Below are 144,179 nucleotides of genomic sequence, written 5' to 3' on the forward strand. Positions count from 1 at the left end.
CCACCACGAGTAGAAGCGGTCTAAGGCCCATGCCAGATGCAGCTGTCCCAGAATTAACCTCTTTTCCTTATAAATTACCCAGTCTCAGGTATTTCTGTTATAGCAACACAAAACAGACTAAAATAGCCACCATTCTCAGTGGAAGGATCAGGAACAAAAGGCTGAATGGCAGCGTTAGAGGGGAGAGCAAAGTCTACTGTGCTTAGAAAAGGAACTAGAAAAGAAAAGAAAGGAGAGCTGCAAGAGGAAACCAATGGTTGATACTACCCAGTTGAAAAGATTGCAGATCCCATGACTAAAAAAACAGAGGTTTGTGTTTTTCATGGGGGATTCTCTCACGCTGAGCAACACATGGGTAAATGGAGCTATCATAGGCCTCATCTTCTGTTTCTCTGCCCCTCAGCCTACCTGGGATGAGGATGTATTAGAAAGTCCAACCCAGTGAACTTTGCAAAACTGCTGTGATTAGCTTCGGAAGGCTCCAACTGTGCAAGAAGCCAGTATAATAAGCCTGCATGTTGTGACTGATTATAGCCATTACCATGCCTGCATATTTCTGCCTTCTAATGCCCACAGAGGACTGGGAAGAAGAGTCAGGCAAACATCTCTGGGACTGGTTTATTAAGCTAATATACCACACGTTGCCCATTTTGCATCCTGAGAAGCCATCAGGCCCTTTGAACTTAGCATTTTCATTAGAAGTCATCTATTTTAAATAATGATACAGTGAATCTTTGTACTGCTTTTTATCCAAGGGCCTCAAAATACATTACTGTTACTGCTGATTCTCAGCATTTGGTAGATAGCATTACATTAATTTTCTAGATGGTTAAACTAAAGCATCTAATGATGAAATGCAAAATCAGTCACAAAGGTAGGAGAAGAGTTTATTTAGAGTACTCGGGGTCAAACCATTTGTCTACATAACTATACTTACTGTGTACATGCCAACATACATATGCACAATTATATACTAGGAGCAAATGAAAACTTTATTTCTGTCTATTTGTAGAGGACATTGGTCACGCTGGTGGCTGCCTGACATCTTTTAGGTATGTTTTTTATGTCTGGGGAGGAGCTCACTTTCCCAGTCTCCCTTGCAGCTTCAGTGCAGACATGTGACCTGAGCTCTACCAATCAGAAGTGCTGGTGGGAGCAGCAAGTCTAATCTCTGGTGCAGAGGTGCAGTAGAGCAAATTATAGTGTCAAATGCATGGTGGTGGCAGCAGTGGCTTCCCCATCAAACCAATTTCACAGCACAGTTGTAGGCGTGTTTCTGGACGTTTAACCTCTAGCCTGGTTCTTCAGCCCTCTCAATGATTTTATGAACTCTACTATATCTTTTTAACAAACTCCTCGGCAAAATCAGCCAGGCTCAGCTTCTGTTACTTGCAGCTAAAAACCCAAACAGGTATTCCATTATATGCCAGGAAAAATAGAGATTCACAGATTTCTTTTAGCACTTTTAGATAGGTTGATAACTGATTATCAGTACATTACTGAAACTGAATGTCAATTTACTCAATTGGTATTTAGCATTTATAAATATCTAGTGTTTATTGAGCCCCTACTACATGCAAAAGTCTGTGCTAAGTACTGTGGGAAATATTTGCTGAGTGCCGGCTATGTGCTGTATATCACACTGAGAGCTAGGAATGTAAGAACAATGAGCAAAAACAGACATGGCCACTACCCCCAAGAACTTACAATTTATAGAGGAAAGCAGACAGTAATTGAGGAATCACACTTAAAACTTTAAAATTGCCACCATGATAAGTGATGTGAAGGGCAGAAAAGGCATCCTCAATGGGATGAAATGTTAGCATGAGATATGCCTTCAAATAGGGCGCCCCAGAGTCGGTTGGAAAAGAAACTATTAAGGAAGTCAAAATAGTGCAGACAAACCAAGGGAGAGGCAATTTTAGTAATTCAAGAGGGAGTTGATGGTAGATTAGACTAGGAAGTTAGGGGTAGAGATACAAGAAAAAGGACAGACCCAGGAGATATTTGGAAGGTAAAATCAAGAATACTTAGCAATGGGCTGGATATAGGGCAGTGCAATGGGGTCATAGATGACTACCAGATTTCTGACTTGAGCCACTTGATAGATGGTAGTGTCCATGCCTGAGAGAACACTGGAAGAAACCAGGTTTTGTGGGGATATCATGAGTTCAGACTCAGACCTGATAAATGAGTTGCCTTCAAGGCATCCATGAGGCAGTTGCATATTAAGGGTCTAGAACTTAGAATAGAGGACTGGCCTGGAAGCATTGAAAGAGTCCTTGCATAAGTGAAGTCACTGTGTGAATGGGATTTCTTAGGGAAGAATGTAGCCTGAGAACCAGAGAGGGCCTTGGACTTGTTCTTAAGGATTGTACAGCGTAGCTCTGAAAATTAAGGGAGCCACTCAAAAATGGTTACCAAAAATCTAGTCTGCCTACAAAACAACAGCATGGTGAAATGCATTAATCCAAGAAATGTGTCTTGATTCTCTCACTACAGTCTCTTCTACAACAGGGGTCACATAGCCTGGGGCCTTGCCAGTCTACTCCTCAGTTAATAGGACAAGTAGGGCAGCTGATTCTAAACTCAGACAAGTTACTCCCAGATATGATACCTGTATCCAGACCCCTCTATTAAATCTCCACTGTCTGAAATAACTACTGAGATTTACATTTACCTGAATGGACCTAGACTAAAGCAGTATTTAGCTCAGATTTATAGAGTCAGGGCCTAATTATCTGCTTCTGATTTGGAAACGATCTTCAATTACCTTAAATTATTTTCCCAACTGATATCTCCTATTTTTCTATTTCCAAATGGCATTGATGTGTCCCCAAAAGACTGCTCTTCTATCACAAACACCTTCCCTAGCTTCTAATACCCCCAAAACTATCTTCCAATATCTAATACTCTAACCATAGTTGGCCCACGCCAAGACCCCCTTTATTACTCAAATCCATCCTGAAGAAAAGGGAAACTATTGGTATTCTGACCCCATGGCGTAGGATGTAAGGATAAGAATGCAGCTGAACAAAGGGTAATCATCTCCTGAAATTATAAAATAGCTTGGATTAGGAACCAAGAGAGTAGGCCAGTTGAGGTAAGGGACAGTCTTCAGAAGCCAGTTGTACAAAAGTGAAGTACCACAAGGTTCTGGAGCAATCTTGAAGATGGCCTAGGGCAGAGGAAAGAAAATGAGAAAAAACAGAAATAGTGGAAGGAACTTACGCTCAGTGTTAATTAATTCTGGCCTCTGATTTTTTTTGCTGCTCAACACTAGTATAATTGCCTGAAGATCTGGGAGATATTTTTCATTATATGCATTCAGATTTTTTTTTACCTTTTCAGTATTCCTCTGCAGTAGTACATTGCATGTACTAATTATTACGGCCAGCTATTGACTGAATCTGATAGGTAATTGAACGAGATTTATTTCTTAGCTTAGTATTACCACGCACACACACACAGACACACACACAATCAAGTTCTTCCTCCCCCCAACCCCCCATTCTTTCCTCCTCCAACCCTGATCTATAATTATTAAGCCAAGAGACAAACACACTATCAGCACGCATGTGTGGTAAAGCAGCTACTGGGACTTGCTCCTGCTTCATCCTGTACCAGGTGAGTTAACCACACACCTTGCCTTCTGCTGCAGATTCCAAGGCAAACATCCTTCAGGAAACATTACACAGCATCTGAAACAAGATTACAGTTTAAAAAGCTGTCAGTATTTTCTGCAGAATCTTGGTAGGTGTGGGTAAGAGCTTGCCCCCCAAATTCCCTTTCTGTTGACATTTGGCAGGACTTCTTTCAACAAAAGTTACATCAACCAATACCTCACAGAGTGTCTGGCACATGGTAAACAGTCAATACTTGTTTTTAAAAATCAGAAGAAAATTAAATGAAAATGAGCCATGTCTAATGTCATAATAAATCAAAATAGTAAAGCAGTTAGGGGCAAATACACACGAAGGGCTACGTAAATATTAGCTATTGGTGTTACTGACATTATCTAGAATCACTGTTGCTTCTTGTTCACATCTTGGGGATGCAGAAGGGCCTTTCCCACATTCTTCTCTCACCTCATCCTCTTGTTTACATACTATCACAACTTTTTTTTTTTTTTTTTTTGACTTTTTGTGACCGGTAAGGGGATCACAACCCTTGGCGTGGTGTCGCCCGCACCGCGCTCAGCCAGTGAGCGCACCGGCCATTCCTATACAGGATCTGAACCTGCGGCGGCTGCGCTCCCAAGCGCTCCACTCTCCCGAGTGCGCACGGGGCCGGCCCACACAATTTTTAAAAAAATGTACACCACCCCTCACGCAGACACACGCACACACAAACTCTCACAGTAAGAGAGCATAGCCTCACTCTCGTGCATTGCTGATGGGAGTGTAAGCATCAGAACTCCCACAGAGGGCAATTTGGAAACATTTATCAAAATTACAAACGCATATACTTTTCAACCCAGCAGGTCACATTAGCGAGTTTATTCCACAGATTAACTCACCCCCATGTAACATGCAATATATACAAGGTTATTCATTGAAGTCTGGTTAGAAATGGCATAACAGAAAAAAGCCCAGCATCTATCAATAGGGAACTTATTAAATAAACCTAGATACAAGCACAGGATGGAATATTATGCAGCATGAACTAAATTTTGAATGAGGAAGACCTGAATGTACTTATATGAGAAGCTCTCCAAAGTACATTGCTAAGCTAAAAAAGATAAGGCACAGAAAGATAGTGTATAAAATATCCCAAATTTTTTGTAAAAGAGGGAGGTATAAAAATATATACTTTTATTTGTTTTACATTAAGAAACTCTGGAATGATAAGGAGGAAAATAAGAGGAATGATTGCCATGGCAGGAGATGGAGAATTAGGTAGATGGGGCAGGGGGTGAGGGGCAAAAATTGAAGAAAAAACCGTTTACTATAAAACTTTTAATTGAAAATAGATAATTAAAATTCAATTCAATCTATTTTGATGAGAGAGAAGGATAGACAGACAGACAGAGATATAGAGGCAAACCCACCTTTCAAGTAAAAAGGAAAAGAAAACTTGGTTTTCTGACCAAGAAGCTAATTCACCTGCTGGTGCTCTGCGGCTGAGGTTGACACCCTGGAAGTTCAGCACCTTGAACAGTCTTGTCCCCCATCACTAAGGCTTCTTCCCCTACCTGCTATGGGCTGCTTCTGCCTTTGGGATGGGAAATGAGCCTAGAGAATCAGACCCCTGTGTTGGCGAGCTTAATAGCACAGTCTGTTGGGCTGTGTCTCTAGTCTACCATGTTATGTATTCCTTCTGGGACACAAGAGTATAAATTAAGAAAAATCTCTTGGGTCACAGACTCAATATTATAACTCTTCATTTTTTTGCTTTCATCAGTTTAAATTCAGACATTTAATGTGATTTGCAAATAGCTTGTGTGATATGATATTAGAGGTCAGAGGAATTCTCAATCCATCTAAAAATACATAAACACACTGCAACGAAAATCCATTAAAAGTAGAAATCGCTAATCCTTTACATGGGGAGGATAAATAATTCACCTCTAGGCTCTCCCACCATAAATCAGTTGTGCCACTATCAGATGCCAATGCTGGAATAGAAAAGCAAAGCAGCTCTATTAAGCTTTGACAATAATAAAAAAAAAAGGAATTGAAAAAGTAGGGATGAAACATTTGTTTTCCTTCCATGTAATTCTCTAAACAGACTACATAATGAACAACCTTGGGAGAGACCAATGACTTAATTCCATTTCTGATGAGAACGTTTCCTAACTTTTTACCTCAAGTAGAGGGCCTCCACGATGTATCTGACTCATACATTAAGGGTTCCAGTAATGCACATGCAATCCTCTGATGGAATTCGGTCACCTGCTTGGGCTCACTCCTGCTGCAGTCAAAGGTTTACAGAGAAGAACCTGCCATCTTGGCCCCTTCAAGCTCAGTCAAAGGAGAAAGGGACATACCAGGGACAGAATAACAGAGGACTTGTGTATACCACTGATCTCTAGCCTCACAGATCCTCCAAACTCAAATCTAGATGGGTCAACAAAAGGGTCCTGTTTTAGTTAGTTTTGTGCTGCTGTAACAGAATATCTGAGACTAAGTAATTTATTTAAAAAGCGGAGACTTACTTCTTACAGTTCTGGAGGCTGCAAAGTCCAAGAGTATGGTGCCAACACCTGACAAGAGGCTTCATGCTGTGTCATCCCATGGCAGAAGGCAGAAGGGCAAGCAAGAGCAAGAGATACTGAAGGGGGTTGAACTCATCTTTTTATCAGAACCCACTCCCATAGTAACTAACTCACTACCTTGAGAATGACATTAATCCATTCATGAGGACAGAGAGCTCATGACCTCTCACCTCTTCAAGGTCTCACCTCCCAAAACTGTTGTGTTAGGAATTAAGAATCTGACACATTAACTTTGGAGACATATTCAAATCACAGCAGGTCAAAAGGAAAAGAACTGCTTCCACACCTCCTGAAGAAACAGTCAGGAAGCCTATGGAAGAGGTTTAGAGATGGAAACGAGGTTCAGGTCAAGCCAGCCACTTCAATACAGATGACCCCGTATAGCAAGACTTTTTTTTAACTTAGTTAACAAACATTTACATGGTGCTTGCTCTGTGCCAGATGCTGTTCTAAGGGCTTCAAATATCAACTCCTTAAATCCTCACAACACCCCCTTGAGGTAGGTACTATGATTATCTCCATTTTACTGATGAGGAGACTGAGGTGCAAAATGATTATTTATTCAGCTGCAGTTCAGGAAGCCCAAGGATGCTTCAGCTTGTCACCATCTTCACGGAGGAGGCTGCCGCCACCACCTTCGGGTCTGTTCTGGGCCCTGGTCGGGCTGCATGTAGGGAAGGAAGAGAGAACAAGTGGCCAGAGACATGCTGCATACTGGGCCTAAGGGTTACAGAGCTGCTATTGTATCCTAGTAATTATCATTATATGAGGAATTGCTGAGGTTTTAATAGGCTTACTTTTCTTAGCATTCCCAAACCTCATCCATCTCCAGTTGAGGAACCCAGTGAAAAATGGTTGGGAATCAACTCTTCTCCAATACTAATTAATAACATGTATCAGGAGGGATGTGGGGTCATTCTCAAGACAACATCCTACTTCCTTATTTGAAATGAGCCCCCTAAATTGCTGACCCAGTACAGCATCTCAGAATATCATATACATCAGCAGTGAGAATGCATGAAATGTGAAGTAGATCAGGTAAACTTTGTATCAGTAAGCTGCTGCCACAACAAAGCTGTGTGACAAATAACCCCAAAGCTCAATGGCTTTTGTTGGCACAACTGGATATCTACATGCAAAAAAAAAAAAAAAAAAAAAAGGATGTGGACCATTGCCTCTTGTATGCAAAAATTAACTCGAAACCAATCAAAGACCTGCAAGTAAGAAATTAAATTACAAAACTTTAAGGGAAAACATAGGAGTAAGTCTTCATTCCCTCAGATTTAGTAATGGATTCTTAGATGTGATACTAAAAGCACAAGCAACAAAAGAAAAAAAAAAAAAGATCAACTGGACTTCATCAAAATTAAAAACTTTTGTGCATCAAAAAACATTATCAAGAAAGTAAAAAAGCAACCCACAGAATGGGAGAGAATATTTACAAATCATATGTATGATTAGGGTTCTAATATCCAGAATATATAAAGTACTCTCTCAACTCAACAATAAAAAACAAGTTAAAAATGGGCAAATCACTTGAATAGACATTTCTCCAAAGAAGATATACAAATGGCCAGCAATCGCACACAAACACAAAATGCTCAAGGCCATTAGTCATTAGGAACACGCAAATTGAAACCACAGTAAGACACCACTTCATACCCACTAGGACGATTAGAATAAGAAGAAAACAAAAAGAAAAGAAAGAAAATAACAAGTGTTGGTGAGGATGTGGAGAAATTGGAATCCTCCTGCATTGCTGGTAGGAATGCAAAATGATATGGCCACTGTGAAAAATCAGTTTAGCAGCTTCTCAAAAATTAAATATAGAATTACCATATCACCCAGCAATTCTGCTCCAAGGCATATACCCAAAATAATTGAAAACAGGAGTTCAAACAAAACCTATAAAGAAATATTCACAGTGGCACTATTCACAATAACCAAAAGGTGGAAACAACCCAAATGTCCATCAAGTGGATAACAAAATGTTAAAAATCCACATAATGGAATATTATTCAGGCATAAAAAGGAATGCAGTACACAACATGTATGAACCTCAAAATTGTTACGCTACATGACACAAAAGGACACATATAGTATGATTTCATTTATATGAAATATCTATAACAGGCAAATCTATAGAGACAGAAAGCAGATGAGTGGTTGCCAGGGGCTGGGGGAAGGCGGGATGGGGAGCGACTGCTCAATGGGCTTGGGGTATCCTTTTGGGGATGACGACAATGTTCTGGAACTAGACAGGGGTATGGCTGCACGATGTTGTGAATGTACTAAATGCCATGGGATTGCACACTTTAAAATAGTTAAAATGCTGAATTTTATGCAGACTGTACTTGATTTTTTAAAAAATCTCAATGGCTTTTTAAAAAGTATTCTTGGTCACTTACCTGTGGGCTGACTGGGGGTAAGATGATCCAGTCTGAGCTAGGCTGGGCTTGGTTGCAGGCCACAAACTGGATCCTGGTCTTGCTCCCATGTCTCTCACCCTCCTCAGGCCCACAGACAAGACAGGGCGTATTCTTCTCATGGTGATGGCAGAAGCACAGGAGGACAAGCCCACTACACAAACACACGTAAAGCCTTGTCTTGCACAGTGTCTACTAACACCCCATTGGCCAAAGCAAGTCACACAGCTGGGCTCAAGGACAGACGGCAGGAAGTGCACCCCACTACTGGTAAAGGTACTGCAAACTTGAATGCCAAAGGACAAAGGTAAAGGGAGGGGGGAAGAATTGGGAACTATCATGCAATCTACCACAGCTCTTTCCCTAACAGGCGACAACTTCATTCTTCCATATGGCAAGGATTCTTCCATATCTTTTCCACCAGCGTTCATAATTTCTTAGAACAAAGGCCCTTCTTCTAAGGAATGTGACCTGATTCACTCAAGATAACTCCTACTATATTATAGGAAACACAGATCAAAGGGATTATTTGTAAAGTTAGCTGGGCTTTTCCAATGCTCAACAGATAAAATGGCAATTACAAGGCCCTTGGTATTAGATGGTACATTTTCAGGTGCTTTAGGCCTCCCCATCATACTTAGTGGCGGATTTTAAAACTGACCATCAGTCAAGGGAAGCCAAAGAACCCGGAGGATTGTGTAGGTATTTTATGGGCCTGTCCTGGAAGGGGCATATGCATTCTGTTCTGGCCAACGGTGTATACCACATTCCATTGGCCAGAACTCAGTCACGTGGTTACAAGTTTTACAGCTGTAAAGGGGACTGGGAAATGCCATCTAGCCATGTGCCCAAGAGGAAAAGGGAACTGTGAATGCCTAGCAATCTCTGCCGTATTCTACATTAAGCTGCCCTCATTTGAATGTCGAACCACCTAAAGTTGGCTTTTAAGAAGTGCTAGTTACTTGTTTGGGGGGTGGGAGGAGGGACCACTTAGTCAAGGCTGGAGGAATAGAGGGGAGCCCTAGCAGTAGGTGTGAGGACATTGGAGGTGGCAACAGCTAGAGAAAGAGGCACGAACAAAAGTCAGCTCAAAGGAGTGGAAGACCACACTAGGACTACGGCAGAACTTGAAGAAAAAGCATTTGAGGCATCAAAGATCCACAGGATTCCGATTCCTGGAATCCAAACTAGAAAACAGAGTGAGTTTTTAAAGACTAACACCATCAAATGACAAAAGTCTTGACCTCACTCAAGTCTGGCCTGGGGAAGCAAGACTCCTACGGACATTACATATTTCAATATTCCATTAAGGGCTTGCTCCTTACACTTTTACAGTCACCCTGAATAAATTTAAGATTGAACAAGCAATGGAATCAAAGTGATTTGGACACAAAAGTCCTTTCCTTTCTCTCCCACTCCTTTTGCCAACTTTTCTCCTCATTAACAGCTGCCCTGACCCAGAGTAAAGGAAAAATTAGGCCAACAATGCTGTTAACACCTCCAAGGCCAAAAAAAGACAAAATGAATTCAGGAATCACACTTCTAAAGTGCTCATTGTGCTTCCCTGAGTTGGCAAGCTCTTTATTTCTCTGCAATGACCTGCTCTTCTCCCCTGAAATTTCAAGCTGGTTGCCATTTCCACCCCTCTCAACTAGGGGCTTTATTATCTCAAGGTGTGAAAAGTTTCTTCGGCAGAAGTCTGCCTGGGAGAGAAATCAGAGTGATTTAAGCAGTGCCCATGTGTGCTGGAAATGGAAGAGAATCCCCAGCTGACACATCAGAGAGGAAAAATGTAAGCTCAGATGCATTTATTATGGGAGGTTGAATATCTGCTCAGCTACCCCCCTCTTTTTTTCAGCTCTCAGATACTATTTTAATGTAAAGCCACCACAAGTCCTCGGCAAATCACAGCTTTGAAGGAAAAATGTCAATCCCTATCAAACCCTGAAGAATTGTTGGAACTGATGGAAATCTAAATTCGTCAGTTGGTTTCCCTATTTCCCTCTTCATCCCTTCAAGCAACCCCGTCTTCCTCCAACTTGTCCTAAAGTGCAGGAAAGAAGCTGCAAATCAACGCCTGGGGGACATGCCATCAGACAACGGGAAGGTCTAAAGAAAGGTTAAAGCAAAAAGGGAACTAAATTTATAGACTTAGCATTAAAATCTTAAAGGACCTTAGGAACAGCAATGAATCTGATGTTAGGAAAGGCAGGAGCTGTCAGAGGCCACGCAGGAAGGCCTGACAAGGGCCATAAATCTAAGGGAGGAGAGGGGGAAAATAGGCATCTTTTCAGGCTGAGGCAACGTGATGAAAAGATTTCAACCTGGACTTGAAAGAGAGGCAAGGCCACAGAGGCATGGTAGGGAAGAAGTGGACTGGGGACTGCAAATAAAGAATGAAAAGAGCAGCAGATTGCCAAGGTGGGAGAGAAGAGCGGCAGGGCCAGCAGAGGCCGACAGCAAAGACACCAGCAACACGCTTTTGGCTGTGGGGGGAACTTTGAAACAGATCCCCAAAGCAAGAAAACAAGAGATGTGCTTGCTCCTTGCTGTACATATGAGATGGACTGCAAATAACCTTGTAAGCAACCAGAATCGTTGCAGAATGCCAGCAGCCCAGGGCAAAAGCAGACTATAGAGGGGGTCACAAGGGGTATGGAGTCTGAGAAAGGCAGCAGTGGCCAGTGGTTAGAACACAAGATGGAGGACGAACACTCCCAGAACTGTTCTTCATTTTCATTTATTCATTCTGTATATTTTGGTTTTTGTTTCTTTCATTTATGCCCTCTGGGGCCCAAGTAAAATACCTTAAAACACAAATTAAAATACATAAAAAAATTGCAACCGAAAATAACATGCCATGAATTATTATTAAAATGCCAAGCTCGGGTTTGGTTCCTGAAAAATAACTACCACTGCCATAAAAACCCAAAAAATCTAAACCCGCTAGTATAATAAAAATGGCATTCATGAAGAGAAAACAAGCTAACAAAAACCCTATCTACAACCTAAGGAACCAACACACAGAAAACAAACAGTAAATCAGAAAGCAAGGAACAAAAGACACCTAAGACAACCAAACAACCAATAAAATGCTAGGAATAAATCAACACCTTTCAATAACAACTCTTAATGTAAAAGGCTTAAATTCCCCAATTAAAAGACACAGACTGGCTGACTGGATCAAAAAGCAGGACCCAACTATATGCTGCCTACAAGAGACCCACCTCACCCATAAAGATTCACACAGACTAAGAGTGAAAGGATGGAAAAAGATTTACCATGCAAACAGAAAAGAAAAACGAGCTGGAGTAGCTATTCTTATATCTGACAAAATAGACTTTAAACTAAAAACCATAAAAAGAGACAATGAGGGACACTACTTAATGATAAAAGGACTGATCCATCAAGAAGACATAACAATCATAAATATGTATGCACCCAATGTTGGAGCAGCCAGATTTATAAAACAAACTCTATTAGACCTAAAGAAGGAAATAGACACTAATACCATAATAGCAGGGGACCTGAACACCCCACTGTCAATATTAGACAGATCATCTAGGCAAAGAATCAGTAGAGAAACACAAGATCTAAACAAGACTCTAGACCAATTGGAATTGGCAGATATCTACAGAACATTCCACCCAACAACCTCAGAATATTCATTTTTCTCATCAGCACATGGATCATTCTCCAGGATAGATCACATATTAGGTCACAAATCAAGTGTCAATAAATTCAAAAAAATTGCAATTATCCCATGTATCTTCTCAGACCACAATGGATTAAAACTAGAAATCAATAACAAACGAAACTCTGGAAACTATACAAACACATGGAAATTAAACACCATTCTACTTAATGACATATGGGTCCAAGAAGAAATCAAGCAGGAAATCAAAAAATTTATTGAAACTAATGAAAACAATGATACATCATACCAAAACCTGTGGGATACTGCAAAAGCAGTATTGAGGGGAAAATTTATTGCATTAAACACTCACTTCAGAAGAATAGAAAGATGGCAAGTGAACAACCTAACACTTCACCTTAAAGAACTAGAAAAACAAGAACAATCCAAACCTAAAGTTAGCAGACGGAAAGAAATCATTAAGATCAGAGCAGAACTGAATGAAATTGAAAACCAAAAAACGATTCAGAAGATCAACGAATCAAAAAGTTGGTTTTTTGAAAAGATAAATAAAATTGACAAACCATTAGCATGGCTAACAAAAAAAAGAAGAGAGAAGACTCAAATAACAAAAATTAGAAATGAAAAAGGCGATATTACAACTGATTCATCTGAAATACAAGGAATCATTCGAGACTACTATAAACAACTATACGCCAACAAATTTGAAAATCTGGAGGAAATGGATAAATTTCTGGACACACACAAGCTCCCAAAACTGAACCAGGAAGACGTAGAAAATTTGAACAGACCAATAACAATAAAGGAGATTGAAGCTGTTATCAGAAGGCTCCCAACAAAGAAGAGCCCAGGACCAGATGGATTCACAGCAGAATTTTACCAAACATTCAAAGAGGAATTGACACTGATTCTTTACAAACTATTCCAAAAGATTGAAACGGACGCAAATCTCCCAAACTCATTCTATGAAGCAAACATCATCCTGATACCAAAACCAGGTAAAGATATAACCAAAAAAGAAAACTACAGGCCAATATCCTTGATGAATATAGATGCAAAAATCCTCACTAAAATACTAGCAAACAGAATACAGCAACACATACGAAAAATTATTCATCACGATCAAGTGGGATTCATCCCAGGGATGCAAGGTTGGTTCAACATACGCAAATCAATAAATGTGATACACCATATTAATAAACTCAAACACAAGGACCATATGATCATCTCTATAGATGCTGAAAAAGCATTTGATAAAGTTCAGCACTCATTCATGACAAAGACCCTCTATAAGTTAGGTATAGAGGGAAAGTATCTCAACATAACTAAAGCCATATATGCCAAACCCACAGCCAATATCATCCTGAATGGGGAAAAGCTGAAAGCTTTTCCTTTAAGAACAGGAACTAGACAAGGATGCCCACGCTCACCACTCCTATTCAACATAGTGTTGGAAGTACTAGCCAGAGCAAACAGAGAAGAGAAGGAAATAAAGGGCATCCAGATTGGAAAAGATGAAGTCAAACTGTCCCTGACATGATCCTATATATCGAACAGCCTAAAACCTCTACAAAAAAACTGTTGGAATTGATAAATGATTTCAGCACAGTAGCAGGATACAAAATCAACACACAAAAATCAGTAGCATTTCTTTTCTCCAATAGTGAACATGCAGAAAGAGAAATCAAGAAAGCCTGCCCATTTACAATAGCCACCAAAAAAATAAAATACTTGGGAATTGAGTTAACCAAGGATGTGAAAAATCTCTTTAATGAGAACTACAAACCACTGCTGAGAGAAATTAGAGAGGATACAAGAAGATGGAAAGATTTCCCATGCTCTTGGATTGGAAGAATCAACATAGTGAAAATGTCCATACTACCCAAAGTGATATACAAATTCAATGCAATCCCCATCAAAATTCCAAAGACATTTTTCTCAGAAATGGAAAAAACTCTCCAGATATTTATATGGAACAATAAAAGACCACGCATAGCCAAAGCAATGCTCAGCAAAAAAAAATAAAGCTGGAGGCATAACACTACCTGACTTTAAGCTATACTACAAAGCTATAATAACCAAAACAGTATGGTACTGGCATAAAAACAGACACACTGACCAATGGAATAGAATAGAGAATCCAGAAATCAACCCACACACTTACTGTCAGCTGATCTTTGACAAAGGCACCAAGCCTATTCACTGGCGAAGGGACTGCCTATTCAGCAAATGGTGCTGTGATAACTGGATATCCATATGCAGGAGAATGAAACTAGATCCATACCTCTCGCCGTATACTAAAATCAACTCAAAATGGATTAAGGATTTAAATATACACGCTGAAACAATAAAACTTCTTAAAGAAAACATAGGAGAAACACTTCAGGAAATAGGACTGGGCACAGACTTCATGAATACGACCCCAAAAGCACGGGCAACCAAAGGAAAAATAAACAAATGGGATTATATCAAACTAAAAAGCTTCTGCACAGCAAAAGAAACAATTAAAAGAGTTAAAAGACAACCAACAGAGTGTGAGAAAATATTTGCAAAATATATATCTGACAAAGGATTAATATCCAGAATATATAAGGAACTCAAACAACTGTACAAGAAGAAAACAAGCAACCCAATTAAAAAATGGGCAAAAGAGCTAAATAGGCATTTCTCTAAGGAAGATATCCAAATGGCCAACAGACATATGAAAAAATGCTCAACATCACTCAGCATCCGGGAAATGCAAATCAAAACCACATTGAGATACCATCTAACTCCAGTTAGGATGGCTAAAATCCAAAAGACTGTGAACGATAAATGCTGGCAAGGCTGCGGAGAAAAAGGAACTCTCATACATTGTTGGTGGGATTGCAAAATGGTGCAGCCTCTATGGAAAATGGTATGGAGGTTCCTCAAACAATTGCAGATAGATCTACCATACGACCCAGCTATCCCACTGTTGGGAATATACCCAGAGGAATGGAAATCATCAAGTCGAAGGTATACCTGTTTCCCAATGTTTATCGCAGCACTCTTTACAATAGCCAAGAGGTGGAACCAGCCCAAATGCCCATCATCAGATGAGTGGATACGGAAAATGTGTTACATCTACACAATGGAATACTACTCAGCTATAAAAACGAATGAAATACTGCCATTTGCAACAACATGGATGGACCTTGAGAGAATTATATAAGTGAAACAAGTCAGGCACAGAAAGAGAAATACCACATCTTCTCACTTATTGGTGGGAGCTAAAAATTAATATATAAATTCACACACACACACACACACACACACAGAGACACAAAAACTGGGGGGGGGGGAGAAGATATAACAACCACAATTATTTGAAGTTGATACGACAAGCAAACAGAAAGGACATTGTTGGGGGGGAGGGGGGAGGGAGAAGGGAGGGAGGTTTTGGTGATGGGGAGCAATAATCAGCCACAATGTATATCGACAAAGTAAAATTTTTAAAAAAAAATTAAAATAACCCCTAAGTCAAAAAAAATAAAATAAAATAAAATAAAATGCCAAGCTCAAGCGGTCTTCCCCTCCTGGCTGGCCCAACTGGAATAGCAGGTTAGGTACCATTTTGATTGCCAGGGCTCATGCCAGCTTCACCTGTGTCCTAAGGTGAGGCATTATTTCCTCTGCCTCAGTTTCCCCCCATGGAAAAGAAGTTGGCAAATCTGTTTCACATTGCAGGAGAAGATTAATTGAATTAATACTGTCATGGTATATTTCAAACCCTTGAGATTATTAATTGTTGATATAATAATAATGGCATATATATCTATATGTACACCCACTCATGAAATGCAACCTTTTTGGTTTTTTGAAATATGAAAATCAATATACGTTCTCCATAGGTCTTACCTTCCTCCCACCCCATTTGCTTTCTATATTCTGCATGTCTTCGCTTTTCCTAGTTGCTTTTCCCTTATCAATTGTCTGTCCACTTCTTTTTCCTACCTTCTATCTTCTCTCTCTTTTCTGCCATTTTGACTCTCCCCAGTTTCTTACTTCTGCCATTTGCCTTGGAAACAAGAGAGCATCTCATGTATGATGTTGTTTCATAGGTGAGTACATATGGTCATTAATAGTTGTTAGCTTTCTTAATCTCTAGTAAAAATAGAAGAAAAAAAATACTACCTCTCCATGTGTCAGACTGCTTGATTAGCAGGTTCTACTTATAAAGTATCGAATTCTCATTCTGTTGAGTACCTGGGAGGTCTGAACACTCTGGGGTGCTTAATAACTTTCCTTGGACCAACCAAGGAGAGAGACATTAGCAAAGTTGAGAGATGATCTTGCAGTAGAGATTTAAGCCTCAAGGAGATAAGCATCATTATAACCTTCAGCAGTGAATTCACCTAAGTGTATCTTCCAAAGATGGTGATCACCTTTCCCATCCTAAACTCACCAGCAGGTCAAAGGAATTTCCCTGAAAAGTTAAGAATCTTAGACTCTGGAACCTAATAAATGCCCTCAGGTGTTTTCTGTTGCCTATAAAAAGTCAATGTGGATGAGGAAAAACTGGCCAGTGACACTCAGACCTAGCATGTACTGTCTTAAAACAGAAAGAAGCCAAAAATGTCTGTATGAAAGGTAAAGGGTGTGTAAAGAGTAAAAATAAATAAATAAAATAAAATAAAAGATGGAAAAGTAAACACCACCTCAGATATAAAGAAATTCTGATATTTAGGACCTCCCATAAGAAATAACTTTTTTTTTTTTTTGCTTAAGTTAATGGCTCCATAAGTAAATGGACTTAACCTGACTCCTAACTCATTTGGTGAAAAGCTAGTGGACTAGAAGTTTATTTGCAGAACTGGGATCTTTCAGCAACTCAATAACAGGCTTCTTGTCTGACTTTGGGCAAGTTATTTAACTACTTGATATCTAAAGTTACTCATCTGTAACATGAGTAAAACAATTTGATAGCCATGTTATTTTTGGCTCGCAGGCCGCTCCCAACCTAGAGTGTGTAATTGAATCTCACAGAGGAATTTCACAGAATTAATGAATATCTGCAAATGCTAAAGGGCCTCAAGTTAAATGTCAACCTCAAGATCTTATCATTTCAGAGTAGCCGTTAATAGCCCTGGTATTATCACCCCCTCCCCTAAGTCGTCACTGTCTTCTGTCTGGTGGGACCTCTGTGTGTTTAAAAACATGTCTGTCCCTCTACTGGAAAGGACTTCACTCCATTCTACCATCAGCCCCACCACATCTTTCCTTCAGAATGCATAAGAAATCTTGCTGACTTTGACTTGTCTCTTCCTACAATCTGGTCTCTGTCCATCACCATATATGGTTTTGTTTATATTCAAGTCAATAGTTCCCCTATGCAAAAATCTTTCTACAGAGATGTGTTCATTCTCCCACCTTTTCAAGTGATGTGATGGTCTATGCCTCCAAGTAGCAGATCACCTCCAACCTTTCTGATAACACCTTGGCAGAGTCTTATTTCTCTTCCTGTCCAATGACTACCCCTTTTCACTCTTCTCCATACAGCATTTTCAACAAGTGGTTCATCTAATCATGTGGTTTTCGTATCAACTGTATGTATAATCTCCAGCTTCTATCCCATGTCTCTTTTAGATCAGCAATGTGACTTCTATCCAAGATCCCTACATCAGTTACCCATTGTCACAATAATGATGCATAACAAACCATCTGAAAATTAAATGGTTTAAAATTGTAACCGATTTTTATCTCTTGTGAGTGAGTATATGAGTACTCTGGATGGTTCTGTAATCTGGGTCTGACTTGATTGATCTCGTCTGGGTGCATTCCTGCGTCTATGTCATTTGGTGGACTGGTGAGAACTGGGTGATCTCCGATAGCCTCCACAGGGACAACTGCAGTGAGTTGGCTCTGCTCTCATGCTTTCTCATCTTCCAGCAGGCTAGCCTGGGCTTGCTCACATGGTGATGACAGGGTTACAAGAGAGCAAACACAAGTGTGCAAGGCTCAGAACGAGGACACTGTGTCTTCCACCACATAATGCTAATTGACAAAAGCAAGGCACATGACCAGCCCAGATTGAAGGGGTGGAGGGGAAAGGCTCTCCCCTTCATGGAAGGAGAAGCAAAATCACTTTTTAAGAAATACAGATTCAGGGAGGGAAATAATTGGGACCATTTTTCCAATTATTCTACCTCAACACCTCTGCATAAATGTCCTGCCATCATAAACAGCCAAGCAAAGAAAAAGCTAATCTCTTTCCCTGGCCTTGTTGGCAGCACTATCAGCATTTCAAGACCCTACATTCCCTAAGATTAGAACTTCAAAACCATCATTCAGCCTACTTCAAAATATCAGTATTGTCTGACCATATCACATCCTGTCTAGGCTCTTGAAATCATTTTCTTACAAACACCCTTATTGCTGGGGATCCATCACTCCCTACAAGTCATTTAAATTCCCCTTCTGGAGCATCACTTTGACCCTCTCCACCTCTTGTAAAAATCTCTGCTCCTGGTCATGTGCCTCCTCCACAAGCATTTGCATTTATGCACAGGTTGGTATGCCACATCTTAAAAATTAACAGCAGAGGAGCATCAATAGCAGAATGTCAAAAAATGGAGAAAAAGGAAAAGAAACAACAAAATTAAACGGCACAACAGTTGAAATCTCGTTTATCTATATCTTCTAATTAAAACAGACCCTGAAAAACTCTGAAAATGACAATGTAATATTTACAATTCATTCACTCATGTTGTGTATCCCTCTCTGACTACTTATAATAAATATACATCATTGTTGGAAAACTCATCAACCCGGGTCTGGTTGATATGGCCACTTTCAAAATCATTCATCTCCTTTCAAGCAAGATACTTTTCCCTTCACGAAATTCATTAGCTCCCATGAGTAAAATAAAACATGTCGAGGTTTTCAAAAGCATGTTTGGAAATTATAAGATCCAAACTCAGTTGATAATTTCTAAAACTTAAGACTGTATTTGAGGTAAATGTCCTGCTTGAGCTAAAAAAGTGGAACTGTTTTCATGACTTTGCTCATTTTTATTCTCAGCCCTTGCTTGCTGTTCTGCCAAAATGCCCCTGCCTTATCTCTATGTGAGCCCATTTCTGGAGGACGAGAACTTTGTCCCCATCACTATTCTCTTCTCCGAGCTTCCCCACATTGCTTTGGCACATAGCTGGAACTTAATAAGTATTTACTCTTTTTCATAGTGGTGTGGGGCCCATTTCCAATGGACCACCCCTTTGTTAGCAAACTTCACAAAGGCACAAACTTGTAGTGGAAAAGTGCAGCCTTTTGAACATCTGGAATAAATGCCAAGACTCTAGTGTGAACACTCTTCCCTGGAGATTTCAAATTTGTCTTTCTTTTGAGTTTGTATGTGTGCGGTTATAGCTGTTGTTCTTGAACAAAAATAATGTCTAGTGTTTCTTCTTTGGATTTTAGACTCATAGCCTTAAGCTAACTTTAACCCATTAACAGTTGCCTTCTGTTCTATTTTTGGAATTTTGTTTCCCTTTTAGACTTTTCTTGCCCCACTCCGTGTCTTTTATAGCTCAAATTCCAGGTCTCTGGGCCAACGTTAAAGGTGCCTGGAGAGAAGACCCCTCATCCCAATGATTTTGTTTAGCATAAATCTAGCCCTTTTCCCTCTCTGTTTTCCATTGATCAGTCGCTATTAACTGCCATAGATAATCTCCAATGCTGCTTCCATCCATATACTTTCAGGTGTCCCATGCCCATTACTGGGGGACCACTTGATCCTCTTTGGTTTTCTTCAGCTACTGAGTCAGGTTCCTGATTTCTAATTTCCCCTCCTATTTTCAGTACAAAGCCAAGCAGACCAGAGAATCATAACAATCAACTAAGAGGATAGGACCAGGATTAGATTGTTTTAACAGATCCCCATTTGTAAGGGATCCTTCCTAGTATCTTGACTTCCAGCCCCATATTTTACAAAGCTCCCTCAGACAGAGTTCACCTTAGCCCTCTCCTCTTCTCTTTCCCACAAACTCTTGAGGCCCTAGAAAGTCTTCTTTCAATCCATACAGACAAGCAGTTCCACTTATTAGTTTGATTCAATGCCAAAATACTTTTCTGAAACACTTTCGATCTGCATTATAAGCCAACACTCCCACGAGAGCTGGCCCACTTCCTTCCCACACTGATGGTGTGAGGGGAAGAAAAAATACCCCACACATCAAAGAACGATCCCAGTGAGATCTGTGACTGGTTGAAAGACAATACAGGGTGTGGTTCTGGGTCAGCCATTCAGCTCTCCTACCTACCCTCTCTCACCTACAGAATGGAATAAATGACCAACCATAGAATGAAGCAAATCAAACAAGATTAAATGATCTTGTCTTTCCACAAGCTAATCTGTATGGTGATGGGGAGCAATTTCAAATCAAGATGTGAGCAGTAGCCAAAACTATTAGTAGGTTGGGAAATGGGGTGCATCAAGGGTCAGAGTTATAAAACAGTACTTTTAAGCCAAACCTCTGAAATACTAAACAAAACCAACACTCAGATACATTGAAAAGACCAACCCAAAGCATCTGGTTTCCTTAGCTGGTGAACATAGCAGGGGAAATGTTGGCAGAACATTTGATTACCATAAAAGAGAGAGCTATGCAGAAACCACATTAGAGTAAACGCAACCAAAACAAAGTCAAATGTTTGAACTGTTTTGAATAGATTATGGTAGAGACTTGAAAAAGGGTCTAGCCTGGATTAATGAAAAATGCAAATGAACTGGCTCAGAGGAAAACTGGCTCCCCCTTTGATGTGACCCTTCACCCTCAGATTTGGGGGTGAAGTAAATACCTGTCATCTACGGAACTGCTCAGAGGTTCATCACATCCACATGACACTGATGGGTGGCTTGAGCCACGCATGTTAACCATTTCCAGAGAACTGATAAGTCAGCCTGATCCTGAAGAGTGTCTGCAGATCCCCCTCCACTGCCAGCTCCAGCCTCTATTCCTTTCAACGAAGAACTACACGGAGCAGCTGGTTTTGATCATTTCATCCATGGCAAAGACTGTGAGAAACACATTTATTCTGGTAACACACAGCAACATATATATACATTTACACATATATATTTACACATGCTTTTTCTCTGGGTTGTATATATGTCTATTTATTGTCTAGGGTTGGCAATAACCTTCAATTCATCTTTCCAAGTGTCCCTTTATGAGCTGTCAAAAAACCTTTCCTAATTTGGGTTTTTGGCAGCTGAATCCAACCTCCACTGGAAACCAAACTGCTGGGCTTTGGAAAGCCCAGCCCATCCATCTGGACAGGCCCTTCTCAAAAGGACCCTGACCTCCCCTGGAGATCCTCCCCTCCAAACCCTCTTAGCATTACTGTGTTAAAAGAGACTGCGAAGACCAGTATTAGTTTGCGAATATGTTAAGTGGTTCTCATCACACCCTCCAGACCCTATCTGGAGTAGGAGCAAAGACTTAATGATTTGTTGGCTTGGACTTTCAGTGAATCAGGAAAATTCTCTCCAAACTAATGTTAATGAAAAGAATAGAGAGGAAGTATGAAATGAGGTTGACAGGATGACTGGGAGTCTTGGTTATGGTTCCGCTTTCCTGTCAGAGGGAATGAAGGCTGAGTAATAACCTTGCTGATAGCGAGTTATTTTCATGAGGGTATGTTAAATGGGCTGCTCCTTCTCCCCAGATAGCCAGGTTGCCTTGTGCCAGGGAGCCAGCACCACCCCCACAGCTTCTGCTGCCCAGTGCCTGGGGTTGAAAAATGTGAGACAGCTGTGGGAGACAAGAGCCAGGCTTCTTTCTATTTATTTACCTAACTCCTCTGCTGGCCTGGGTGCAGTCATGTGGTTTTCCATTTACATGATCTGCTAATTAATAACCTAGCTTTGGTCTATTCAGAAGCTCTAGACCAAGGTCCTGGCTATTTTATTCCAAATATGCCCTGGGTGCCAAGGGGACCACTTGAAAACAGTGTTCTCAGTCTTTACATGCATAAGAACCAATAGTGAACTTGATAAATACACATTCTCAGGCCCACCTCAAAAGACTCTGATTCAGTAAGTCTGGGGTAAGGTCTGAGAATCTGCATTTCTAATGAAGTTGCATTTCTAACAACAAAGTAATGCTGGTGTTGGTCTGCAGATTACATTTTGAGTAAGGCACTGCCTTTGAAGGAGCAGCTATCAGAAGAGGTCAGAAAATAGTTCCTTTCTCTCCAATCGAGTCAACAATGAAAACCAATTAGAAACAAATTTTCTCCAGGCCAGGAAGAAAGGAATCTGTGGTCTTTCAGGTGCTGATACTTATTTTTCCCCCTCACTGCTGATCTAATCCTACTCATCTTTCAAGGCGTTGCTTGTTCCTTTGGAGCCTCAACCAGTCCCTCCACCCTCCCTTATCTGAACTTCTACTACCCTTCAACATAGTGCTGCCTGCTTTTGTTGCTAATATTTCACTAATTGTTCCTTGCATGTGAATTTTGTCATAGATCTGAACTCTAATACAATTGGACAGAGGCTCTCTCAACACTCACAGAGCTAGGAGTGGGCACAGAATGCTCTTTAAAATGAATTTCAAAGATCAAAGCAGAACTAAAGTAGCGTGACTCTGAATCTAAGAACAGGTAACATTGGAGAACTGTGATCATAGAGAATTCATCAGATCAATCCATCACCATGTCATTTGGCTGTAGTTCTAAATTTTTTGTTTGAAGCAGCTGGCATAAGATAAAGAGAGACTCTGCTATGTGGAAAAGTTAAATTACTTACCTTTTCTGGTATTTTTTCTAGACAAGGATAGTTCAAACTGTTCCCAAGATGTTCACAGATTGGATTTTGCTGCATGAAACAGATTAAAAAGTTATGGTAGGGACTGACTATGGAATGGCAATGTGGGGAGTGTGGCAGACCCTCTCCCCAAGTAAATTCCATTTAACTACTGAAAATTATAAAAGAATAACTATAAGATAAGATGCATATATAAGAGCAACCACAAGAAAATAATTCCAAAAAAATACTTAAAAAGTCATTAAGGGCCTTAAAATGTTCTGCTAGAAAATATTCAGTTAATGCAAAACAAGACAGCAAAGGAGGAACAGAGGAACAAAAACACACAAGATATATAGAAAACAAAAAGCAAATGGCAGACATAAATTCAACTTTACCAGTAGAAATGCTAAATATGAATGGATTACACAATTTTATCAAAAGGCAGAGATTGTCTGACTGGATAAGAAAACAAGACCCAACTAGATCTATTTCCACAGGAAACACATATTAGATTCAAATACACAAACAAGTTGAAAGTAAATGGATGGAAATAGATGTACCATTTAAACAGCAACCATAAAAGAACTGGAGTAGCCATAGGAATGTCAAACAAGATAGACTTTAAAACAAATAATGCCACTAGAGATAAAAAAGACACATTTTATAATGATAAAATTATCTATCATCAGGAAGACACAGCAATTATAAACCTATATGCAATTCACAACAGAGACCTAAAATACTTGAAACAAAAGTTAACGGAACTGAAGGGGAAAGACAATTCAACAATAGTTAGAGACTGCAATACCCCAATCTTAATAATAAATAGAATAACTAGAAAAAAGATTGAGTAGTATATAAAAGATATCTATAGAATACACCACTCAACAACACAATAATATGTATCCTTCTCTAGTACACATGGAACAGTCCCCAGAATAGACCATAAATCAAACCTTAATTAATTAAATCATTTTCCAACCACAATGGAATTGAATTAGAAACCAATCACATAAGGAAATTTTATAAATATGGAAAAATTAAATGTACACTCCTAAATAATCAACGGGGAAAAGGATAAATCATAAGAGAAAGAAGAAAGTCCTTTAAGATAAATAAAAATGAAAACACAACATATCAAAATGTATGGGACACATCTAAAACAGTACCCTTAGAGGTAAATTTATAGCTGTGACTGCCTGTGTTAAAAAAGAAGACAGATCTCAATCCATAGCCTAGACTTCCAGATTAAGAAACTGGAAAGGAAGAGAAAACTAAACTCAAAGCATGCAGAAGTAAGGAAATATTACAGAATAGAACAGAAATAAATGAACTAGAGATTAGAAAAAGTCAACAAAACTAAAAGCTGGTTCTTTGAAAAGAACAATAGAATTGAAAAGCCTTTGATAGACTTACCAAGAAAAAGGGAAAAGACTCAAATTACTAAAATTAGAATTTAAAGAGAGGCATCACTACTGACCTTACAAGAATGAAAATAGTTATAAATGAATATTATAATATACCTCTTGTAATTGTGCCACAGTTCTTGGATATTCTGTTCCCATTTTTTCATTCATTTTTATCTTTGCTTTTCATTTTGGGAAGTTTCTATTGGCATATCTTCTAGCTCACTGGTTCTTTCTTCAGCCACGTTTAGTCTATTGATGAACCCATCAAAGGTAATCTTCATCTTTCTTACTGTTTTTTTTTATTTGTGGCCTTCTCTTTCAACTCATTCTTAGAGTTCCATCTCTGCTTATATTACCCATCTGTTCTTGCATGTTGTCCACTTTTTCCATGAGAGCCCTAGGCATATTAATCAGTTATTTTAATTCCCAGTCTGATAATTCCAAAATCTCTTCTATATCTGAGTCTGGTTCTGACGCTTGCTTTGTCTCCTCAAACTGTGTTTTTGACTTTTAGAATGTCTTGTAATTTTTTTGTTGAAAGCCAGACATGACATACTGGGTAAAAGGAACTGAGGTAAGCAGAACTTCAGTGTGAGGTTTCAAATTTATCTGGCTTGGAGTGAGGCTGTGTTTACTGTTTGCTGTAGCTATAGGGGTCAAAGGCTAAGTTTCTTTTAGTGTCCTTGTTTTTATTCACCTGTAGTCTTTGGGTTTCCTTAGATACTACCTATTAAATAGAGTCTGAGCCTTGCAGTTCTTTTACCTATAATCCACTGTTGTTATACAGAAGCCTTACTGATGTTGAATTAAGTTGTAGTGAGACGGGAAGCATTATATAATCCTAATGATGAGGTCTCAATCTTTTATTGAGCCTGTGCTCCTGGGCTGTGATTTTCAGAAGTGCTTCTCAACTCCTTCCCCGCCCCCCACCCCCACAGTTGAGACTATAAGGCTAGAATGGCATGGAGTTACCTATTCCCCATCCCATGCATCAAAGGCTAGAGGGTACTAGAGTTGGGTATTTCTCTTTCCCCTGGTTCAATAGGCTCTGGCAAAAAAAAAAAAAAAATTGTTTCTTTTGAGGGTAGTCTTTTTTTAAGGAGAAGAACAAAATTCTCTGGTACATTTAAAAATGGTTACTTTTCCCTTCTCCCTACTGGAAGCACAAGGAGATCCTCTAATCTTCACCCTAAGAACCTGGTGGGAATCCTGGGGGTAAAACTCATAAAGGTGTGAAAATCTCCCTACATAGGGGCTCCCAGAGTTTTTAATCTTCAAGCTAGTCCACACTGAGCCTACAGCAATTCATCAGTTATAGCTTAAGTTCTCCTCTGGTACTGGCTCCAGCAGCTGGCTTTTGCTCCTGGACTTTTTCTCCTGGTAAGCTATGGTACTTAATATCTACCTCTGTCTTTAACTTTCAGGGCAGTGGTTTGCCCTATTTCCTCAATTCTCCAATAAATGTAAGAAGAGTTGTTGATTTTCAGTTTGTTTGTTTTGGTTTGGGTTTTTGTTGTTGTTGTTGTTGTTGTTTGCTCTTGTGAGGATGACAATGACACCTTCTAAGCTCTTTCCATGTCAGACCATAAAGTGGAAATCATAGGGGAATATTATGAACAACTGTACATCAACAAATTATATAACTTAGACAAAATGGACACATTTCTAGAAAGACACAAACTACCAAAACTGACTCAAAGAAATAGATACTCTGAATGGACCCATAACAAGTAGAGAGATTGAATTAATAATTTTTAAACTTCCTTCAAGAAAAAGCCCAGCCAAGATGGCTTCACCAGTAAATTTTATCACACATTTAAAGAAGAGTTTATATCAGTTCTTCACAAACTCTTCCAAAAAAATAGAAAAGGAGGGAACCCCATCCAATCCATTTATTCATTTGTATTACCCTGGTACAAAACCAGATAAAGATATCACAAGAAAATAATATCCCTTATAAGTATATAAATTCCTCAACAAAATACTAAAAAACCAAATTCCAACTGGAATTTATCCCAGGAATACAGGGTTTGTTTAACATCTGAAAACCAATTAATATAATACTCCATATTAATAGAATAAAAGACAAAATTCACATGAGTACCTCAACAGATGTAGAAAAAACACTTGACAAAACCCAGGACCATTTAATGACAAAAACACTCAGCAAAATAGGAGTAGAATAAACAATATCTATGAAAAACCACAACTAACCTCATATAAGATTAGGTACAAGACAAGGATTTCTACTCTTGTCATTTCTAATCAATATCATACTGCAGTAGCCAGGGAAATTAGGCAAGAATAAAAAATAAAAGCCATCCAAATTGGAAAGGAAGCAGTAAAACTGTCTTTACTTATAGATGACATACTGTTATATATAGAAAAGCCTAATGAATGCACACACACACAAAAACATTAAAACTAATAAATGAGTTCTGCAAGGTGGCAGAATGTAAGATCAATATGTAAATATCAGTTGTAGTTCTACCCACTAGCAATGAGCAATCGAAAAATAAAATTAAGAAAATAATTCCATTTACAATAGCATCAAACAAATAAAATACTTAGGAATAAAAAGTACAAGACCTATATACTGAAAACTACAAAACATTATTGAAAGAAATTAAATAAGATCTGCCTAAATGGGGAGATATCCCATGTTTGCAGATTGGAAGACTTAATACCATTACAATGACAAAACTCTCAATTTGGTCTACAGATACAATATAATCCCTAGAAAAATCCCAGCTGACTTTTGGAGATGGCAGGGGTGGGAGGCAGTACAGAGTAGGGAACAGACAAGCTTATTCTAACATTAATATGGAAATGCAAGAAACCTAGAATAACCAAAACAACTTTGAAAAAGAACAAACTTGGAGGACTCACACTTCCCAGTTTCAAACTTACTATAAAGTTATAGTAATCAAGACTATGGTGCTGACACAAGACATACAGACCAATGGAATACAACTGAGAGTTTAGAAATAAAGCTTACATTTATGGCCAATCACTTTTCAACAAGGGAACCAAGACAATAAAATGGGGATAGAATAGTCTTTTTAACAAATGGTGCTAGGAACAACTGGATATGCTCATGTAAAAGAATGAGCTTAGCCCCCTTCCTCACACCACACATTAAAATTAACTCAAAATGGATAACGGTTCTAAACATAAGAACTAACAGGCACAGTAAGACAAATACCACATGATCTCACTCATGTGGAATCTTAAAAAAAAAAAAAGGTTCTTATAGAAGTGAAGGGTAGAAAAATGGTTACCAGAGGTAGGGAGGGGAGGGCAGTGAGGGGGAGGAGAAGTGGTAGATTAATGGGTACAAAGGTATATTGTCTACTCCAAGTGAATCAATGTACAGTATATGCATATATTGAAACATACTGTCTCCCACAAACATGTACAAATAAATGTTAAAATTTTTAAAAATAAATAAATGTAAGAGCTAAAACTATAAAACTCTTGGAAGAAAACACATGAGTAAATCTTCATGACCTTGGATTAGGTGATAGTTTCTTAAATAGCACACCAAAATCACAGCAACAAAAGAAAAAATAGACAAATTGAACTTTATCGAAATTAAAAACTTTTGTGATACAAATGATACATCAAAAAAGTTAGAAGACAATCCACAGAATAGGAGAAATGTTTTCAAATTATACATCAATAATAGATTTGTACCCAACAAGTAGCATAAGAAGGAAGACTTATAACTCAATAAAAAATACCCAATTAAAATGTGGGAAAGGATCTGAATAGAAAGTTCTACAAAGAAGATATACAAATGGTTAACAAGCATGTGAGAAGATGCTCAAAGTCATTAGTCTACAGGAAAATACAAATCAAAACCACAATGAAATAGCATTTCATACTTACTAGTATTGGCTATAGTAAAAAAGCCAGACAATAGCAAGTGTTGATAAAAATGTGAAGAAATTGGAACCCTAAATGCATTGTTGGTGTGTGAAAGTTTTCAAAATCAAAATGGAATTGCTTGTATTAAAAAAAAAACAAACTGACAAAAAGAGCCATGGAAAGGCCATGAAGGTGGGAGTTCTCATGCACATAAGCCTGATAACAAGAACTATCACAAAGGACTCTGCAAACCTACAAACTTGCACAGAGGCCAATTTAATCTTATACAAAAAGTACCTCTGCAAGGACATCTGCCCATCAACTGTCTGCTCAACCTCAGACTGGAGCCACCTTTACTATTAATCCTTGTAGCCAAGGATAATTACCCCAAAACAATTACATAATCCTCCATCACTTTTCCTTTAAAACCCTTTGTCTTCCTTTACCTCCCTGAAAACCCACATAGTTTACTATAGCACAAGTATTCCCTTTGCAATGCCCCATTCCCAAATAAATATCATTTTCTTTTAGAGAGCCTCTCTTTGTTATTTAGGTTAACAGGGGGAATGTTAAATGATGCAGTTACTTTGGAAAACAGTTTGGCAGTTCTTCAAAAAGTCAAACATTGAGTTACCATATGGCCCAGCAATCCCTCTCCTAGGTATATACATAAGAGAAATGAAAATCTATGTCCATGCAAAATTTGGTACACAGTGGTTTATAACAGCATGATCCATAACAGCCAAAAAGCAGAAACCATCCAATATTCTATCATCTGATAAGTGGATGAATAAAATGTGGTATATCCATATAATAGAATATTATGCTAAGATAATAAGAAAGAATGAAGTCCTGATACATGCTACGACAAGGACGAACCTAGAAAACATACCAAGTGAAAGAAGCCTATCACAAAAGACCACATATTGTGTGATTTCATTTATCTGAAATGACCAGAACAGGCAAATCTATAAGAATAGAAAGTAGATTAGTAGTGCCTGGAGCTTGGAGTAGGCTGGGAGGGAATGGGGCGTGACTTCTAATGGCATAGGACTTCTTTGGGGAGTGATGGAAGATGTTCAAAAATTAGATTGCAGCGAATGTTGCAAAACTCTGTGAATATACTAAAAATCATTGAACTGTACACTTTAAATGGATGAACTATATGGACGTGAATTATACTTATTAGAGCTGTTAAAAACATGAATGTGTTGAGTCTAACAGCGCAGAAGCTCCATACATGCAGGATGGTAGGCAGTGGGAATTCAGAAGTGGATGTCTAGACGTGGTATACAGCCTCCTCCCGCACGACCGGATCCAGATGCTCCCCCATGTCACATCTGGCCCAGGTCTGCTTTCCTCTGTATTTACTTTGTTCTCAGGCAATTTTCCCCATCAAGATGACTACCAGCAACTCCAAACTTACAGGCTCACAGTCTTTACCTGCTCCAGTGGAAAAAGCACCTTTCCCAATACTTACAAAGTCCCCAGACTGCTCATCGACCTGGCTTGGGACACTTGCCCACCACTGAGTCAACTGTGGCCTGGGGAATGAGCTCTGACTGATCTCACCTGGATGCCATGGTCACCTCTAGGTGGGTGATGGCAAGCCTCACCTGAACACATGGAGTAGGATGTGTTGTGATCCCCTCAGGAAATTTGAAGTGCTGATAGCAGAAGTGAGTACAGGTATTGGGACCCACTACAGTAGTAAAACGTATAACTAAGAAGCAGGTTCAACCTTCTGAGCTTAGGAAAGGAAAGATCTATTATGATTCCTGGAAATGATTTTTAAACTCATCCGAAAAAAAGGGTGTGCCCAAGGTTGAGTAATGAACTTTGATTGAGTATCCAGACGCACAGATGGTGCCTCTCGAAAATTTTCTGATAGCAAACAGGTGAAGTTCTCTACGGCTTTGACATATCTAGTCCTTACAACCATACAGCTGGACTTGGCACAATTTCGACATACAGTTCCTATTGCAAGTTTCCATTTCATCATAGCACACACATAAACCTGACTTCTAATGGCAGGACTGCAGAGGCAGAGGAGTCTAGTATTTCCCAAAATTAAATGGGTGGAGGGGGAGAGAAGGGCTGCAAAGGCAAGAGTTTTTAAGGATATTATTTGACATTGTTTCCTGGTGTGTGATCCACAGAGCAAAGCAGGCTCGTGTCTTTACCTGCTTCACCCTGAAAAAGCTGCAGCTCGGGGTCAGTAGCAAAGCCAATTTCACAGTGGTTAAATTGTGGCCTACCTTCTATAATCTTAGCGTCTGTAATCTTTGTCATCTTGCTGGAAGATTTCCAGGAAAATTTTTTAAATTAATATTGCATTAAAAATATGCAAGTATTCTTAAATAGCCTACTACTGGTCGACTGTTCAGGGCTTTTCCACAGCTTAATATCTTACATGCATTAATTTCTCTTTACAAATGGAGATCAGATACTGTCTTGTATTTTTTGTAGCTTCAACAGCAACTCTGCAGAGTAGAAGTAAAACAGATTTTTAAAAATAATACCAGTTTTATTACCGAGAACGTTACCTCGCATGAGGATGCTACTACTATTACTGCTCATAATAGCTAACATTTATTGAGCACTTACGTACTAGCTAATTTAGTCCTCACAAAACTTTAAGAGGATGGTATCATTTCAACAATGAGGAAACTCGGAGAGGTTAAGCAACTTACCTAACATCACACATCTAGCAAGGGATGAAGCCAGAGTTTAAATATGTATTCTAGTCAGTGCTTTTAACCACCTTGCTGGTATTTGGGGGGATAGCCTCTAAGTTATTAGATCCATCAGAAGCCCTGATGTGTCCACCATGAGGCCTAGTTACTGCAATGACTGGAAAGGTACACACATGAAATACACACGCGTGTACGTACACAGCATGTATATCCACCACCCTCATGCACACATACACTGCTTCTCTGGCCAGTCCTACCTCCCTCTCTCACCTCTTCAGTTCCTTGGAAAGGCAGCCAACAGTGTCAGTGCTCTGGCCCTCCCCTCTCTCACCTCCACAGACTCCCCAGGTGGAGTCAGGAGCCAATGCCATTTCCCTCCTGGGTGACCACTGGCAAGTCGCCTAAGCACCCTGCTCTTCAGTATTTGTAAAATCTTCTGCCTCCCTCGCCATATCCTTGTCAGGATGAAATAAGCTTATGTTGGGGCAGGCACTTTGGATGTCTAGTTGTAGAATTTGTATCAGAGGAAGAAGTTACATTTACTCGCCTTCCTCATGGCAGCTAAAGCAACTAGGCCCCAGGACCCTACTCGCTGCCATTGGCAGCCCCTGACATCCCAAGTGTTGGCCACATCATTCATTCTCCCCATGTCTGAGGAAAAGCATGTAAAAAGGTAAGAAAGCCCAGAGTTGAGTCCCCTTGCTCCCCTCAATACCAGCCTAAAGGGGCATATCTGAAGCTCTTTCTACTCCTTGGTAGATGTTTTGGGTCCAAAAATCAAAACAATCACGGAGACTCCTTGGCAGCCAGCTTTCTGAAAGGACTACAGTCACCTGTGACAAGCTGATATACTTATAGAGATCTTCTCCCAACCTTTGCAGGTTACAGAAACAACACCAGACATTGAACAATTCCCCTTGAAAGAGAAGGTTCAACATTTTCCAGGGCTGTATTCAAAGGTGGCTCCAGTGTTCAGCGGCAGAACGTGGAGTGCAGGTCTTCACCACGAAGAGTTGAAATAGAAGACATGGGAACTCAGAGACACTGTCTATTAGAAGAGAGAGCATTCCCCTCCCAAGGCCAAGGAAGTGGGTACCCTCGGAGACTTGCCCATCAAGTTTGGGGGTGTCTGCAAGAAAGGGAGGTTGACATTATGGTTCGTTGCCTTCATAGCCCTTGGGCTTCCCGACCTGCCCAGATAGCAAGAACTGAGGAGAGATGGCCAGAATGAAAGTGCCAGTTTCCAGAAGAACTAAAGATGGATATACCTCTACCTGTAGGGCCATCAGTGAGGCCCTGGAGTGTAAAGGCTGGAGCTGCAGGCTTACCTGACACCACTGAGGCATGAGTCAGATTAGGGAGCCATCAGGGGAATGTGGTTCGAGGCCTCCAACCGGGAGTGTCTGAAAGATGTGGTCCAGGCTCAGAAAGCTTGAAAGTGGCCAAGCTCACATCAACAGGCTGTTGGGGGCTTATTGGGGTTTTCTCTCCTCCATACCAAATTCAAGGTCAACAAGCTGCACCTGTGTAATGACCTCGTGAAAGGAGACAAGCAAGCTCCCCACTGGCAATCACCCTCACCAGAGAGGGCAGAGCACAGGGAAGGGAGGGCTTATGAAAAGGCAGACCACCCCCTACCTCCTCCCTAAGCCACTGGGGCCATGCACACAACCAGTGCTGGAAGGGAGGCAAAGAGCTTTGAATGGAATGTGAGGTTGAAGTTAAAACTGCAAAATGAATGAGGGTAAATTCCAGTAACCAGAATGAAACTGATCTAATAAGCAGAAGCAAGTGAAAAATTATGGAATCCGACTGAGAAATTGCTCGGGGAATCTGCTGCCCCAGCACGAAAGGAGAGGCTCGTGGCCGACAGAGCACAGCTGGTAGGAGCTATTGGAAAAACAAAGCTGTTTCGTGTTTATTTGTCAATAAGGTAAGATCTCTCAGTCTAAGCTTCCGTGGACCAATGGTGAGTGTAAAGCACCTTCATCCTTGCCCATATGGGCCAAGAGTCAAGGCTGTGGGGGCAGGAAGTAGGTGTAGAACCTCTGGAGTTAGAGAGAACAGGGCGTGACACCTGACCCCACCCCCTTCTAGCTGTGTGACCTGGGGCAAGTTCAACTCTATGTCTCAGTTTCCTCATCTGTAAAATGGGAATATCTTAGAGTTCTTGTGAAGATTAACTAAGAGAACCCATGTAAAGCATTTAGCCCAGTGTCCAGTAGATGATGAGTCCTAAAATGTTAATTACTGTTCTTATGACTATTCTCTGCCCCAAATCCCATAGCATGTTGCAGACACCCCCATCTTCCTCCTCACCCAGCACTCCATCTCTCTTCTCTTGGCTTCCCTGCCTCATCTCTCCGGCCTCTCCTTCTTAACCTCCTTGTTAGCACTTTCCCCTCTGCAGACCTCTGAGGGCTCAGTCCTGGTCCGCCCCTCTCTCGCCTCCACAGACTCCCTGGGTGACTGCACCCACTCTCGTCTGGAGAATAATACCATCTGGAGGTCACAGCGCCCAAATATGCAGCTCCAGCTCAGGTTGTTTCCCTGAACACCAGGTTTACAGACCCACTGCTGACTCAACATCTGCCTCAGATGTCCCAGGAGCATCTCAAAACCAACACATCCACATAGGAGCTCCGGGGTGCCCTTCCCCACCCTCCCACACCTGTTCTTCCCGCTCTTCCCACCTGCCTCCCACAGCCCAGTTAGTTGCTCAAGCCAGAAACTTGGAAGTAATCCTTTAAACCTCACTCTCCCTCGCCCCCCCACCACCGATCCATCGGCAAGTACTCTCAGTTCTACCCCCAAATACATCCCTAGTCCATTCGCTTCAGTCCACCCGCACTCCCACCACCCCAGTGCAAGCCATCCTGAGCTCCCGCGGAGACAGCGGCAGGGGATTCCTAACTGGTCTCCTTAATTTCACTCCCTTTCTGTTTTACTTTTTTTTTCTGTGAAAAAATACACGTAACATAAAATTCAGCATTTTAACCACTGTCAAGTATACAGTTCCGTGGCATCTAGTACATTCACAATGTTGTGCCACCATCACCCTCTAGTTCCAGCATATTTTCATCACCCCTAAAGGAAACCTCATACGCATGAGGCAGCCACTATCCCTTCTCCCCTGTCCCCAGCCCCAGGCAACCACTAATCTGCTCTCTGTCTCCACACATGTAGCTGTTCTAGAGGCTTCATATAAATGGAATCATATGATGTGTGGCCTGTTGTGTCTGGCTTTTTTTGCTTGGCCTGATGTTTTCAAGGTCTCTCCAGGCTGCAGAGTGAATCACTCCTTCCTTCCTCTGTGTTCCTCACTTCCACTCTAGCCCCTATTTATTTTCACAAAGATGCGAAGTCATCTTTTCAAAACATGTTCTTCTCTCGCTGAAAACTTTTCATCAGCCGTGCATTGTACTTAGGTTAAAGCACAAAATTCTTAACCTGACCTCTGAGAGCCCGCGTCCCCTGACCTCTGCCCTTCCCTCCACCCTCTTCTCTGTCATCTCCCCCTGCCCACTTTGTGCCAGCTGTGATGATCTTTCTCGACTTTACTGAAGCTTTTTCCAGTCACAGAGCCTGTGCTTATGTTTCTTTGGTCTGAAACGTTCCTCTCTCTCCTCTCCGCCTTCCTCAAAGAAACCCGCCCTGACCCCTCCATCTAAGTTCCTTTGCCCTGCTGTTTCTCAGAGCACCCTGCTAGTCTGCTTATAGCACAAGCCACAATTTGTAATTACGCGTTTATTTGAGTCTTCATCTGCTTAACTAAGTTCATCTTTCCTCCTAGGCTGTGATCTCCAGGATGTCAGGCACCAAGTCCATTTTCTTTCACGGTGTTATCTCAGAGGCTAGTACTGTGCCTAGCATGTAGTAGTTGCTCAAAAAATATTGCTGACTGGGAGAATGAACGAGTGCATTTCCCAGAGCAGAGGGAAGAAGCAACAGTAACTTGGCCACTACTGGAAATGCCACTTCTGCTATTAGAGCACCTAATCCGAAGTTGCTCAGACGGTGTCTGCTCTCATTCACCCTCCTCATCACTAGCGTCATCAGCAGGGACTTCCTGCTGACCTAATGGTGGCTGTGTTGCAGCAACCTCAGAAAAAACTGCACTTCCCGGGTAATTCCAGTTCTCTTCCTACAATTTTCTCTGCAGGCAGCTGGAAGCTAAAGGCTAGCAACCAGCCCCGTGAAGAATGATTGCAGGCAACAGAGAGAGACCGTGGGACAGTGTCCCCGCTTCTGTCCTTCTGTTGGCCAAGTCACCCTCAGAGCAGTGGTTCCAGACTTCCCCACTCTCAATGCTCTTCAGGGAAACAAAAGACACCTCCTTCACAGCTCCTGCTCACCATCCCTAAAGAAAAGGAGAATTCAAGAACGGAATGGCGCTGCTTTAGCCGAGCACCAAATGAGGACCATCAAGAGTGGTTACTAATTCACACCAGCACCAGAAGCTTAACATTAACACTCACCCTGCAGGGCACCAGCCTTGCAGACCACCAGAGAGCCCGGACCACACTTTGAGAACATCTCTCTAAGAGGATTTGGGAGTTTCCTGCTAAACTCCCTGACTTTATTATTGTGGTCTCAGATGAGACCCAACCCAGTTAAGCTAGCATGATTTTTAACCAAGAGCAGAGCCAGCCTGGCTATGGGCAGCTCACCACTCTGCACTGCCACCCACCCTCCCTGCCCTTGGTGTCTCTGTCAGCTGGCACCATCTTCCTCCTCTTTTGATGTGGGTCCCCATTCACACATGTCTTGGTCTGAGCACATCTGGAGCAAACAAACTAGGTCCTTAGTTCCAGGGCTTAAAAACAATCAGAGGCCACAAGTGGGTTTGAAAAACAATCAGAGGCCACAAATGGGCCTTTTAACATTTGTCACCCCAGCTCACCCCTGCAAGTGAGCCTCAAGTTCCAAACAACATTGGGTAATACATCCAGCTAGTCCACCAGCAAATACTTGCTGAGCATTACTAAGTGCCAGGCACTGGGTTGGGCACTTTGGATGCAATGGTGAACTGGACAGATATAGTCTTTGCCTGAGGGGGTTTACAGTCTACTTGGGAATTAACAAATCAGTGACTATATGGCTAAGTAACTGCCATGATGGGGAAGTAGAGGATCCTTTGAGAGCTCATAGGAGGAACCATTCATCAAGACTTTGGAAGAAGAGTTGGAAAAGGCTGCCTGATGGAAGTGACATTTAGCAAAGATGTGAAGGATAAGTAGGAATTAACAAATGAAGTAGATGGGGTAGATTAACAAATGTCCGAGATAGAAGAAACACAATGTTCAAGGACCTAAGAGTAAAATGACGTTTAGGCTGGGTGGTGGGGATAAGAGCGAAAGAGATGATGCTGGAGAGATAAGAAGGAGACAAATCACACCGGCCCCGGTACGTTACTTCAAAGAGTTTGACATTTATTCTAAGGGCACTGAAGAGCCAGAGCAGGATTTGAAACAGGAGAGGGAAATTTTTGCATTTTCCAAAGACATCTTTGACTGCAGTGTGAATAATGTATTAGAAGGGAGCATAATGGAGGAGAGGCCAGCTAGAGGCTGTTTCAAAAAGCCAGCGGGTAAGGAGAAAAGAGGAAAAGTTATTTAGAAGCGAGAACCTGGTGATGGGATGGATGGGGGATTGAGGAAGAGAGGGATCATAATGACACTCTGGCTCAAGTAAATAAGTGAATGGTTGTGTAATCGACAGACACAGAGAACCCCAGCAGAGGAGGTTCGGAAAGAAGATAAGTTCAGTTTTGCACATGTTGGCTTGCAGGTGCCAGCAGGACATTCACATGAGGTGTTCATGCAGGTAGTTGGGTTTGTGAGTCCAGAGCTCAAGAGAGAAATCCGGGAAATATACCCCCACTTGGAAATCAAGAGCATGCTTGGTTTTTAAAGCCATGGTAGTTAATAAACCCACTCTGGGAAACCACTTCCTGGTGGAGGATACAATTAAGTAGAACCTGAACAATAAGTAAGATTAAAAAGTGAGGTAGAAGAGTAGGAAGGAAAAAACATTCAAGACGGATGGAGTAGCACACACAAAGGACAGAACTGAGAGAATTTGAGGATCTAAAATAAGTTTAGTACGGTGAAAAGATAACATAAGACAGACCTCGTAGGACCAGCAACGTTTAAAGAGTGGGCAGAAAAAAAGTCTGAAAAGGAGACCAAAGACCAACCACAGAAATAGGAGAAAAACAGAAGTCAGGGGAAGTGAATAATTCCAGAGAATGTTCAATAGGGTCAACTGGTGCTAGGAGGCTGTATCCTCAGTGTCTAGAACTAAATAGTTGTTGAATTAAATGAAGTGACTCACATGAAAAAAAAATGTATGCTGAATTTAGCAACAGAGCTCACTAGTGACCTAGGAAAAGGACTTTCACTGGAGCAGGAGCCAGGTGTGATGGGATGAGGAATGAATATGGGTTAAGAAAATGGATGTTGACAACCCCTCCAAGAGCTTGAGCTAAAATCCCAAGTCCTCATCAAGGCCTGAAGAGGCCCCTGCCCAGCCTTCTAATTTCACACACTGATCTGGTGCCATCACCCCCTTGCTCAGTACAGCCCACCCACATGGTCCCTCTTTCAGGTCCCCTTCCAAACTTAGGGACCTTACCTACAATTCCCTCTGCTCAGAGTTCACTCTTCTTTCTACCCCATCCCACTCCCCAGCCCAGCCAACTCCTATTCATCTTTCAAGGCTCAGCTTAAATGGCAGGTCCTCAGTGCAGGCTTCTCCCGCTTCTCATCCTCTCTCCCAGCTCCCCACGAGGTTAAGTGCCACTGTCACACTCTCTTGTTGCACACTGCACTTTTCCTCTGTGTCACTTAACGCCAAGTGCAATGAATTATTTGTGTGGATATTTGTTAAAGGTTGATCTCCTCAGCTAGACCATAAGCTCCCCCAGCTATGGCTATAAGCACCATGAGGGCAGGGACTGGACCCCCAGGCCTAAATAGTGACTGACACTCAGTAGGCACTCAACAAATATTGAAAAATATTGAACAAATGAATGAATGAATAAGTAAAGGGGTAAGAGTAGTTTGAAGGAGGTGAGAGATCAAGGAAGGGCTTTTAAAATATATATAGGAGAAACTAATGTATATTGAAATGTTCATGTGAAGAGTTCAGCAGAGAGGGAGAGGAGATAACCAAGAAAGTCAAATACTCAACGAGGCTTAAGAGGATGACAGATGGTGGTATGGTCTTAGGGAGAGCTGCCTTTTTCACTGAAGCAGGAAAGACAGAAGAATAGGTGTGGATAAAGGGTTAGTGGAAGGAAGTTGAACAGTCACCTGATTATGGGCTCATTTTTTCTGCAAAATATAATTTTAAGCCCTGATTTCTCTTCATTTTAAACAGCTTATTTGAATAGTCCCTCCAGAGTTTCCTTTGAAATAGACAAAAGTTAAAATAGCCACCTACACAAAGGAGATGTCAGAAGTGGCTGGATTTGAAGTATGTTCTGGAAGTACTTGATGATGGACTAGATTTGGGGATAATAGAGAGGAGTGTTTCATTTTTTTGTTGTTGTTGTTAGTTTTTGTCAGGGTTATACAAGCACATACTTTAAAGAGTCATCTCATTCTATAAGACTTATTGGTGCCAGAAATAGCAGTCCCTGTCTTCATTTCTCTCCAATTAGTTTCAATTCTTTCCAGTAGTTGTTTTGGTATTTATATCCAAATCAGTAAAGAACATGTGTGCATTTCTAATTCCTGATTAGTCTGTTATAGGCATTACCCATGTGTTCCCACTAAGGAAGGTGAGGATTTAGCTCTCTTCTGCCAAATGTCTTCACCTCTACCACACACATGCATGCCTACTGGCCCCCAATTCTCTAAAACATTATATCACATTTTTTGGATAGATAAATATTCTGTGTTTATATCTATGATTAAGTAAATGCTATTTACAGATGAGCCATGGGCTATCCTATGATCACTTTTCCTTGCCTTCACACATTTTTTATTTTTTCTGGGGTTAATAGTTAACTCATTTTGCTTTCTTGCTATCAATATTGTTGCCACTTAATCCAACCCCAGGCTCCCTTCTTCTCAATGTGTTTGGATCCAACAGAGAAACTCTCAGTTTCACCGTATTAAGTAAATCTTTCCTGGTCCCTCTGACCTGCTCCAGGTTGCCCTTAAGTACTCAATTCTAGGTGTATGGCTGTCACCATGGTGCTGACGATTCCCTTCTCCTCTCTCCCTTGTTGGGTCTTCTGTTTTCTGTCTCTTCCTCTCTAGGTTTATACCCTCAGTAGAATGGAGTGCATCCTCCGCTAGCTTCCTGAGAAAGGATGCGTGGGAAGCAAAATGATTGAGACCCTGCTTGACTTACAATGTCATTCACACATTACCAGACTAAAAGAAGATACATACACATGATCATTTCGATAGATGCAAACAAAGCCTTTATAAAGTTCAACACAAATTCATTATTTAAAAAGAAACTCTTATTGCAGAATTATTCACAATAGCCAAAAGGTGGAGACAACCCAGGTTTCCATCAGCAGATGAATGGATAAACATAATGTATATACATCTAATGGGATACTATATGGCAATAAAAAAGGAATGAAATGATGATGTATGCTACAACATAGACGAACCTTGAAAACTATATGTTCAGTGAAAGAAACCAGACACGAAAGGACAAACATTATATGATTCCACTTATACAAAATATCTAGAATAAGCAACTTCATAAAGACAGAAAGTAGATTAGAGGTTATCAAGGCTAAGGGAAAAGGAGAATGGGTTGTTATTGCTTAATGATTACAGAGTTTCTTTTTGGGGAGATGAAAAAGTTTTGGAAATAGTGATGATAGTTGCACAAAATTGTAAAGGTAATTAATGCCACTGAATTGTACACTTCAAAATGGTTAAATGGCGTATTTGTGTTACATATATATGTCTTAACACAATAAAAATTTTCAAAAGAAGAAAAAGAAACTCTTAGCAAATTAGGAATAGCAGAAGCTTCCTTAGTCTGATAAAGAATATCTATAAAATAATTTTAGAACATCACCCTAAGGGGAAAGCATTAGAATAACTCCCTTTAAAATAAAAAATGAGACCAGACATCCCAGTCTTATCATTTCTAGTCAGCATGGTACTGACAGCCCCAGCCAGCACAAAAAGAGAAGAAAAAGAAAGAAGAAATGAAAAGAAAGAAATAGAACTGTCATTACCTTCAGACAATGTAACTATTTACATGGAAAAGCAAAAAGGATCTATGGGCAAATTACTAGAAATAAGAAAGTTTAGCAAGAATCAATTGCATTTCTGTACCCTTGGAACAAACCATCAGAAAATGTAATTAAAAGAAGATAACATTTAAAATAGTTTCAAAGGCTACCAAGAACCTAGAAATAAATATAGAAATGCATGCATGCCCTCTACAGGGAGAATTATAACACTTTATTAGTAAAGTAAGATAACCCAAATGAATCAAAGGATATACCATCTTGTGAATAGAAAGATAACAGCATAGTATTGACCATCTCCTCATTCAATAAAGTTCCAATCAAAATGCTGACATGTTTATGAAATTTCATATGCTGATTCTAAAATTTATATAAAATAGTAAAAAGGAAAAAAAAATAGCTAGGACTTTTATCAAGAAGGTAAGCATGGAAAGAAGACTTGCTCCACCTGATATCATCTTTTTTGTGTGAAACTACAGTAATTCAGACAGGATGGTATTGGCACTGGGACAGACATATAGTCCATGGGATAGCACAAAGAGCTCAGAAATAAACCCACACATTTATGGAACTTTGGTATATGATGGAGGTGGCCTGCCAGATCAGTGGGAAAATAAATAGAGCTGTAAGAAAAAGGTTATCCATACAGAAAATATGAAATTGGATTCCTACATCACACCATCTACCAAAATTAATTCCAGATGGACCCAGGGCTTAACTGTAAAAAATAAAACTTTAAAACTCTAAGCAAAAAATCATAGGCAAATATCTTTTAGAGTAAGACTTCTTATACAATACTCAAAAACTGCTATTTTAAAAATTGACAAATTTGGCCGTACTAAAATTAAGAACTTCTATTTGTCAAAAGAAAGTGAAAAACAAGCTACAAATGAGGAAAAGATAAGAGCAATATGTATCATTATTCTTGGACAATAGGCGTAACTGGGACTGTGCCATGCAAGCCAGGATGCAAGGAGGGAGCAATTCTCCTCCTGGTGCCAAGTTAGAAGAGACTTTTGCCCGTGAACACCTGGAAACATCTACAAGAGTGTTCATAGGGACACAGCAAAAGGTTTCACAATAGCAAAGCCTGAAAACAACCCAAATGCCCATCAACAAGGGAGTGGATGAATACACTATGGTATAGTCACACAATGGAACATCACAGAGTGGTGAACAGGGACGAGCTGTAGTCATGCACATGAACAGGCATATATAGCAGTACGAATAAATCCTAAAAATATAATGTTAAGAAAAAAAAGTAAGTCCTGAATGGATACCTGCGCTATGATATGCTTTTTACAAAATTAAACAACTTTTTAAAAAAACTTACTTTGTAAGAATACAATTAGGTGAGTGTGGATGGATTTATGGTATGGATTGACGCTACATCAATTTAGCTAAGCTGGAACTACACTTCCCAGAATTCTCTTCCCCACATAGTCCTGGGTTAGCCCCTGCCTCCTCAGCTCCTGCTGGGCCTCCTCCGTCAGCTTCTCCAACTCCTGGGCTAGCCTTAGCCCCAGATACAGAAACAACCACCACACAAAAATGGTTTAAGTGGCTCTGACAACCACATGGAGTCGAATCTCTTTAATAAATTCCATATTCTATGTCATTCCTATGGTTTTGGCTCTATGACCAAACCATGACTGATATGATGGGGTAGAACAATCTAGAAAGGAAAGTAAAGGAATGGTGAATCTACAGGATTCAGGATGTCGGTTACTTGGGGTAGGAGGAAGCAGGTCAGACACTGGGGAAGGGTCACATAGTAGATGTCACTTACTGTCATAATTCTAGTTTTTGTGTTGAGTGGTGAGTTCACAGTTGTTTATTGCATAAAAAAATATAGTCAAATGAATGAATAGATGGCCATTTATGGACAAATGAAGGATTATTAATAATTTAATTATGTGAACCTAAGGTAAGCAGGGGAGGGGGGAGAAAGAGGGAGGGAGAGAGAGAGAAGACAAGGACTGTCTTCTGAAAGGACTTGCCCTAGACTGGCGTCACCATTCTCGTTCACCTGCCGATTCAAGCTTTGTCCCCAGCCATGTCTAATTGCAAAGGAGGCTGTGAAATATCTTCGGCTGGGCAGGCCATATACCTGGATGAATTTCAGGATAATCTATGTCTGAGGGGAAGAAAGGGGTAAGGGCTACTGGGAGAAAATGAGCAGGCTCTGCCTCAGGTGAGGACTGTGGAAACAATAGACTTAGGCATTTTGAAGAAAGAATAGGTAAGTTCTATAATGAATACAGATGTCAAAAAGCACCCATGAGCCAGTGTATTAAATCAAGAGGTTGGTAGGCTAGTGTGGTGGACGTTTGTTTTGAGGTCCCCTAAAGCACCTTCCTAAAGGCACTATCATTTTCTGGAGGACAGTCATTTCCTCCCCATTGGATACAGTTTCATGGGACTACTAATCAGGAATCCTATTTTCCCCTCGCCAAAGTGCTAGCAAGAGACCTGTCATAATTTAGGTTTCCCAAAAGTAGACTCTAAAACATTTGGGTGTAAGTATTTTGTTGGGGAGGTGATCCCAGGAGGCGATGTGAAAAAAGGAAGTGGGAGAGGCCAGGAGGACCAGGTAGGCTAACGAGCACATCACTACTGTGGGCAACTGAGACTCGGTCCCATCTTGGACCCGTGAGGGACTGTGTGGGGCACTCCTCAGACTTGTCTCCCTGAGGGGAGAGGAAGCCAGCATATTTACACGCCAACTCCTGTCCTTCACTGAGGGTCACTCTTGGGGAGATGTGTCCCAGCACTTCTGGCTTGCCCTAACATCAGCCAGCCATGCCTCATGGACAGAGAGTGCACGTAGGCAGGGAGACACAGGAAGCCATAAGCAGGTAAGGGAACTGTCTGCAGGTGACCGCCAAGGGGACATGACTGGCACACAGACAGCATCTGTTCTCCCAGTGAAGCCAAGTCACCACCAGGAAACTGAACAGTGACCAGTTATACGGAGACTGAAAAAGGTTGAGGTCCATCTCTGCCCTGACCAGATTGCTCCTAATAGCAGACCCTCTTTACGCAGCCCCCTTCCCAGCCTTCTAAAGAGGCCTTGTTTCTAGCCATTTCCAGATCTAGTTCTCAGCTTCTCTGACATTTCTGGGAACTTCCAATATCCTTCCAATATTTTCAATAAACTTCCAGTAAAGTTTTCCAGAGTTGGTTGCTGTTGTTTGCAACTAGAAAACATAAACTGGTACACCTGGAGACCCAACACACCTGGAAACTCCATACATCTGGATACCTGGTACACCTGGTACACCTGGACACCTGGAGATTGCTGCCACTGATCTGGGTCTTTAAGAATGTAAGTCATCTCTCTTCACTTCAGTTTCCTCATCTATAAAGTGAAACAATTAAAAGAGATTATTTCCAACTTTCCACTCCATGGTAAGATTCTATGATTTGATTTAAACCAAATTAATCACCAAAAAAGGGAAACCCCATAAAACTCATTCCTGTAACTTAACTTCCAAACTCCGCTCTGTGCCAGTTTTGCAGCCTCCTATAAATAGTAATAGGATGGTTGTGGGTTGACTCTGTGCGAAAACCAGAAAGACGGCAACAAAGGCAAGCTCCCAGATTTTAACCCTACCCTACCTGGAAACTCACCAAAAAGCTAATTTAAAGGAAAAAATGCTTTGTTTTTATCCAGAGGAATTCTGGACAGGTAAAGCCAGGCTGCCCACAGAATACCCATTGCACCAAATTCCCAGTCCGTACATAATTGGATTTTTCTTCCTCACTCCCATCACCGTAACTTCTGGAAGGAGGGATAGAGAGAATAGCACACACAGTCCATTGTTCTCCTACATAGATTCAAAAAACAAATACCAAAGTCGGAAAAAGGATGAAGCTGCAGTCAGTTATCATCTCCCAGCTAATGATACAGTTTAACAAACACAGCAATGTTGCAGAAGCTCTGATTGTCCATTAAGCTGTGAAGATTTCCCAAGACCTTCCAGGGTGGAGCAGAAACGTGGCTGGTGAAATGCATGGCGTGGGCTCAACAGCATGAAGACAGCAACTGACTGCAGCTGTCTGTGTGATCTGGCAGCCCACAACTATTCCGACAAATCTAAACAAATCACCATCCCTGGCTTCCTGATGCCTCCTGGAAAGTCCTGTAATGACTGCTCTGAGCTGGCCTCCTAGGCAGGGGTGAGGAAAATATGCAGATTCCACAAGTTTAGGGCTTTCCTAGGGCATCTGTTCAATACAGCAGCTGCCACTCTTCCACAGATTTGGCTGCTTTCTGCAAAATCCAAGTTTTTGTTTATTAATCATACATGTGCAACCCTTCCCGCTGAGCCCCAGCTAGTATGGTGGGCACCAAAGCCCCATCCTCCCCATAGCCCAAAAGATAGCCCCAGACCAGAGAAGCTGGGATTTGCCCTCTACCCACCTAGCCATGCCCTTCTAGCTCCATTTCCAAGCTTAAGTAGGAAGCATTAAGAACCGGGTCTATGCAAATGGCCATCACCTGGAGGCACACCTTCAACCCTGAGTCCTGGCAGCTTCCTCCTCCCCACTCCAGCCTACCCCTGTCCCTCCCATAGCAGCCAGGATTGCTACAGCTCTGCTGTGGCAGCCACAGTCATCGAGTTAGACACATCTCACTGGGGTAAAGGGGTGGCTCTGCCCTTGCCAGTCTAGAATACAATGTGGAATGGGTGGGTGGGAGAGAAATCCTGCCACTGAAGTCCCCTCCCCTCAAAAGAAAAACAGTGGAGAATTTTAAAAACTTGTTCCTTTTGTCCCAGCAGCACTTCAGTGAGCAGCTCTGAAGAAGACAGTGACAAGGAAGTGTGATTGGCCACTGGCAGAGGCTGCTGGGTCCCTGCAGAGAGAGCTGTGGCCCTATTGGGATGTGATAGCTGGGGAACATTGGGGAGGGGAGAGCCCCTCAAAGCCAGCACAGTGGTCCCTCCACTCAGCACGCTTGGGGTCTGACCTCAGCCAAAATAGCCCAGGGGGCCTGAAGAGCAGAACAAGAGGATTCCTCCAGGAAGTCAGCTCCCCTGCGGAAAAATAGGGGGAAGGGTATAGAGCTAGAGAGAGGAGAGGGTAGAGGGAGAAGAGAGAAAACAGAGCTTCTCTATATGAGTCAACATAATCACAGAAGAAACACCTGAGCACCTAATTCGTTGCCATGTACACAGCAGGTGCTCAATAAAAACTTGCTGGTGATGGAGTTAAATGTGACTTCCTAGACAAAGCCTGCAGTACTGTAAGTGAACTCAATACCGGTTGAATTGAACTGAATTGAAATAGACAGCAGGTTAGTGGTGTAATTTGAGGAGCAATGGAAAAATGGTCCCTTTCCCCAAATCTCTGTCCTACTGGAACTGCCAGAGTGCTGGAAATTTCCAGATTTCTCTTTTGGGTTAATGGGGTAATGAAAACCTTGTTGAAAAGCAATGTTGTCTGGGAGGGATAACCAATAAAGCTACTATAACCTATCATTCATCCAGGATTGCAAATGGAATTCGACTCAACAGCCAGCACGGATAGACACACAAGCTGCCTGGAGTTCCGTCCTGAGAGGCTCTGAGGCTACTACGCCCGGCTCGGCAGAAATCAGTGCTGTGGGGAATCACTGATGTCTGCCATGGATGTGGAAAGGGGTTCAAAACCATGAGTGTTTGCCATCCCTGCCTGTTAGCCTGAAGTCTTTGAACATATTAGCCCCAACGAAAGGGCATGCCCCTACGGGAAGGGAAGCTGAGATGGACATTCTGGAAGGGTCCAGAGCACAAAAGTTTTGCCTGAAAAGTATGCCAGTGAATAAACAGCTGATGTGCAGTATGGGGATACTAGGAGCCCTGTGAGTTTGGTGGTGGAAGCTGGAGAAAGGTGACCAGAAATCTAACTTCACCTGCTTCAATCTTGCCTTGAGTGAGTACTTACTACAGACTCTACAGTCTAGAGGGTGACATAGTTCTTACTCCCCCATTACATGAATTTGTCTGGCTCTGGTCAAACTTTCCCATCAAGTTCCCCCCAAAATTGAGAAGAGTAAATGGATCAGTCCATGGGTGCCCAGAGATAATGTCAACAGCCTGCCATGAGCACAGTGTGTCTTTAAAGCCTCAATTTTAAGAATTCACATAAAGTTTACATTCTATCATGTGACTATTTGTTTTCATGCAGAAATACTTGAATTACTCATCAGTTCTATTAGAGTAATGCTATCTGCTATAACAGAGCAAGCTCAAAATCTCAATGATTTAATACATTACAAATTTATTTTTCACTAATATAAAGCCCATGTGGAGAGGCTGGGGCAGGGGGTTGGGGGGGAGGAAAAGTGGTGGGACTAACGCATGCAATGCTATGCCATCTACCCTGAGTGAATCACTGTGTAGTATGTGCATGTATTGAAACCACACACTGTACCCCACAAATATGTACATGTTAAAATATTTTGAATAATAAAAAAAGACCAAAAAAATTAATTTAATTAAATAAAGTCCATGGGGGTGTGGCGAGCCAGTGGAAAGCCTGCCCCTTGGTCTTGTAACTCTACCCTCCTTCAGGGACTCTAAGTCCTTCCCATTCAACTGGCAGATGGGAAAAGAAACCACTTCTTAATTGCTTGAGCCCAGAATTGACAGTCATTGTCCCCATATTCCATGAGCAAGAATTCATCACATGGCTCCACTTAAGTCCAAGGGTAGCTGGTAAATATAGTCCCTGACTACCCAGTGACAACTCTGGGTAATTGGTAAGTCTTTACCTCATCAGTTAACGTTTAACTTCTCCAGCTCCCTAAGTCTGTAGGATAAGTTGATCTTTCAGAAAGATGTGCTGCAGAGTTTTATCCCACATCTTCATTTATCCCAAGCACATTGCCACATACTCCCAGAAGGGCATCTATCCCCATTTGAGAAACACGTAGATAGTCCATTTTTAATAAGACTCAGTTTCTATTTGTAGCCTCAGTGAAAACCAGTTTTAATGGACTATTCCATTATACTTCTTCTCTCTGCTGCCTCTTTCTCTCTTCTCAATCCAGTTAGGTACCATCAGGAATTTGAAAGTGGGCCCAAAGCCATGTTGAATATTGCCAGGAAATGGCTAGCTGGCTGTCCACCAAGAGGCCTTCCAAAGTGGCATTATCTTAATGAATTTTTCACAGTCCAAGGTCTGGCCAGGAGACTTACAAGTCCAAAAATTCAATCTCATTAGTATTCAGGATTTGCCTGACTTAGGAGGGCTGACTTATGTGAACTAAACTCTCAAAACACCAAAACTTCTCACCAAAACGTCAATATTTCCATTGACAAAGGGATGTAACTGTCGAGGCGATCAGATATTCAAACTATTCTACTCAGCATTTTTTTCTCCCTGAAGAAAACCTACTAAAGAGGTCGAAGTACAATCTAAAAGCTCCTGGGTGAGCCTGGCTAATGGCATCAGGGGACTGGGGCCTGATAAAGCCATCACCACTGGAACATGCATGCCAGCTCTTCAGGGCTCCCTGTGGTCTGTCCTCTCTCTTAATCTATGCTCACCAACTCCCTTTCTGACTGACACATTTTTTTCTTTAGACATCCTCATGCCTTCAGTAGAATTACTGCCAGGTCTGTGCTCTGCCTTCTTCTGACATGGCAGACATTTTGTCTCCAAGGTGCATTTGTGTATGGCTGGCCTCAGCACTGTGTTAGTTTTATCATCTAGCTGGCAGAGCTTGGAAGAGGAAGAGAGGGGAAAGGGCAGAGAGACAGACCATCCTCAGCTTTGCCTGCACCCACTGATGTCACCCTAGAATGAAACGTAAGAGCTTACTTGGAGGCCTCGGTAGAAAAAATTGGATATTGGTAGACCCATGACTGAAAAAAATATTTCTCTCCTCTTTTGTTATGGCCAAAACAGACCCTGGAAAGTGCCTGAAGTCCTCCTATTCAAGGTTGTAATCCACAGCTGCTGGCAGCAAGTACACACTGAGAGACAAATCCCACTCAACGCCAAGAAGGGTTGCCAAGTTCAGGGCCAGGAAGGGCATCAAGTTTCGGTTGCACTGGGTGAGAACCAGACTGTGAATAGATCAGGGAAAGGTCACTAGCCATGATGCAAGAAACAGGCCTGGAAGCCAACAGCAAAGAGGGTTCAAGGGGAATGGAACAGGGTAGAAGCCTGGGAAAAACAAGGGCACCAGGAGGCTCTTTCTTCCTGGGTGTCGGCCAGTCGAAAGCATAAGACTGAGCTGGACACTGGGCTATCTGGCAAAGTAACCTCCTTTAACTGAGTTTGAAGCATCAACAGGCAATTTCATGGGATGGTATAAAAGGACTCGAGCATGGAGAACCATGAAGGACAGGCCACAGCTAGAGTGTCCCCTCCCCCCCCCCCCCACACAGCCAACCAGGTTATATAAAGATAAGAGACCTGCTCAGCGGTTTCAGCTCTGACAATCATTGGAAGCTTGACTTCTGCAACTCCCTTTACCTCTCTGAGCCTGTTTTCTCCTCTGTTAAACGAGGCATTTGAAATCAGTGCTCTCCAAGGCTGTCTCCTGGTGTACTACAATATTGTGCCTGCAGAGATAAAGCACCCAGCAACCACACGTCTATTCGTATCCTGTACTGAAAAGATCAACCTACTAGAAGAATGTTTGGGTGTGGGGTTTTTTTAACTTTTTAACTTATACACACATAGAAGTGAGCAAAACAGCCCTGTAACCTGCTCCCAGACTACGAAACAAGACTCTTACCAGCATCTCAGGAGATTCCGTATGTTCCTTCTCTGTCCCTACCTTCCCCCAAAAGTAACCACCATCCTAACTTCAAACAGGAAAACAGATGAATTGTGTAGTTTTGGAAGTTTACGGAAATTGAATTACACACTATATACTCTTCTGTGTCTGGCTTTTTTGCTCAAGTATTTGTCTATGAGACTCACACATGCTGTCGCACATAGCTAGGGTTGGTTACTTTTCTGTTGCCTTATAGTGTTCCATTATAACACAAATTTATTTATCCACCTTATTGTCCACAGACTTTTGGGTTGTTGCCTATTTTGATATTATGAAGAATGTTGCTATGGAAATTCTTGTACATGTCTTTGGGTACACATTTGTAAACATGTATTAGTTCCCTATTGCTGTGTAATGCAATTACCACAAACTTAAAACAACACAGATAATAGATTATCCTACAGTTTCTGTGGGTCAAGAGTACAAACACAACTTAGCTGGGTCCTCTGCATCAGGATCTCTTCCAAGGCTGTAATCAGGTGTCAGCTAGGGTGGGATCTCATCTGAAGGCTCAACTGGGGGAGGATTTGCTTCCAACCTCACATAGTTGTTGGCGGAATTCAGTTTCTAGAAGATTGTTGGAGTGAGGGCTTCAGTTCCCAACTGGCTGCTGGCCAAAGGCCAACCTCATTTCCCTGCCATGTAGGCCTTTTCAAAATCAAAGCATGCAAGCCAAGAAGCAACAGACAGTCTGCTAGCAAAACAGAAGTAACGGTTTCATGTAACATAATCATGGAAGTGACGTCCCATCACAGTAGCTGCATTCTATTGGTTAGAAGCAGGTCACAAGCCCCACCCACCCTTAAGGGGAAGAGATTACACAAGAGCATGAATCCCAAAGGTGGGGACCATTGGGGGCCTCTTAGAGTCTGGCTGCCACAATTTCTTTTGGGATTTTAACTGGAAATGGAGTTGTGTGGTCACAGGCCCAGCTTTGGTTTTGGAAATCCACTAGTTTTCCAATGGGATTATACCAATTGACATTCTCACCAGCATTGGCTCCACATCTGAGATGGGTTTTTACACAGGTTTCCTTCTGGTGTAAGTTATCAACCTGTCCCTGACGAAGAAAAAAATGGCTTTCTGCACAATAAGCTGTGTTAGGTTTAGGAGTGTGCCCTACCGCCCCACAGAACTGGGAGGCAGAATTCTGAAGCTCCTACGTAGGACTGCTCAAGCCTTTCCTCTGCTCTCCTCAGAGTGGCAAATCCCTATAAACGCAGAGTCAAAAATGGTGCCCACTCCCGCAACACTATTGGTTATAGTGGCCCCCGAGCCATGGGGTGAGGGCACTGGCGAAAGAAAGAGTGCCACCAACTCATTGACCAGAGTCCCCTGCATATTAGTCCCTGTCTATCCAGCTGGGGAAGAGCCACTGTGAGTGACTCTGATTGGATCCTGACCTGCTAACCACTCCTAACGGGGTGTGATGTGCATGTGCAGGAGCATGAAAATTTCCCATTGCCACTTCTTTCATGGCAAAGTATACAGTGCACACTTAGTAACTGTTTAAATGGGACACAGTAGGAGGAATAGCACTTCAAAGCAGCTGTCCCCAACAAGTGCTCCCGGGTCTCTCTCTTTCAAATGGAGCACAGGCCCCAGAATTTGGGGGGAAATGCAATGGGCCAAGAGCATTTGTGGAGTTCCATGAATTCTGTTAATATTTCTGCCCAAGTGTGTCTAGCAGGGTAGGCTCCTGAAAGCCACTAAGCAGTGGTAATGACAGCACTGGGGTGGCTGGTGATGTGAGTGAGCTGCCTGGACCTGAAAAACTCTTCAAAATGTTTTCAAAGAAGTGCTCAGGGGACAATTGATTTGAGTAGGTTCTGCACGAAATACCCTCCTGCAGACACCTGTGAAATGTTGAAGCTAATTGGAGCTTCTGATGCTGATGTGGAGGAGTTTGGGGTTGCTGTTTTTTCTTCACTGAATTCCGTCTTTTCTACTTCTCCCTTTCATTGGGACTGTTAGTGTATCAGATGTAAAGAGTATTAAATGGACGCGTGCTTTTGTGTGGAAGTCATTACTGTGAACACCTGTTCACTGTTGAGTTTAATTGGACTACAGCTGGTGCTGATTGTGTGGAGGGGGGGCCCTGCTCCTCCCTCCGAGGAGTTCACCGTCAGTGGTAACAGTGGGGAAGTCAATGCTGCAAAGTTCAGCTGCCACGTTATACAGTCAAGTACTCCACATCCCGTATGGTTAGTTGACTCTGAGGTGCACTATGGTAAATTTAGAAAGGCAAGAAGAAAAAAGGTACCCACATCTTTGCTGTATTTTATTAAATCAGTTCAGTTCTGCTCACAGAAATTTGGGCAATTATGGGGGGGATGACTGATATAAAGTTAGCATAGCTGTTTACAAAGGAAACAAAGAAATGGCAACTTCACTCAGAGTAACATTCTTAGCAATATTAGCTGTTCACCTATGTCCAAAGATGATAGGAACTGAGCAAGCATATAAATAGGAACCTAGTAATATAGCTCAGGAGTAGGAAGATAATGGCAAATTAAGATTTCATTCCTGATTGAAGCATAGAAAAAGAATATGTGTGTAGCCTTTAATAATATTTTTTTAAAAGCTCAAGTTATTGACTTAAAAAAGAACAGATGCTGACTTGCATATTTCAGTAGTTTAGATGTAATTCACATTACTTATTCATTTAATATCAAAATGCATTGAAACAATGGAATATTGAGTCTACTTTATATAAAGGCTCTTGCTTTGTATTAATATTAATATTATTAATGTCCATGATTCTGAGGATGATCCATGTGTCCCAGGGATGGCAATAACTCCTATAAATCATAAAACATCCATGCTGAAGCAAATTGCTGATTCTTGGTTTTGGCCATTCAACGGGGCTCATTCCTCTTTGTGTGCAGTGACAGGTGTCGTGGGTGTGACCCACCTTTGGGGAGGTGTCACGTAATCCTGCCGACAACGCCAATTGTGGAGCTAAGGCTAGGGTCTGAAGTTCACAGACCCCTCGAGCTCGTTCACAAACCCTTCACACAGAGGTCTACAAGCTGGGCAACTGGACAAAACGGTCATTAGAGCCTTGGTTGAAGAAGGAATAGTCTTTATTCAGCACACACACATCTAGGAGCTAGGCAGTACAAAGAGAAACTCAGAAACTCAACTGCTACTGGCAAGGTCCAAAGAAAAACTGAAACTGAGCAGCTGCCAGCTGAGTAAACATGCTCTATTGTTAGAGGCAAGCTCTAACCAGCCAGCCTGTTTCACTAACTGCAGAACACACAATAGTTACAAAACTAGAAAGATACATGGGTGCACATGCACACCAACTCCACCCACACACAACTTGTTTACAAAAAATTAAGAATGTGCTGCTCGACCCCCATCCAGACCTGAGCCGAGGGAGCCCGACTAAGTTATCCTATTTTCCCCACAGGAGGTGAAACAGAATTGCTCCCAATAGTAAAGAGTCAGATGAGTAGCTGTACCTGAAAACTATTCCAGAACTCCATTTGTTGTTTGAATATTTGCACAATCCCTTTGTACATGGAATAAGAAAGCCCACTTGACCATCTTTGCTTGCTGAGACTGACGTCCATGTCACCATCCTAAGTCCAGGAGATAAAATGAAGCTGAGACTTTCCCTAGAGCCAAAGTCAAGGCGAGATGTAAAATATGAACCTCTCCTACCTTGAGTCCAGCAGCCCCTCCACAACCATAACAATCTTGGTCTTTAGAGAGGCAGCTGCCCGCAAACTGAATGCAGACTCATCAGAACCAAATCCGGCTCTGGTTTGCCATTTTCTCTCTGTGCGGTCTTGGGTTAGTCACTCCACCCCTGTGGATAAGATCAAATGAAAAGACTTTGCAAAAATGCTTTGTCAACTGCAAAGAGCCTTACAAATATAGAGAGGTTTATGACTCAAGGGGCAGTTTTTCAGTCTAACTGAAAACAGATTTTTCTGCGTGAGAAACTGTGTTCCTGTGTAAGGCAGCAGTGAGAGACTAAAGGGTGGGAGTGTCTGCCCACCTCTCTTCTCTTTTTGATTACTCATGATTAATGATTCCTTTCAAGCAGACACCAAATACAGCTTTGCTGCTGATCAATAGATGTTCTTCGTCAATTGTTTCCATTTTAGTTCTCTACTTTTTAACCAAATATTACACACACACACACACACACACACACACACACACACACACACACACACACACACACACACACACACACACACACACACACACTGTTTTCCAGCACAGATGGTAAACAGTTTGAATTCGTATAAATGAGGTCACAGATACTTCCTCATACACAGGCATGGTCTTTCTAAAGCTACATTAATCCCCATCACCACCCCCCAGTAGTTGGAAAATATGAGATGCCCTTGATTAACTGATGGGTGTAGATCACAGTATGCAGAAAAAAAGTCCTAGAAATGGCACTCCTGGAATAGTGGCCTAACGCCTCCACCTCAGTGCTCACTCAAAAGTCCCATTGGTATCCAAAAACTATGGCCTATGCTGGGTTGACTATTTTGTTCTTAAATGATCAGGCAACATGGGAGTTGGGCCAGAAAAAAAAAAAAAATGATGGATGTTCACTTTCCTGAATTAAGAAATAGAGCCACACATGGAACATTTCCAAACTGGAACTTAAACTATACCGCATGTGGTAACTCAGCCTAATGAAAATGGATGGTGAACTGACTGTCTCTCTGAGCAAAATCAGAACTCGGCTTGCTGTGAGCCATGCATTGTATGGGGACATTGTACGTAGGGGACATTGGTATCCATCAAGAGCAATGCAGCAAAGCCTCTGCCTGCTTTGGGTTTTGGTGTGCAAGGCTGCACCAACTCAAGGAGACTGCTCCAAATAGGGAAATAAAGAAAAGTTGAGTCTGCCAGTGAGCCCAGGGCCAGCACACATGGCAGCACCCTGAAAAAAAAAAAAAAAAACCTAAAGAGCCTTGGACATGTGCATACAGCCAATTCAGAAACCACAGAAAAGAGACCCGGGACGTGTAATATGGAAGCCACCAAGTCTCCAGTGGTGGTATACAATTTGGAGGTCAGCTCTATCTGCAGCAAGCTAAGCACAGTTCAATTTTGGCCACTGGCTGACACAGCCTGAGACGATTCTTGGGGCCACACACCTGACACCTGCAGGTTTATATCTCCTCTGTTACAGGGCCATAATTTGCAATTAGTGCTGCCCATTCTGCTTGGTGGCATGCCCAAGACACTCCCACATAGCTGGTCCAAGTCCTTTTCCCCCCAGCTCATGCAGTAAAATCTAGACATTTCCCTAACTTGGCAGCACAGCCCAGTCTTCCCCAGCCGGTGCCACCTCTCTCCATCTGGCTCACCCAGAGTCTCTCTGGACCGGCCAGCTCGTCTGACTTGCACCTCACACAAGGCTCCCTCCCAGAGTAGAGCCACATGTTCCCTTTCCCCAGCGTTGCTTGGCTTTGCTCAGCTAATTGGGAACAGTGATCTTGACACCAGAAAACTCTCTTCTTCTGCTCTTCGGCGGGTTGCTCCGCCTGTAGGAGGACCTGCTGAGCTGAAGCAAAAAAATGATCCACCCAGCTTGTTTATTAGTCACACCCTGCTCTGGGCTTGATGGCTTTGTCTGTGTCCTGTAGGAGATGACAGTGTGGTGAGAAGAGCTGCACAGCTCTGTCATCCCCCTGCACCAGCTGGTTTATCAAGCCAGGCTCCCACACCCCATCCCTGATTCCCTCATGTCTCCTTCTGAGCAGAAGGGAACTTTGAGTCATTCCATCATCCCAGTGGTGCTCAAATCATAATGTGATCATGGAGCTTTAATGGAAATGCAGATTCCCTGGCTCTGGACCTAAAGGTTCTGATTCAGTAGACTGGATTGAGTCCTAGGAATCTGCAATGTTTAATAAGTGCCTGTCCCAGGTGATTCCGATGCAGTGACCCAGGAACCTTATTTTGAGAAATCACCTCAGGAGCTGGGAGTGCCACGAAGCCAGGAATTAGGACCCATGTCTTGTATGCCACCATGTCCCCAGCATCTGACACTGTGCTTACACACAGTAGATGCTCAGCAAATACTTGTACTAGATGAATGACTGAATGATAGCAGCAAGACAGGTGTCCCAGGTCATGTAGGGCAGTAAGCACTGGGTGCATCCTTCTGGAGTAATCTGGGAACATGCAAATAGAGCAACAGAGTTCATCCCCTTTAACTTGGCAATTCTTTTTGGGAAGAATATACAGAGATAGAAAGAAAAATTGCATTGTTTTGTTAGAAAAATTATTTACATGAGAGAAAATTTGGGATCCCACAGACATCATGCAATATGATGGGTAGGTTGCCCGTGATGTTTTCTCATGAAAGAGGCCTACCTGGGCACCAAACTGCAAGTGTGTGCTCCAGGTGAGCATGAAATAATGCAGAATGGATGGAGCAGGACCCCACGGTCTGTTCCCACAGAGCATGCATGTGCACGGACCAAGCTTGAATGTGCACACAGAAGGTTGAGTGGTTAGCAGTTAATGGTCATTTGGTTCCTTTTACGTACAAAACACCTCACATTCATAAGAACTAAATAAAAACAAATGAGGCTGCTGCCACGTGGCTGGCCTGGAGCTCTTGGTAAACATCTGAAGAAAACGACAGCAAGAGGCAGAAAGTTGGGCTCACAATAAAAACATCTGAGAGGAGTATTGCTTTTGACAGACAGAGGAAATCACTCACAGATGCCTGTGTATGTTCTTCTCCAGTTTCCTCCCTCACACTCTCCTGGCAGGCTCTCGGGGCTGCATTGGGGTCCTCTCTGACCCCTCCCCCCTGCCCTGGATCCCCTCCACCACCAGGAGTCCCCTTGGCCTGTCCCAAGAGAACAACACAAGACCTCTCTCCTGGAGAGGAAGCTGCTCTGCCCGGCCCTTCCCAGCACAGCCCCTTGCAGTGCTGCAGCTACAGACACTGTGCAGGACTTAAAGGAGCCAGAGAGGAGCATGTTCCCAAGGGCGGACCCCGGCCTAACCCGTCACACCCGCCGTGTTGCAAGCAGTTCTATTTCCCACCGTGTCCATTTTGGAAGATCTAAAGGTCAGTTCTCTAAGCACCTGGCAATTCTTCCCCAAGGTCTGGGGGTTAAACAGGGTGACATCACCAGAGGCAAATTGTCAGCAGGTTGCCTTGCGGCTGACACAGAGTGAGGCTGGAAAGAAAGGGGCATTCAGTGAAGCAAGAAAAGCAAAGGGAAAGTGGTTTCTAGAAGATGAAGCTGCCAGTGCAATCCAAACAGCATTAGCAGTAGCATCTCTCGGAAAAGCCAAACACAGGCAGAGCCAACAAAACAGCGTAGTTAAGCACTGTGGCTTTGGCTGCTAGGGCCTCAGAAAACAAAACCAAAATGTAACAACATCTCAAAGCCTGTGTCTGCTGACAGCTCTAAGAATGTCAACCTGGGAATAATGTACCAGGCTTTCTCTCTTAAAACAAGAAGAGAGTTTAATGTGTTTAAATATCATCCCACAGGACTCACGGCGGATTCTTTTTCACAGTTCCTGGACAGGACAGGGAGGCAGCACACGGGCATTGGACACAGGGACCAGGCAGGTGGGGGCCACAGACAGTTGAAGCAGCTGGAAGACAAGGACTCACCACTGGGCCTCACTCCTCAATGTCACCTCCCCCTAGGGAACATGCTGGAAATCCATGGGGTTGTTTTGGGGATGGGCACTCAAGACATTCTGTAATGAAAGGTGCTGTCCCACATTGCAAAATGCTGCCCAACTTTTGAATACTCCATACCAGACAACTGTGTAGGAGAAAAACCTGTTTCTAATTTATCTGAGCCTAGACCATAACCTGAATTTACATATAAACACCAAGCATTTTTTTTTTTTTGCATGGTTTTAATATTCACTGAATTCTGAAAATGCACTTAACCTGTAAATCTAGGGAAGACTGCACTTTTGTGTATCTTTTTTATTGAGGTAAAATTCACATAAATTAACCATCCTAAAGTGTACAATTCAGTGGCATAAATGTACAGCCACATTATTGTGCAAACACCACCCCTCTCTAGTTCCAAAACATTTCCATCAGCCCAAAAGAGAACCCCATACCCGTTAAGCAGTCACTTCCTACTCCCCACCCGCCACCCCAGCCCCAGTCTACTTTCTGTCTCTATATATTTACGTGACCTGGATGTTTGTTTCATACAACTGGAAGCTTATAGTATGTGATCTTTCTTGTCTGGTTTCCTTCACTTAGCCGAATGTTTTCAAGGTTCATCCATGTTGTAGCGTGTATCAGTACTCCATTTCTTTTTATGGCTGAATAATATCCCGTTATGTATATATTCCACATTTTGCCTATCCATTCATCCATTGAAGGATGTTTGGGTCATGTCCGCCTTTTGGCTATTGTGAATAGTGCTTCTACGAACATTCATGTACAGGTATCTTGTTGAGTCCCTGTTTTCAATTCTTCAGGGTTCATACCTAGGAGTGGAATTGCTGGGTCAGATAGTAACTCTATGTTTAACTTCCTGAGGAATCTGTACTTTGTTTTGTATGAAACTCCAACAGAAATTGCTCATTATTTCAGAAAATCACCCTGCTGATGACTATGCCTAGCTCAGTCTACACTTGTGGCTGTTGCATTCCTGACTGACATCCAATGCCATCATCTAACAATGGTATTACATCCAAACATTTACATATTGGAAAATATTATAAGATTATTTTCCTTGTATATTATAGCCAGGTCATTATGTTTTTTAAAGTTATTTATGAAAGTAGATTATATTATCTACACAGTTGAGGATGAGGAACATTGTAAATATTTTTAAAGGGAGAGTTAAGTCTGATAGAGTTGAGAGTCATTACCAATGAGTGTTGAGCTGCATGCCAGCTCTTTGCATCTGCAGAAATAAGATGACATTGATACCAAAGTGCTGAGCAAGCTGGAGTACTTATACATTTTTCTGACAAAGCCCTGAGTTTTCCATCCCTATAGCCCAAATATCACAGGTCTGGCGGCCTCAAAAGAGTTGACTACTAAATGGCAGATAACAATATTTATGGTGGGGATGGTAGACAATACAGATAAGACATAACATTGTTTGTGCTCAGATGGGGAGCTGTTTTCAGAGTGCCGCTTCCTAGAAGAATTTCTCTTTCTCCAAAGCCTGGGTAGTAATCCCCTCACTAGCACACTAGAGAGGGAGAGAAGCTAGTCACAAAAAATGAAACAGAGAATTTTGAGAGGGTAGGCCTCCTTAAATTCAGCTGCAAATCTGTGCGGCAGTAAATTAGAAACAGGGAATGACAGAGCTGTAAAAGAGTTGATGAAAACACTATACTTAAAATATTACCCTACCCGCTAAATTCATGATAGTGGTTGCCTCTGGGATGTGGGGGAGGAAAATTCAATCAAAAAATACATCAGCTTTCTCTGTAAGGTACTCTTTCTCTCTCATTTTTTTTTAAAGACTTGCAGAAAATAGATTAGCATGTTGATATTTGTAAATTCTGGGAAAGTGAGAATGTGGATGTTGTTTATGTAATCTTTGTAAACTTCTGTTATTATTTTCTCTAAATTAATTGTGTGTGTGTGTGTGTGTGTGAAATCTCTGAGCAATCCTGAGCAGAAACTGAGCATTGTTGTTAGTTTTATATGAAACCCTCAGATGTGACTGATCTAGCCCAAACTAACAAGAATCACAGAAAAGTGGAAGACATGGAAGCGGGATGTTGAAAGCAGATGACCAGAGAAAACCAGATCAGAGGCACTTCTGACCCCGCTGGAGTTTGGAGAAAGGTTCCAGCAGTTCACCCCCCATACAGGGTGATGGGCATCTATACCAGGGCCACATGCAATAGTAATTATAATTTGTTGTGTTGATAGGCATTTAAATTATTGTTTTACATTCTGTATCTAGATGGATTCAGTCATCTCAATTAACCTTTTATGTCCTCTGAATGGCATCCAGAGCTAAAGAACTTTTCCAATCATTGTTTAAGATAAATCTGAGGCCAGGTGGGAACCACTTGATATTTCAGTGAAGAGTCTGATGCCTAAGAGAGCCAACCAGTAAGATGCCTGTGGTAGATTAAAGATGACCACAAATCCTTTGCCGCTCCTCGCATCAAAAAGGTGGAGTGTATTTCCCATCCCCTTGCCTGATCAATAGAATTTAGAAGCAGTGATGTTCTAGAACTTCCAAGGCTGGGTCATTCTGCCTTGCCTCTTGGAAGACTCAGTCCGGAAGAAGCCAATGCATGGAAGCCTGAGTACTCTGAGCCTGCCATCCTGAGGTAGCCCAAGCTCGGTGAGCAAAGATGCCATGAGGAGGAGACAATGACCAGCCAGCTCAAGTGGCTCCAGGCATGACAACCCAGACACCAGACACGAAAGTGAAGAAGCCAGCTTGGACAATTCAGCCCAGCAGACATGACATGGAGAAAAACTGAGAAATCCAACTGAGGGTCAGAATCACAGTCTCAGATATATGGCCCCAATTAAACTGTCCCAACAATCTCCAGCCATGTGAGCCATTCCAGTCATCATGGAATAGGGATGAGCTGTTTCCACTGAGCCTTATCCAAATTCCTGACCCACAAAAATCCTGAGCACAGTAAATGTTGTTTAATGCCACTAGGTTTTGAGGTTGTTTATTCCTCAGAAATTCATAACCAGAATGCTGCCCCTCGCTGAACAGTGCCTTAAGATTTGATTGCTGCCTGATGGGAAGGAATATGCAACTTAAATATCTATCCCAGGTCCAAGACAAAAATAGACTTATTCTTGACTTGCAGATGATTACATACTTTTCCTCTCCGTTCATATCTTATTGTTTTTATTTTGTTATTTTCCTATCTGAGAACAAATGTCAAAGTTTGCTCCATGAACAGGGGTTCACTGGGGGTGGGAAAAAGGCAGGAAAACTCCATGGTTTTTTTTTAAAGGATGAGAAATGCTGGTATATCAAAATTAAATAGGTTTCATTCTTGCAAGCCTTCTCAAAGCAATTAGTGTATATGAGGGCACTTCAAAAGTTCATGGAAAATAGAATAAAAAGATAATATGAATCTTTCCATGCACTTTTCGAAGTACCCTTGTAAATGTGTATTGTGAATCACACAGAAGAAAACAGAAAATAAAACATTTCCCCAAATCTACGTGTCTATGAAACAGACTTTTGTGTCTGGCATACCATCTTGCAGGTTAGTGTTTCACAGAACAACACCCCTTGGACAGAGCATCCAAGCCACTTGCTGGCACCAGTGTATTTGTCTTGGTTTACACCTGTTCAGAAGGCAGATGTGTACATATTGAGTTTCAATGGATGTGCACAGGCAAGACCGTATCCCATGTTATACCCAGAATTCTTGGTCAGTGCAATAACCATGCTGATGGCTAAATGTTTTTACCAACACCCTAGGGATTATAAAGATTGGGAGGGAAAAAAAAAAAACAATGATGGTGGAAATGATCCTGCAGCTCATCCTGTCATCATTAACTAATCATTTCGTCTTTGATTCTGGGAAGCACACGCCTGGGAATACTCCTCAGGCTCCTCACTTGACCCCAATAGAACTGTCCCTTTTATGCCACCAAATGAGCTTTATGATTAGTCATACCCGATTCAGCTGGCACGTGCCCAAGCAATGCCTGAAGCTGGTCCAAGTGTTTCTTCCACCAATTTGAGCCGTCAAATCCACTCATTTTCCCAGTAATGGTAGTTCAGTCATCCTCAAAAGAGATGTTTCCTGAGGGTCAAGGCTCACGTGTCCCCTAGAATCACACCCAAGTCAGTCTCAGCCTGGTCTGATGCAGGCAGGGACTACGATTAGAAATTCAGAGATACAAATTCAGCAGCTCTGCCTTTGTACTGTCCTCACTCCCGATGCTTGCTCCAGGTTACCAGTGACTGGCTGGCCATGGTTTTCTAGGCTCCCCATCCCCAGGATTTAAATAAGAGAGAAAAGTGTTCCTGCCGTAATCACTGGCTTTATAATTTGGGGATTTTCGTATAATTAGGGGTTTGGTTTTTTTCGTAGTTCAAGCGAGTCCCATATTTTACATCCTTCCCTCTCCCTATTACAGGACTCAGGATATTGGATTGTAGTGTCACATTTACACATCTGTGTCCTCCACTGGACAGTAGGCGCAGTGACACTGGAAACCCTCCTGTTCACCCCACCCCCCAGCACGCAGCAGAGAGCTACCCACTGGCTGTCTCCTCCTGCGTGTCTCCTCTGCATGTCCAGCAGGAACTGAGAGAAAGGGGAAAAGATGAAGAAGAAAAAGTATGTGTCATCTAGGTCTACCCCCATTCATCAGGGAAAGGAAAAAAGTATCTATCAGTTCTAGAAATCCACCCAGTAGGCCATCCTTCCATCTCATTTGCTGGAACTGAAACACTTAGCCACCTCCTGAGTAAAGAAATCCATGCCAGGAAGGGGAGATGTTTTTAACTAGGCACGTGGTCGCCCTACACAAGTAAGTTTCCTCCGTGGGGAGCAGGACAGAACACACATGAATCAGTAACTGCAACATCCGATGTTGATGGAAACGAAAAGACTGGGCCTGTCTTTATTCATAAGCATAAATAAAGTTTTTAAAAGATGTGTTTGGGCATGTCTAGCCACAGGTAAATACGTGATTTAATTTTATTTATGTAAGATTCTACTGAGAAAGAAACTCTCACATTATCTGGCCAGGGCAAGTATCCAATTACGGAGGGGCGGGGGCGGGGGGGGGGCTGTTCTTTTTAAATAAATCACTCGGAGGCCAGAAATCGAGCACAGCCGCTCACTGTTCACGGTTCGGGTTCCTTCATGAATCACCAGACCACCCCCTTTTCCATTTATTTGTCTGTGTTGTGTTGCAAATTAAGTTTTAAAAGACATTTCTTCCCAAAGAAAATCTAAAGAATAGAGTACCCACAACCACCACCCAGGATAATGAACTATAGCTGCTGTCATCCCAGGAGGGCTTAATGACAGTATTCAATGCGTGTGTGGACAACCAAGGCTTCCTTCAAAGTTGCCTCTGTGAATGGGCTTCAAGATGTTTTGACTATTATCTATTACAAAGAAACTCGCTATTAATTGCGTATTGTCATAGCTCTTAGTCCAGCATAACTTTTAGCCCAACAAAGCGTTCTCTCCTCTGGAGAAGTGGATGGCAACACAGCCTAATTATTTTCCACTGGGTAAGTGGTTTCTCCAAGTCCCTCTCTGCTCCATTTCTTAAGTTTTCTTGGAGAAAATCAGGTAGAGGGAAGGCTCGTTCTTGTCTGTGCATGACTTTGGCTCTTTTCCAGCCAAGAGTGAGGGTGACTCTCCATCATCCCAGGACCCATCTGCGTTGGTCAAATAGCAGGAGCAGAATTCTCAATGAGGTTTATGGAGGACATCAGGGACACAGAGGCATTAGGGCTCCAGAAGTCCAGGGAGCTCTGATGGTGGGGGCTGCTTCCTGGCCTCTCCCCAACCCTCTTCTACCCACTGTTGATCTGATGCTGGAGAAAATGTGGTTTAGCGGAAGGCTGGTGGGGAAAGTCATGTGGGTAATGAGGTCAGGAAGAGGAGAAGCAAAAGCAGGATGGAAATGTTTACAAGTTTTAATGGGAGGGATGTGAACTATTACTTAACTCCAAGCAGCAGCAGTATCATTGCTGTGCTAGGTTCTGGAGTCTTACTCCATCTCGGACAACTGCGGGGAGTGGAACTACGTGTACCCCTTGTCCATTCCATACACCCCCGTGGACTGATCTCTTCAAAAACATTCAATCTCACCTTCTCCTTCTTCTTTCTAAAGATTCCCACTGCCTGCCAGATAAAGCCCACACCTCTCAGACTGGCCTACAAGTTCTTACGCAGACGGGCCCAGCCTACCCTTCCAGCCTGGTCTCCCACCGTTACTCCCCATCCCCACCCCTCCACAGCCACTCTGGAGCCACAATAGACCACTCACTGTCCCCAAGGTCAGTGCACTTTCAGGCCTTCATATCTTGGCTCATGCTGTTTCCTCCTCCCAGAATGCCATCTCTTCCTTCTGGCCATATAAACTCTTGTTCATCCTCTGGGACCCAATTTAAATATCATCGCCTATGTAATATGCAATGTCTGTCCCAAGCACCTCAGCAGGATTCATCTTACCTCCTCTGGCCTCTACACGCTTTGCTCCTACCTCAACTGTAGCAAAAGCCATATTGTATCATCACCATGTTTCTTGTCCTCTGTTAGGATGTAAATAATATTCTCCTCAGCAGGAATTGCATATTGACTGGCAAAGTTCCAGCAACCAGTATAGGTAGAAAGAAAAGTAGAGTGTGTTGGAGGATGGGAGGAAAAATGGATAGACAGGTGGATGCAAGGATAGATGGATGGATGGATAATTTGTATTATATTAGGTGTCTTGGGCTATTAAAGAGGATCCCACAAGCCCATGAACTGAAAGAAATCTGTAAACAAAGAATCATTGAACTGAGACTCAGGTGATCCCAGTCCTAGTAGCTTTATAGGTCCCCATGTCCCTATCTAATAAATAAGGAAGGCATTTACTGTGTTAATGTTCTGTGAGTCAGTAATAGTCTGAACCACTGCCATCCAATAGAACTTTCCGCAGGAATGAAAATGTTCTAAAATTTGTTCTGTCCAATAGGGCGACCATTAGTCACGTGTCACTATTGAGTACTTGAAATGTGACTAGTGCAGCTGAAGAACTGAAGTTGTAATTTTATTTAATTTTAATTAATTTTAATTTTATATTTAAATAGCCGTGTGTGGCTAGTGGCTACTATATCAAACAGCACAGGTATAAACCTTTATGCACAAACCCTATGTTATTCTTCAGAGTGCTACTACTTAACACTATCAAAGGCATTACCACACAGGCTCGAGCTGCACAGATTCCTCTTGTCCGGGTGATAAAGACACCTACGTTGGGTGAAGTAGGTGGTGTTCTATCCTCTCTCATTTCTTAATGAAACATAACTCTTCCATTGACTTTGTCCCAGCCCATCACACCTGCGTGGCCTGAGTTAGAATTATGAGAATCAACCCAGAGATGCCAAACTGAGAGATCCTAAAATCTATTAATGAATCTCAAAGCATGACCTGATATAGCTCCAATCCCCTTTGAGCCCAAGACATGCCATGCCTGATAAGGGAAAAAAGGAATCATACCCTTAGGGAGCTCCAAAACCTAGCCAGCATATCCCAGCAGAACTGGGAGAGTACACATGGAATTATATTTTGAAAGTGCTTAATTAGGAGGTTGGAATATAAGGCTAGATAAATAAGAGTTTGTCAGTCTGAGAGCCCTCTTTCAGGATGAAAGATTTAGCACCTTGGCAAGAACCCTACAAGACGGTGCAAGCTCACAACCAGATGACTCCTAGAAGAATGGAAAAAGCAATGTTCAGGTTAAGTGAGATGGACATGCAAGAATTGCCATGGCTAATGGTGGAAGAGGGAATTAAAAGTCTCAGGAAAATCAGAGTGGTGTCACCAATGTCACAGAACAGACAATTCCTAGAGTCACACCTTCCCACAGGTAACCAATTTACAACTATTAAAAAGCAAAGACTGCCAACCTGGATCTGCAGAGCTGGGAGAAGAGGAGGAGAGACCCTTGAAGTGCATGAAGGCGCAGGAGGCAGCAGCGGGAGGGTATAGAAATGATGCCCACTGTTCTCAGCTAGCCTGGTAGGGAGTGGAGACTTCCTTTACACATGGATAGGAGCCACATAAAGCTGCAGCACCCTTCATGTAAACCTGCTTGGAGTCTGCAGGAGAGAAGAAGGCTTCAGAGTGCACCATACCAGCCCACAGGCCATGAAGACCACTGGCAGGATTCCCCCAGGAGCCAGCGGCTGGCTCAGAGGCCAGTGAGCTATCGGAAGGGGCGCTTACACGGCCTACCACAAAGGAAGCTGTTGGGGTGCAGGGAAATGGCTGGCCCGCCTAGGGAACACTGGGCACAGTGAGGGCATCTGCTCTCAGTAAAAATCAGTCAGAGAAATAGAACTTCAAGGGACTCAATCTGCAGGAAAACCTCTGTCCTGGGCAGGAATTTCCACCATCCAGACCCAGAAGTGATTAACAATCCACACACAAAAGGCTCCGCCAGAGAATTAGGAGTTTCCTCAAATGCCTAGGAATCAAAGTAAAGGCACAAAGATTGAGAAAGGACAGAGAACTATGACACCAACAATGAAACAAAGCACCAGCAATGGATGCAGAGGAACAGCAGATCTATGAGATGTCTGACAGAGAATTCTGAATAACCTTTTCAATGATATTCAGGGAGTCACAGATTAAATGATATCTGGAAAACAATTCAGGAGCAGAACAAAAAGCTTGACAAAGGAATAGAATCAATTTTTAAAAAACAAATAGAAATTCTAGAAATAAAGAATACATTGTTTGAAGTGAAACACTTGAAAGAAAGCTCCAACAGCAGACTTAATCAAGCAGAGGAAAGAATCAGTGAGCTCAAAGATAAAACACATGAAATTATCCAATCAAACAGCAAAGCAAGAAACAAAAATACAGCAAAATAACCTCTGCATAATTGGACTTTCTCAAGCAAAATAACCTCTGCATAATCAGCATACCCAAAGGAGAGAAAAAAGGAAGGGACGTAAAAAGCATATTCAAGGAAATAATGGCTGAAAATTTCCCAAGAATGGAGAAAGATGACAGCATCCAGGTACAGGAAGCTCAGTGGTTGCTAGTCAAATTCGATCCAAAGAGGAACACCCCAAAGCACATCATAATCAGATTATCAAAAACCAAAACCTAGAGAAAATACTGAAAGCGGCAAGAGAAAAGAAACACATAACATTCAATGGAGCCCCAATACGTGTCTCAGCAGATTTCTCAGTAGAAATCCTACAGGCCAGAAGAGAATAGGATGGTATATTCAGGGTGCTGAAGGAAAAAGACTGTCAGCCAAGAATTCTGTATCTGGTGAAACAAACCTTTGAATATGAAGGAGAAATAAAGTCTCTCCTAGCAAACAAAAGCTAAGGGAATTCATCAACACTAGACTTGTCTTACAAGAAATGCTAAAGGGAGGTCTTCAGTCTAAAAGAAGAGGACACTAAGGAGCAGCAAGAAAACATTTGAAGGTGCATAACTCGCTAGTAAAGTAAATTCACAGGCAACCTCAGAATATTCCAGTGTCATAAAGGGGGTGAAGAAACTGCGATATCCTTAGTATAAGGACTAAAGTACAAACCTAACAAGACACTAACATATACAACAACCATGTAAGAGAAAGTCAATATTAAAAGATGTATCTTGAAACAACAAATTGTCAAAAAGTGGGGTGAATGATGCCAAAGTGTAGAGTTGGCTTTGTTTTTTCTTTTTTCTTAGCTATCAAAGTTAAATTGTTATTAGTGTAAAGAAAATTTGTTATACTTCTAACATATATTTTGTAAGCCTCATGGTAACCATAATACAAAAATGTATAAGAAACTACTAAAAATAAATAGCAGGAAAGCAAAATGTAAAGTTAGAGAAAACCAATCAACCACAAAGGAAGACAGTAAGACCAGAAAAAAGGAAAAAAGGATCCACAAAACAAACAGAAAAAAAATAGCAAAATGGCAGTAATGAGTCCCTATTATCAATAATAACCCTAAATGTAAACAGATTAAATGCCCTAACTAAAAGACACAGAGTTGCTGAATGGATTATAAAACAAGTACCAACAATACATTGCCTACAAGAAACTCACTTAGCCAACAAAGACACACACCAGCTGAAAGTGAAGGGATGGAAAAAGGTATTTTAGGCAAATGGAAAACAAAAAAGACCAGAAGTAGCTATACTTATATCAGATAAAATAGAATTCAAGCCAAGGAAAGTAAAGAAGGATAAGGAAGGTCATTGTATAATGATAAAGGGATCAATTCAACAAGAGGATATAACAATTCTAAATATGAGTGTTCCCAACTGTAGCACACAGTTATATAAAGCAATTACTATTGGACCTCATGGGAGAAATCGACTCCAACACAATAATAGTTGGGGACTTTAATACCCCACTTACAGCAAAGGACAAAACATCCAGACAGAAAATTAAGCAGGAAACATCAGAATTAATCTCTACTACAGGCCATCTTGACCTAACAGACATTTATAGAACATTTCATCCAACAGCTGCAGAATACACATTCTTCTCAGCAGTACATGGAACATTCTCTAGAACAGACCATATGTTAGCATACAAAACAAGTCTCAACAAATTTTTGAAAATCAAAATCATATCAACTGCATTCTCTGACCACAATGGAATAAAAAGTAGAAATCAACAACAAAAGTGACACTAGAAATCACACAAAAACATAGAAATGAAATAACATGCTCCTAAGCAATGAATGGGTCAAAGAAAAAATCAAAAAGGAAATTTAAAAATTCCTGGAAACAAATGAAAATGAAAATGCAACATACCTGAACCTATGGGATACAGTGAAAGCTGTTCTAAGAGAGAAGTTTATAGCAATAAATGCCTATATCAAAAAAGAAGAAATACTCCAAATAAATATCCTAATGTTACACCTCAAGGAGCTGGAAAAACAAGAACAAGGCAAACCCAAAATCAATAGAAGGAGAAAAAAAAAAGATCAGAGCAGAAATAGACAAATTAAATATTGCAAAAACAATACAAAAGATCAATGAAGATTGGTTTTGAAAAAAGAGTTATTTTTTCAAAAAGGTAAGCAACATCAATTAAACTTCAGCTAGACTGATGAAGAAGAAAAAAGAGAGAAGACTCAAATAAAATCAAAAATGAAAAGGGGAACATTATAACTGATACCACAGAAACACAAAGGACCATAAGAGATTACTATGAACAAACTGGAAAACCTAGAAGAAATGGACAAATTCCTGGACATATACAATTTACCAAAGTTGAATCATGAAGAACTAGAAAACCTAAACAGATCAATAACAAGTAATGAGATCGAAGCAGTAATAAAAAGTCTTCCAACAAAGAAAACCCCAGGACCAGATGGCTTCACTGCTGAACTCTGCCAAATATTTAAAGAAGAATTAATACCAATTCTTCTCACTCTTCCAAAAAATTGAAGAGGAGAGAATACTTCCAAACTCATTTTACAAGGCCAACATTACTCTCATACCAAAACCAGAAAAAGTCACAACAAAAAAGAGAAAATTACAGACCAGTATCCCTAATGAACACAGATGTGAAGATCCTCAGCAAAATTCTAGCATACAGAATCCAGAAACACATTAAAAAGATCACATACCATGATCAAGTGAAATTCATCCCAGGGATGCAAGGATGGTTCAACATATGCAAATCTATAAATGTGATACGTCACAACAGAATGAAGAAGAAAAACCACATAATCATTTCAATAGACACAGAAAAAGAATTTGATAAAATCCAACACCAACTTCATGATAAAAACACTCAACAAATTAGGAATAAAAGGAATGTATCTCAACACAATAAAGGCCATATATGACAAACTCACCTCTGATATCATACTGATTGGTCAAAAAGAGGAGGCTTTTCCTCTAAGATCTGGAACAAGACAGGTATGCCCACTTTCCCCACTTTTATTCATTATAGTACTAGAAGTTCTAGCTTGTGCACTAAGGCAAGAGAAAGCTATAGGGCATTCAAACGAGAAAGGAGGAAGTCAAACTATCCATGTTTGCAGATAACATAATCCTATACACAGAAAACCCTAAAGACTCCACAAAAAGTTACTAGAACTAATGAATGAACTCATTAAAGGGGCAGGATACAAAATCAACACACAAAAATTAAAAGCCTTCCTATATGCCAACAACAAAATAGCCAAAGAAAAAATCAAGAAAGTAATCCCATTCACAATAGCTACCCCAAAAATGAAATACCTAGGAGTAAATTTAGCAAGGGAGGTGAAAGACCTCAAAAATGAAAACTGCAAAACATTGGTGAAAAAAATTGAAAAAGACAAAAATAAATGGAAAGATATCCCATGTTCATGAATCAGAAGAATTAACATCATCAAAATGTCCATATTACCCAAAGCAACCTACATATTCAGTGCAATCTCTATCAAAATACCAAAGACATTCTTCACAGAAATAGAAAAAATGATCTTAAAATTTGTATGGAACCATGAAAGACCCCATATAGTAAAAGCAATCTTGAACAAAAAGAACAAAGTTGGAGGCATCACATTTCCTGACTTCAAAATATGCTATAAAGCTATAGTAACCAAAACAGAATGGTACTGGCATAAAAACAGACAAATTGACCAATGGAGTAGAATAGAGAGCCCCAAAATAAACCCATGCACATAGAGCCAACTGGTTTTTGACAAAGGTGCCAAAAATATACAGTGCGGATATCTTCAACAAATGGTGTAGGGAAAACTGGATATCCACTTGCAGAAGATTGAAACTAGACCTCTATCTCTCACCATATCATCATATACAAAAATCAACTAAAAATGAACTAAAGACCTAAGTTTAACACCTGAAACTATGAAACTACTAGAAGAAAACATAGGGGAAATGCTACATGAAATGGGAGCAGGCAGCACTTTTTTGGTGAGGCAACTAAGGCAAAAATACACAAATGGGACTATATCGAGCTAAAATTCTTTTGCACAACAAGGGACAATGTCAACAAAGTGAAGAGACAACCTACAGAATGGCAGAAAGTGTTTGCCAACTACACATCAGACAAGGGGCTAATATCCAGAATACATAAGGAACTTAAACAACTCAACAGCAAAAAAACAAATAACCTAATTTAAAAATGGGCGAAGGATCTGAACAGACCTTTCTTGAAAGAAGACATACAAATGGCCAACAGGCACAGGAAAAAATGCTCAACATCACTAATCATCAGGGATATGCAAATTAAAATCACGATAAGGTATCATCTCACTCAAGTTAGAATGGCTATTATCAACAAACAAAAAATAACAAATGCTGGCGAGCATGTGGAGAAAAAGAAACTCTCCTGCATTGCTACTGGGAGTGTAAATTGGTGCAGCCACTGTGAAAAACAGTGTGGCGGTGCCTCAGAGGACCTAAAATAGATGTACCCTATGACTCAGCTATCCCACTACTGGGTATATACCCAAAGGAAATGAAATCAATATATTAAAAAGACACCTGCACTCCCATGTTCATCGCAGAACTATTCACAATAGCCAAGAGATGGAATCAACCTAAATGTCCATCAATTGATGAATGGATAAAAAAAACTGTGGTATATATACACAATGGAATACTACTCAGCTATTTTTTAAAAATGATATCCTATAATTTACAATACCATGGATGGAACTGGAAACCATCATGTTAACTGAAGTAAGTCAGGGACAGAAAGACAAATACCACATGATATCATTCACATGCAGAATCTAAAATTTTAAAAATTGATATTATAGAGGCCAAATAGTACAGTGGTTACCAGAGACTGGGGAGGGGACAAGGGGAGGGAAAACAGGGAGAAGCTGGCCCAAAGGTACAAAATTACAATTAGACAGGAAGAATAAGTCCTGGTGTTCTATTGCACAGTAGGGTAACGATGGTTAACAGTTAAATTTTGTATATTACACATAGCTAGAGGAGAGGCTTTTGAGCGTTCTTGCAAGAAAGAAATGATAAATGCATGAGGTGATGGCTACACCTGACCCGATCATTATACAACATACATATGTATCAAAACATCAGATTGTGCCCATAAATATGTACAGTTATGTGTCAAAATAAAAATTTTTTAAAGTCTCAGGAAAGTGGAGGTGCTAGAATGGATATACTAAGAAAGGCCAGAAAAATCTAAAAGATGACTACATTCCAAGGGAAGACTGTAAAGAATGTGTGGTGAGGGGGCATCAGAATCACTAAGAAGTTCAGTGGCAGCTCTTCCCTCTAGGCCAAAGCTGACAGAAGGAAAGGCCATTACAGAACAAGGCTCCCTGAGAGTGATGGGATGAAAAGACTCCAAAACAATAGAGGCAAGTTGGCAGCACAGAACCATTAGGAGCCAGGTGGATTCAATTATCAGAATGCGTGGCAAGATGAGAAGGGGGCGGGTGGGGGGCGGCACTGCAAAGACATTATGCAGTTGGTTTATAGAACATGAAGTGCCTAGGGGCAAACTAGACAGGCAGCCAGCAAGGGTACTTCTCAATTTGTACCAACTAAAGAAATCACAGATGGATGATCAGGAGACTAAGGGCAGTTATTCCAATATCATAATCCCCTGCCCATTTTTATGACCCAGAGCCCATTGACTGAAAAAGAGGTCAGATCCCCAGAAGAAAGGACTTGGCAGTATCACAGCAGGTACACACACTTCTGATTCCCCCCATTCTTCCCCCAAAACATCTTTGACCATTTAGTCAGATAACTGAACTAGGTAAAAGGGGATGCCCAAACATTTTGAGGACTGTGGACACAACCCAAGTTAACATTGTTATCCAGAGACCTTTTATGGTAGGGGCCTATGGGAGCTAGATTATAAGTGGGATCCTGGCCAAAGTCTAATTCCTAGTGTGTCAGTGAGACTGCAGACCCCTCTGGTGGTCATTGCCCCAGCCCCTGAATGTGTGATCAGAACAGATGTGCTTGGTGGGTAACACCCCTTACATCTTTGGTCTGTGGGGTAAGAGCCATCACAGTGAGGAAACGTCTACCTGCAATCTCCTAGAAGAGATAAAAAAATAAAATCACATCCTAGGCGGTGTGACACAAAATAGGGCCTCTCTCAAAGATCTAAAGCTGCACTGTCCAGCTGGTGGCCCTAATAATATGTCGTTATTCAGAATTTGAAATGTTATTTTATTTTAATTAATAAAATTTTAAAACTTACATGTGATTCAGGTATTGGAAAACTTTTAAACATGTTTGCAACAACTTGACTATGTGAGTCTACTTTCTCAATTGTGAATTTTATGAAACCTAAATATAGATCAAGTATTTCTGATAAAAGTTTAACATCTGAATTGGAATGTACTGTAAGTATTAACACAGTACCAAAAAAGACTGTAAAATATTACATTAACAGTATTTTATATTTATTACACATCAGAATATTTTAATAGATTGAGTTAAATAAAATATATTACTAAAATTAATTTTACTGCTTCCTTTTACTTTTTTCATGTGGCTATTAAACATTTTTAAATTACATATGTGAGTCACCTATACACAGTGAAAAGCACTGGTCTAAAAGATACAGAGGTTGTGGGTTCAGTCTATTTAGTTTACCAGTCTGATCCCTGCAAAAAGCAGACAGATCTTACAGAATAACTGTAGGCTGTCACAGACTCAACAGGTAGAGGCCACAATTGCAGCCACCATGTGACTTCTTCCTAGAGCAGGTTAATGGTGTCTTAGGTCCATATTATGTAGTCCTCGATTTGACAAATGTGTTCTCTCCCATCCCTATCAGAAAAGGGGATCGGCCCAGTCAGTGCCACATCCCTATCCCACCGCCTTGGCCACCTACCACCTGGTGCTGATCTGGCACTGCGAGAGCACCTGGCACCTGGAGAATCGTGTCAGCAGCTGCTATGACGCTGATCTGACCCCGGCAGGCCATGAGAAGGCGAAGCGCGGTGGGTAGACCCTGCAAGATGCTGGCTATGAGTTTGATATCTGCTTCATCTCAGTGCAAAAGAGAGCAGTCCAGACCCTCTAGACAGTGCTGGATGCCGTTGACCAGATGTGGCTGCCAGTGGTGAGGACTTGGCACCTTAATGAGCGGAACTAGGGGGGTCTGACTGGCCTCAATAAAGCAGAAACTGCTGCCAAGCACGGTGAGGTCCAGGTAAACATTTGCAGGTTCTCCTGTGATGTCCCACCACCTCTGATGCAGCCTGACCATCCCTTCCACAGCAGCATCAGTAAGGATCGCAGGTGTGCAAACCTCACTGAAGATCAGCTACCATCCTGGAAGAGTCTGAAGGACACTACTGCCAGAGCTCTGCCCTTTTGGATTGAAGAAATAGTTTCCCAGATCGAGGAGGGGAAATGGGTACTAATTGATGCCCATGGCAACAGCCTTCAAGGCACTGTCAAGCATTTGGAGGGTCTCTCTGAGGAGGCTATCACGGAGCTGAACCTGCCAGCTGATTTCCCATTGTCAACGAATTGAACAAGAACTTGAAGCCCATCAAGCCTATGCAGTTCCTGGGGGATGAAGAGACCGTGCATAAAGCCACGTGGCTGCACAGGGCCATGCCAAGAAGGGAAAGCAAGCAGGCAGATTACTATCCCAAGGAACACCCTCCCCGCCCATCCCATTGCTCTGCACCTCTCCCCTGCACGTGTCATACTGACCACAGCTGTAGACACCCTAATTTGTAGCTGCAGATGGGGACTGGTGGCTCCCCTTTTCACTTTAGCCATTTTGTCTCCTGCACCCACTCCCTTCATAGAATCTATTCAGAATAGCACCTCTGGGGCATGGGGTCTTAGTCTAAGCCGAGGGGAGGCTCCTCTTATTCAAGAGCATGGAGGTAATAACTCGGATTTCTGCTAGTGCTTTGTTTGCTAAGGACCTGCCTGAGTAGGGGATAGGGAGGAACGATGCTAAGGCATGACCAGTGAGGAGAGGCAAGAAAGTCTACTTGTGTTCCCAGGAGCCAGTCCTGTACTCTTCTGCAGTCAGGTCACTTTTAGGGGGCTCTGGTCATTCTGGTAGAAGATGAATATAAACTGCATGGTGATTTTAAAACACTGTTTCCTCCCTGACCCCAGAGGAGATGGTTCCAGAAAGTTGGGATCAATCCTGAACTAAATTTATGTGTTGCATTTACTTTCACACACACACACACACACACACACACACACACACACACACACACACACACACACACGCATGCACGCACGCACGCACGCACACACACACACACAAATATATATAAATAATACAAAACAAAAGCCCTTCTGGGGTTTCTAGTGGTGGTTGAAATAGTTCCACATGTGGTCATAAGAAAATAAGCCATTCCTCACACCAGTATGGGATAAGCTCCTTGACTTCTAAGGGGTGGGAGTGCATCCTGCTGTGTGTTTTAGAATCCCCCCCCCCACCTTGGTTTGTAGCAGTGAAATGCCTCTTGGTCATGTCCAAGTGTGTCTTTCACTGTGTCTGATTTCTGAGTCACCTTCCAGTTGCTTTGTCCTGCCACATGGGCCCAGTACTCATTTAGTATAACTGTACTAAAACTATTTTCCTGATCAGTATAAAAAAGGAGTGGTGTGCAATTAAAAAAGAAAAGAAGAAGAAATAAAGAAAGAAAAGAAAATCAGAGACAATTCAAATCTACATGAAATGGACATTACACATTTGCAATTTTGCTGCAATAGATTCTCTGATCTGGGTTCAAATTCCAATTTTTTCCCCCTGTGTCTTCAGCAAGTTTACCTCCCTAAGCCTTACATTATTTCCCACATGAAAAATTAGATTAATTATGATCATCTCATAGGGTTGCTATGAAGACCAACATGAGCTAATATGTATAAAATGTCTGTCTAGAGTAAGCAGTCAATATATATAGGTCTCTCTTCCCCTCAGTGGCCAGAGAGAAAACCTTGGATGCTAAGACATGCAAAGCACCTAAGTAGGGATAAATAGGATACTACCTCCATTTTGTTACAATACATAAGTGCAAGGAGGTTGGTACTTAGCCTATCTGCAATGATACATACTGTGCAGCCTCATTGCAACCTGGTTGCAACCTCAATTGCATAATAAAATTACCTTAGAAAGTTTTTAAAAGATATGGATAATCAGGCCCCAATCCCAGAGATTCTAACATAATTTAAATTTTAAAATTTATACTCAATTCAGTATTGGAAAACTTTCAAATACATTTGCAAAAACTGGTCTGGGTTAATACCCAGGTATTTTTCATAAATTCCCCCAGGGAATTCTAATATGTAGCCATGGCTGAGAGCCACTTTTCCTACCTGGTCATGTCCTGAGTCTTCAATAAGTAACCTCTCCTCCTGGCTGCCTCCCTAAATTAAAACTGAACGCCCATCAGCCACAGATAAAGATTAATGAAATAATGGCATCTGGTATGTTCTCTGAGATCCTTGATAGTGAAGGGAGGCTCAATATAATTAGGGCCATTGTCAGTATTACCACTTCAAGTTTAAAGTAGGAATTAGAAGAGGGAGACGGATCCCTTCTCCCCCGTGCTCAGCCTCCCCCAGTCCTGGATTTATTATTCTGACTGTGTTGTGAGGTCTGGGGCCTAAGGAAATTTCTGAAACATATTAATGTGGAGGCCAGCCTGGCCCAGGTGTGAGCTGGACTCTGATGCTGTTTGCTATTAAATACAGCAACGCCAGTGTCAGCGTATTTGCGACACATTTCAAGATTGGGTCAGGAGGCCAGGAGCTGATGATGGAGCCTTTATTTATTTATATATTTATTTTGCTTACTGGCAAATTTGAGATTTGTAGGGTTCTCAAGCAGCTGCTGTAAAATTGTCAGGTTACAGAGTATAGGCACCAGTGGAGAGGGAAGAAAATAGATTCTGGTTGTGACATTCTGTCTGGTAAGCTCTCTCCCTCCCCTGCCCCCCCCCCCCCACATCCCTATCTCATGGTGGAATGAAGCAGCTAGGACTGAGACACAGGGATGTTTGTCATCAGCCTGGGACATTGGCAAGGGGCCACTTCTGCACTGGAGCAAGAAACCAACTTTCTACTTTGTGTTAGTTGTTCAGCTGAGTTTTCACAGCTGCGGGCACCACAAACGGGTATGGCTCAGCTACCGTCAGGGCCTGGACTGACAGCCTGTATTCTACCTTTCCCTGCCAACTCGCTAAGCCCGCAGAGAGGGCTCGAGAAAGGCAGAATGGCTTCCAGGACAAGGGCCAACCTCACACTGCTGGTTTATGGTTAACATAACCAACACACACACTCACTTTGGGGAAATGTTTAAGTCACGTTATTTCTAACCTCTTTATCTTTTCACCAGAAGTAGAAAGAAAATGCTACCAATGCTCACTCTAATCAGAAAACTGTAGCATTGGAAGGACCTTAGAGGTAAACGAGTCCAACCTCCCACTCATTGGCATTTCTGGTACCCTTGTCCCCGTGAGGCATCTCCCTGTCTCTGCTTGATGGTCTCCTGTGATGGAGAACTCATTTGTGGCCAGGTACTCACTCACCTGATCACCTAAGGCCCTTGTGACAGACAACCTGCGTGGGCCACGGGATGCCCAGATTAAACATTGTTTCTGGGTGTGTCTGTGAAGGCGTTTGCAAAGGAGATGAGCATTTGAATCGGTGGAGTCACTAGAGTGCCCTCCCCAGTGTGGGTGGCCGTCATCCAATCCATTGAGGGTCTGAATAGAAGAAAAGGCAGAGCAAGGCAGAATTTTTTTTTTTTTACTGCCTTTTCTCAAGCTGAAACACCTCCTCTCACCTCCTACTCTTGGACTGGGATTACACCATCGGCTCCCCTGGTTCTCAGGTCTTCAGTCTCTGACTGCATTACACCGCCAGCTTTCCTGGACCGCCAGCTTTCCTGGGCCTCCGGCTTACAGACGGCAGAAGTCCTCCATAACTGTGGGAGCCAATTATTCATAATAAATTTCCTTTTATATATAGATTCATATACGAGGGAACTTCAAAAAGTTCATGGAAGGATTCATATTATTTTTTAATTCCATTTTTTCATGAATATTTTGATGTACCCTTGTATATCCAATAGTATATACATTCTATTGGTTCTGTTTCTCTGGAAAACCCTAAAACAGCCCTGTCCCCAACCTACCTCATATAAATGTCTTCACTGTGATTTCACAATATTGAGCACCAAAAAACACTCAGGTGCTCCTGAGAGAGCAGAGCTCAGCATGCAGTTGCCTGGCTCCACACGTGGAGGATGCACAGTGGCAAACACAGAGTCATCAGTCAGATCAGCCACCGCACAGTGTGACACCTGGAGCCGCTCAACATTCTAACGCCTTCCAGCTGCCTGGAAAGTCGCCCTGGAGAGCAGTGCAGACGGGCTTTGTTTTCTTCTTTTGCTTGCCGTTTATTTATTTTTTCTCTCTCTCTCTTCTTTTTAACATTTTCAAATCCTTTTTTTCTCCTCTCATCCATCTGGCAGCCACTGCCAGTCCAAAAGCTTTGAAACCTTGGTGGCTTTCTTAACCCACCGTCCTGCAATAGTACTCCTGCAAACCCTGGAAGGGCACATATTTTTGTGTGGGGTAGTGTAAACAGCATGAGGTTTGGAGTGACTCGGGCTGGACTCAAAATCTAAACCTACCACTTATGGCCTTGTGTCCTTGGGGAAATTAGTTAACCTCTCCGAATCTCTGTCTTCTGCAAAATGAGATTAACACCTATCTTCAAAAAGATGGAAAAATTAAAGAAAATGTATGTATAGAAAACACAATTTACCACAGTAACAAATTAAAGAAGAAAAAACATATGATCATCTAAACAAGGCAGAAGAATGTTTTGATAAAATTTAACACCCATTTATGAGCAAAAACATACAGGCTAACTAGGAATAGAATGGACTTCTTTAATTGACAAAGGGTATCTACAAAAAACTATGGTAACCTTCACTCTTAAGGGTAAAATAGTAACAATATGCCCATTTATTTCATGATTACTCAACATCGTATTGGAAGTCCAGCCAGAGCAGTAAGGCAAGAAAAAAAGTTTATTTATTCAGTGGGAATTTGTTACTACAGTACAAAAGGAAGAAATTAAGCTGTCACTCTTCATAATTAATATAACTGTCAACATAAACACCCCAAAGATTTTACAAATAAACTATTAAAATTTATTTATTAATAAAATTTTGTTTGTTTATTAAAATTAGTAAAACAAGAAAATTTATCTGGGTTGCTAGAGACACAAAATGCAAAAATCATTGTATTTCTAAATACCAAGAGCAAACGGAATTTTAAAAAATTTTAAATACCTTGTAAAATAGAATCAAATATTGAGTATTTAGTAATACATCTAGGTGCTCTGAACCCTCATCCTGGGCTTGTTCATCTTATTCTGCAGCAAGTTGTGAAAAGCTCAGCCTGACCCCAACTCCATTCGGCACCCCTCCCTGCAGCCACATGCTCCCTACTTTGTTAATCATGACCAAGGGCTGTGCTCGAGAAGGGACAGAGAGAAACGCAGATTCACCATTTCTTGTTTCTACTGCCAGACACCATTTGCTTGTCATTCACCTCCCTTCCCCCCACAGAACGATGCTGAGTCCGGCACAAGACACAAGACCCAGACACGAGGTCTGGCCTGGCAAGTTCCAGGAGGGAGGGAGGCGGTTCAGCAAGATGATTAAGAATAAATCCCCCAAGGATATTGGGTGAAGGTTGAGACAAATAAATAAAGCAAACCCACACTTGTGATGAGTTCAGTTGAAAACTGAACACTTGTGCATTCAATTCCCAGCTTTAGCTTTCGCTCGCTCTGTAACTTTAGGCAGTTTATGTAAGGATTCCTTGAGAAATAATTGAGGCAATACATACAGAATACTTGGCTCGAAGTAAATACTCAGTAAACGTTAGCAATGAGATGTTGCTCCCCAGGCATTAAAGGTGGTATGAAAATTACTTTAGAAATAGATGCAGCATTCTAATCCAGAAATCAAAATTGAACCACTGAGATACTATTTTTTGCCTAACTGCCATTGACAAACGTTAATAAACATCAAATACCTAGTATTGGTGAGAATATGGTGAAAGAGCCCTTTCATGCAATGATAGTAGGTAGGAGTGCAAACTGATACACACTTTCTGAAGCAAACAATGGCAACCATATCAATAGTCTGGAAAGTGTATATACCCTTTGGCCCAGAAACTTTACTTACAAGAGTTTATCTAAGGCAATAATCGTGGACCTGTGCCAAGACAAACACCTTAGTACTTTACTGCAGCATGGCAAATGATTAGCGAAACATGAGGTAGGGAGGGGACAGGGAGACCTAAATACCCAGCAAAGGGGATGAAAGAAATGATAATAAAATACTTTGAAGCAATGATGTTGTTAGGACTTACCTATGACATGAGAAAATTTTCACAACTTATTTTAAAGTTTAAGAAGCTGGGTTCAGAACACATGGAAATTTTAAATATTTATATGAAAAAGATACTGTGGATACACTAAAGTATCATAAGCAGCCCCCATGGGCAGTGGGAATAATCGCTACAATCACACCTTGATTAATAAGTTGGATTTCCATATTTTGAAAGCGTGCCTTGAAGGAACGTATGCCATTTTTTGCAATTGCTGAGCAATTTTTAGGAATAATGAAGAGACGAAGAAGCCCTCAGGTAGCACCGTGTGGCTAGCCTGTCCCTGGGCCAGCCCGGCCTCAGCCCATGCTTGCTTCTCAGCTTGGATTCCAGGCCGTCTGCAGAGTTAGGTCTTCTCCGTGTGAAGACAGAGTCAGGGGAATGTTTATGCAACCACTCAGGAAAATGCCTTTAAGAAGAGATTTTTTTTTTTTTTTTTTTTAATGTGACTTGTACTTTACCAAGTACAGCAAAGTAAGAAAGCATTATTTTTGGAAACAAACGGAATATAACAAAAAATTGTTGAGCTCGTGGAAGAAACAAAGATGTTTCTGTCTTTGTGCCCTATGCTTTTCTCTTCCCACCTACAGCTTTTGCCAATAAGGGAATTTTTTTTTTTTTTTAACCTCAGAAAATGTCATCAGTGGGGCAAAAGTGACTTGTTTCAAGGAGCGGGTCTGAGTGTTACAAAAGTAAGACTCAGCTCCAAGCCCTGAGGCCTGCGCTGCCTTCAGAGTTGGAGAGAAGGGGCCTGGAGGCCTTATTATGTTAATAGCCTTTAGCTTAATGCCTTTTCGCTGTACTCTTCTGTTTGGGAGAAATAAATTAAAGGTGTTAAGCTGAGATGAATTACAATTTCTTTCTTTCTTCATGCTTTTCTATATTTTCCAAAGTTTCTACGATGGATATGAATTACTTATGTCACCAGGTCATTATTATTATTTTTTGAGAGCTGCGTGAGGTGACAGCTACAGCTACCTCCATGGCGACGTTTCAAATACCTTGGAAAGATCTCCCTTGTATCCCACTGTTTCCTAAAATACTTTCAACTGAGAATAGGGACTTTCATTTCAATGAGAATAAAGCTCAAAATTCAAAGTCTTGGGCCAGAGATGGGGGAGGACACGTGTCTATTTTCACACTGTGGTGTAAACATCTGATAATACCCTTCTGTCCCTAGGGAATAGGCTTTGTTATATAGGGGTCCACTCTGCAGTAGCTCAGACCTCCCCGCCTAACTCCTGACCCACAGACAACCCTCTGGGCCACGTGGGTTGCCTCCACCCCACCCACCCCATTTCCAGGTCACTAAATGGAAAGGGCGCCCCCAGCTACTGGCGGCGAGTGGACGCGGCGATGCCTCACACCCCACACAGGGGGCGCTGTTGCAAACGCGCAGAACTGCTCCGCCTTGGCGCCTGCAAAGCGTCCCGGCTCTGCCCGCCCGGCTGCGAGTCTGGATTCTTCCTGTTCCACGGCCTCAGAGAGGAACTGAAGCCCCAGGTTCAGCTGCGTAAGGAACCTCTTGGATGTCAGTGTCCCACAGGAGTGACCCCAAAGCCAGACTCACTGCCCGGATCCACTGGAATGGCCTCTGGGGTTGTTCCTGGAGCAGCCCAGCGGACAGATTTTGAAAACACTAAGAACGGGCATCAAATCCCAGCTGCACCCCTCTCAACCCGGTCACCTTGGCCAAATCCTTCACACTCAGCGATCTCAGGTGCCTCACTGGGAGGGCAAGCACCACGTGCGAAGGGAGGGGTCACACACTAAGCCCAATACATTGTGGCCATTATTTGTGAATTTACTTTGCTGCCCTATTCCCATCTCCAGATGCAGATTTGTTTACAGTCCTGAATAGAAAGGAATCAAAGAAAAGAACCCAGTGATATTAGTTATAGTTCTGATCATTTAGCTCCTCTGGTCCACTGATGCGCAAGAAAATAAACATAAAAACAACAGACAAGCAGGGGGAAAAGTACTTAATCTGGGTTCTGCAGGTTTCTCTTTTGTAGAAAAAAACTAACAGAAGAATACAAAAAGATCCGTTTTTCTGCTTTAAATTTTTTAAAATGCACCCAAAACTTTATTAAATACACAAATAAGCATGTGTCACTTTTTTAAAGTATAGCCAGTTAAGGATGAGAGGGGAAAAATCCACTGGGAAGGAGGGAGAGACACCCCAGGACAAAGACATGGAGTCGTGGACGGGTCCAGGGCTGCCTGTGAGGACATTCAAGAGATACCCAAGGACAAGCAGAGAGGGGGTGTAGGGAAGAAGTGGACAGGGTCACTGAGAGACAGGAGAAGCTCCCAAAGGGAAGAGGCTGACGGGAGGACCGACACCTCCCTTCCCACTCGACCCCCTGGCGCCCTTCCGCCGGGTAAGCCCGGATCCCTCCGCAGGTCCCTTACGACGGAGGAACAGCGCCATCTTGTGGCACATTCAGGTCTTGGCACGGGAGATCTTTTGAGTTCCGTTGCCTTTTCACTACCGTGGACACACTTTTCTTTTTGGCAATTGAGAAAGAAGCATTGGAAGCGTCTTCATTTTAAAAAACTTGGTAAGGATCAAACAAAATTAGTTAAGGCCTGGCGATTTCCCTCACCAACATCATTCACCTCCTGCAAGTTTCTGACTCTGTTTCCCTTCCAAACCCCCAATGTCGGTCCCCAGTAGCAACCCCAGCCGTGTACCCCTCAGAGGTATATGGCAGGGGGCTGGCAGAGCGAATGGGGACAGGGACGGGAGCTGACTTGGCCTGGCTTAGGATTGGAGGTGTTTATATTTGCGCAGAGAAAAGCAGGCAGCAGCCAGATCCTGGTCAGAGGAGGGTGTTTTTTTCAAGGCTAGTGGGGAATTCAGACATTGATTCCTCCAAGGCTTCTGGTGTTGCTGAAAATGGTCCTAGCAATGTTCCTTCGGGAAATAAACAGATGTGCGCAAAGATTTCTGTACAAAGGTGTCCTTTGCTGCCTTATTTATAATACTGAAATTTTGGAAACAGCCTTAAGAGCCAATGGGAGGGGACTAGTCAAATAAAGATTGATGCTGCCCATCAACAGAATACAATGGAGCAGTTAACAATGGTGACCCCTATCTAGCCATTCCTTCCAATCTGTGCATTTTTTAATTTCCATTAAAAAACAAAAAATAAAAGAAAATTACACTTTTTAAATGATGCAGAATGTTTAATGGCATGAGCAAATATTCTCAGTGCAATGTTAAATTTAAAAAATACAAATCTGAACATGTCGTTATGCTGTGGATTTTTCTTTCTTAACCCCACTGTTTGTGCTAGCATGTCATATTTTATGTGCCTTTATAAGCCGTGTTAAATCCTTTCTGGAATAAAATGGAGAATCAATATGGTTGGCTGGTTAGCTCAGTGGGTTAGAGCGCAGCCTTATAATACCAAGGCCTCAGATTTGGATCCCCACACCAGCCAGGCACCACCCCCACACACACAAAAAAGAGAGAGAACAAATAAGAAAATAATGTGTACAATAGACCCTGCAGTCCAGAATTTACATATGCATGTGGAGAGAAGGACAGAGAGAGAGGAGAGGAGCAAGATATGGGACTGTCATAAGCACTGCGTCATCTCTAGCTAAGGATGGCAGGTTGTTTATATTTGTCTGCATTTTCTACACTGATTAGGTATTACTTCTTAAAAGTTAATTTTTTTCAAGGCAATAAGTTTCTGCACTAAACCATCGCTACCCCATTTCTCGCAGGCCCGTGGGCCGGGCAGACCCTCTTAAAGCAGATCAGAGCCATCCTGGGAAAGTCAGTGGATTGAAAAATGTACTTCTTACATCCAGTAGTTTCCAATGCCAGCATATGAGCGATGCCTTATGAACGATTGTCCCGCAGACGAGGTAACATTGGAAGCTGTTTTTGATTATATGTTAATATGAACGGGTTTATCGATGTGGTGTAATGGTTTGGAGCTGGGCTTAGAGTCAGGATCCTGAACTTAAATTCTCACCTTGCCGTTCAGTAACGTGCAATTTGGAGTGAATGACTTAACTTCTCAATTTCCTCAGCTGAAAAGTGAGATGTTGTACCATCTCACTTGATCATTATACCTCTCAAGACTGCTGAGAAATTAGATGTGGTAGTCAGGCTGCACCAAATGAAGCTGCTGTTTTTGTGGGCCAAAAGTGGGTGAATACCTGCAATTTCTGGTGGCTTGATCAAAGCATATGAAGAGCTTAGCACCTTGCCAGCACGCGGTCAGGGCTCACATACCCTCGGAGGATTGTATCCCCATTTCACAGATCAGGTTGTAAGGGTGGAAAGTGGGAAAGGATGGGCTACAGGAAGGCATGGGGGCCCTGAGAGTTTGGGGAGGAAGGAGGGAAGAAGCCTCAGAACAGTAGGTGGAGGCTCTCAAAACGCACCATTGCCAGAGGCCGGTGCCCGCCTTCCCTCCCTCCCACCCACACCCACACATGTACCCCCCACCATCCTGACCTCATTAGAGGTACTTCCACGTGGCAGAACCTCACCCCACAGCCTGAGCTCTGCGGGACCCACCTCTTGACCCCAGAGGCTGACGTCACATCAGGGACCCTGAACCCTCCCTCCAACATCTCCCTCTGGGCAGGCGTTTGCTGGCAGGTGCCAGGGTGGTGGGGTATGCGTCTTCTCACTCTGAGGAACGTGGGGAGGCTGTGATTTACGCAGCCTGGTCGTGGGGCTCCCCCTGCTCCTCATTAACTCAGCTACCGTAAGTACCATCGTACCACATACTGACAGCCAAGTCCGAGGAGTGGGGAGACACTGGAGACAGTGCTGGGGGCAGGAAAGGAGTAGGCCACCACCTGATGACCTGTGGGGCCTTTCGTGGGAGGTAATACACAGCTGGACATTTCCTTCAGACATCAGATCCTGAACCAACTTACAGCTGACCTGAAAGGTCTGTCCTGCCCCAGCCAGGGTGGCCAATGCCTGGCCCCTTTGTTAAGGACTCTGGGTTTTCTCAGTACCATCTTTCAAACTCAGGTCTGTGCGGGAACACTCAGCTGGGGGATGGGGTTCAGCGAGAGGGGAGATTGCGGGGCAGGAGGAGTGAGAGTGTCAAAGGCTCTTTCATCCTTGGGTTAGTTACTCCCAGTATAATAATTCCAATTCATGTTAGAAAAAAGATCTGCATGGCTCATTTCATTTAATGCTCCAAACAGCCCTGTGTGTAAGAGTTATAACCATTTCTAAGTGAGCACCTTGGCTCAGAAAAGCTAAAGATCATGCCCAAGTTCACACAGCAAATATGTGAAAGACCCAGGACCCAAACCCACATCAACCGTCTCAAAATTCCATTCTCCTGAACTGCCACAAACCTGAAGGAGAATAATTGTTCTAGAATGGAGATTCCCAAACTAGCGGGCGAGAAACTCTTGGATACTGTCAGGTTATGGCAAGGAAGCTGCTAATTCACAGGGGTCACCAAGAATGGTCCATGAACTTTAAAAAAAGAAAGAAAAAGGGGAAAAAAAGCATATCTTGCCCAATCATTCATTCATTCATCAATTCAATTGCTATCTACCACTATTTATCAAACACCTATAGATGTTGCTATGATGATTAAGTTACTGTTCATTATATTGTTGCTTGCTATTGGTTCATTATATTGTTCCTGTATAACAAGCAACCCCAAAATTTCAGTGGCTTATAACAGCCAACAGTTATTTCCCTCTCGTATTCCAGGAAGCTGCTCTGTATGTCTCCTCATTCTGGGACCCAGGCTGAGGGAACAGCCCCTGATGGTGACATGCTGCAAGAGGCCTAGCTAAGCCATTCTGTCATATGTCAGCTGCTACCCTGTCATGGACCGGTAGTGAGGTGTGAGCATCCACTGCACCCATTGGAGGCACAGGAAGGGCAGGGAGGTTTAAGCCTCTTGCTGAGAGACAGCAAATAATCATGAACAATAATGCAACCTACCACTTGTAGATGTTTTTCTATCAGCAAATACTAAAGGTAGAACTATGATGAGGAAATCCTCATTCAAAACATTGGGAGACTCCTGCATTGGGAGGAGATACATTGAAAATATAGGTTCTAACACCACTAATTGCCTCTGCCCAAGCTCCATCAGTAATTTGTTACATGAACCAGGGAGGAAGGTGGGTCTCCAAGATGAAATTCAGTATTCAAATATTGGTTTTAAGGTCAAACGTAAGTTGTCTCCATTTACATCTGCCCTGGCGAGCCTCTGAAGCAGTGTCAGATGATGTAGGTCCATGGGAAATGCCACTCACTGGTCTCCCTAAAAAGGATGTGGTAAATGACTTCTATTGGTCAACTCTGGGGCAAGAGTCTAAAAGAACTAACTGCACAGACTCTTGGGAATTCAACTATCCAAGAAATACTTATGTCAGACTGCTGCGTGCAACGTGATACACAAAGATGGGTTAGAAACAGTCCTCACCCTCAAAGAGCTTGCAGGGGAGTGAGTCAGCCTCCCAGCCTCATTTGGCGAGCGCAATCAAGGCTCCAAGTGTCCATGATGTGGCCAGAATTGCACATGCCGAGCCAGTGACCACAAAGGGAAGGTGTCTTGACTCCCAGTTTCTTTCCTTTACACCACATGCTTCGTTAATTAATGTACCCTTCCATTCAAATTCCTTCCTTAGTTTTGTTGTGTGTTACTTTTTCCTTCCCAACGAAGAGGCAATGCAGGGCCCACTCCTTGATGACGAAAGGGAACTGGTAGGAAAGAACAACATGCACCCAGAAACAGGTGTCAGCTGTCCATAACCAGAGGCATCAAACAAGGGAATTTTTTTAATTCCAGCATTTTTTTAATTATGTAAATGATGAAAGCTGCCTTTTGCTACATTCTTTCCATCAGAACTCTTGAAGCATTTGAGGCTTTGATTAATGAGGCTCTATCCAAGAATGATATTCATGTTACCTGATAAAGACACCATGGGGCTGTTCAGGGCTCAGTTTTGGCAACTTGTTCAATATTCAAGCTGGGCTTTTTTTTTTTTTTTTTTTTTCCTTGTATCTTATCGACCAGGTACAAAAGGATGTTGTTTAAATGAGAAAAATCTCTTCCTTCGTGTACTGTTCTAAACTCAGTGGGTTCTCTTTGCAGCCAGGTGAGAAAAAGTTGCAATTTCAATACAGAGAGTCCCTCTGAATGCCTGCGGCCTGGGAGGTATAATGAACAAGCTTCAGTCTTGGATCGGTTCCCAGACCCACAACGCAAGAACGCTGTAGTGTCTAAACAGAAGTCCCTGGCTTTCTTTCAGTCCCAAGTCTTATTAGGTTTGACGCTTCTTTATTATGTTTTGTTCTGCATCTCTAAATCCCCCTTCTGAAGCATAATGCTGCAAACATGGGGTCTGCACACCCAAGAGCATTGTCCCCAGGTTGCCATGGTAACCCAAGTGCATCCACCAAGCACTTTACTCCAAATGAAATAGCGAGCTCGGGCTCTCAGCTTGCACCTTGCACGCACCCACCACCGTCAGTGAATATCCCCATGGGGCTCTCTGTTTATGAGCAAGAGCTGGCAAGAGCCAAAGGGGCCAGCACAACTGTGTTTTATCGACTTTATTAAAATACCTGGGATATACATTCAATTTCTATTTATTATTGTTTCACCTGTGCTGAGAGGTGAGCTGCCCGCACTTGACAAATGAGCTGAGAGGCTGTCGAGTTTCACTCTGGTGTTGGTGGGTAACAGATGCCGAAATGTGGTTTCCTAATAGCCTAATAGGACTTTGTACTTTTACAGCACCTTTCATCAGTGAGTCTCCAAGGCTCCCTCATTAGTCCCCACAGCCCCCTGGGAAGGAGGTAGGTGGTGAGTGGGTCCCTCCACACAGCAAGCCCAAAGCAGAAGGAGGCCTCCAGCTAGCTGCCCAGACATAAACAGGACACAGAGCCACAAGCAGGTCTTTGGAGCCCCAGTCTGATGGAGCTGCCCTAGTCACGAAATCGTCCTGCAATCATGCCCATCATTTGCATTTCTAATTCCACTCATTAAACTTATGGCTTCTGTTTAGGGAGACTTGTCTCCACACATCTCAACTGTCTGAATGCCTGTGGCTTGCCCTTTCATGCAGAAACCAGGCTTTCTGATACAAAGGTGAAGGAAACATTCATTGGGTCCCACTGTAAACTAGCACCCCAGCTTACCAAGAGAATTGGCAAGGGTCAAAGGTACCATTTCTTAACTCTCTGGGAAACCAAAACTAAGTAATTTCTTTTGTGTGTGTGTGTGTGTGTGTGTGTGTGTGTGTGTGTGTGTGTTTATTTTTAGCTCCCACCAATAAGTGAGAACATGTGATATTTCTCTTTCTGTGCCTGACTTGTTTCACTTACTATAATTCTCTCTAGGTCCATCCAAGTCATTGCAAATTGCAGTATTTCATTCCTTTTTATAGCTGAGTAGTATTCCATTGTGTAGATGTACCACATTTTCCATATCCACTTGTCTGATGATGGACATTTGGGCTGGTTCCAACTCTTGGCTATTGTAAATGGTGCTGCACTGAACATTGGGGAACAGGTATACATTCGACTTGATGATTTCCATTCCTCCGGATATATTCCCAGCTGGGTCATATGGTAGATCTATCTGCAATTGTTTGAGGAACCTCCATACCATTTTCCATAGAGGCTGCACCATTTTGCAGTCCCACCAACAATGTATGAGAGTTCCTTTTCCTCCGCAACCTCGCCAGCATTTATCGTTCAGAGTCTTTTGGATTTTAGCCATCCTAACTGGGGTGAGATGGTATATCAGTGTAGTTTTGATTTGCATTTCCTGGATGCTGAGTGATGTTGAGCATTTTTTCATATGTCTGTTGGCCATTTGTATATCTTCCTTAGAGAAATGCCTATTTAGCTCTTTTGCCCATTTTTTAATTGGGTTGCTTTTTTTTTTCTTGTAAAGTTGTTTGAGTTCCTTGTATATTCTGGGTATTAATCCTTTGTCAGATGTATATTTTGCAAGTATTTTCTCCCACTCTGTTGGTTGTCTTTTAACTCTGTTAATTGTTTCTTTTGCTGTGCAGAAGCTTTTTAGTTTGATATAATCCCATTTGTTTATTTTTCCTTTGGTTGCCCGTGCTTTTGGGGTCATATTCATGAAGTCTGTGTCCAGTCCTACTTCCTGAAGTGTTTCTCCTATGTGTTCTTTAGGAAGTTTTATTGTTTCAGGGTGTATATTTAATTCTTTAATCCATTTTGAGTTGACTTTAGTGTATGGTGAATGGTATGGGTCTCGTTTCATTCTCCTGCATATGGATATCCAGCTCTCCCAGCACCATTTGCCGAAGAGGCAATCTCTTCCCCAGTGTATAGGCTTGGTGACTTTGTCAAAGATCAGATGGCTGTAGGTGTGTGGGTTGATTTCTGAATTCTCTATTCTATTCTATTGATCAATGTGTCTGTTTTTATGCCAGCACCATGCTGTTTTGGTTATTATAGCTTTGTAGTATAGTTTAGAGTCAGGTAGTGTTATGCCTCCAGCTTTTTTTTTTTTTTTTTTTTTGCTCAGTGTTGCTTTGGCTATGCATGATCTATTGTTATTCCATATAAATGTCTGGATAGTTCTTTCCATTTCTGAGAAAAATGTCATTGGAATTTTGATGGGGATTGCATTGAATTTGTATATCACCTTGGGTAGTATGGACATTTTCACTATGTTGATTCTTCCAATCCAGGAGCATGGGATATCTTTCCACCATCTTGTATCCTCTCTAATTTCTCTCAGCAGTGGTTTGTAGTTCTCATTATAGAGATTTTTCACATCCCTGATTAACTCAATTCCTAAGTTTTTTTTTTTGTTTTTTTTTTTGGTGGCTATTGTAAAGGGGCAAGCTTTCTTGATTTCCCTTTCTGCATGTTCACTATTGGAGAATAGAAATGCTACTGATTTTTGTGTGTTGATTTTGTATCCTGCTACTTTGCTGAAATCATTTATCAACTCCAAGAGTTTTTTTGTAGAGGCTTTAGGCTGCTCGATATATAGGATCACGTCATCTGCAAACAGGGACAGTTTGACTTCATCTTTTCCAATCTGGATGCCCTTTATTTCCTTCTCTTCTCTGATTGCTCTGGCTAGTACTTCCAACACTATGTTGAATAGGAATGGTGAGAGTGGGCATCCTAAGAAATTTCTGAAAGTCCCACATGCATGATTGAGAAACCTCCAGTATACCCTAAGTCGTTTAAAAACTTCCTCCCCACCCTGAATTACACCTCGAAGTGTTAAAAGTGGGTGAAGTCTGGGATAGTATAAACACTCCCACTTTCAGATGAGGAAATTGAGGCCCAGAGAGATTTCTTGATTAACTCCAAGCCCCACAGCTAGTCAGTGGCAGAGAAGACCCCAGAGCCCATGGTCCTCCCACATGTTTTACCCTCCCTGTCTACATTAACTGGAAGGTCCTACAAGAAATGCACATGGAGTCATTTTGACAGCATGCATTTTGCTTGAATATCAGCAATAGAAGCTCCATATGAATAGGGATTTTGTCCATTTTGTTCCTAGCTATGTCCCAGAGATGAGAGCCTAGGGCATAAAGAACCCACATAAATTTCTGTGGATGACTGGACATCTGCACCAATCCCACTCAACATAGTTCAGAGAAGAGAACAAGGAATCAGAAAATCCATTTGGACGTCAGTCTCTTCTGTAAAATGAGGCCGCCGTCTGTATCCTGCTGGCTCGAGGGTTCCTGAGCTTGCTGTGCTCCTCGATTCGGCTCAAGTGTCACCTCCTCAGAGAGGCCTTTTCTGACCCACCTGTCCACTGTTCACCTTCCTCACCCTGGTCATCCCTCTTCATCTTGTGCCATTTCATTCCAGTTTTACTTTCTCCACAGCAGTTATAAATGTTTGAAGTGACCTTGTTTGTTTTACAACTATCTCCCTACTATGATGTAAGCTCCATGAGGTGAAGGATTTGTCTCTGTCTTAGTCACCACCCTATTCCCAGGGTCTGACCAGTGCCTGACACATGGGAGATGCTCAATGAATATTTGTTGAAATAATAAATATGGAGCAAAAAAATAATGAAAGAGGAAGTGCTAAAGATCATAAAATGAGCTGTATTTGTTTCAAAAGTACAAATGTTTGGTATTATTGTATTACTCATATTTATCAACATTAGCAACAAAGCATAGCTTTTATAAACGCTCTTTAGATTTGGACAAATTTCCAAAGTCAGGACATGTGTACAAAACACATCCATACAACATATCATTATCTTCCTGGTTGGTGTTCTCAGTGTTTGTCTCAGCCTCTGGGGCTTTATTAATGTAATTACAGGCACAAGTCACCAGTTGGGGGTACAATTGGGTGGATGGAATTATGTATATGAACACATCACTGAAAGTAGGTTAGAGCCAGAGTCGCCCAAGGAATCAACTGGTCCAGCTGGTCCGTTCTATGGATGTGGAAACGGAGGCCCTGGCAGGTTAAGCCACCAACAGGCCTAATCTGGGAAGAGATCAGAAAACTTCAAAGGAACAAGTCTGCCTTCTTTATATAAATGGAAGTTAAATTCAAAAGATGTAAATTCAACTGACCTCAGTTGAGCCCGTTGTCAAGAGATTTCCTCTCCATTCGAGCTAGAAGAATCATTACCCAAAGAAAAATCATCCTCAAAGAGGACATGTCACACAGTGTCATCCAAAGGGAACACAGATCCACAAGCAAACGTTCCACTAAACTTCCCAGGCACACCCTTGGAATCCTTCCACAACAGTCCTTCACCAGTATTGTTCTTTTCCTGTAGAAAGGAAAAATAGAAGCATCATTGGGCCAACCAGAAGAGCACTATTAGAATCTCTTGGATTTGGAAAAAAAAAAATCCAGTGTACAACTCAGACAACCCTGACACATCTATCTTTCATTAAGGCATCCTCTGTAGTTTCAAAAATGCCCCCTCTCTCCACAACCTCAGCCCAGCAAACCACTTCCCCGCAGGGCCTCAGGAAACATCTGGTTTTCTCTCCCTGCCCTGTCTGTCTAAACTCACAGGTGACCAGCTCACATGTCTCCCCTGCACCAGTGTCCCACCCTCTCTGTTTGAGAAAAGCCGACTGCGCGTCCACTGCAACACTTGCAGCTGCTCTCTGAGTCGCTAAGCAGCCACACCATGCAGCTGGTGGTTCTGAGACACAGGGGATGACAGCCTCTCCTCTGCCTCGCAGCAGGAGCCCATGTGACTGCTGTCAGACCATATCTCTTTCAACCTAGGGTCAATCTGACAATTTTCTCAAACATAGCTGCCCCTTTCTAGATAGTCACAACAAGTGCAAGTTGCGGGTGCCTGCCAGGGCAGTGTTCGACTGCATAAGATGTGCGTTAGTGTCAAGTGGCTCTCCCGCATGGGAATATGCTTGGCTGGGCACCTCAGTTTACCATTGAACCCATCAAATCACACTCTTACAAATGTTCTGTCATGTTTCCATTACTTGGCATCTTTGAAAACACAAAGTAAGCCCCATAAAGACTGATTAATCGCTCTGTGATGTTCCAGGTTCCCACAATGCCCCCAAATCTGGGGGCTGTCACTAGCAACTAAGGAGATGTGGCTGAACAGAGTTCTCCCCGGGTATGGGTGACAGCTCTGAAGTGTCCTTATGGCTCATGTGTCTCTCCTGCTGGTATCTCTAAGTCCCTGGAGGACAGGAACCATGTCTTATTTGTCCTTGGATCTCCCACACCCAGAGAAGTGATTGGTGCATGGTGAGGGCCTCTTCATTGAATAAAATGCAAAGTCTCACTTTTGTCTTATTGTAGTAAAATACACATAGCATAAAATTGACCATCTTAACCACTTTAAACTGTATAGTTCTATAGAATTAAGTGCATTCAGTGTCATACAAAATTACACTTTTTAATCCAAAAACAAAAATCCTTAATAAAATTACTCTAAATGAGTTAACAGTTTTTCCTAAGAAATGAATAAACAAAAAGACAAAATATGGAGCCTGATTTAAAGGACATCTAGACAACAAGATATGAACATTGTTTTCCACTAAACCCAACTGTTATCACTTCTAGGCTCTTCTGTGATCATCTCTCAGTGCTAAGAACATACTCATTAGGCAGATGTATCGAGTACTCTGTTAGATACTAGGAACAAACGGAACAGCCATGGCCATTGCCTGTGAGGAGCTTAAAGACCAGAGAAGAAACAGATGCTCACTTCTCACTCCTCACATGGTGATGCAAACCTCATAAGGGCAGGGGGTGTTGTCAGTTTTTTCCTGTTGCATCCCCAGCATGTTAAACAGTGCCTGGCACATTGTAGGCATTTAAAAAATATTTGATGGATAAGTAAATAATGAAAATCTTGCTGGGGAAGTAGGGAAAAGCTTCACAGAAGACATTAGATTGAGCTTATTCCTGATGACATTATTTCTTGAAGAAAGAGTACAAACATTCATGTGGGAGAAGAGGGTCTTCTAGGAGTGCTTGGGTACCATGCAGGTGGCATGACTGGATGCTGGGAGAGAAGAACGTGTAAGTCGAGGTCAGATCATGAAGGACTTTGTATGCCACATTGAGGAATCTAGAATTTTAATGTTTATCTTAAGTAAAGAGTCCTAAGAAAAATGTTTATGCTATGGTTTGAATGTTTGTGTCCCCCAAAATTCTTATATTAAAACCTAACTACCAAGGTGATGATGTTAGGAGGTGGGGGCTTTGGGAGGTCACGAGGATGAAGCCTCCATGAATAGGATAGTGTCCTTACAGAAGAAGATAATGTCCACTTCCAGCACATGAGGACACAGCAAGAAGGCACCATGTATGAGGAACAGGCCCTCACCAGACACAAAATCTGCTGATGTCTTGATCTTGGATTTTCCAGCCTCCATAATAGTGAGCAATAAACTGTTTTTATAAATTACTCAGTCTACAGTATTTGGTTATTTAGCAGCCCGGACAGACCAAGACAGTTTGCATTTTTGGAAGTCACTGAACTATACTCCAGAAAAGCAGCACTTAGCAAAGTTCACAAGTCCCCGCCACTCCCCAGGCAATGGAAGCTGTTAATCATGTCATAGCTGCAGCTAATACTGTGTTTCTGTTTCCATTCAGTCTGCACCATCCCTGCTGAGAAATTTTCCTAACCTTTCCTACCCAGACTTCCCACTCAAGTCCCTCTTCCCTGAAATATGTTCCTTTCACGGCAAAGAGAAAGAAAATGAAGAGAGACGCAGAAGACTCCTCGCGGTGGCCTTTCCCCCTCTGTGGGTTGCTCTTTCAGCTGCTTTTAAGCTCTCTCCACCAATTCCTGGTTTGGATTCTCCTGGAAGCAGACATGGAGAGAGGGGCTTGAGAGTAAACAGGTTATTGGGAATGGTCCCGAGAAGAGCAAAAGAGCAAGTAGGGAAAGTGGGTGGACACAGAAGGAGAAATAAGTGATAACGGGGGAGTTGATGAGTGAGCTGTCACAGTGCGACGCTGAGGCTTGGCCCCACTAAAGAACTCTAAAGAGTGCCCCTCAGATCTGACCCCAGGGGGGCCAAGGAAACTGAAGTATTTACACACCAATTCCTAACCCTCAGTCTAAGAATTGCCCCTGAGGGCATTAAGTTCCAGATACCTCTGGTCTGCCCCGTGCTCTGGCTGACAGTGCCCTTAGAGAAGCAGGGAGGTGTGGGCATTTGCAGTAGGAAGCTGTCAGCACACACAGACACTGCCTTGGCAGCTGCAGGTGAGCTCAGAGGTGGGCCGAGGGGAGAAGGGCAGGGTTTAGCAGACACCTACCACCACCTGCCCTACCAGGGCTTGTTTCCCTTTTAACAGACTGTGGCAGAGACAATGCTATGTGTTCACCACACTTATCTTCTTGGGCACACAGGAAGACTACATGTCTCAGGCTCCCTTGCAGTTTAAGCCGTCTCATGCACAGTGAAGTTGGGAAGGGGGTGCCGTCAGATTGAGTTCTGCCCAATAGAACGTGGACAGGAGTGATCGAAGTCACTTCCAGGCCTGACCCTTAAAAACATCCCGTGTGATCCTCCAGTTCTCCCCATCCTTTCAGTGACCAACGTGAAGGCCATATGTTTAACATGGTAGGAACATAAGATGGAAGGAGCCTTTCCCCCCGAGTCATTGTGTAGAGGAGCCCACCAAGGAAAGCCACTCCAGTTGTACCAGACTGTGACATGAATGAGAACTGAACAGTTGTAAGAAGCCCAGAAGACTTGGAGGCTTATTTGTTACTAACAGAGGCTAGCCTATCCTGACTAATACAGGATATTTATCGGCTCTGCCGAGTCTCTGTATATTTTAGCAATACATTTCTTTTCCCCTCCTCTCTTCATAACTTGAAAAGAATAGTTTAACACAATTTTTCGACTGAAACAGTATGCTTGAGTTTCAAGGAACAAATAGGCTTAGCTGAGTGATGTTCTTGCAGTTTGCAATGAACCCATGATGGTCAGTTGGTGTAATCGTCTTGATAGCAAGTCTCCAGGCCCCCTGCCCACTTTAACACATCGGTTTGGCAGTAGGGGTGAGCTGCCCACCCCCTCCATTTAACAATTCTAGAGAAACTACCAATTACTGCTAAACTGCCGTGTGTGGAGCAGCCCTCAGGTCAGAGGACGACATCCTGGAGGGCCATTTGTAATGATTATGTAATTAGTATTATCTTGATGTATAACTGCGTGTAATGGTTTTTATCGATAGAGACCTTTTCTTCCTGGGCTATTCTTCAAAGTAAGGGGGTCGCTTGTTCTACCTGCACGCCATTCAGAAGCATCCTTCGGCAGCCTTGCAGGTTTTATTATACATCTTTAAGTTCTTTCTTTGAAACCGTGAGTTCTGGAAGTTTTGAACTACATTTTGTGGCTCTACATTACCTTTGCAATCTTTAAAGGCATCGGTTTATGTAAATGCTTGATCACAAGCCACAAAGCAATGGCCACTGGCTCCTCCCAAAGTCAACACTTAGATTTATTGACTGAGAAGGACATAACTGACCGAAACTTCACCCGGTTCAATACTTGCCTAGAGACAATAAATCTCAACACCGACCAAAACTGAAAGTCGATGGATCTGTATTGTTACATACTTTCTTTTGGCAAGAGTAATCAATTGGGTATGGATTTGGAAATAATTTCATTTGGATTAGAGTGTGGAACGAGCTTGACAGTGCAGTCAGAAAATAAAGGGTAGAAAGTAGGATGGGAACAGTCGCTCCTTGTAATCTCATAGTTAAATGTGGTGCTGTGAGCAGCACTTGAAAAAGAAAAAAGACCCTGTCATCTATCAGGCATCCAGAAGGGCTGCTTTATGTGAGATGATGTCATCATAATGGCAGAGTGTGTTAAGTCCTCTGCGAATCCCCACAGGGTATTTGTCCTGCATGAGAATCAATTACAGAAAAGATAAATGGTGCATTAGAAGTGTCTTTTGGCATACATTTCACTTCTGATATATGTTGTTCTGCTGAGCAACAAACGATTTAGATAAACCTCAAGGTCATGTTTGGACCAGAGAGATGTTTTTCATTAGCCAGAGAGTGACCATCCTGATAACAGAACAACAGTTTGTGGAAAATTGTGAAACACCCGCCTCCTCGGGGACAACCCAAGCAGCCTACCTGGACCGCCCGGACAGGCCACGTTAGCATGCAGACCACACGAGAGGATGTCTCTGCCCATCATCTCCCGACTTCGACCCTTCTGAATCCACTGGGTGGTTAGTTCTGTGAACCATAGTTACACTTCAAGGATGGACCCTGGAGAAGACATTTCCCCAGCTCAACTTTTTGTCAATCACAAATCTAAAGAACAGCTGAGTTGTGAACACCCCCCTCCCCCGCCCTCCCCCAGCCCGGTCTGTGTCATCAGTCGATTCTCTATCTTGGACAAGCCTCTCATTTTTCTCATGCCTCCTATGTCCACTTCCTCGTCACAGGGTCCTCAGACCATTGCACTGGTGTTTGTGCTGCCTGTCACCACACCCAGCAGGCTCCCACAGCCCAGCCTGAGTGTGCTGCCGTGACGTTGTCCTCACGTCACTCCATCTGGTGCCCCCAGTAAGCTCTAACTTAGGGCACAGCCCCCAGGACCTCCTCGCAGTCTCAGAGTCCTTTGAACGCCACGCTACTCCACATCTTTATTCCAGAATCTTGAGTGTTTTTAGGGCACTCAGTGGCCATCCCTGTAAAATGTTGTCCTCCATATTTTCATAATAAGTACAAGTCTTTCCTCAGAGTCTTACACTACGAAGCTGCCCCTAATCCCCCAACCTGCAGTGTCTCCCCTGTTCTTCCACAGCCCCCTGGAAATACAGAGCCCACACCTCGGTTGTCCGGTTATTTGTCATCTCTCTAGCCTTAAACGGTAAGTGCTGTGAGAGACGACTTACAGCTTGTGCCTCGTCTTATTACTAATTCTAAGCGTGGCTCCTGTTGGCACGTTGCACATACTCAGCGAGTATTCTAGGAATAAATGTAAAAGTCTTAGAACAGAAAATGTCTATACTGTATTGTTCTATTACAGTTGAACTAATAACTTCAGAGATTAGCTTCCATTTTCCCCATTTCTCAGAGTAGAAGCAAGAGGCTCAGCAAAAATAAGGACCATATAAGGGGCCTGAGATCTCTGGAGTATGTGGGGTGTGAGTCTGGAATAACCAAATAGAAGGAAAGGAGCCATAGGGTTACTGGTTCCAGGCCCATGAATACCACTTCCTTGCTTATGAATTTTTTTCCCTTGTTTCCATGGAGAATGTGGAGTTGACCAAGGAGGAAAATGATGAGGTCAGCAAGAGGGTGGGGACCATTCCCCATCCAGGCACAGTGGCATGTATGACTTAACCCTCCCTGCCCCCACAAGGTGGCGTTGGGAGTCACTTCCCCATACAGTTGTCCTGTCGCAGCTCTTACCACACTGCCTCATGACCACCTTGTTATTTCTCTTCTCCTTGACTTGACCCATGTGTGACCAGCTAATATTCTAAAGCTAAGGGTTTTTTTTAATAGCTTTATTGAGATATAATTGACATACAATATTGCACATATTTGAAGCGTACAATTTAAAAAGTTTTGACATATTTGCATCCATAAAACCATCACTACAATCAAGATAGCCAACACGTTCATCACCTCTGAGCCCCTCCTTAGACCCTTCTCTTCCCGGCCTTTCCACTGCTCAGGCAACCACTGATCTGCTTTCTATTACTATAGGATAGTTTGTGTTTTCTAGAGCTTTATACAAATGGAATGATACAGCATGTACTCTTTTTGATTGACTTCTTTGACTTGTCATAATTATTTGGATCTCCATCCCTGCTGTCACAAGCATTAATAGTTTATTTAAAGCTAAGATTTTCTATAAATCTATCCTGAATGTTTGGGGGATCCTAAAACTTGGAAAAGATTGAGTCTTGGGATATATTATAACGTAGACTGTCTCGACTTGTTCTAGAATTAGCAATCCTGATATCAGCAGGAAACTCGCCAATAAGGAAAGACAGAACAGGAAAGGGGCAAATAGCAAATGGAGATAAATAGCTAAGAGAACAGAGAGAAGGAGATGGAAATATCTCTCAAATTTCCCTCAGTCTGTAACTCTCTCCCTCACAGTGCTTCCCCAAGACCCAGTGTCACCAATTCAGCCTAATCTTTCACTGAAAGTATGTTCACTTTCCTCTTCTTCCAAATATTCCACATCCACTATAAAGGTTTTTTTAAAAATCACCTACCTTTAGCTGAGCAAGGGAAAGAGTGAAATTACCTCCTACTCAAAACATCTCACTTGGAAACCCCACAGATTCTGTGTTTAGAATTTTAAACCCACTGTGCCTAGAGACAGATCTTTCCTTTTCAAATTCCCATGTAAGGGTGCCAGAGCCTGGCTTCATCTGCCTTCCACCCCCACTCCCACCCCCATCTCTGCAACCTCAATCTGACCAGGGAATATCACCCATTGATTATAAAGCAAGCTAGTTGCACATTATCCAGGTAACAAAGGATTGATGTCTTATTAGATGGGAGGCTTCTTTTGAGTCTTACTCTCGATAATGAAAGGTCTACACAGGTGTACTTCACTTCATTAGAACAACTTAGTTCTGGGCGCAAGAACCATGTCAACTTGTAGGTTACTACTTTTCTAGCCTCAGTCCTTTCAGCCTAGAATAGCTTGCTCTCGTGCCCCGATTGCCTTTTTGAAACCCTTAAATGTGTGAAGCCTTCCGTCCCTAACTTCTGCATGTGCAGAAACCTAAATCCCAGAATGCTGACGGCAGTAAGAATTCCAACTTCCAACAAGCTGTGTGAGAGACACTGGGTTTGCTATGTGCTTGGTAAAGAGCCCATATATCCTCCGTATTTGTTCCAGGCCTACTGGAAAACGTACCTATTTAATGGGCACACTTTAATGCAATAAATAGCACATATTCCAAAGCTATGGTTAAAGGCAGGGAAAAATGATTTCCTTGTAGATAAAGAAGGCGCCACTCCAATTACTGTAAAACCTCGCTGCAAATTGCAAGGCCCAAAGTAATACTTCATCCAGACTGGTGGTGAGTGTCTGGCCATGCCTTTACCCGACACTTCACAAGCAGAGGACTCCTTCCCTCCCACTCCACTAAGTAGCCTGTGCCAAGAATTTGCTCAGGCTTCTAGCAGGAGGTCTAATTACCTATGACTTAATTGGTCATGCTGTAGCTGTGTCGAGCTGCAAATATTCTGAGGCATCTTCAAGGACCCTTCTCTACCAGGCCCTGATCTATCTTACCTGCTTTATCTCCTGCGGCCCCCAAATCCTCCTTCCAGACCATGAAAACATCTTGGGCTTTCTTCACTCTTTCCCCTTTTTACAGTCTCCTTTATCTGGACTTTCACCCCTGGTCCCCACCTCACCATCTCTGCCTATCCAAAACCTGTTCATTCACAAAATCTAGACCCAAATTCTAGCTCTTCCTCGATGCTTCTGTTAATCCCCCAGCCCAAAACGATATCTTTCCCTTTTCTCTTCTTAAAGCACTTAGTTCATTCCATACATGTGGAAGTTGTCAGATTCTGCCTTGCTGGTAGCTGTAGCGGCCTAGAGAACCAATACTATATGGCCAACATGTGAGACCACTTCTCCTGGGCAGGCACTCTGCTTTCACATGGATTATCACACTTAATCCTCAAAGAACTGTTTAAGTCCCAAAGAAGTTATTTAACTTGTCTGAGATCACAGAGCTAATAAGTCAGAGGTCTGAATCTGAGAGAGTCTGACCCTTACACTTAACCAAAGTACTGGAGTGTAAGCTCTTAAGAACATCTCTACAATGCTTACAATGTGTCTTCCCTGTAAGTAAGTCATGTACACAACACACACACACTATAGATACAGATATAGGTATAGATATATAGATGTAGATATATTTACCATAAATAAAATGAATGAACACCTGTATTAGTTTCCTGCAGCTCCTATAACAAATTACCACAAACTTGGTAGCTTAAAACAACAGAAATTTATCCTCTCATGGTTCTAGAAGCCAGAAGTCCAAAACCACTACCACTGGACTAAAATCAAGGTGTCATCAGGGCCACACTCCCTTCGAAGACTCTGAGGGAGAATCCATTCTTTGCCTCTTTCAGCTTCTGGCAGCTGCTGGCATTCCCTAGTTTGTGACCGCTCCAATCTCTGTCTTTGTAGGCACATTGACTCTCCTTTTCTCTTTGCCTCACTCATTAAGGACACTGTGACTGCATTTAGGCCCACCCAGATAATCAAAGATAATGTCACTATGTCAAGATCCTTCCCTTAATCTTGCCGCAAAGATCCTTTTCCCAAATAAGAGCATTTACAGGCTCCAGGGATGAGAACCTGCCATCTTTGGGGGCCATTGTTGAGCTAACTACAACACCCAACCTTGTTTCTTATTCCTAAACTATAGGCATTCATGAGCCGCTGATCTTACAAATTAACATGTTCTTAACAGTGAAATTTGACTTTGTAGGAACTACTTCCTCAGTCCCTGAATGCAAAGAAACAAAACTATCAGAATTTCAGAAAGGACTTTCTTTAGGAGAAGCTGGGTGCAAGCACGAAAAGTATATTTTTCAATATAAAAAAGAAACAGAGTGCATTCTCCTCAACAAACATATTGTAGGTCACATTTTTATGGCTGAATCAACAAAACACTCTCCATAAACTACAATTTCGTATAGCACAAACTGTTTCCAGAAACACTCCCGCTGCCAAGATGAGAAGTAGACGTAGTTCTCTTACCCTGGTGTCTCTGAAAACTCTTTCCCACGTACCTTGAGGTTGCCTTGCTCATAGCAGGGATAGTATATCATCCTCCAGTGACTAGGCAGCTACCCCTCTGTTAGGGGCTCAGGGAATCTCAGAGCACAGAGCATGAAACACTTCAAGGTTCTGTGACAGAAACCCCAGACAGCTGTTGCCAGAGGAGGTTGCATAAGCATATTAACAAGGGCCAACCTGAAATCACACGCTTATGTGGAGCCCACCAGGCCCTGACAACTTTGAGGCGTGGGTTTTACTAAAAAATCCTCCATTTGGAAACAACTCCGCTAGAAGATGTTCAGACATGGAGAATCCCAGTAGGCCTTCGGTCAATATGAGTTTATGGTTTGTTTAAAAATGGTTAAATAGCTATTAAGCTTCTCTCTCTGGCCTGCGTCCCTGCCTTCCTATAAGTCATGCGTGCGTCTCTCCTTCCCTCTAAAACTCTCAGACACATAAACACACACGCTCTCTGTAGTTTGATTGCTCCATTATGGAGAAGAAACATCATGATTTTTCCACCTCTGTTGAACATTAAGAATTCAGCCTCAACCATGAACATGAGCTCACTGGCCTCGGGTGACAGGCTCGGTCACTTATATGAGCCACAGGAGCTCTCTCTGAACTGACATGTGGCCAAAGCTGGGGGGCAGGGGAGATCCTTTTTCTGATCCATTCTCTGTTTCAAACAGCTCAATAAAATTGATAGAATTAGAAAGCTTTCTTTTCCTGGTGATAGTTCAACCCACTCTGTTTTATTTCTGCTGGGTTGGCAATAACTTGCCAGCCAGGTTGTTAACCAAGTTTATTACTCACAGTAAATGCAGCCCTGAGCAGGCGCCCCAAGCCCACAGTGCCACCTCTCTCAGGACCCTCTGGGTCAGGCAGGAAGTCTCCTCCAGGAACACATTTCAGTGATTACTGGCTCGATGGCCATTTTGATCAGGAGCCAGGCCCGGGTTCTCTTCCAATGTCACTCTTGGGAACAGCTCAGCAGCCGTGAAACCTCTCCTAAGACACTGCCATCCAACCATTTACACAGAACATGGATTTGCCTGACAAGCCTGAAACAGCACAGAGTGTTTCTCCTAAATCCTTTATCTATGCATCTCAAGAAGGCTTCGGTTAGGATAGAGCTATATTTTATGCAGTATGTTGGCAGTTCTCTCCTTCTCTAACATGCGATTTAGAATATAGTATGTAAGGACTTGCAGTTAATACTGTAACAAAATTCAATCTTCGCCTGAACAACAGAGAAAGCAGATAAACAGGGAAATTTAGACAGTCCCCTCTACTGAAACACACAAATTCAGGGATGCCAAATTTTTACCTTTTGATTTATTGAACAAATTTTTATTAGTTAAACAGATCATACGAACAAAGGTAATGTTCTCATCGGTTTAAAAATATGATCCAAAATTTAGAATTTTATTCACTGACATTAATGCAGAAAAGGTAGATCTGCCCCTCGAAAAATATTTTTTTTAAAACCTTCACCACAAATGCCCGATGGTCCAGCATCACCAATTTATTTCTGTGTTGAGAATGGCCTTCTCCTAGGCATTCTTTTAAAATAGATGCTCCTGCTGGGAGGGGTCACATGTCAACTCCCTTGCTTTATAAGCAAACATGATACTTTCAAGTTCTTCATCAAAGGAGAAATCAAAACAGATTTAAGTCCACAAAGTGGATGAAAGGTAACAGAAACGGAAGTCAGGAGCAGGATTCCTCCCCACTGGCCTGTCATGGAGACTCCACCCCATTTTGGACAGGTGCCTGGGATACTGTCCAGGGAGCTAGGCTGGGAGAGCAGGAGGTGCTTTTGTGGGGTGAAGAAGGTTCCCCTTCCTCCTGGCACACTCAGCCCCACAGCAAGGCACCCAGCTTGCTATGAGCTCCCACCTCTCTCCTCAGCCGGGTCCCTTTGCGTGGCACACACAGCCACGAGCTTGGCCCTGGCAAGCAAGACAAAACTCCAAGGCACAGCTCCACTTGGGGGGCTGGCCAGTTAACTCAGTTGGTTAGAGCGCAGCATTATAACAGCAAGGTCACAGGTTCAGATCATACCAGCCAGCTAAGACAAACAAACAAAAACAAAAACAAAAAACACACAGCTCCACTTGGGGACTGGCCCTAAGGAAAGCTTCCCTCAGGAGACAAAAGAGGAAAAACACATTGGGCCTGTTGACATCCTTTTTTGATTATGAGCTGAATCCACACCCCTAAGAAGTTTTCTTCACTTTGGCTCTAAGAATGCTGGGTGTCCTCTCCTATCCTTCAGTGGCCGAGAGACTGAGCTACGCACTCATTGTAACTATCTCGGTCTATTTTCTATGCGTTTTCTTCCTCTGTACCTGGAATCTCCCATTCTCCCCTATCTCTATCTTCCCACATTTTCCCAGTTCCTCTTACATAAAGGAAGAATTGCATTTGCATTGCTAAACTACTATTAAAGAAATAGCTCATGAGCCCTGACCAAATGCTGTGGTTTGCATGTGTCCCCCAAAGTTCATGCATTGGAAACTTAATCCCCAATGAAGCAATGTTGAGAGGTGGGACCTTTAAGAGGTGATTAGGTCATGAGGGCTCTGCCCACATAAGTGGATTAATGCTGTTATCACGGGAGTGGTTTAGTTATTGTGAGAGCGCCTTCCTAGTAAAAAGGATAATTTCGATCCACTTCCCTCTCTCTCTGGCATGCTTGCTTCCACCTCCCTTCCACCCACCTACAACAGGATGACCCTCGCCAAATACCAGTGCCGTACTCTTGGACTTCCCCATCTCCAGAACTGTGAATCAAATAAACTTCTGTTCTTTATAAATTACCCAGTCTGTGGTATTCTGTTAGAGCAGCAGAAAACAGACTAAAATACCATTCTAGACCTAGGGAAGACTCTTCACCCATGTCTTCAAAACTCCAGCTGTCCCAGAGTCTAGTCTCACGTATAAATCTCTACACCTACTTCCACATAGCAAGGGCAAATCAAATAAACCCCGGGGGAAATACACAGGTAGGAAGTGGCAGAGCTGGGATTCTGACTCTAGGGACCCAGTGTTGATGACCCTCATGCCAACACCACCCCCAATGAGGATGAGGCGGAGCTGGTACCTTGGGGAATCCTTCTCCAGGTTTAGATTCCATCTCAAAAGTTTGGCTTCTGGTTTCTTGACTCTGAGAACACTCTTCAGTGCTCCACAATCCAGTACCTTGTCTTCCAAGTGGAGACCATGCCAGTGAGCCACCATTCAGGGTCAGGGTAATAAGACCCTGGGTACAATAAGAGTATCACTGCCATTCAACCAGGACCAAATGTTACTGAACAAATAGGCTTAACTATAAGCAACTGAGTTAGTCTCTCAGGACTAACTCCATACTTCATGGCAGAAGGATAAGCTCTCAGGCTAAGGAGAACTAATTTATGCAGTTTACTGGGTTTCCCTGATAAACATAACTACAGACTGGGAGAAGGAACAAGATGTATCTATACTTTCCCCATTGTCGGTAGCGGCTACCTAGTAAGTATTCTCTGTTGATCTAAGCAATTTAAATTAAACCTCAAATCATTGTTATTGTGCTTGGATTGTTCATAAGCAAGAAAATTCTTGGAAAATTTTTACAGGTTTAAAGAAGTTCCTCCCAACTCTCAGTTCAGTTATAAAATAAAAAGGAAGATTATTAGAACGACCAATATATATCCCCTCTAAGTTATAGTCTAATATTTGATTTTTCCCTTGTACTTTATTAAACTAACACCCAAAATTTTTATCATAAGTTTAAATAGCTGTAAGGGATATAAAGTATGCATATTAGTGCATACTTTAAATATACCTTTACCCTAATCTTGGAGCTGAAGACTTAGCTCCAACTTGGGGAAAATATCTCCCACATAACCCGTTTAGAAAAACCAAACCTTATTGCCAAACTAATTACCAAATCAAACTTACCTAAATCAGAAAAAGTCTAATTTTACTTTGTCATTTCAAATACATATGTCAATACAAGTGCTTATGACAATTTCCTTTGCTCTGGATTCTAATTCCAAAATGGATGGATGGATGGATCAGATCTTGCTGTGACTTTGTGAACTTGGATGTCATCTTCGCCAATATTTCTTTAAAAAGCTTTTTTTGGTATTGGTCTCGTGGGATCCCACCTCCAACAGCAATGCATTATTAAATCATCTCTTTTAATGGTGTCCTGAGAGTATTCTGTCCCCGAGGAAATATGCCAGAGTAAAATCCAGGATTGATGAGAGGAATTCTTTTCTTTTATAATGTGGAAAAGGATGATGAGGAAAGGAAAGTCAAGAAGAACCTGGCAGGTCATTGACAGACTTGGCCATTGGTTTGGCACAGGGTCCTTCTGGAAGGTGAGACTCAGGATCTATTCTCTTAGAGCTACTCGTGCGCCTATAAAGTTTCCGTGTACTCCCAGAGGCATACATCTCAGATGGAAGACAGCTTATCACTTCACTCATTCCCTGGCACCTAGTACATATTGTACAAATGTTAGTCTCAATATTGTATCTAGTCCCTGAGAAGTACACGACTATATACACGCCTACACCCTCACCCCACGCTCCTCCCCCTGCTAAAAACAAAACAGTAAGTAAAAGGACTGGAAGTTGATCAGGTAACAGGTGCAATTAAAGATTAAAATGTACTAAACCAGAGGAAAGAAATGTATGTTAACCCCCCAGCAGGGAAGGTGCTCCTCGCACGCCTTATTAATGATGATGACGGTTTAATCACATCCCCTGGTGGTGGGAGAAACATCTCGTTCCATTCATTAGATCGCAATAACTTTTTTGTTCACCCAAAGTGCTTGGGACAAGTTTCAGTGCGTAATGTCACTGATGACACTGCTAATTGAAATCCCATCTGAAGCACTGCACCTACATCATAGAGACCAGCCAAATCATCCCATGCCTTCCACAATGTCTTCTTCCTGCTCCAGTCCTGAGATCCTGTACCTAATTCACCGGCAAGTCCATTTTCTGAAGGGTTTGGACTACTCAGCCATTGAGTGCCACAGGGACGTAAGATTTGTAGTGGTGAATTAAACACCTGTCAAACGAATGCATACAGGAACGAATGAATGAGTGGAGGAGCAAACAAATGAATAAATGAAAGAATATAAGGCCAAAAAGGGTTTGGTTCTCTGGTCTCAAAAAAAAGTAGGAAAAACACTCGTCAACTGTTTTTATCCTTCTAGTTCAGCACAGCCATGACTTGGTCAACACTATTTAAGTCCTCAGCAATAGCTAATGAACTTATTCAATGAAACTAGTCAACCTTACATCCTGACCTCAGAAAAGGTCAAATGATTCAATGGCCCAGCTCCAAAGCCAGGTAGCAAAGTCCCAAGAGCTTTCCCTCGGGTGTCCTTTGACAGGCTGGCTCTTCTCTTCAGACTCAGCCACCGCTTGGGTTCCTTGCTTTCCTGCCCCATGGGTGTACACGCACATCCATTTTCCAAGCTGAACACTTCATGCCTTCACTAGTGAATTCAATCAGCTGAGCCTTCATGGATGGTCCTTCCACCCTTCCAGTTGCCTTCTCTCTGCTTAAAAAAACATCCAATAGCCCCACACTCTGGCCTCCCAACAACACTCTGATTCACTGATTTTAACAATTTATCACATTTTTTAAAAAAATTACTAACCAGATGCCAATGAGAAATAAACATGGCAAAACTGTCTATAGATCGTAAGGAACCACAGTTCTCTTAGAGAGAAGGTTCTGTCTGTTCCACCTCAGTCCCTGGATGCGAACCTGCATCATTTATTATCTTTATCTTGGGAGACAACCCAAGTAAGCAAGTCTTTTTGCAGTCAACCAAATTTCAGCAGACTTTGAAATGTTGATTGTGTCTGGAGATTGCACTAGTTTAGTTATTTTTTAGCACTTTGGCCTGTCATAAAAACATGCTCTCAAATCCCAGTATTTCTCTTCCACTCGCATAATAACTTAGAAATGTATTATTGCTGAGAGACTCCATTCTCTCTGTCAACAAGTCCCCGGAGGGAAGCTCTAGCAGAAGAAAGAAGTTTTTACAGTCACTTCATGAGAGAAAGTCACTCATCCACTGGACCTAATCAAGTTTTCCAAGACGTGGCCTATAGCTGACACCCAGAGCTACAAGCTTTGTATTTGTGCTTTTTCCTTTAAAAAGAAACGGCAAAACCTATGCTTTTTCTTCCACAGTGAAACATAATGGTCAAAAACGAGCAACTACTATTACGGGAGTGCTAATAGAGATTCTAGCCTGTAAATAAAAAAGACTTACCAGGACCAGAGGACTAATTAACAGGTCAGCCAGATAATGCACTAACACAGAAGGAAATGTGTATTTAAAAACAGGGCTGAGTGTGCACTGGAGGCTTTCACTGGCTCCGCAGCTGCTCCTTTGGCCCTGTGGAAGAACATTATCATGGGGTGGGGAACAGGGGCGACCTCGGGTCCAGCCCAGTTAATGTCGCCCTTCCTCCTGCATGAATCATGGGTTATATACTAAAGTGAAGACATTCACAGGCCTGCATTTGGAAACAGTAATCTCCCTGATAGTTTGATGAACAGTTTCATAAGCATATCTGCTACTTGGTAACATAATCTGAGAGACAGAGAATCTGATGGTCTTGCCTTCCCAGAGTTTATGTTCCATGGAAAGGAGGCCAGCGTTCACTTGCTGTCTGCATTTATATCTATTGATGGAAGGTTTATCTGGCATCCCTTCAAACAGAAATTTCTGTGAGCTGGCAGGCTTGCCCAATGGCTATCAGTGTTCTTAATGGGGATCCGGGGACATCTAGGATCTGCCAATGCCTTCTAAATTAGCAAAGAAATATTACCTATGGGTTTGGTTTACTGTTGCGTATTTCATTAAAGCTTAAAACATCTGAGAACCCACCCTATTTTTCAACGAAAGCAGTTAAGACTTGACTGTGAGTGTATGTGTAGATAACTGATGTCAACATTTTCAGGGATGGCCCTGAGCAAAACAGTGAGCTCGCTAATGAGTATGTTTCCTTCTACCATTGTAACAAACTACCATAAACCTAGTGCTTAAAAACAGGACAGATCTATTATCTTACAGTTCTGGAGGTCAGAAGTCTGAAATGGATCTCACTTGTAAGTGAGGTGTGGGCAGGGCTGCATTCCTTTCTGGAGCCTCTAGGGGAGAATCGAATTCCTTGCCTGTCCCAGCTTCTAGAGGCCACCCACATTCCTTGGCTCCTGCCCCTTCCTCCAGGTTCAAGGCCAGCAGTGTAGCATCTTGAAGTCTCTATCTTACCCTGAACTTCAGCCTCTCTCTTCCACATTTAAAGAAGCTTTGAGATTACCCTGGGCCCATCTGGATAATCCACGATACTCTCCCTACTTTAAGGTCAGCTGATTAGCAAACTTAATTCCCCCTTGTCATGTAATGTAACATAGTCACATGTTTTCTTGATTAGGATGTGGACATCTTAGGGGGGGACATTATTCTGCCAGCCCCAGTGTGTCTTCGGTGGCCCCTTTCTTCACTGTATTCTCTGCTCAGTAGTTTTCCTCCTGTACTCCAGGCTATGCAGACAGCACAAGCCCTTTTTTTCTGATGTGGTAGGGCTGGCTGACTAATTGAAAAAGCAGGTTAAAGCTGCAACATTACAAAATGATACCTAGGGGAGAGGGAGGGATGAATAGGCAGAGCACAAATTGTTTACACTTTTAGAGCAGTGAAACTATTCTGTGGATACTAGGATGGTGCTACATGTCATTGCACATTTGTCAAAACCCACCGAATATGCAACACCAAGAGAGAACCCTAATGTAAACTATGGACTTTGGGTGATAATAATGTGTCAATGCTGATTTATCAGTTGTATCATGTGTACCATTTTGGTGCTGGATGTTGATACTGGGGTTGTTGTATGTGGGGAACGGGGAATATGGGAACTTTGCTATAATTTCCACTCAATTTTGCTGTGAACCTAAACCTGCTCTAAAAAAGAAAATCTTTTTTTAATGATACTTATATAACTTAGATCAGATCTTCTCAAACTTTAATGTGTATATAAATTATATGGGGAACTTGTTAAAATGCAAATTCCGACTTAACAGATCTAGGCTAGAGTCAGAGATTCCTTATTTTCTAACAAGCATCCAGGTGAGGCCAATGCCACTGGTCCAGGAACCACATTTTGGGGAGCAAGGACTTAGACATAATTAACTTAAAACCTAGTGCACTTTCACCTGCCACATTTTTGTGGTGTCCTGTATGGATCTACTGGGGTGTGTCTGTGATGTCTTTCTCCATCAGCCTTGCCCGTAGTACATCTTCCATGATTTCTTGCTTCTGCTTTTCTAAACTAGAGCAGAAACTTAAAGACACTCATGAAGCAATCTGAGCACAGAGCCCTCCTAGAGTTTGATTATTTTTTCTAATATAATCTCTTACAAGCGTAACGCCCACGCTGAAATCAAAAGAATTTTTTCCAAAACGTTAAACTTATTTTGCATAATAACAAAAACATGTATTTCTTTTGCATGCATACTTATGTAATATTTATTTAAACCATGTCATTACAATATCAAGTCAAAGTGACAGAAGATTTGGGATCAGACATAAGAGGCTCTTGGTGAGGGCACAACACAGGTGGAATGGGTGAGGGAGAGAACCAGAGAGCAGACCTCAAGCCAAGTGCTACGGTTTTAGCAGGTATATCTCACCACAGAAACAGACACAGTTAGGGAGAAGTCAGGTAAGGGAGTCTCTATTCTATAGTCATGCTCTTCCCCTCTACCAGTAACTTCTCAAAACGTGGCTGAGAAAAGACTATCTCATTCACATGGAGATACAAACCACCAAGATTTTAATGCATAAACCTTTCCATAGGAATTTTCATTTTAGCATGTGCAGAAAGCCCCAAGTTATAGGAATGGCTCCCTCATAAGTGAATTTTAGGCATTATCCAGTGAAGGAAGTATTATGTCAGCCCATTAAACAACCCCAACAATTCTAAAATCACGCCAGCAATTCTAAAGTCTGGCCTTATAGGCATACAGTGCATTGTCTTATTAAAGCTTCTATGCATATTAGCACGCTCTCCCCTGTCACCACGTGATGCCCTACACCGTGTTGGGACTCTGCAGAGCCCCCACCAGGAAGAAGGCACTCAACAGATATACCCCCTTGACCTTGGACCTTGGACCCAGCCTCAAAAACTTTATATAAATCTGTTCCTTTACAAATTATTCAATTTCAGGTATTCTGCTATAAGCAACAGAAAATGGACTGAGACAGAGGAATTAGTGATAGGCTTGTTGGTGATAGAGCTTGAATCTGAACCCAAGTCTGCTTGACTTCAGTAGGTAAAACCTGAATATTGTTCTCTATTACAGCCCACATACCAAGACGATGGATTTTGATGACCATTTGGAATCAAGATCCAGTGACAGGCTTGCCTGCCACACCAGAGAGGATGGGAGTTTGTCTGGATGGAAGGCAGAGAACAGTTCACCGGAAACAGAAGCAACTTGTAACATATTCTTGACATGGTCTTGCCAAAAAGAATGCCTCCTCCTTTAAATAAAGGGGAGTACTTGCTTTCAAGTTTATTGTCAAGCAGAACTGACTTAGAGTCTATGTTTTTATACCTGAACATTCTTGATGAGCAACAAACTCTGATGATAATATCTTGCAGGGAACAGACTTTAGAAGCAAAATGTAAAACACTTTACTTACTTTGCAGAATTTTTGAAAGAAAGAGCTGTTATGGGTTGAATTGTGTCTCCCCAAAAAGATATGTTCAAGTCCTAACTCCCAGCACCTCAGAATGTGACCTCATTTAGAAAGAGGGTCTTTGTAGAGGTAATCAAGTTGAAATCAGGAGATTAGGGTGGGCCCTAATCCAATATGACCAGTGTCACATGGGGGAAATTTGGACAGAGACAGACATGCACACAGGGAAAATGATGTGAAGACACGTGGGGGGAAGATGGCCACGTGACTGGGGAGATGCACCTGCAAGCCAAGGGAGCCAACGATTGCTGGCAAATACCAGCAGCTGAGAAGAGGCAAGGAAGGGTCCCCTACAGGTTTCAGAGGGAGCGTGGCCCAGGTGACACCTTGATTTCGCACCTCCAGCCTCTAAATCTATGAGATAGTAACACGAGAAGAACCCAACAGCCTAAAAAGGAGAACCTATGCAACTCCTCAACCACTGAGGCCAGTATTTATAGCCTAGTCTTATTATTTTGTTCATATAGTAAAATTGCGTGTAGATAGAAAATGTAAATACCAAAACATGGTACTAAGTAAAATGTAAAATTGTTTTAAATTAATAGTCATTTGGGATTATTCCAGACCTCGCTTCCAACTATTAATATAAAATAATCAATAATTGAGTCAGTATAGTTACAACAAAGATAATAAAAAAGTGATGGGGGGGAATAAAGCTTCAGCAAAATGCTTGGCGATGATAAATATCAGTATTTTATGAATCCGGGACAGGCTTTTTGGAGAAAGTCAACCGCAGAGAGATCTGAAGTAGACAAAGAAGTGAATTAGTCCTGAGAATGCAAGGATTCTCAGACCTGACATAATCAACCACACAGCCTGAAATCCCAGCCATGGGATTTCAGACACTGTGCCCTTAACCACTCAGCTGAGGGACACAGCCCCAGAGGCCAAGGGACTTCTCTTTGGATGGTCCTTTCTGAACACACGGTTCAGTTTAGTGTTCCATGGATTCCAGGAAAGAAGCCAGGGAGTTAGGAGCAGAAAAGGGTCTAAGAAAGAGTTCAGCTGATAAAATTGATGGAAATGGACAGGAGCATGAGAAGGCAAACAAATATGATAAATGGAATCTCTGTTAAAGAAGATAAGGGGACTTGCCAAATAACTCACTCGGTGAGAGCTGGTGTTGGTAACACCAAGTTCAAGGGTTCAGATTCCTGTTCTGGCCAGCTGCAAAAAAAAAAAAGGGGGGGGGGACAAAAAGGAAAGGAAGAACAAAATGCCAGGAGCACTGTGACATAACCATCAAGTTATAGACTTGCCCTAGCTAAATCAGAGTAACTAGTGCCTCATAGAAGAGTCAAGAGAAGCCCCCGGGGTGACCTTACCAGGGTGACTGACAAGGGCCACCACCTTGTTAGTCTCCTTCGCCGCCTGCTCTTTCCAACACGTCAGACCCCTGACACGTGGCCACCAAGCACAGTGGTTAAGAGCAACCTTCTGCAGTCAGATCTGTCTGGGTCTAAACCCCAGCTCCACCACTGAGTCAATCATTCCACCTCTCAGTTCCTATTTCCGCAACAGAAAAATAGCATTCCCCTCATAGTTTGATGTGAGGCTTAAATGATACCATTGGTATGAAACTCCTAGCATGGTGGGTCCTGGCAAGGACTGGAGAGATGTCAGCTCTTTCAATATTATCATTTGAGGGCATTCAGAGGGCCCATGGTTACTTTTAATCAGCAACACAGCTTGGCTAGAGGTAAGGTGAAATAATCTTAATAACACCACATAAATTCACAGACTTGGAGGGCATGAAAAGTCAGTCACAGTGTCCTGAAAGTAGCTAAAAGGGACACAAAAACCACTCACACTCCTCAGTGACCACCAATTCACTGCCCAAGTGGTCTCCAAGCTCAAAGTTGTGTCTAAAATCACAGTGGTCACCACTGCCCCCGATCAACTAACCTCCACCTTCCCCAAGGCACTTCCTTTCTTCTCTGACAAGAAATACATATAAAGTAGCTTTGACATAGTGATAGGTGAACGTCAGTGGGAAGCCAGTTCTCCAAAGCCCTTTTCACAAATCATAAAATCCTAGCCATGTTATCTAAACACATCATTTTTACAAATACTAGAATAGCCATGGGTTCGACCCAAAATTGACTACTGGATATTCAGTTAAGGCAAATGGTCTGCATTTCACCAGGCCTCGGATCTGCTACAGGTCCCAGTTTACAGGTCCCAAGCATCTTCCATAGAGAAGGGGACAGCTTCCACAGCCTCTTCTGAAGACCTCTCCCCACAGCCCTCTGAGTGCTTGCAGCTCTCCAGGCCCTTCCACCAAAACCCTGCTCTTGGGCATCTTGGGGGCATGATATGTGGTGGAGATGTCCCTTGGGACATTGGTGCACAGAGGCTAAGGGCGTCTTTCTCACCGGTAAGCTGGAAACAGCGCCCACCTCGCAGAACGGTGAGGATGAAACGCGGTGTCTCAGGGACATGGCTCAGCTGGGAGCTGCGCATGCTGTGGTGGCCGCCAGCAGCCCCTCCAGGAGAAGCAGAGCTGAGAGAGGGACCGGGCAGTCGGTCCCACAGCTTTTCCTTAGCCTGTTAAATGGAGCATCCCCTAAGCAGCAGGCATAGGGTTGCCTGCTCTTAGGGACGCTCCCTCATGGAGTCCCGACAACCACCGTCTCTCTGGTGAGGGAACAGGGCTGAGGGAGGTGACATAACTTGCCAAGATTGCGTGCTAGGGAGTCAGGGGCAGAGCTGGGACTCTCGACACCAACTTCCAAATCTCTTTCCCCTTGAATGACATCCCTCCACTCCCAGAGAACCAAGCAGATGCCTCTCTCAGTCTCCCTGTGGTTACCATCTTTATAGAAGGGAAATATTGACTAGAAGTTTCCCTGCAGTGTGCCAGGCACTCTGCTAAGCACGTTACCTGCAATATCACATTGAATACTTATAAGCACGCAACAAAATATCAACTCCAAATTACAGACAAGGAACTTGACTCTCAGGGAAGTTAAGCACGTGACTCAAGATCACACAGGCAGTAAAATTCCAACCCAAGTCAGTCTAATTCCAAGTAACTATACATCAAGATCAACTGAGCTAAAGATAAAAGGAACTCTCCCAAGGGTTGTTTTTGCTAGATTCACAATAATGCAGCGTGTAAAAAATTAAGAGAAGCATTTTAAGAAATGGACCTGATATTGCAGAAGAATTGCACTTAGGAATGAGCCAGCAGTTGTTCAGACAATTCAATTTATTTAATTTTTAAAAGGAAAGAAAAATAAAAAGAGAAAGTTAAGGTCCTTTTTTCTTTTTGAAAAGCAAAGTACCCAACCAGGGACTGCTCTCTGCCCCACACATCATCTATCATATGATGCTGCACATTTTCCGAAACCATCGCCGGCGTATGTGTGTGGAATTGTTCCCTCAAGGAAAGTGGCTGAAACTTCATCGCCAGAGACGCATATAACTGTGCTGGACAGAGATGAGGAAAGACACTGCAGGGAATACTCCGCCTGGTGGGAGGGAAGACGAGATGACCCAAGAGTGCTGAGCCCTTGAGCCCTGCATCTCTGATTCAACACACAGCAGCAAGAAGGAGACAGCTGGTGCACCAGCGAAGGATCCCAGGCTCCCATGGGCCCAGGGACAAGGCATCACTTTAAGGGTGCTCTGCCTCCTCCCCAGCATGAGGACCCTGCTGCCTGAGGCACGGTGAGGCAGCACAGGCTTCTGCCTGATACAGTCAGGGCATCCCAGGCACCATGGTGCTCAGAGCTCACCCCTTGGCAGGCTGCCCAGGTTGGACTGCATCCTGTCAGGATATTGATCCTGATGAACTTGGGGACCCATGGCTATGATTAAATGAGCCTGAGCATAAAGAAAAGTCTTGAGCTATAGATGATACCATGCCACTTGGGAGACATTGCCAGAAAATCAACTCCAAGCAGCTCCAGTGGAATGTGCTCGAGACCTTAAGCATCGAGGGGGGGGGGGGGAAGAGGAGGTTGTACACAGCCAGAAGATGCCTTCTGCCATCAGGAAGTCCCATTCAGTTGTCCTACGAGCTGAGTCTATGTGTCTCTGTGCAGCATTCATGTCCTTTGAGACCAAGGCTGACCTATGAGAAACAGAAGGGCCCTTCAGTGGCTTCCAGGCAAGAAAGAGACTTAAGCAGAGGTAAAAAGGGAAGCAGGTAACACGACTGGCTGCAGGGAGAACTCCGCCCACCGTGAAACGCAGTGTGCACGGCAGTGTCGTCAGTGGGATCTGAAACCCGAGTGAGACGAGAGCCACCTCAACAGCTCATTGCATTCCACGTCTAATTCATCTTTCTGTCCCCCACAGCAGGCATTCCACCTGACAACAGCATGCCTCCATCCTCACTGGGCTTCACAGTGGGCAGAGGTCTTCCCCTCAGCCACATATGCCCCCCAGCACCTAGTGCGTGCAGGCACCGTGCCGGGCCACAGGGATGACAGACCTCGGCGCCCCTGCCCTATGGAGCGCCTGTGCCAGGAGGAAGAACAGTGATAATACAGGGCGGCCATGGCTAGGAAAGTGACAATGCAGTGTGATGGGCACAATGACAGCAGAACCCCACCCACTCCACGCCCAGGCTGGGAGAGAGGCTGGGGGAGGAAGCTTGTGCTGGCCCTGCTGTGATTCTAGGCAGCGAGGTGAGCTGAGCTCAGAGGAGTGAGTGAGCGGCCAGCTTGGGGGAGGGGGCATAGGTCACAGGACTCGTGCCCTGGGCAAGGACCTCGGCTTTTATCACAAATATCACAGCAGAGGTGCAACACCGTCACATACACATTTTAGAAAGGTCTTTATGCCTGCAGTTGGGGAAGGGTGGAAGTGTGGCAGGGGTGGGGAGGCTGGAGGCAAGGAAAGCAGGTGTTAGGGGCCACCCCTGGGGGCTGTCGGGAGATGGGGAAGGAACACAGGTGCAGAGACAGGAGAACCAACAGCTCTTGGTGAGCCGCTGGCTATGGGAGTGAAGGAGGAGGTGAGGATGATTCCCAGGGTCTGCCTGAGAGGCCTGGTAGCAAATGGTGTGGTTGGGGAGCAGGAGCAAGAGCAGGGGGCTAGAGAAGGAAATGGCCATCGAGTCAGGCTGGGGCATGCTGAGTGTGAAATGCCCTCAGGAGGAAACACGCAGCGGGCGGCTGACCTCTGGATCGGGAGCCCTGGACACAGGCTGCAAGTGGAGCCAGGGATCTGGCAATGAGCAGGGCAAGCTGACTCCTGCTAGTCGATATTGCCCAGGGAAAGCACACCGGACTATTTAAAACAGCCTCCACCACAAAAGAATAAATGGGTATGGCTAGAAGCTAGGACACACCAATATTTAAGAAAATGTAAAAGGGAAAACAATCCACAAAGGAGACTTTCTAAAAGTCTGAGAAAGAGAAGAAAAACTAGGAGAGAGTGATACTCTGAAAGCAAAGGAATGATGGGCCTTAAGGACATTGGGCCTGGTTTGTTCTTCACAGCAGCGTTTTCATTCCCATTTTACAGAGAAGAAAACTGAGGTCCAGAGAGTCAGGGAGGCTAAGCAACCTGTCCAGGTCTCTTCATTTAGAGAATAGGCTCCGATCCAGGTCTCCAAGCTTCAGCCCAGCTCATGCCTCAGCCCCATGGCTGCCTCCCACGGAGCAGGCTCTTAGGTTTGTTCATTCATTCGTTCACTCATTCACTCATTCATGGAAACTACTTCTCAGTGGTCAGGGCTGGGGGAAGTGTCCCACGCTAACATGACGATAAACGGACTGCGGGAGTCTTCAGGTCTGGAGGCAAGACCAACATTTGTTAAAATCTTTCATGGCCAATCTACAGTGCATAATCCTAGAGGGTCCCTGACAGGTTCATAAGGGTGAGAGTCTGAGAAAGGGGGTGGAAACAAGGTAGATGTGGACTGCGGGGCTTCCCTGCTGGTGCAGGGGCAGAGGCTGGGCGCCCCCGCTGCGGGCGCTGCACCGCGTCCTCCCTGCAGTGCGCGGGCCTGGAGCGCCACCTAGTGCACATTTCCAGGGAGTGCAGCCGGTGACAGGTCTGCGGTGTTTCTGCGTAGCAATGCCGCAGCACTCTCAAACCCATGTTTCTCTCAAATCTTCAGTCCAGAGTGGCCAGATGATCTGAAAGGTTTTCCAAAGAGGTCTTCGGTGGCCTGAGCACCGGGAATGAGGATGACAGAGAGCAAAATAACGACAGCAAGAGTGATTAAAACCTTCATAAGGCTGAGACAGATGGACAGCCCTGGGGGAAAAAACCCAATGTTTCAGGAAGAGCCAAGCAAAGGAGATAAAGAGGAAAAAAACCCCATAAACCTCGAGACTCGGCCGCCCTGAGCACACCATTAATACCAGCCATGCTGGCTGATACCTCCATGAACAAAATTATTTTCCATGGAAAAGGGGAGAAGGGAGAGGAAAGGGAAGAAAAAAGACAAATATGTGCCCACCAGGGATTTTTAAAAGGAAAAGAGAAAATATGGAATATGGAAAAGAGAGAAGTGCAGGGTCCTTTAATGGGGAGGGGCACTTGATTTGGGATTCACTCGATGTAGGAATGGTGGAATTTCCCTCTGCACACAGCTTAAGAGTAAATCAGTCTTGAAATGTACCAGAGAAACCAACAAACACAGCATTACCTTCTCCAGCATCTCTCATGCAAAGTGTCCCAAAGAGGCTCAGCAGAATGGAATTGAGCCGAGTTGCAATGAGAAAGCATATACGCTATAAAGGAACATTCTATATAGAAGCAATCAATCCAAGGTGATTCATGCAATCAGTCAGTCAGAGGTGTAAATCCCAGGAGGCGCATGAGGTATGCGGCTGGCCAGGATGCCTATTTTCTGGGGGCAATGAATGAATGGATTTTTCCCTTCTTCCCAGGCTCCAATGCTTTTAGCAATTGGCACTGTGGTAGGATTTATACCACAGCTCTTGTAAATTGTACCTTCTCTCTCTCCTTTTCAAAAATTTCTTTCAATAAAATGCAGATGGAATTGTTCGAGAGCTGCTTTTCATGTGTTTATAGGTTACTTCTGCTCGGCTGCTTATGCAGGTGCGTGTCTCTAGGCTTCTTTGTTTTTTATTTTCTCCGCCTATTAGGGAAATGGAAACATATGGATTCCTTGTTTGGGCCAAGCAGACCTTATAGAGTAGTATCCCTGTTGCTTTCCTCACACATCTTCCCATAATCACATGGCTCAGAATTAGCCTCTTAATCCCCCAGTGGAAAAACCATAATACAGGGAAATTCAATAAAATGTATATGCGTTCTGAATGCCAAAGCATTTACAAAGTAGAAGGGAATGCGGTCATTTATACAACTGTGGAAGGAGAGTCTTAGCTGGCATTGGCTGCAATGTGGGTAAAGAAGCAGACATTCAAAATGGCAGACCCAAGCTGGCCAGTTGGTTAGGGTGTGGTGCTACAACACCAAGGTCAAGGGTTTGGATCCCCATACTGACCAGCTACAAAAATGGCAGAAACATGCCTGGTGTCCGGCAAGCTCAAATTTTAAAGTCTAGTTGGAAGAAAAGGAGAAATAGTTCTAAGTACAGAGAAATTAGAGGCTTGGATTTGGATCTGAACTCCCAGCATAACCATTTCCACGTTACATAAGTGGTTTGATAGAGAGAGTCCATGAACATTCTTTACCAGGAAGACGAAGAGTCTAGAAACATATGCAGAGTGCCCTCAGAAATGCATACAAAACAATAGTGAAGGCCTGCAATAGGTAATATCCCCATGTTATCATTTTCACTGTAAGTAAATATCTCATTTACTGCAGGCTGCATATGGTTTATTAAAGTGCCCCACTACGGCCGTTTAGGAAGAGGAAGCAAGTAAATGTTTACCCAGGAGGCCGTCCACCATCCCCAGCAGAGTGCTTATTAAGACTAATGGGAACACATGCTGTCTGCGTTGCTAAAAATTTCAGAAAAGGACATCCCTCAGCTGAAGATGATCATTTTGCAGGTCTTCTTCCAGGCCAGTCTGAGGACGGCCTGGCCTCCTTATCACAAAGGGGAGGACGTACAGCACACAGGCTACCCCACCCCCACGCCTGAACAAAAAGACAAATGCATCCTGTGAGGTACCAAGCTTGCAACGCCATGCGATTGAGGAGCCCAAAATGATATACAGAGGTTCAGACCAAAATGTGGCTGGGTTCCATGTGCTTCCTTGGGCCTTTTGGGAACATTGCCAAGTTGCAGTCTAGATGAAGTCACACTGTGGGGTCCTGGTTGTCTTCCAACACAATAGGTGGGAAATTTGCTCTTCTAGATAGATAGATGAGACTGGGGGAGGTGACTTTCAAACCCCGGAGACTGACCCTAGGATGTGAAGGCAGGGCTCTTGAGGAAGGGTATGGAGATATTCTCCCCATAGAATATCATTGTATGTAATAAATGATATTACTGATGGTGCCTTTTTCTCAGGTGAACATAGTGAAACCAGGAAAAAAGAATCACTGGTAAGGGTCTGCATGGACTACTCTAACAACAAACCCCCATGACATGAACTTAGCTTTTCCCCTCTCAGATTCATGAGTCCAATTCTATACTAGCTCCTTCTCCAAAGACAGTAAACTCAGCCTAGCTATGGGGTCCCTGACCAGAGAATTGACACACTCCAGTTGTAGTCCCAGCTCTGCTTTAAACGTATAATCTTAGGTAGATTGTATGCCATCTTGAACCTCAGTTTCCAAATCTACAAAATGAGAAGGTTAGGCAAGATGATTTCTAAAACCATCTCCAGCCTTAACATTCTAGGCCTCTACATATGAAAGTTTCAATATCAACTATTAAAATGTGGGGCCTGTGCCAAGCAAATAGGATGCTCGTGACTTAGGTGAGCCTGGAAGTGGTTTCCCAAGAAGGGGGTATTTGTCCCATAAAGCTTGTGTGGACCTTCTGACCCTCAGCCCTTATTTAAGAGGTGGCTGGTGAGGAAAAAAAGGACTGTGTGTTTTGTCATGGAAGCATTTTCTTATCGCCAGTAGAAAGACATAATAAATACTAATTAAAATAACCTGATGCAGCATCTTTCATCTTGACAAATAGCTTGTCCCCATCTTTACATAAACAAATTAGAAAAATCACATGAGGATATATGGCTCTAGAGAGAATAAAAGAACAGGAGTTACACCATGCCCTTAGTATATGCCACAAGTTATCCTGTGAGCCTGTGATCGCAGCTATTTCAAATGTAATTACCTCAGTCACCCCCCACTGGGCAGGGACTCTTAAGGTCTGCTCAGCTTCTAGTGCATGGCTGGTGCTCAATAAATGACAAATGCAATTATAATAATTAATAATTCATATATTAATAATGCAATCTCTTTCCCCATGCTCAGTAATTGCCACCAACATGCCATGCATACACAGAAACCAGTGCTGCCAGGCACCCCGGAATTTCTGCACACTTGTGTAAACCTGTGTCCGAAGGTCACCTTGAAAAACGATCACAGCTGCCTGTTAGTCTAACAAAGATGGCTGGCTTAAGTGCTTCATTTTCTTTCTATCTCCTTCCTATTTCAAATATTTGCAACTGTCTTGGAGACCCAGCCCGAGAAATAAATGCCCTGTTGACACAGTTGATAACTGTCTAGGATCCTGGTTGCACTCCCTAAAGGCACAGCAGTCACGATCCCTAGCTCGTCCCAAGCACCTCCTTCCTTATCCAAAACACTGCAAAGAGCTCAAGCAACTGAAATGTACATCCACATACTTCCCCCCCGCCCCCACCCCGTCAGGGCTCATCTTGCTGCGTGGGCAAAGCCACTTATCTGGGGTGAATTGGTGAACTCAGGTTGGCAAATCCTCATCCCACAGTGAACAGATTGTTCATTTCAGAGACAGTCACAAAAATCAAAAGCTCAAGCAGGTTATTATTATCCTAGCAAGTCTTCCCAGAAGAGGGCTAATGTTGAGCTCTTTATCTCATCTGTGTTTTCTTTTTTCTTGGCATTCTTTGATTTTTCACAATGCAGGTAATTCTACTCTGTTTGATCAGAAATCACTCAAGTTGCCTAATGAATTTCAATTGCCAGTTTATTTAGTTTTCCAACTGGCCTCTCCTCCCCGGACATTCCAAGCGATTTCCAAACTGAGATTAAAACTCCACATTTCTGACTCCCCCACCCTCGCCCCACCCCCCAAATCCATCTGCTCTTCCCCTGGACCTTCTATAATAATAAGGTTGTGGTCAGCAGGAAGGAGGGAGGCTGATGTCATCAGAACTCTCTAATCCTTCTGGAGCCCAGAAATGACTGACCTTTTGTTATGAAGAAAATCCACTCCTACATCCTTGCTCTGCGGAACCGGAAGGCAAATGAGTCCTTTAAACTGATCATCTTGCTTCTTACAATTTGTTTTCTTACATTGTTTTTTCAGCTATACATTTTTTCAGGTTCCAAGTAAAACCAACCAAAATATAGCTTCTGATCTCACCTTCAGAGGATAAAGTATATATGAGACTAATGTACAGATTTAATTTTCTGGGTGTTGATTAGATCACGTTCATCAAGGCAAAGTTTAACTGGAGCATACCATTGGCACAGAATCACCCTAAATAGTTGCTGATAATAAGACGAAGTTCCCAGTTTCCACATCTGCACGAATCTGTCTCAATTCTGTCTTCAGTCCTGGAGGAAGGGCTCTGTTTATGTTTTTGGGACACTTTATGCCTCGTAGGGAGCTGAGAATGAAATCCTTTGAATATGAGGTTTTCTCTCTCCATGCTACAAGTTCAGAACTGGTGTCAAAGGTATCCGTCTCTGTGTTAACACTCTCCTTCAGAATCATTAAAAACATCTTCATCTTCAGCTCAGTTCTCTGTTTTAATGAATTCAAGATTTCTTATTAAACAAATACATTGCCCATCTGTAGACAGATCCTTAAGAGAAGCCCAATGTAACAAATTCATCTTTTCCTATAAATCTGCTCTTCCTCATATTCTTTATACTAATCTGGGGACACCACGACTCCCCTAGTCCAAGAGTTGGCAAACTGTTTCTGGGAAGGGCCAGAAAATAAATAGTTTAGGCTTTGGGACCATATGGTCTCTGTCACAACTACTAGGCTCTGCTGTTGTAGTGTGAAAGCAGTGACAAAACATAAACAAATGTGTGTGGCAGTGTTCCAATAAAACTTTATTTACAAAAACAGGTGTGCAATGGACTGAAAGTTTATATCCCCCCAAAATCCATATATTGAAATCCTAATCCTCAGGATGATGGTATTGGGAGGTCAGGCCTTTGGGAGGTGATTAGAAGGGCTGGATTAGTGCACCTATAAAAAGGATCAAGGGATCCACTCCTTCTGCTATGTCAGGGCACAGTGAGAAGGCACCATCTACAAACCAGGAAGCAGGCCCTTGTGCCGGACACTGGATCTGCAGGCATTTTGATCTCAGATTTCCCAACCTCTAGTACTATGAGAAATAAATTTCTGTTGTTGATAAGCTACCCAGTCTATGGCATTTTGTGATAGCAGCCCAAACGAACTAAGACAAGGTGGTTGGTCTGCTTTGGCCTAGGGTTATAATTTGTCAACCCTTGCAGCCAGAAACCTGGAAGCCACCCATGTTTCCTTCTCGCTTTCACCCCATACATCTAATCCACAGATGAGTCTGCCTACCCTACCTCCTATATATTTCTGAAATCTGCTCTTCTTTGCCATCTTTAAGTTTTTACTTTGCTTTAAAGAAATTGCAACCACAATTTATAAAAGATGCAAGAAAGACAATGGGAAATACCAACCAGTGTTCGAAGAAAATTGCTTATGCACCAAAAGATTAGATTAAAAAAATTATGTTTACCATAATTCATCAAATCTAAAATACCATTAATTGTAAGATGGACATTATTTTATTTAGTGGTATACTAAGAAAGAAAAAATGCAGCCAAAACTATGATCAAAGACTTCTTACCACTTAAAATTTTTATTTTATACTTTTTGAAAAATTATTTTAGACATAGAAAACATTGATTTTTGTCATTTTATTAGTCTTTACATAATATATATGCCATATAAATTGGTTAATATATTCCTAAACTTTCTTGACATGCAGAGTCTGATTCATACATCATTTTCCTTCTAGAGTCATGGAAATCTGTATCTTTCTACTCAATATCGTCCCTTGTGCCATCAAGCATAATGGCAATGCAGCATTTCTTAAACAAATGCTCCATGATAATTTCCAAGAATTCCCCCCAGCCTCTGGCACCCATTCAGCAAGTTTATGCTGTCACGTTCTTGATCTTACTAGAAGGTGTCAAGGGAATGTTTGCCAACAACAGCCAGGATTCACATTCCTTTCTGAAAGAGTCTTTAATGGTTTGAGGCTTAAAACATTGAGGATTTGCAGTTGACCAGTTGTGCCACCTGGAATAGCTAACTAATATGCTCATGGCTGGCAATGACAACTAAATCTTGATTTTTGCCTGGCAGACGGTGATTATAAAACAATGTCAATTTCAGAGGTGTTAGTGTAAAAAAAAAAAGTATGTCTTAGCATCCATGAAATATGGTACATAGTTTAAGTTACAACAAATGTTTGTGGCATGTATGTAACATATCCTATGCTCTCCCTACTTCAACCAGCTTTTTTGATTAACTGTCAGTCATTGTTACTTGTAAAATAATAAGAGCACTTCTGCTATACATGCTAATGCCAAAGAGTAATCTGATGAGATCAGTCTCTACCAGAGGTAAGGTCTAGAGCTTAAGTACCACTCTGTGGATGAGTATGTCACTAGCATGTCATGTCATTCGTATATTAGCTTGTATCACTGGCACCACCTTTGGCAAATAAAAAAAAAAAGAAAACACTAGTTTTTTCCCCAAAAAGCTCCCCCAATGGGCTGAATAATTCTTGTTCCCCTGTTGATTCTGCTTGAAGACAGTCTTGACAACAGAATGAGCATTGAGATTCTTAGGCCCAATTCTTCTAGTCCAAAGATTATACCATGACCTCAAATTAGTGAAGTCTTGTGGGACCTGTCAGTTTTAAAAGAAAAGAGCTAAGTCCCATAAGGGAAAGCTCTGAGATCCTGTGATATTGGAGCATTCGTCCAGATATACCCAGGGGGAGCACATACACCCATAGAGGCAAGTGTCTGGGTCATTCGGGCTTATACAGGACTCAGCTCCCCATCAGAAACTTGGACTGGCCCCAACTTCCTCCTAGAATTAGTTACTAATTCAGCTATTGGATACAGAAATGACGCCACTTATATAATTGTAGAGCTAGCAGGGACACCAGAGAGCCAAACCCCTAATGTCCAGTTGGGAAGACTGGAGAAAAGTGGATTTACCTGTGGGATCACTCCTGGTCAAAGGCAGCATGTCCAACCCTTAAGCCAGTGTCCTGCTCCCCATATCTTGTGACTCTTGGTAGCGAAATTCTTCAATTCTTCAGTAAGACAATTTTTTGTTTATTAAAATCAAATGCCAGTCACGCCAAACTCTAGAATAGGAAATAATCTTTTTTTTTCCCTTTGAAATGTGGATGAGAATAGTGCTGCCAAAAATCCCCTAACATCTCTTCTTTTAAGCTTTCAATGGAATGAATTAAAGCACTTGAAAAATAAATACTATGGTTTGATTTTCTTGTGTTTCTAAACTATATGGCTGAGGTTTTGGAACGAAAGGCAGCACAGGCAGAGGGTAGCGCCAAGGCCATGGCCAGATGAAGCAACGGAGCTTCCCATTCTGCATCAGCATCAGCACTGCTCCTGATAAAACAAAACAAACAAAGTGAAGTCAGCTCACACCAGCCTCTTTCACAGGAGCCCGTATCATCCAGAGCTGAATGACTTGTGCATGCCCAGGAGACTTGCCGGTAGGTGTAAAGTGATGGGGGGATGGGAGGCGAAGAGGAAACGGGGGTCACTTTTCTCTGTCTTACTCCAGCTGTAAATTTTCTGGGCTCTACGACCGTGACAATTGATTTATTTTTCATTTAATACAGATTTATTCTGTGCAGCTTTGAACACTTGCTGACTCAGAATGGAGAATTTTCAGTTTAGCAAAGCAAACGCTCAATAAATATTATTGGATATGAAATTTGTTTATCTGCACTTCTCTTGTTTGGAGAGAACCATATTTTCTGCTGCCCCATTTGATAGATCTCCAACCTCTAGCATTTCAATGTTAATCTGAAATGATAAGTGATCAAAACTCATAATCTATTTTCTTTTCAGAAAACACCAACATTTTTTAAAAAAATCATATTCTTAAAATCACCCAAAGAATAAGTCAGGAATCCCTGGGGAATCTAATCATATCTATTATGCAAACTATGAAGACACCCCTGCCCCCAACCCTTAAGAAAAGATCTTAAGGAAGTAGAAATTAAATTGCCAAGTCTAATGGATTCCCTGTGTGACTAAATCATTGTATTATTTCTCATGTTTGAGGAGATACACAAATTTCACGGATGGGCTTAGACACTCCTGCTTGAACAGCTGCTGCCCTGCTGCTGCCTAAGGTCAGGTTCATCGATGGTGGAGCCCAGCAGCTCTTACTCAAGTAGACTGAATGCATGAAAGAGTTTTCTGTTGACATTATTCTGATGCTTCCAGGAGACCCCTCCCCACCCTGTCTCAGGGAAGAGTCTGCCCCTTCATGATGGGAGGTGGAGGCGATTAAAGGAAAGGGGTAGATGAAAGCTCTTTCATCTGAGAGTCTGAATAGCACAGAGTGGTTCAGGGTCACCCACACGTACCAAATATGCCCTCCCCCCCTCATGGCTTTCAACCCTCACCTTTGTTTTCAACAATTTGCTTCTCCTTGGTCACCATTCTTTATGCAAACTCCAAAGAGAAAACTAAATAAACCATCTTAAATCCTTTTGGGGAAAGGATGGGATAAATACATTTCACCGAATAAGAATGACAAACTTTTGTCCCTCCACTTTTCTTTTCTGGTATTCGTACATCCATCAGCCTTGCCTTCCAACTGCACCCTCACTAGCAAAATCTCAACTGGCCTTTAACGCTGTGGACTTAATGTTTAGTTCCTTCACTCTTTAATTCCACTGACTGCATTTTAATATTTTAAAAATATATGTGTATTATTAGAAATCATCATTTGAAATATATCAACTAATGAAACAAATATGGTCATATGGTTCTCTAATTGTACACATGCTTATATGCATAATCTTAATAGAACAATATGGATTTGATTTTTTTCAAATGGGTTATAAATAGGGTTTATATATTTTTTAGCTATAGAATGGACCTCTTTATTGGAACTCAGACAGGGACCATATCATCTTTCCTTTTTATGAATCCTAAGCCTAGTAAACACTAAAAATAATGTGATACCTAAAGTTTAAAGTTAGCTACTCAGGGAGTCCTTTGTTCTGACCATTTTTACCAGTTTTTATCAAATTATTTCCATTCTGCAATATCAGTTTTTGTTCTGTTTAAATAGGAGGTGCCTAAAAGAGTAACTCTGACTATTAGAGAAATAAATTATTATGACTACATCTCAGACTCTTCCTTTTTCTATCAGGTTGTCATTTGAAATGGACAAAGGAAAGAAAAAAGACGGTCCTGAGCTGAAAATGAGATGTGCAGCAGCTTAGGAGGGTTTGTTCCACCTGGCAGTGAGAGAGAGAATCGGAGGGCAGGAGCAGCCCATTCTCCATACGCACAGGGAGCACTGGCCCTGCGTACAAATGGCAGGCGGTGTGAGCCAGCCCAGCCTCAGCCAGGAGCCCACGAATGAGGAGAGGGCTCCAAATAAAGAACTTGGAAGGGGGACGAAGACACAACAATCACAACAATTCCTCGAACTTGTTAAGACAAGTGAACAGATATGATGTAGTTGGGGGTGGGGGAAAGGGATGGGGGGAAAGAGGAACAGGTAAAGGAACATGAAAATCAACTACAATGTATATTGAGAAGTTAAAATTAAAAATTTTTTTAAAAAGAACTTGGAAGGAGAAGAGAAGAGAGAACTTTCAGACTTTCATACCTGCATTCATAAAAAAGGTTAGAGGGTTTGCATAGAATGTGGAAAGAGCTGCAGACTCAAGTAAGTTGCCTAGGACCTGGTCTTCAGTCTCCACCACCCCAGCTGTCTGTTGCTACCTGTGCTAGCTCAGGCTGCCAGAGCGAAACACCACCGGCTGGGTGGCTGAAACAACAGAAATTTAGCTTCATAGTTCTGGAGTCTGGAAGTCCAAGATCAGGTTACTAGCGTGGTCATTATGTGGTGAGGGCCATCTTCCCGACTTGCAGACAGCCGCCTTGTCCCTGTGTCTTCACATGGCTTCCACTGATGCTGGAGCATGGAAGTAAGAGAGAGGAAGTGAGCTCTCTGGGGTCTCTTCTTATGAGTCAGTCCAGGGCCCATCCGGCCAGGATCCCACCCTCTCGACCTCATCTAACCCTAATTATCCCCAAAGTCCCCATCTCCAAATACCGTCACATGGGGGTTACAGCTTCAACATATGAGTTTTGAAGGTGGGATACAAGCATTGGGTCCATAACATGACCATATGCCATAAAACAACCAACCACAAAGCCTCAGGGCCAAACAACAGTAAACATTCGTTTCTCACACCTCTGTAAGGTTGATGGATCTCCTCTGGACTCACTTATGCACGTGAGGCTCAACTGGGGCAGCTCAGCTCTGCAGCCCATGTCTCTCTCCTCTGGTTCACCCTTGTTCTTGTGGAGGTGGCAGAGGAGTGAGAGGCCTTTTCAAGCATCTGTTTGCATCACATTTGTTAACATTGCATTGGCCAAAGTCAGTCCACACATCTGAGCTCAGAGTCACACTGGAGGGTGCTATAAAGTTACACATCATAGGTGGGCTGCAGAGAAGTGGGCAGAACTGAGGCCATCTCTGTAACCCACTACAGCCACTAGATGGGTGCTCAGATGACCTCCTTCTCTGGAGAAGTTTCCAGCACTTTGAGGGGTGATGAAAAATGTATGTGAGACTCTTGTCAGCTTTATTATTCTGTGGCGATTGTCCTAACATAATAGTTAATGTATAATTTTATCCTACTGAGGAAATAAACAGTACTCATATTTTAACCCTAGTTAAATAGAATTTTAAGCAATATTTTGACATATGGGGAGGCATTTTAAGTCTATGGTATTCAATTAAATCAAGGTTTTTGAAGAGTTATCCGGAAAGTAATGATCCTTGGGTTTTGTCTTTCTCCTCTGCTGTTCAGTGTGCAGTCCTTTCTCTGGAGAGGGCTGGGGATTGGCTCAGGCAAAGTGATAATATCCAACAGGGCCTATTTGCAGCAAATTCCAGTTCTCCTGAGAAAGATAACACAACATCCTGAAAAGTAACAAGGTGCAGGGAAAGAAAAAGACAAAAGAGCTATTGTACAGACATCCTGAAGAACTGAAAAAACATGTAGATGGAAATTTAAACAAAATCTAGGACTATGAGCTTCTGAGTTGTCAGGATAATTGAGAACAGGCAATTTTGGAAATGATAATGAATTAATGTGGAAGAAACATAATTTTTCAGCACTGGAAACAGGTTGTACCAAAACATCAAATTTAGGGAGATCTCAGAGAGGAAGCTTGACGTGTTTCTGGGAATGAAGAATGGTGTCCAACCCTGCACAGCCGAGCTCACTGACATATTGCTATGGCCTCCCCGCTGACAGGTAAAGCTTGCAGCAGACACCAGTGGTTGTAACCAGCCTCCTTGCTGCAGGGTGAGCCCAGAGTCAGCCCAGAAGGGGCCCCAGCAGCAAAAAGCAGACAAACCCTTGCCCAAGAGCAGTCAAGGGTAGGGGATTTTGTGGCTGGGAAAGATGCACTTCACCAGATCTTCCTGAGTCCCCTCAGGTGTGACCCCACTAAGGCAAGCCCAGGCCCTGTTTAACCATTAGCAAACCCTATGACCTCAAGGAAAACCCTGCTTCCTGTTTTCCAGTTATTAACATGAAGTGATTCAAAAAGAAAACAAAAAACAGGCTACTTTCATTCTAAAGGGAATTCAATAAAAGTGAAATACATGAAAGCCCAGTGCTTATAGATTTTTATTATGACTCTTTTCAACCAGGCTTTAAAAAGTTCTCTGATGCTGGGAGAAATACCACCAATGAATCTTGCAGGACCAGAGGAGGTCAGAAAACAAAGCTGGCACGTCTACACAAAGACAATCCCAGATGAAAATAAAAAACCCACGTTCCACGGGAACCACGTTCAAGCTCAACACTCATCCCCACGTGACTGGGACCCCTTGCTTTATCCATCCCCTTGATGATGCTGGATACCGTGACCGTGGAGGGTGTCCCCACAAGTTGCATCTTTTTAGGAATCTTTCATGAGAGTATTTTTTCCTTAAATGTTGGGAATCTGTTTGATGTTCATAGAAATTGATGAGGAGCTTGGGTGTCAGCAGAGAATCAGATGGCAACTGTGACCATAAATAATCCCAACACTTTTCGCTTTTGTGGCCTCAACCATTCAATAGTCTCAAAACACAACAGAAACGTAGAATGACTGGAAAGGAAGAGACCTTGGGAAAGGGCATCTCATTCATCCTTCCGATGTCTTACCCAGAGCTCAGACTAAACGAGATGCTCTCAGGAGCCCTTGGCCCTGACTGCAAGGAGGCAGCTGAGCTCCTGGGATATGGCGTTTTCATTGCTTCGAAAGGAATGGAAACTTCAAGACTCAAGGGCAGAGAACGCAGAACCCTCCGGAAGATGAGGAGGCTGAAGAAGGTGGTTAGGGCAGGTGGGTGCTAGAGGCAGCAGTGGGTCCTCTGGACTGTCCTGACAGGGAAAGGCCCCTTCCACCACTAGAAGCAGCAGATGCTGGGAACTCCCCTGACACAAACGGTGCTGACCCAGACCCCTCACACCATGGACAGCCCTGGTGGCCTGCTTCTTTCCAAGACTTACGTGCTTGGTGGCATGCCCCTGGGAGCCCAGGCCAGGGCTTCTCGTGCACTGATCCCTCTGCACGGGCTGTTAGATGCCAGCAGGAGACATGGCACGAGCCAGTGCATGACCACTCACCTCGCCTTCCACCTTCCAGCCGCAGCCACCTGCACATGTGGGGAAGGAGAGAAACTGGAGAAACTTTACCCAAATCTCAGCACTGGGCAAAAAGGACAGAGGGGCAGTGAGGAGAGGAAATGAAGTTTTGTTTTCAGTTACCCTCAGCCTCCCATCTCCAGTCCTTAAGAGGCTGTCTGAGGAGAATGTCAACCGGTTGCAAACACACTGGTATTTAATTTTTCCTCTAGGCCTTTTTAGAACTCCCTGCCCCCTCGTGGGTCCCGTAATCATAATTATTCCAGACAAATCATGCAGAAAAGTCTCCTGTTTTCAGACCCGGCATCTCCCCCTTACTTCGGGGGCCCCAGCTGTCATGAATCTTATTTGTATCTTCATTCTCTTCTCCTTGCAAAAGTTAATCTTGTCTTTGACTAGGAAAGCAAAAAATATCCCACACCCATGCAGATCTTTAATAACATTCTTGTTCTTGAGATCCAAATAAAACAGGCGGAGGCGTTTTCAAGTTCTTCAGGATTTTGCAGGGTCCAAAGCAAGCAACCTGAATTGAAAGAGTTTTTTTTTTTTTTTTTTTTTTTTTGTGTGTGTGTGTGTGTGTTTATTTTATTTTTTTATTTTTATTTTTTGAATTGAAAGAGTTTTGACACATTTTTTTCACTTACTCTGTCCAATTTTTTAAAAAATAGTTGTTATGAAATCAGAAAACTAACCTTTCTCCTCCCCTACTGCTTTACTTGACTAGCCTGAAAAAAAGAAAAGAAAACTGACATTGAAACAACAAATACCTGTGAGTAAATAGCAAGCAGCTGACAAATCACTAAGAAAAAAGGAAGCACCCTTTATGAAAGTCCTGTTTATGGCTCAATTATACTGTCCTAAGTGCCGACATATCAGAAATAAATCCAGGCATCATTAAAACAGGATGGAATCTAATGTACAAAGTGTTCCAAAAATGCACCTCAAAGGCACCTGTCCTCAGCTCCTCTTCTAGCCAGCAGCACAAACCCACTGCAGAGTAAATCCAAGGATCATAGCACGATAGTACTCTGCCATCTGGTGGCCAAAAGTGAAATGACCCTGAATGCTTAATCAAAAGATTGAAAATAGATAAGCCTCAGGTAAACTACAGTAATCAGTAACGAAACAGTTTTCTCAAGAATGCTACCAATGAACAGTGGAAAGCTGGAATCCTGAAAAAAATCCAATTTTGAAGAATCTCCTTCTTTAAGATTCAGAGGCATGAATGAAAGGCTTTTAAACTGCTTGCTTAACTGAGCCAAACAGAGGTACATGAGAACAGCATTATTAAGCATACAAACCCCTTGGGTCTTATGAAAACACTGACCATCTACCCAGGCTATGCAGATCTCTGTCGAAGATACTATAACAAGACGGGAAAGGGAAGCATGACACTCTGAGAGCCACTTGTGAATGTATTTAAGTAATTACGGTCTACATGAGACACTACAAAAGTGGTCACAGGAATTTGGAAAATTGAATCCCCCTTTCCCTAGCACATCTTTCAATTTTCCCTCCTTGGGGAATCAAAATGCACTTTAGCACATTAAAACCTCAGAAAAGTCCTGCAGTAAAGAAAGTTGTTTAACTTTGCTTAACTCAGCATCTCCCAAATTTCTTTAACCTCTGTATAGGTTTTTCTTTTTTTAAGTAGTTTTTTGCTCTTGGGGTTTTTTTCTTTATTTCTTTTTGTCATTGTTGTTGTTTTTAATTATAATCCAGAGAATTTGTAAAACACAAATTTAAATGTAAATGCAGTCTCAGTTCTGCAGCTAGCTGGGCCACGTTTTGGAAAGTTACCTAACTTCTACATGCCTTAATTTCTTCAGATGTAAACCAAGAGTGAAAATGGTAGAGAGAAAAAATATTTTACTTCAGCCATTGCCAAGCTCTGCTATTGTTTCCCCAAACCCACTTTTTAACAACTTTGCACTGTAGATTATCTGCAACCATTCATCTGGACTCCCCCTCAAATATACCAACTAACAACACACATTTATCCTTCCCCTCTTCACCGCTAGGCTGTTGCTATGGGTTAAATGTGTCCTCCAAAAGTTCATGTAGTGGAAACTTGACCCCCATTTCTAACAGTGTTTAAAGTGTGAGAAATCCAGTTATGGTATTTAAAAGGTGGTGCTTTTGAGAGGTGATCAGATCATGAGGACTGTGCCCTCCTGAATGGATTAATTCATTCACAGAGTAATGAGTTATCATGGCAGTAGTTCTGATGGCTTTGTAAGGAGAATGGAAGGAGATTAGCTTCTCTCTTTCTCAGCCTGTTCTTGCCATGTGACATCCTGGTTGCCACGGGACCCTGTAGAGAGTTCCCACACCGAAGGCCCTCAGTAGATGTGTTTCCTGGACTTTGGACTTCCCAGACTCTGAAACTGTAAGAAATAAATTTCATTTCTTTATAAATTACCCAGTGTTGGGTATTCTTTTATAAGTGACAAAATACGGACTAGTACAGCTGTGAAGGAATAATAAAAGGGTATTAACACAAAAGGACAAAAAAGGATAGGAGAAGGAACAGCCAGAGATACTCAACTTCAAAAAATGTTTGTAAATAAAGCAGGTGGAGAAATAGCAAACAGCGTGATAGAATGGAGGAAGTTGCACAGTGGGGCAGATAGTATTTTCCAGAGATGGCCAAAACACTTCCTCCCATCCACGTTCTTCTGCAATGTGACTTTGCCATCAAAAAGTGTAGTCTAAAAAAAAAAAAAAAGTGCAGTCTGATTCCCCTCCCCTTGAATCTGGGCCAGCCTTAATGACGTTAACCCATGGAAGTCTTGTAGTTCTGCCTTGGTCTCTTGGAAACCTCATTCTCAGAACATTCCCTCTTGGATCCCAGCCGCCATGTGTGAGGAAGCCCAAGCCACAAAAAGCAGCTCTGTGTAGCCACTCTGGTCCCACAGGCCCAGGTGAGCCCAGCCTTTGAGTCATCCCAGCCCAGGTGGCAGACAGGGGAGTGAAGAAGCCTCGGACAGAGACATCTTTCCCGATCACTTTATCAAAAACAACACCCTCATCCTGCTTTATTTTTATTCATAGCCATAATATAACTCATTTGTTTATTATTCTGCCTCACTAGAATATAATCTTCATAAGGGCAGGGAACATTATCTTATTGACCACTATATCCCCAACACTTAGAACAATACCTGGCACATAAAAGGAACTCAATAAATATTTGATGAATAAGTAAGTAAATAAGACAAATCAAGAAAAAAAGAGAGAGAGAAAACAGGAAAACACGATCAATGCAAAGAACAGAAGTAAACTCAACAATGAACGAATTAATATAGTCAGAGAGATATACAGCATCTGCATGAGAATGACAAGCTACTGGGCATGCAAGGGGCAGGCTATGGGAAATGGCTCTCACAAAGTAAAAATGTGGTAGTTGAAATTACAACTTCAACAGAAGGCTTGTTTGATAAATCTGACAAAATCTTCCAGGACGTCGAACCAAGAGAAAATGAGATGGAAAATAGGGGTGAGGGGAGAAAATCAAGGTCGGTCTAGGAGGTCCCCCATCTAATACAAGTTCCAGAAAACAAGAACAGAAGAAACGTAGCACAGCTGAGCAGTGAAGAGAAGTCACAGGAAGACGGGGGTGCACCAAGCCAGAGAACCCCCCCGACCTGCAGGAGCAGAGCACAGAGGATGCGGGCAGGAAGTCCCGAGGGAAGCACAGGACTGGTGGGTTGTGTGATTTGTTTGAGCACTTGGAAAAACCATGACAAGCCATTTTGTTGAAAAGATTGTGAAGTATTAAGAAAACAATATATTTTTGTGCAGTGGTAGATCCATATAAAACTACAAAAATAAAAAATTAATATAATTATTAACTCTAGGAAAAGCAAAACCATTGTACAATTTGACCTAGCAGGAGTGAGACATGACTATCATTTCATCCTAAGGCAGAGAGGAGGGAGGCATGACAGAAGGGAGCCAAATCCTCAGCTACCACAATGGGAAGCCAAGAGCGTGTCCAGAATACATAACTATATGTGTAATAATAGAAGTTTATTACTTAGAAATATGAAACAAATAAATACAGAAGAAACAAAGAGTTCTTAACAGGAGCCTCTGGGAAGCAGAATGGAGAGCAGGGAAAAATGGGAAAGGAGATTACTGTTTTTCTTCATAAGCCTTTCGGTATTCATTGATTTTTTTTTCAGCTATGTGCATGTATGTCTTTGATTTTAAAAAAACTAGAATAAATTCAAAAAGAAAAGGCAATAAACTAAAATAAAAGAGATACATGAGCCTTAGGTAGTGAGATCCCAGGCATGGTTTTACCTTCCTCCTCTTTTTTCACATTTTCCGAATTTTCTGTAATAAAAGTGTAATATATTTGTAGTGGAAAGATTCCAATAAACATTTTTAAAGAACATACAAATATTTATGCTAAAGATGACATATTATGGTCCCAAAATGTTGACAAGAATAAGAATGACCAGGGGAGTTACTTAAAATGCAGAACCCCAGGCCCCTTCCTCTGAGATTCTGGACCTTATAGAGGCCCTAAGTATACGAGAATGGTCATAGCGTTCCAGCCTTCTTATAATTCAAAGTATAAAGCAACACCAAACCAGGAGATGGTTTTTTTCCTAAGTTATCCAACACATGATACATACACAGTGGATATGAAGTTTGAATAGTTAGTTGTTTTTCTACACTGGACTGTTTTCTAGTGTGTGTACCCATGCGTGCCTGCACATGCCTTTGCATTGCTAGTGCTTTACGAAGGTGCCAGGCCTGCCTCGTGCCTCGTCCAGGACTCCATTCCACGGGCGAAGCTCTCCCAGTCTGCCCCCTGCACCTTTTGGTCCACGCTAGATCCTCTTCCTCCCTCATCTCTCAACTCTGGGTCCCCTCTGTAACCACAGGGCCAACAGAGACACTTGTGGCTTTCCTGGAAAGCAGGATTTGGTTGAAAGCAGTAGCAGCTAGTAAGGTCAACTGAAAAAAAATCAAAGTGAAGCAAATTCCCTCAGGTAGAGGGAGTCACAGCTCCACAGGGGTGTTCACGTGCTGTTCATTAAGGCCCCCACCACCGCCACCACTGCCAAGGGGATGGCATGCAGGGCTTCCCACAGCCAGGAGGTGGCTGGATTTCAGGGTCCTTATAACCCTAGAACAGTTGTGGCCTAAAAAGATTTACCACCACCACCATTTCCCCCTCACCCGTCCTCCTGGGGCCGGGGGGAGGGAGATATTTAACAATATTTAGAGACATTTTGACTTTAACTGGGGACTGGCAGGGGGATACTACTGACCTCTAGTGGTTAGAGGCTAGGTATGCTGCTAAAATTCCTACAATGTTTAGGGCAGCTTTCTCCACCCCCCAGCATCAATAAAGAATTATCTGACCCAAAATGTTAATAGTGCCAAGGTTGACAAACCATGAGCTAGAACCTGCATTACAATTTTTTAAAAAACATTTTTTTTTTTTTGGCATCTGGCAGGATCTGAACATTGGACCTTGGTGTTATAAGACCATGCTCTAACCGACTGAGCTAATGGGCCAGTCCTTGCAATACAATTATTCAGATGAGATAAAAAGATTAATTGTCCTGCTCTTTTACCACAATAAAGTTCTATTATCTATTAATACTTGGCTTGATAGAATGTGTTCCAGGCCATGTGCAGATGTTGGGACCATTTACAGACGGGTGCATTTGCAAGAACACCAGTCAACCCTTCTCAAATAAGATCAGAATACACGCCATTGCCACCTCTTCTTAGCAGGCACAGCTGTAATCTCATAAAAGATGTTTTGCATGATATGCTTTTTTTAAAGTCTTATTTCCCACCAGAAGTTGGAGATGGTAAAAAATAAAATCTATATACAAAGTTAATGAGAAAAACAATATGACAAGTGACATCCAATGCCTAAAAATAAAGTGTTAGTTTCCAAGTATTAAGAAAAATATAAGATACTGTAAGACAAGTTCAGGATGTCAGCATGACATTTGTTAGAATGAATGAATATTACATACCAATTGTGACAACATACTAGAAATCAAAGATCTGGCAGTGGGCTAGGCAAGGTGTTTTATTAGGTTCTGTTGTTGTTTAGGTATGGCAAGGCCAATAGATCAGGAGAGGATTGCAATTGACAGATAGTTTGTTATTCACAATTCCTAAGAGGAGAAGCAAGCCATCCCATAAAGGGCCTCACAGGAAGCCCCAGATTCGGTTAGGAGGCAGTGGGAGAAGGGGAAACAGAGTAAGATCCTTCATTGTGGCTTCCATGGGAAGGAATGGGCAAGGCAGAGTAAGCAGGCTTGGGATTGGCTGGTTTGAATAATTTCAGTGAGCTCTGGGGCATAGGGATCTGCCTGAGTGTCGGTACCTGACTCTGGGGTGATTAGGGCAGGTGGATAGTGGCCCAGAGTGTGAGTGGCCAGGAAAGGAAGTGGTTAGGCTTGTGGGCTCTGGATTGGTTGATGTCTTAGTCCATTTTGTGCTGCTATAACAGAGTACCACAGACTAGGTAATTTATAAAGAACAGAAGTTTATTTGGCTCCCAGTTCTAGAGGCTGGGAAGTTCAAGATCAAGGAGCCATATCTGGTGAGGGCCTTCTTGCTGCATCATGACATGGCAGAGGGCTTCACATCGTGAGACAGCATGCAAAAGCAAATGAAAACAGGGGGACCAGATGAGTGAGTGCAGACACTGCTGGCACATGGGACTTGGATAGTTTCAGGAACCCCCGCATGTTAGCACTAAGTTCCAGGAACCCCAACATGGCAGGGCACATGTGGAGGTGTGAGGACTTGCTGCCTTCCTCAAGAATTCCTGAACCAAGGAGCTCACCTGGCCCTGTTCTTCACCACTGGGGACCTCACTATAATTCTGCCCCCACTCTCTCCCCATACCAAATATGCCATCGTAATCTACCAGTCCACACCCTACAACTACTCAGTGCCCCCTCTAGATGATGGCAACATGTCCAACATGCCCAGCCACGCCAAGGCCCTCAGGGCCCAAGCTTGAAGTGGCTGAAGAAACTGTGAGCACCTCCATTGACAGACAGAGAGGGAGCCACCTCCCCTGCGGCTCCCAATAAAAATGTGAAAAGCAAAGAAAAAAAAGAAGAAGGACCAAACTCATCCTTTCTACCAGTAACCCACTCCTATAATAACAGCATTAAGCCATTCATAAGGGCAGAGTCCTCATGAACTAATCACCTCTTAAATGTCTCACCTCTCAGCACTGCTGCATTGGAGATAATACTTCCAACACATGAACTTTGGGGGACACATTCAAACCATAGCAGTCAGTTTGTATTTGAAAAGCACACTGACCGCACAGATATGTACAATCAACTATGTTTCAATAAAAAAATACTAATTTTAAAAAAGAAAGAAAAGTACACTGAAGGGCAAGTTGTTTACTATTTCCAGAAATTAGCTAACCCTGGGAGAGGCAGTCCCTCCAGGGTCAGCAAAGCCCCAGATATCAAAGCATGAGAATACAGAAAAGAAAAAACATGGTTAATACACAAGGGTAGCATCAGAGTGAATAACAAAATACGTGACATAATAAACTGATTCTTGGTGTGTGTTCATGGGTTCATGAAAAGGAGATATACAAGCATTCAAGAAAAGTGAATGGAGCCAAACAAGGTAGCTTCTTTTTCCTCCTGCAGGTTTTATTATTTTATTATTAGATTTCATTCAAATGGCTAGGTCAAATAGGGATGAATAAAACCAAATGTACACCCAAATATCCATCAACTGATGAATGGATAAACAAAACATAGTCTATCCATACAATGGAATATCATCAGCAATTAAATGTAATGAAATACATGCTGCAACAAGGATAAACTTGACAACTTCATGGTATGTGAAAGAAGCCAAGGGTCACATAGTGTATGATTCCATTTACATGAAATGTCCGGAATAAGCAAACATTTAGAGATGGAAAGTAGATTAGTGGTTGCCAGGGGCTAGAGGAAGAAGAAATGGGGAGTGACTGCTAATGGGTACAAAGTTTCTTTGGGGGGTGATAAAAATGTTCTAAAGTCAGGGGTGTTGGTTGCAGACTCTATGAATATGCTTTTTTAGAAACCCACTGAATTGCATGCTTTAAAATGGTAAAATATCGGCTAGCCAGTTAGCTCAGTTGGTTAGAGTGTGGTGCTGACAGCACCAAGGTCCAGCTCTTGATCCTTAGACCAGACAGCCGTCAAAAGAAAAGCAGGGGAGGTAAAATTTATATGTGAATTATATATCTCAATAAAGCTATTATTAAATACACACATGCAACAAACAGGCTGCTGCAAGGGCCTCCTAAGAAATGGAGTGATGAATTTATAGAGTAACTACGCAAGAAAGCAGGGCTTGGGCTGGTGCTCAGCCACAGGAAGAGCGTCTGGTAGGGAGGGGAGGTTGGTTGGCCTGCTCCCTGTGAAAGTTATCGGTATCAAAATGGAGTCACTAATGTCAAACCTTTACACAATGCAGCCAGGAAGCCATGGGGGGTGGGGGGGCCTCATGCATGTATTTCTATGATGGGAACTAGGCAAGGAATTCCTCAAAATTGCAGTACTCCAGATAAGCCACTTGCACAGGGACACTTGCCTACCAATGGCTGTCTCCACTAACAGGCTCTTGCCAACTCCCACAACAAGCCCCTGTAACCAATGGTCTTTGTTTCAAAACAGCTACATGGACTTCTCTTTTTTGTCTTCAAAAGCTTGCCCTTTGCCCCAGCAGTTTTGGATATGCCTATGATCCTCCATGGCACGTGTACCCCAGATTGCATTCCCCCACTAGTACTGAATGAACTCTGTTTTGGAGAGTCAATCTTTCTTTCACTCGTTTTTGGTTGACACCTGAAATACCTTCCTCACCATCTGGCTTGGTTAATTGCACTCCATGATAAGCTATTTATTACTTGGAGACTTGAAGGCTTTCAATAATCAAGGTTTCCTTATTAACATGCAAATGCTCCAGAGAGGATTAGAAAATAGCAATCTGTCCTGGATGTGAAAACCTTGCAGAAGCTGCTGGCTGTGTGCCTTCAAATGTTAGTGAGATTATTGCAAAAAATTCTCAGCCCATCCGCACGTGCGTGTGTGTGCATTTGTGCGCACGTGTGTGTGTGATATGCCTGAGGCCAAAGAGGCTGACAGCAAGTGAGCAGACAAAAGTGGAGGATGTCACAACCTGGGAAAGAGAGGACGGCCTGGAGTTAGGGAGCAGATAGGCTCAGGGGCAAAGGCAGAAAGTGGCAGCAACAAGCCCATACACCCCACGCACTCCCTGATGTGCCAGTGCAGGCACCCACATCAGGATAGGACCAGGGAGCACATTGGAAAAAGATCTCAAGAAGTTTAAGGTGAACATAGAGCAGAACACAATGTGAAAGAAATAGGCAGGCAAGCATCACAGGCCAAGAGGCATGCCAGGGCCCAGGGGGAAGAGGCCACCAAGGACTAGTGACAGGGTGGTGAGACGGCAGCACCAGGGAGAGAGCAATGAGCCAAGTCTCCCCCACCTTTGCTTCTGCACAGACTGAACACAAGTGATGTAACACCATGGCCAGCCCTCACTTGCCTCAACAGACAGAGCACGCACTCAGTCACCTGTCTGTGATCCCTGAATCACTGTTCCTTCCTTGACTCAATAAACATTCCTGGGGGTCTGCTTGACACAGGCCTTATAGCAGTTACAGAGCACATGGAGAGACTAAGGCTTGGTCCCTGACTAGAGTGGGGCGATAGTTACATCCAGAGTCAGAAAGAAAGCAGGAGATGCTTGTCCTACAGTCCCTGCCAGGGAAAGATGTCCTCCTCTTAGACTCAGTGGGGCAGCATTACTTCAGAGACCCAGGCTGCGGGAGGGGCATAAACAGTGTCACCCACTCCTATTTTGTGAGATGTTACACAACGGCCCTGGAGAAATGGGACGCAGGAAGGCAGAAGGGAGGGAGGCCTGTCTGGAGAAGCAGCTGCATGGAGAGGTAGAAAGTCATCCTGTGTCAGTGGTCCTCAAACTTGAGCGGGCACAGAACCCCCCAAGACATGTTAGAAGGTGCCCTGCAGGGCCCACCAGTGACCCTGCTCAACCAGAAGGTCTGGGGTAGGGCCTAACTATCTGCCACTCTCACAGGTTCCCAGGGGACACCGATGCCAATACTGCCAGCCGGGCAGCCAGATTTTAAGAGTCCCTGCTCCAGATCAGCTAGTTCACCCATTTCCCCAGGTTTCCTGAGCAGATGAGTCACATGAACGACACCCACACAAGGAGGTCCGAAAGAAGGGCTGACGGGAGAAACGTGAGAGATTCCACTGGAAAACACAAGTAGTACAATAACGATGGCAGCCACATTTATTTATTGTGCACTTAGGATGTGCTGAGGCCACTCGAAGTGCTTTATGATTTATTTCATAAGCCATACTAGAACCCTATGGAGTCGGTACTGTCAGTGTCCCCAATTTATACAGAGAGGGAAATCGAAGCACAAGGAAGATAAGTGACTAGACGGCTCTAAGTTCAAGTCCAGCTCAAGTGCCCACAACCTCAACTGCTGCGCCCTGCCACCAGCAAAGGAAGCCGGACCAGACACAGAGAAGCTAGAATTTTCCTTCCCGCCTGAGTCCTCCTGCCAGGCCTCCAGGCAAGCACCTCAGCTTTGCAAGCTCATCTGTTAGGAAAGAGGAAGGTGAAAAGGAAAGTGTGCTAGTTTGCTAGGGCTGGCATAACAAAAGACTGTGGAATATACTATAAAGCAAATGTACTTCACAGGGCCTGGTTTCCAAAGCCTTGCAGTTTCAAATATTGACCTTGCAGAGGACTGGAAATTTTCCTCAAGCTATAAGTCTCTGGTGTGAGATAAAGATTTGTGGCACAGCAGGTTGCTGGTTCAAGGACAGACTAGTTACTGATTGTTATGTAAAGATACTGAGAGATTGCTGTAAGAAGGAATGTTTGCTAAGATCAAGCTTGTGTTGATAGGACCACTTAATTGTCTACTGGAATGTCATCTGGCTTGTTTCACTGTGAGTTACCAGCCTATACTGTTAAACTATAACCCCACCTTTGTTCTCTTCCTGTAACTTCCTGGTCTGGAAAAGAAATGCAGGAAGAGAACCCCAATTCAGGGTTAATTTCCCAAGGAAGGGATTCCTCTCGCTTGAGGGTTCCAGCAGGAGATTAACCACTTCGGGGCTTCTCACTGCTCAGAAGAGATGGGTTTTGAGTAATCCTTTGTGGCTCCATCACCCAGGGGAAGTGGGGTGACAAATCTGTGGGGGGCAAAGCAAGAAAATACCACAAACTGAGTGGCCTGAACAACAGTTTACTATCTCACACTTCTGGAGGCCAGAAGTCCAAGATGAAGGGGTCAGCATGGCTCACTTCTTCAGCTGGCCATGAGGGAGAATCTGCCCCATGCCTCTCTGCTAGCTTCTGGTGGTTCGCTGCAAACGTTGGTGTTCTTTGGCTTGCAGACACATCACCATCACCTCTCCCTTCATGTTCACATGGAGATCTCAAACAAAGATTCTCTGCTTGGCCAAACTTGAGTCAGGCTCCTAATCCTTGTCCTAGGCCCATCTGTGCACTGCTTTGTAAAATCCAGTTTTAGAAAAGAACCCTGCTAAGTCAGGTTAGCAAGAACCCCCTACTCTCGATATCAGAGTATTCTAAATATCTAATAGAGTTCCCTATCCTCCACTGTCCTCCAGGTGATGTCAGATCACCCTGGCCTGTCTGCAGCAAGAATTCTGTTGTGTCAGTTTAGCCCGAATCCCCTTTATCCCTGGGGTTTCCTCTCAGTGATTTTCCATTCTCCTGCTCCTGGCTATAAATTCCCACTCACTCATGCTAGATTCAGAGTTGAGCCCAGTCTCTCTCCCCCACTGCAAGACCTCATTGGAATGGTCCATATACCTATCACAAGGTCCTAAATAAAGTCTTCCTTACCATGCTTTAACAAGTATGATTGAATAATTTTTTCTTTAACATCTCCCTGTGTGCAGGTCTGTCCTATATCCAAATTATCCCTTTTCATAAGGGCACAAGTCACAGTGGATTAGGGGCCCACCCTACTTCAGGATGACCTCATCTTAACTAATTACGTCTGCAACGACCCTGTTTCCAACTAAGGTCACAACCTAAGGTACTGGGGGTTAGGACTTCAACATATGAGTTGGGTAGGTGGGTTGGGAGAAGGGGGAGACACAATTCAATTCATAACAGGAAGAAAAAAAATCTTCCTGGAACTAACTCCAAATGCCTGGATCCTAAAGACATCAAAAATATTTCCCTGGGCAGGGCCCACCTGCCATACTGTGTACACTAAATAAGAAGCTCCCCTTCCATCCAGGACTTCAGAAGCCATCACCTATGATGTAGAATCAATTATGGAAATGTAGGAACACATGAAGGGAATTTTTATAATGAGAATTATTTTTTATTTTCTAACATTGCACTTCAACTTTAATGTTTCTCCTTCAGATTTACCCACCATCCAACTATAAGGTAGAATTGCAGCAAATCAGATGAAAATGGTCCTTTGTAGCTGCTGCTAACCAGTGTGTGAACCTCTCCTCTTTAAACAGCATTTGAATAAAAGTTGTGCTCATTTTTGGAGAGCAAGGTTGAACTAGAGAAGATGGATGCGAAGATTTATCCGAATAAAGGTCTAAGAAGTAAAGGGAGCTGATGTGCTGCACCAAACGCCTAGGAAGGACATAGTAATCTACTGATGTCATTCTTAGAGATTTTTCCACTCCTTTCATCACTCTGTGTGGGATGGGCCAAACTTAGAAATACACAGTATCTTACTCCTACAAGAAGTTCCTAAGACTAGGGAGGGGAAGAATATCCTTTCTTTGGGTATAGAATGCAGCCTCCCAATTAACTGGAGGGAACGGAGAGGATGTTGCAAGACTCACATCCAATGCAGAATTCAATTTGGTTTAATGTATATCACACCTGTTTGGAGAGACTTCGGCTCCAGCCTTAGCTATAAATACCTCATTTATTCTTTGCTCTATTCACTGTTTATTGGACTCCTGTGACGTGCCGGCCATTGTGAAAGTGATGAGTTACAAAGTCAAACTCAACATCCTCCTCCCTCGTGGAGCTCTGGGACCTCGAACAAGTTGTCTTCCTCATGCCTTAGCTTCTCAATCCGTAATATGACAATAGGATATTGAAGATCTCTAAAGAATTCAATGTGATTGAACCAGCATCGATCCAGCCCCTAGCTTGATGCCAGACAGCGTGTTGGGGCTGGACGGCTAGAGAGCAGGAAGGGGGTGGAATCTGATGGTGAGTCAGACAGGACCCCTGCCTTGGAGAAAGTGAAGTAGACCAGGGAAGGCAGATGTGTAAAGGACCGAGATCAGGGCTCCGCTGAGGCACAGGCATCAAGCAGAGGAGGGACTTATCCTGACTGCTGCAGAAGAACAGGAAGAGGCCCCAGGGCGTGACGGGGACCATATACACCGGGCCTTGAAGGAGGAATGAGTCCTCTGGTACAGAACTGAGGCAGGACAGTCCAGGTCGAATGTACAGACTTAAGCAAAGGTCCAGAGCGTGAAAACACCAAGCATTTAACGAATGCAGTGCTCCTCAATAATATGGTTCCTATCGCCTATCTCTTTCATCCTGTACTCAGGAATTCAAAATTTAAAAATGCCGTTCGAAAAGGAGTCAGGAAGCAGCTGGGCTCCAAGAGCCATCAGAACAATTCAGGTAAGTCAATAATTGGAAACTAAGATACGGACATGGGTCAGGGGTGGTGACAAAGAACACATCATCAAAAGGGGACAGGCACTGTTTAGCTTGGCCTGATTGTTGCCTAGCAGAAAAGTCACAGATGCCAGATTCTGGGGATTTTTTAGAGATGCTAGAAACATATATATATATATACGAAGGGACTTCAAAAACTTCATAGAAAGATTCATATTATCTTTTAATTTCATCTTTCTGTGAATTTTTTGAAGTACTCGTATCTACATACATACATATATATGTTACATATTACATATATAGAAAGAGAGGATAAGTAACTTGTATAGGGCCACAACTAGTCGGTGGAGAGTCTGGGTGCAAATCTTGGGCTGCTGGACCCCAAATCTGAGCTTCTGGAAGGGCCAGGTGGAGAAAAGGAAAATCACTCAGGCTACGGAGCTGGAAGTTTGGGAGGAAGAGCATTCCAGGGGTAAGACATTCTAACAGAATATTTTTTTAAATGATGAAGAAAGTCAAAACACACACATGTACTGACACCTGAAGAGTGGCAAAAGAAAAGTGGCAACATCTAAAATACTAAAGCTTTGGTATCGAAAACAACCAGGGAACAGAAAAAGGTGAAAATACCTGGACCCACTGCAACTGCTGACATGAAATTCTAATGGATGGTTTAGTACTCAACAGTGACTTCGAATAATAAAATGAAAACTTATTACCAATTAACGAAAAACACCAACCTGCCCAAAATAAACCTGAAGTGAGAAACTGAATCCCCATACCCATCCGCAGCCACAACTTCTCCCCATCAATCATTGAAACATCCTCCAGGCATATTCAGGAACCCAGAAGTGAAGCTCTGCCCTGTGGGGCACCACAGGTGAACACTAGCATACATCGAAGCCGAGAGCCTCTCCACTCAAGAGAACCCCAGTGCCTGCAAGTCTCAGCAGAATTTCCTCACCCTTGTGTGCCAAAGCAGAAGGTGAGGTGGCAAACACACCCACCCAGAAAAACAGAAGGAAGAACTCATACAACTGGAGGTCTACAAAAGAGTGAATAAGCTTGTTTGGACAGATGGGGTACCTGCTTGTCTCAAAAATGTGGATCCAATAGCCATTGAATTGAAGGAAGGGGTACATATGCCACATAAGAGACAATACCCCCTAAAAGGGAGGTCTTAAAAGACATCCAACCAATTTTACTAACCCCCAACATCAAGGACATGAAACGTCCAGCAGAAGTCTTGGCATTGTTAAAAGCAGTTCTGCTGCCAGTTAAGGTTGCCATAGTGCACTGCCATAAT

General features: G+C 42.7%; 1 pseudogene; it reads left to right on the top strand.

Annotated features, from left to right (window-relative positions):
* Window positions 1-3,576: 3,576 nt before the first annotated feature.
* LOC134369690 (phosphoglycerate mutase 1-like) lies at window positions 3,577-81,576 on the top strand (annotated as a pseudogene).
* Window positions 81,577-144,179: the final 62,603 nt, after the last annotated feature.

This window comes from Cynocephalus volans, chromosome 1 (genome assembly GCF_027409185.1).
Source record: "Cynocephalus volans isolate mCynVol1 chromosome 1, mCynVol1.pri, whole genome shotgun sequence".
In the NCBI taxonomy this organism is placed as follows: Eukaryota; Metazoa; Chordata; class Mammalia; order Dermoptera; family Cynocephalidae; genus Cynocephalus; species Cynocephalus volans.